The sequence below is a fragment of the Populus trichocarpa genome, chromosome 4 (assembly GCF_000002775.5).
Source record: "Populus trichocarpa isolate Nisqually-1 chromosome 4, P.trichocarpa_v4.1, whole genome shotgun sequence".
NCBI lineage: Eukaryota > Viridiplantae > Streptophyta > Magnoliopsida > Malpighiales > Salicaceae > Populus > Populus trichocarpa.
This window is the reverse complement of record NC_037288.2, coordinates 16,033,891-16,178,069: the sequence shown is the minus strand read 5'-3', so window position 1 is coordinate 16,178,069 and position 144,179 is coordinate 16,033,891. Positions and strand designations below refer to the sequence as shown.

The 144,179-nt window shown below is 34.0% G+C and overlaps 6 protein-coding genes across 16 annotated transcripts; 2 read left to right on the top strand and 4 right to left on the bottom strand.

Moving 5' to 3' along the window:
- Positions 1–4,022: 4,022 nt before the first annotated feature.
- Positions 4,023–6,770, bottom strand: LOC18097776 (flavonol synthase/flavanone 3-hydroxylase). The gene is made up of 3 exons (XM_006384336.3): positions 6,218–6,770; positions 5,395–5,722; positions 4,023–4,432 (listed from the first exon to the last, which is right to left on the bottom strand). Exons 1-3 carry the CDS (start codon positions 6,682–6,684, stop codon positions 4,220–4,222), a joined length of 1,008 nt encoding a protein of 335 aa, XP_006384398.2. The 5' UTR covers positions 6,685–6,770; the 3' UTR covers positions 4,023–4,219.
- Positions 6,771–23,698: 16,928 nt separating this feature from the next.
- LOC18109811 (flavonol synthase/flavanone 3-hydroxylase) lies at positions 23,699–27,147 on the bottom strand. The gene is made up of 3 exons (XM_024599292.2): positions 26,616–27,147; positions 24,785–25,112; positions 23,699–24,099 (listed from the first exon to the last, which is right to left on the bottom strand). The coding sequence occupies exons 1-3, from the start codon at positions 27,080–27,082 to the stop codon at positions 23,887–23,889; spliced, it is 1,008 nt and encodes a 335-aa protein (XP_024455060.1). The 5' UTR covers positions 27,083–27,147; the 3' UTR covers positions 23,699–23,886.
- Positions 27,148–56,545: 29,398 nt separating this feature from the next.
- Positions 56,546–60,743, bottom strand: LOC18097773 (G-type lectin S-receptor-like serine/threonine-protein kinase At5g35370). The gene is made up of 7 exons (XM_006384333.2): positions 60,503–60,743; positions 57,965–58,307; positions 57,695–57,891; positions 57,564–57,631; positions 57,398–57,487; positions 57,289–57,346; positions 56,546–57,186 (listed from the first exon to the last, which is right to left on the bottom strand). Exons 1-7 carry the CDS (start codon positions 60,741–60,743, stop codon positions 56,546–56,548), a joined length of 1,638 nt encoding a protein of 545 aa, XP_006384395.2.
- Positions 60,744–79,691: 18,948 nt separating this feature from the next.
- LOC18097769 (uncharacterized) lies at positions 79,692–86,966 on the top strand. 6 transcript variants are annotated; one of them, XM_052452480.1, is made up of 11 exons: positions 79,692–79,855; positions 80,584–80,791; positions 81,266–81,438; positions 83,587–84,008; positions 84,084–84,153; positions 84,378–84,721; positions 84,903–85,351; positions 85,470–85,629; positions 85,743–85,904; positions 85,995–86,083; positions 86,499–86,966. In XM_052452480.1, exons 2-11 carry the CDS (start codon positions 80,679–80,681, stop codon positions 86,647–86,649), a joined length of 2,133 nt encoding a protein of 710 aa, XP_052308440.1. In that variant the 5' UTR covers positions 79,692–79,855; positions 80,584–80,678; the 3' UTR covers positions 86,650–86,966. The 6 variants fall into 6 exon arrangements, with proteins under 6 accessions (XP_052308440.1, XP_024455690.1, XP_024455688.1 ...); XM_024599922.2 differs by having other exon boundaries at positions 84,375–84,721; positions 85,473–85,629; XM_024599920.2 differs by having other exon boundaries at positions 84,375–84,721.
- A 35,967-nt stretch (positions 86,967–122,933) lies between these two features.
- On the bottom strand, positions 122,934–127,557 carry LOC18097767 (uncharacterized). Its single transcript, XM_006384327.3, has 8 exons — positions 127,143–127,557; positions 126,912–127,047; positions 126,659–126,728; positions 126,408–126,501; positions 125,263–125,476; positions 124,321–124,462; positions 123,685–123,855; positions 122,934–123,315 (listed from the first exon to the last, which is right to left on the bottom strand). Exons 1-8 carry the CDS (start codon positions 127,456–127,458, stop codon positions 123,124–123,126), a joined length of 1,335 nt encoding a protein of 444 aa, XP_006384389.1. The 5' UTR covers positions 127,459–127,557; the 3' UTR covers positions 122,934–123,123.
- A 10,299-nt stretch (positions 127,558–137,856) lies between these two features.
- On the top strand, positions 137,857–143,414 carry LOC18097766 (TOM1-like protein 5). 6 transcript variants are annotated; one of them, XM_024598676.2, is made up of 12 exons: positions 137,857–138,155; positions 138,731–138,819; positions 139,358–139,416; positions 139,634–139,738; positions 139,976–140,054; positions 140,141–140,239; positions 140,329–140,442; positions 141,038–141,216; positions 141,385–141,454; positions 142,136–142,221; positions 142,315–142,512; positions 142,762–143,414. In XM_024598676.2, exons 3-12 carry the CDS (start codon positions 139,412–139,414, stop codon positions 143,090–143,092), a joined length of 1,266 nt encoding a protein of 421 aa, XP_024454444.2. In that variant the 5' UTR covers positions 137,857–138,155; positions 138,731–138,819; positions 139,358–139,411; the 3' UTR covers positions 143,093–143,414. The 6 variants fall into 6 exon arrangements, with proteins under 6 accessions (XP_024454444.2, XP_024454445.2, XP_024454447.2 ...); XM_024598677.2 differs by lacking the exon at positions 139,358–139,416 and having other exon boundaries at positions 137,858–138,155; positions 139,638–139,738; XM_006384326.3 differs by lacking the exon at positions 139,358–139,416 and having other exon boundaries at positions 137,859–138,155.
- Positions 143,415–144,179: the final 765 nt, after the last annotated feature.

Below are 144,179 nucleotides of genomic sequence, written 5' to 3'. Positions count from 1 at the left end.
AATAAAATAATTAATTAATTCCAAAGAAAATATTAGTATTAATATTGAAAACATATTATTATTTATATTATAATTTTTTATAGTATTTTTTATAAAAATAGAAAGTGAACCCGCGGCATAGTATTATTAAAAATATACAACAATTCGAGGTGTTAATATAAAAAATATTATAATTTGTGTTGTAAATATTATTATTTTTCTTGTAATACAAAGTATGCATCTAAAATTTATTATTATTTTTCTTATTATTCAAAGTATTCATATCAAAAAATTATTATTTTTCATATAATTAAACATATTCATATCAAAAATATTATTATTTTTCTTATTATTCAAAGTATTCATATCAAAATATTATTATTTTTCTTATAATTTAACACATTCATATCAAAGATATTATTATTGGTGTTATAATATTATTATTTTTATAAAAATTCAAATTTTGAATATAAAAAAATATTATTATTTTTGTTTTGAATATTATTATTTTTACTATAATCAAAATTTTTAATATTAAAAATATTATCTTTTGTGTTATAAATATTATTATTTTTATAATAATTAATATTATTAATCAAATAATTACTAAATTAGGAAAAAAAATATTTTTAATATTGAAAAAAAACCATAGATTTGATTTGAAAGGTAAAACTAAAAATTATCATCATCATCATCATCATCATCATCATCATTAATAAACTTTAAAAAATTGTTATTACTATTGAAGAAAAATCACGTATGGACATGTGGCGTTTGGGCTTATGTCTGGGGCTGGGTACACCCATCCGCGCGTGTGGCGCTTAGGTCCTGCCTCTGTGCTGGGCACCACCCTGCGCCCACGTGGCGCTTGGGCTGCCTGCCTGAAGCTCACACGTGCTGCTTGGGTCCTGCCTCAGTGTAGGCCACACCACTGCACCCACGTGGCGCTTGGGCTGCCTGCTTGAGGCTGGGCACAACCCAGCGCCCACGTTACGCTTGGGCTATGCTGGACGTGACCCATGTTCGCGCCCACTTGGGGACACCTGGTGCTTGGGTCGTGCCGCTGGACCCAAGTGGAATAGGTCCGGCGTCAAGACCCACGATGAATGGGTCTAGCGACAGGACCCAATTATTTTTGGGTCCTCCATCAAGACCCAAGGTTCCTGGGTCTTAGAATTCTAAATATTATTATTTGTTTGAAAAATATTATTTTTATTATTATTATTACTATTATTAATAAAATAATTAATAAATTTCAAAGAAAATATTATTATTCATATTGAAAACATATTATTATTTATATTATAAATTTTTATGGTATTTTTTCTAAAAATAAAAAGTGAGCCCGCGGCGTAGTAATATTAAAAATATTCAATAATTCTAGGTATTAATATAAAACATATTATAATTTGCGTTGTAAATATTATTATTTTTCTTATAACACAAAATATTCATATAAAACATATTATTATTTTTCTTATTTCATATCAAAGATATTATTATTTTTCTTATAGTTCAACATATTCATATCAAAGATATTATTATTTTTCTTATTATTCAAAGTATTCATATCAAAATATTATTATTTTTCTTATAATTTAACATATTCATATCAAAGATATTATTATTGGTGTTATAATATTATTATTTTTATAAGAAGTCAAATTCTTAATATATAAAAATATTATTATTTGATTTTTCAATATTCTTGGAATTAAAAATAGTAGTATTTGTGTTATGAATATTATTATTTTTATTATAATCAAAAGTATAAATACTTAAAATATTATATTTGGTGTTATAAATATTATTATTTTTATAATAATTAATATTATTAATAAAATAATTACTAAATTAGAAAAAAATTATTCTTAATATTAAAAAATAACCATAGATTTGATTTGAAAGGTAATCTAAAAATTACTATTACTATTATTATTGTTATCATCATTAATAAATTTTAAAAAACTGTTATTATTATCGGAAAAAAACTACGTGGAGACACGTGGTGCTTGGGCTGGTGCCTGGGTGTTGGGCACACCCCCTGTGCCCACGTGGCGATTAGGTTCTGCCTCAGTGCTGGGCACACCACCTGCACCCACGTGGCGTTTGGGTCCTGCCAAGTGCTGGGCAAACCCCTGCACATACGTGGCGTTTGGGCTACGTTAGGAGGGAACCATGCCCGCTTTCCACTTGGGGACACCTGGCGCTTGGGTCATTGCACTGGAACCAAGGGAAATGGGTCCGTTGTCAAGACCCATGATCAATGGGTCATGCGTAAGGACCCAATTTTGTTGGGTCCTCCATCAAGACCCAAGGTTCTTGGATCCTAGGATTTTAAATATTATTATTTTTATTATAATTAATATTATTAATAAAATAATTAATAAATTTCAAAGAAAATATTAGTATTAATATTGAAAACATATTATCATTTATATTATAAATGTTTATGGTATTTTTTTATAAAAATAAAAATTTAGCTTGCGGTGTAATATTAATAAAAATAATCAACAATTCCGGGTATTAATATAAAAAATATTATAATTTGCGTTGTAAATATTATTATTTTTCTTATAATACAAAGTATTCATCTAAAAAATATTATTATTTTTCTTATTATTCAAAGTATTCATATCAAAATATTATTATTTGTGTTCTAAATATTATTATTTTTCTTATAATTTAACATATTCATATCAAAGATATTATTATTTGTGTTATAATATTATTATTTTTATAAGAATTCAAATTTTTAATATAAAAAATATTATTATTTGCGTTCTAAATATTCTTGGAATTAAAAATAGTATTATTTGTGTTATGAATATTATTATTTTTACTATAGTCAAAAGTAATATTAAAAATATTATCTTTTGTGTTATAAATATCATTATTTTTATAATGATTAATATTATTAATCAAATAATTACTAAATTAGAAAAAAATTATTCTTAATATTGAAAAAGAACCTTAGATTTGATTTGAAAGGTGAAACAAAAAATTTCTATTATTATTATTATTATTATTATTATTATTATTATCATCATCATTAATAAATTTTAAAAAATTGTTATTACTATCGAAGAAAAACTACGTGGGGACACGTGGCGCTTCGGGTTGCTCCTCGAGGGCTGGGCACACTCCCTGCACCTACGTGGCGCTCAGGTCCAGCTCGAGTGGTGGCCACACCCCTGCGCACACATGGCGCTTAGGTCCTGCCTCTGTGCTGGGCACACTACTGCGCACACGTGTCGCTTGGGCTGCTTACCTAGGGCTTTGACATTTTCTTACGCAAAACCCAAAATAACCTTGGGTCGTTGGCTGATCCAAATAGCCTTTGATCCTGCCAGCATTAGGATCAACTTTTTAGAAAATAAAAGATGAGGCTATGATGTAGTGCGGCCACCTAACTACTCATATTCTAATATGAGATAGCTGCGAGAAATTAGAACTCTCAACTTAAGTTATAACCCAGAACTTCTCAACTCAGAGACCTAAATATGCCATGTTGAGTTGCTGACTTCAACGTTGTTTCTGCCACATATAAAATCTCTTAAATCTAGATTTTTTCTCTCCATTTCCTTGTAGGAAACTTCTTCTTTCTTCCTGCCGAGTTGCCTCAAGAAAACCGCCTCTGGTTGCCGATTTATAGCTGCTTGAATTTCTACTGCTATCCATTCTTGATTGTTGTTGATTTATATATGGCTTACCTTGGTTCTCATCAATATCTCTTAACATGTGTGGATTTTAGAAAAATATAATGTTATTTATACACCATTGCTTTATAATTAAACTCTATAATTATAGGAGTTGTGTGCTTTTTTTTTGTCATCAAGGTTCAAATATTAAAAAATAATACTAGTTTTTTTTCAATTTTTTTTTTAAAATTTGACATATATATGCAATCTATCTTTCGCAAAACTACAAAAATAAACTTAATTTTTGTGAGCCAAATTGAATCGGTATCACCTAGCTACAATACCTTTCTATTCATAAAAAAATAAAATAGTAAATCGGTACTCGAGAAAACAAGAAGAAAATTAAGATTCCCAACAGGGTTTTGGCCATAAAATTAAATATAGCAGGTCCATAATATTATCATCACAGAGAGCACACCATTATTCTGAGTGCTAAATCCAGTGGCATCTCTAAAGCAAGACCTCATAAAGTAATACCAAGTTACATGCATATGAAATTCATGGAAGGCTTATGGGCAGTGACATCTCCCAAGTCCTCACTACTGGGGAAGCTTATTGAGTTTACAGTACGTGTAATCCTTGAATTTTTTGGTCTTGAACTTTGGAGGATTGTCTTTGTTAATGAATTGAGGAAGAGGACCAACCACAAGCTCGCCTGGTGGCTCCAAGAAAACTGGCCATGACATTCTTGTCCTATTTTTAGCCACCGTGGTTCGATGCAAAACAGCCTTGTACTTACCATTGCTAAGGATCTGCATTCCAATTGCCAAGTGTATATGTAGTTGACAAATTTTAGAAACCATTAACACAATAAGTCAAGAGAAATAATTATACAGGTAGCCTAAAAAGGCCTTTAAATCTTTTATTAAAAAAATAAAACAATCTTCTAATAATTATATAGTAAACTTTGAAAAGAATTAATAACCAACTATAATATATAAAAAAAGATGAGTCTTTGACTAGAAGAAAAAACACATTTGAAAAAAAACAAATGGTTTTGTCCGGTCACCCGGGTCACGGGTCAACCCGATGGTTCAACAAGGCTTTTTCAAGTTTTTGCCCATCCTGATCTTTTATCTTACCCAGATCAGTCCAGCCACCAGGTTAACCGGATTTCGGGTCAACCCGCCAGGCTGGATTTAATAACTATGATGTCATGCATGGTGTGTAAGACAATGCAATCATTATTTTTTTCTAAATGTTTTGTGAAGAGTTTAATTCATCACAAAATTGAAACAGTAATAATGATTATGTTGTATCTAAGATAAATATTTTGTAATCAGAAAAAAAAAATTAAAATGTTCTAAACTTTTTTGTAGTTAATTTCATGAGTAGACCGATAGTCACAAAAAATATCTAAGTATTCGGAGAAAATGATGTATCACAAAATATAGCCATGTTAATTAGGTATGCTACGAGCTTTGTGCCCACACCCTTCTTTTGCCATGAATGAAGGATGGACTCCTCATAAAGGCTTCATTAACTCCTCCTCCACTAAATGCCAACTGGTTGTAAGTAATAACTTGCTATTAATGAAAAACTTACCATTGTCGCATATATTTTCAAGATTGAAATTTATTTGATTTGTTGTTAGAAATGGAAAAGAAAGAAAAACAAAAAAGATGGCTAATAAAGGGGCTAAGAATAGAGAATGCAATAAAAGAACTAAAAGAAAAATTGAGTGAAAAATCAAATAAAGGGCTACGAAAATTACCTCAATTTGATCACCAATGTGAATGATCAAGGCATCAGGAATATACTTAGCTTCAATCCAATGGTCATCCTTGAAGATTTGCAATCCGGGGACCTCATTAGGCACAAGAATGGTGATGGCAGATAGATCAGTATGAGCGACTACCCCAAGTGTTAGGTCTGGACGTGGGCATGGTGGATAGTAATTTATTTTGAGCATGTATTCAATTTGTTCACCTCCGGCAGCTTCTTTCAACACATGCCCTTCAAGCCCTAACCCTAAAGAGAGGGTTGTGAATAGCTTATCTACCACATCTCTCATATACTTAGCATACTCCTTGGTAACTTCTCTGCTCATAGAAAAATATTATCATTTAGTAAAAGGGACGAATCAAGGGTTTGAAAAGTGGGAGGGTCAAAAAGTGTAGTTTAGTGTCAGGGGTGGCATTTCGTATAAATATTCCAAGATTTTGTAAGTTCAATGATATTTTGAAAAAGTTAGAGACATGACCACCACCTAGATTCTCAATCGAATAATCTACAAAACGCTTACTGTATCTTGATGCAAACAGTTTCAAGCAGCTGAGGATTACTTGTGTTGTCAAAAGAAACGGTACCCCCCAAAGTGGAAAGTGAGGCATCTAGGACTGTGGAAACAAAATATGTTAATTTCTAACCACTTAGGGGTTCCTACAAAAGTTTTTGGTTGTTTTCATGTGCGCTGACTACTGAAAATTCTCTGTCCCCCTTCGCAAGAACTTGGATTTAGTCCTTACGTGGGAGTCCTTGTGTCTTATGCAGTACATTTTTATTTTTTTACCCAATTTAAATGGTAGAAAACAGACCTGTAAGAAGGAGGGTTTTCGGGCCAGAACTGGTAATTGATGGAAGGAGGAGGCCATATCCTATGAAAGAGATGATCAACCCAAGATTTTTTTTCTTGGGGATCTTTCTGCAATTTGGAATCATAGCCTTCAATGCTTTTTGAATCAGGAGGCCTAGCACACACCTCTTTCTCTTCCTGAGGGAGTTCGAAGAATTTCTTACCAGCACCCTGTAGTTCGGCAATAACACCACTTGGAATTCCATGGTTTATAACCTGGAATATCCCCCATTCCTTGCTAGCATCGGCGATCAAACCCACTAATTTCTCTTGATCAGGGTCACTGAGATCAATGGCTGGAATCTCAGGGGCTAGACCACGAAATGTGGTTATTGCTGGCTGCTCTTTCTCTGGCCTGATGAACTCTAAAGGAATCGCTTCCTTGTCAAATGACAAAGAAGCGATGGTTTGAACTCTATCAAACTCCATCCTGAGGGTTATCTTCTTCTTTCTTAATTTCTCTTCAAAGCAAAATAAACTGCCCTCAATATATAGAGAGAGACTTGAGTTACGAGCATGTAAAAAAGTGTCTGTAATTTATTATAGGTAGGGCAGTTCAATCCCGTGATTCACCGATTAGGTTGGATTGTTAAATTCTTTACTAATTCAAGATATAAAAAACGAAAATAGTAGAAAGGTTTTTGTTTGTCATCTTGATATATATAAAATACGAAAATATAGTAGAAAGATGTGTCATCCCGTGATGACACATCTTTCAGACTTTAAAATCATCATGAAAACATTTATTTTATATTTTCGTATTTATTTGTTTTACTAAACATGTTTTTATTTCTTCTATAATTTGATTCTGATTAAATGCTGCATTGATCAAGGTTCTAAAAACGACAATTGGATTCCTTGCTAATGTCAAAATCAGTCTTTATTAGTATGATTAACTCAAGAAAACACATGTGGGATGCTGATTGGTTGAGAAATCCAAACCAAATTTATCTTTAGCGAAGATTAAGAGTAACGAAATTGGAAGTCAGCCACTAATCAGAACCACCGCACACAGATGATCAATGAATAAATCTGTCCATTTTTTATTTTATTTTGAGCAGCATCGATTGCATCGATCGTTTCTAGGTTGGTAGATCCAACGTCAATCTAGCCAGGAGATATTTGAGATGACAGAATCCGATGCAGAAGAAAGTGTACAAATCTCCAGAAGAAAGTCATCAAATTCTAGCCTCACATTCTTAAAAACAACAACTCTAAGCTAACGTGGACGTCGAGGGACTATCCAAACCTTTCTTCTTTTTATTCTGAAAATGTCTGAATTGGAAATTAATGCGCTGTCGGCAACCTCATTTCAGACCATGAAAGATAATCATTGAGAGAGCGTTTACGTGGCACTGTATGAACTTTTCCTTTTCGAACTTCTTTACAACTTTTTTTTTTAAAAACAAATATTAAATTAATATATATATTTTTTATTGTTTAGATGATGATATAAAAAATAAAAATAAAATATTATTTTAAAATATTTCAATTAAAAATCATTTTTAAAAATATCTTACACCACATTACTAAATAGATATTAAAAATTATCATATTTTCACATGCATATATATACGCCACACACACTATTTTCTTCTGATCACGTAAGAAGGACCGTGCCCCTACCTAAAATAAGACAGTATTCAAATGGAAATAGATTGTGTTAGACTTGATAGATCTAAGAATGTTTTTAGAATAATTTACATTTAGATTCTAACGTGGAAAAAATAAATAGATCAAAATATACCATCCGTAATTGATGAAAAATACTCAATTTTTTTTTAAGGTTTTGGTATTTCTAATCTCTGGCTCACTCAAATTTAATTGTGTATTTTTAAGGTAAAAGTTTGTGTATTAGTGTGTAAACCTAGAGATCTCACTTAACGAAAAAACCTTAAGTTTATTCTTGGTCCTATACAACCACTTTCTTTTTTTTTAACACGTTCTCTCATGACTAAATATTTGATGTTGATATGTTTACTTCGCCTACCACTTTTGTTGTTTTTAGCTATAAAAACATCTAAATTGTCGCAATATATTATTAATAGCTTAGAAATAGAATCCATAATTCTAAGCCTAGATATGAAACTTTTAAAAAATACACCATATGCAATAGCCTAAAAATAAGAAATGAACTCAGCTTTCATAGTGGAAGTAGCACTCAAATTCTACTTAACACTTCTACAAGATACAACTCCACTAGCCAATATAAAAATAGATCCTGATGTTGATTTGCATGAATCAACTCAAACAACAAAGTCTGAATCTGATTAGCCAATTGCTTTTAGATTGTTTGTATATCTATACATAAGTATGTAGTGTTTGATCCTTTAAAGGTATATCATTACTTTCTATACAACTCTCCAGTAGTCTATACTTGGATCACTCTGATATTGTCCTAACATTCCCACAACAAATGTAATGTCAGGCCTTGTATAGATCTGAGTGTACATTAGGCTTCCTACAACAAAAACACATGGAATGTTCTTCATTTGTTCCCTTACAAGATTATTTTTCGGGCATTGATTCAAATTAAACTTATCACCCTTCACAATCAAAGTAACACTTGGTAAACAATCTTTCATCTAAAATCTCTTTACAACTTTATTGATATAGGTTTTTTGAGACAGACCTAAAATGCCTTTAAATTTGTCTTTGTATATCTTAATGTCAATGACATAAGATGTCTCATCTATATCCTTTATGTCAAAGCCCTTAGAGAGATTGTTTCACCTCATGTAACAACTCATATCATTGGTCGTAAGTAGAATATCATCCATATATAAAACAAGAAAAAAAGTCTTACTCCCATTGATTTTTTTGGTATATGCATTGATCCATGATGTTTTCTTCAAGTCCAAATAAATAAATTACATCATAGAATTTAAAGTACCATTATTGGGATGCTTGTTTTAAACCATATATGGATTTCTTGAACGTGCAAACCAAACGCTCATCATCACTAGAGGAGAATCCTTCAGGTTGTTTCATATAAACCTCCTCCTCTAGATCTTCATTGAGAAATATGGTTTTCACATTGATTCGTTGCATTTCTAAGTCAAAATATGCTTACAATACCAAAATAATACGTAGAGAATCTTTCTTAGATATAAGGGAGAAAGTCTCTATGTAATTAGTTCCTTTATTTTGAATGAATCCCTTAGCAACGAACCTTGCTTTATATTTTTCAATGTTGTCAAATGAGTCTATCTTTGTCTTAAAGACTCATTTACATTCAATGAATCTTGTATTATTAGGCAACTCAATAAGATCTTAGACTTTGTTACTCTTTATAGAATTCATCTCTTCCTTTATGGCATTATACAAGAATTTTGATTCTTTGCAACTTATAGTATGTAAAAAAAATTCAGGATTATTTTTTGCTTCAATGTTATAGTTTGATTCTTATAGATACATAACATAATCATTATGAATTGTAAATCTCTATATTCTAGTAGATCTTCTCAATACTGTACCATTATCTTCTTAAGAAGTATTTGGTTTAACTGTTATTCGAAAATTCTTGGTAATGCTTGAACTACCTATTCTACTGAAATGTTGTTATCAGCTCGTGGAACTTCAACAATTGGTCTTAAAACCCCATTTTGTACTTGAACGATGCTGTTAACAATAACCAATATATAACTTGATGTGGAAGGTTATGATAATAAATGATCTTTCTCAAAAACTATGTTCCTGAATTGATTACTCTCACCGATCAAGTCATTTTCAAAAAACTTTTCATTTCTTGATTCCACAATTCTAGTACTATGAGATGGACAGTAAAATCTATACTCTTATACCTTTCAATAACAAGACACACACTAATGGTCCTTGGGTCTCACTTCTTTTCTTGTGGATTATAAATTCCTACTTCAGATGGGCATCCCTAAACACACATGTCGCAAACTTGATTTCCAACCTTTCAATAACTCAAATGATATTTTTGGAACAACCTTGGTTGGAACTCGATTTAATATATATACTGTTGTCTTTCATGCTTCAATCTACAAGGACTCATGTAGATTAAAGTTGTTAAGCATACTTCGTACCATGTTCAATAATGTTTGGTTTTTTTTCTTCTACACCATTCTGATCTAGTGAACCGAACATAGTGTATTAGGCAACTATCTCATTCTCTTGAAAAAAATTTGAAAGCGAACTAGGTGTTTATCCATCCTTTATGTATTTTTCATAATATTCTCTACCTTTAATTGATCTCACAATCTTAATTTGTTTCCTATATTATTTCTTTACTTCAATCTTAACAATCTTAAAGGCATGTCATGCTTTATTTTTGTTATTAAGCAAGTAAATATATATGTATTGTGAGTAATTATCTATAAAAAAGATGATGTATTTCTTATTATGTGAGTCTTTGTCTATAGACAACATATATCAGTATGAATGATTTCTAATATGTTTGAACTACTCCTTTCTTTGACTTGTTGGTTTGCTTTGTCTTAATGCAATCCATACAAGTTCAAAGTCAGTAAAATCAAGAATACTAAGTATCTTATTATTTACTAATCTCTTAATTTTTTTATGAAAATATATCCTAATTTCTAGTGCCATAACATAGAGGGATCCTTATTAATAACACATCTTGTAATGCTAGTGAACATGCATTGAACTAGACATTCTTAACCTAGTTAGATCAGGCTGTAGTGGCCTTTGCTACTTTCGGATAATGACTGTTTCCAATAGATATGTACAAATACGCTCTCAACTACAATACGTTTTTTCTTGAGAAGCAATCGCGAAAAACCATGTCATACTAAACATGTATAAAATAGGAATAGCAATTGCTTATGATGCTTCTGGCATTGAGAACGATACCTTCTCAAAGAAAAAGCTAATGCTTTATTCCGGATAATCGGTCTCATATGTTTCCCCCAGAAGTGGATCGAATGGCTTGCAATGTCTTCCATCAATACATGCATATCCTGATACTGCAAATGCCGCCACATTGAGTGTTCACACAAGGCTATTGCCCCACAAAAACTTCTCCAAGATAGTAAGCAAATATTTGTTAAAAGAACAGTAAAGTGCGAGAGGGTGATGGGTTTAAGATTCTTCCAATAAAACTAAAAATATGTACACTTGGGCACTGAGAAGAAAGACTTCCATCAACACTGGAAATGGTGCAGAATAGAAATAACAAAACAGAGTTTAGTGACTCCATTAGGCTTTAGGACCACACTTCCACAGTCAAGCACAGAGACCTTGCAGCAACAACATTTTGATTGATATATAGTACTGCAGCTACGTATAACTGCAAAATCTCCTTAGTTTCTTCCAGAATTCGGCACGAGTATTTCAAATCCTCAAAACATTTCTGTAAAGAAGAGATGGGCTCATTGAAATAAACTGGAAGATGAACTCTAGTGAGGTCTTTCCCGATATTATCTTTAATCATCAACCAAAGACTACCCCCTCCTCTTTTTCGACCGTGTCAGGCAGTTTCAAGGATAGTTACATCCAACAGATTTAATGCAGGAATCCATGCCATCTTCAATATCAGGAGGCCCTTTAACATCATCGTAATCAGAATCATATCGTATTTTACAGAATTCAGATTCAGCACTTCTAAGTGAATTTGATGAAAGAAAGTCTTGAGTGTCAAGGAATTCATTGTCATCCTCGTATGTCATGAATCTCTTGATCATCATCAGAGCCACCCACACTTCCCTCTGATATATATTCCATGAAAAGAGAGGAAAAAAAGAGAGGTTAAAATGGATGATCACAGTTTAAAAGAAAAATGGAGAAAGAAGATAGATGATGGGGATGAGGGCAACAGTGAAAATTAATATTTATTTATTTTGTAAATTTTTATGCTTTAAAATTATTCTAAATTATGTTATTTAGGAATATTAGCATTTATTAGTTAAATTAGGATTTGGGTTTCCTTGTTGAATTAAAATTTATTGTGTTTTTTTTTTTGTTCAGTTTAGTGCATATAAATAATTATCTAAATACCCTATATTTTTGTTTAAAACTACATCAATTTATTTCAAAATTATTTTAAAAACATATTTATTGTATATATATTTTTATCTTAGTTTCTTTAATCAGATATATATATATATATATTTTTTTTGTATTTATTTCTCCGTATGTCCATTAGTTTGAATTGAAAAATATACAACGGAGTTGATGCAACATCAACAAGTGGATGAATATGGCTGCTAGCATGGCAATGAACTCAGGTATTTTGAAGCACAAAAACTCCAAACCAGGCTACACTAACATGCCACACAAGAATTTATTAGAAAAACAGATGCAGTATCAAATTTAACCGTGCCATTTACAAACAACACACATAAAAGTGCGATCAAGGTAGGCTGCTAAAAAAGGCCTAAAATAGAGCTAGAAGGCGAAGGAAAAAGCAAGGAAGCAGCAACTATAAGTCAGCAACAAGGTGAAGTTTTCCAGATGGAAGAATATTACAAGGAATAGGAGAACCGAAGTTCAGAAATAAGAGGCATTCTATGCGGCAAAAACACCCCTAAAACCAGCCTTTCCGCCAGCCAAGCTCAGGTTCTTAAGTCGAGTCGTGTTCTGATTTGTGTTAACTATCTTAGGATTAGATTAAGATTATCTTATTTATTTAATTATCAGCACTCAGAATCCTTTGGGATGTTGCCATTAATGGGCAACAACATCTACAGCCCTACTCTAGAAGAGGGTTGCCATTGTCAAGGCTACAATGGTGGGTTGTTAGTTGCAGCTGCTAATGTCAAAAGAAGCTGCACCAACCATTAACAAAAGGTGACCACCATTATTGACAAAAGAGCAAGAGGGGCTGCCATTAAAGCCTATAAATAGAGGCATCACTTGGAGAGCAAAATGAGAGAGAGTGCAGTAGAAGAACAAGAGAGAGGAGGAGAGAAAGTGGAGTGGCTGCCAAGGGCAGCAGCCCTGCTGCCAAGTGCAGTAGTGTGTGAGAGCAATGGGAGTTGAGTTTGAGTGAAGTGATCCTCCTCCTCCATGTGTGTTGTAACCCTTTCTCTATCTATCTCTAATAATATTTATTTCTCCCCTGGATGTAGGCGATTTGCCGAACCACGTTAAATAATGTGTCAGTGTGCTTAGCCTCCAATGGGCAACTAACAGAACATCACCGGTCGGAATTCCCAACAATTGGTATCAGAGCTTATGGTTTAAAGTAGTGTTTGATTTTTGCCAAAAAATGAAAGTTGTCAAAATGGTGTTTTGTCCATACCACTGTGAAAAGAAGGAAGAGACAAGCATACTGGTGAAAACGACGCAAAAATGATACGTGGGACATGGCCGCACGCGTTCACACGCGCTGATGAGGAGGCTACCCACGCGCTTCGACGCGCCCCACGCGTGCCATGCGTCTTCATGGCGTCAGTATGCCAGTTGGCATGCCATGTCAGCTGACACGGTAGCACAGTGAGACCTATCTGCCACGTCATCAGCCGCGAGCCGAGCCGAGCCGAGCCAAGTTGGAGTCGAGCCACGAGCCGAGGGATAGGATCCTGTGTGGCTGATCTTACGTGCAACTGGATCTGAGATTGAATCTGGGCCGTTCATCAGGCCAGAATTGTTTTTATCAAATCTTAGCAGTCTGAAATGCGATTTGGATGATTTCAGGCTCGTTTCCAGCTAATTTGTTTGTTTCAGATGCAATAGTACGATCTGATTGTTGAGATTTGGACTGAAAGTGGTGGTGGTGAATTAACAAAAGAGATTGCCCGATTAGGAGGCATCTGAAGGTCATCATGGTGGTCGATGGAGATGAAAAATAAGAAATTGCACATGTTTGCCCAGTTACATGTGCTGAACTGCTAAGTGGGGAGATTTTTTAGTTGCCTTGAAGGAAGGCAAAATTGGGATACTCTGGACACCCGATCATGTGGATGATTTGAGGTGGAGAATGGAAATTGATGAAGACCAATCTTGACGAATCTAAGCATTGGTAGTCTCGCTAGATGTTGAGAAATCAGGTATAAAACCAGGATATCCCAGATCACTTGTAAAGAAAAGCCGCAACAAAGCTAGCAAATGGTTGTAAAGAAAGACAATACAATGGATAGATACGTTCTAAGAAGTTCTGTCTAGAAGATTGGGTTTTAAACGGGACCAGTGTGACCCCTCCAATCTTTCCTGGGAACTTGCTTAGTTGAAGAATCATCCACACAGTACTATTTTCGTATATGTAACAATTTGTAATGAAACTGTTGAAGACTAGCAAGATGACGACACAAAAGAACAGTTGGGTTCTGTATGTTCAAGGATCTAATGGAGTGGTGATTTCTCCAAAAAGGTTAGATTCGGTGACTGTGATTTCTCGAAGGGAGATTTGATGAAGACCTTGATAATGGAAGAGAAATACATCAAGGGGATAAAGATTGACACCCTATTTTGACTTGGATAGGTATTGTGACAGGATGAGTTGCTGTCAAACATAAAAGTAAAGAATAGAGAGAAATATAGAGAATAGAAATTGCACGAGGGCACACAGAGATTGTGCAGGAGTACCCGTAAGATCCAACGAGGTACTGTAATGAGATGACAGGTGCAAGTAGAAGAAGAGTTTCCAGATGAAGCTCAGAGTAGAGACTGTGTGAAAAGTTGTACAACAGTGTGCTCTTGATGAAAACAACATGCGAGGACCTTTCCAATGCATACAAGGATGGAAAGATAAGTTGTTGTAGAGGCACCTAATTAAGGGGGTGCGACCGCCTATGTTGAAAGGCGAAAACACTAAAGAGAGTTAGTGTAGATAGAGCTGTCAAGTGCGATGATGAAAGGCGCATAAGCTCCAAACATAGAAAATGAGATGGAAGATTGCGATGAGTGTACTGCAACTTTCTATTTCTATGTGATCAGTGGAAGTGATCTCTCCCATAGTCCACATGGTGGTAGAGAATAGGGGTGAGCAAAAAAACCGAAAAACCGAGAAAACTAAAAAAACAAAACCAAGAAAAAAAACTGATTAAACCGATTAAAATTTTGAAAAAAACCAACTGGTCCAGTTCGGTTTCGGTTTTATAAGTCTAAAACCGAACCGAACTCAACTGAACCCAAACTGAAAAAAAACCTAAAAAAAACCGAGCCAAACCAGAAAACAACTGAGCTAAAACCGAGCCAAACCGAAAAAACCCAGTCAAACCAGAAAAAACCGAGCCAAAACCGAGCCAAACTAAGCCAAAACCGAGCCAAACTAAGCCAAACCGAGCCAAACCAGTTTGAATCGGTTTTTGTCCTAAAAACCGAACCGAACCGAAACCGACCGGTTTGAACCGATTTTGGTTTTTTTCTTAAATTTTTTTTGATTTGGTTACTTTTTTTTGATAAAAACCGAACCGTACCGAAAATGATCACCCCTAGTAGAGAATCTTAGAGTCACTGGAGTAATCCCCGATGAAAGAGGATGTGACCGCCCCATAACAACGAGGAGAGACACCTCAGAAAGATGGTGTGAGGGCCATGATATGAGCCCAAGTATAAATTGACCCATGATGACGGGCGGAGACACCTCAGACAGAAGGTGTGAGAGCCATAATATGAGCTCAGGTTTAGACCGCCGCATGACGATGGGCGGATACACGTCAGATGGAAAGTGTTAGGGTCATGATATGAGCCCAAGTATAAATCGCCCCATGATGACGGGCGGAGACACCTCAGACTGAAAGTGTGAGGGCCATGAAATGAGCCCAAGTTCATATCGCACCATGACAACAAGCGGAGACACCTCAGGAGGTGTGAGGGCCATGATAGGAGCCCAATTATATAACGCCCCAGAGCCAATATGATGGCTAGATATGAGTGGACAAGTGTATGGATAGTCAATAGAGTGGTTATGATGAGTATGGAGATAAATACAGGATTGACTTTCATGGATATTACCCCTATGCTAAAGATCAATGAGCTAGAAGACATTTGCCTTGGACAATAAGTGGATGACTTGTGGAGCATTAAGACGCGACTGCTATGTAGGAGCAGAGGGCATGCACAGGTTCCGGGAACAAGTTGACTCAGGTGGTGAGCTCCGTAATGACATTATAATACTTAGAGTATGAAGATAGATATCAACCTTTAATGGGTTGCCCTTATGGTTAAAGGTGGAGAGCTACCTGGACTCTTGGACTAACAGTGAGAGACTCATAGAGAAGTAAGGCGTGATTCCTAGGGTGGAACAGAGGACAGACGCAACTCCGGGATGAGTAGATTTTTGAAAGAGTAGTGAGCTCGTGATCACATTGAAATACTCAATGACTGTCGCACTTGGGAATAGAAATTTCTGTTTGAGAGGGTGTTGTAAGCCTCGGTGTAAGGCTTGATAAATCATTCTGGACCGAGCATGGTTGATACGCTCGAAGGGTAATGTTATGGTGCTCCAGAGACAAACGTTAACACTCTTCAGATGTGGTGTGGTAGATCATATGGTTGAAGTGAGCAAAGGGGTGCTTGGTGACTCTGGTGATTGAAAGGTTTGGCAAGTACCTGTAAACTTGGCCACAGACGCTTTCAAAATGATAAGCTTGGAAGAGCTGCAGAATGCAAGCATGTGCTGAAAAAGCAAGAGGACAATTACCCATATAAATAGCAAAAGGTGTGATTGTTGGGATATTGCCATTAATGGGCAACAGTATCTGCAGGCCTACTTTAGAAGAGGGTTGCCATTGTCAAAGGTTATAATGGTGGGTTATTGGTGGCAGCTGCTAATGTCAAAAGAAGCTGCACCAACCATTAACAAAAGGTGGCCACCATTGTTGACAAAAGAGCAAGAGGGGCTGCCATTGAAGCCTATAAATAGAGGCATCATTTGGAGAGCAAAATGAGAGAGAGTGCAGTAGAAGAACAAGAGAGAAGAGGAGAGAAAGTGGAATGGCTGCCAAGGGCAGCAGCCCTGCTACCATGTGCAGCAGTGTATGAGAGCAATGGGAGTTGAGTTTGAGTGAAGTGATCCTCCTCCTTCATGTGTGTTGTAACCCTTTCTCTATCTATCTCTAATAATATTGACTTCTCCCGTGGATGTAGGCGATTTGCCGAACCACGTTAAATATTGTGTCACTGTGCTTCATCTCCAATGGGTAACTAACAGAACATCACCGGTCAGAATTCCTAACAAATCCTTCTTCTTAGCCTAGGATAGAAGTCTATATAAATAGCAAGGATGTATGAACATTCATTCAAGTAATTATAAGAAATTATCAAGCACCTTTTAGAACTTTCTGAAGCTGTTTTTCTTTCTCTTTTTGACTTACATCATCAATGATATATAACATCAGTTTTCAGAATGAAGGAAATCCTAATCAGACAATGCTAAAAATCACCAAATAAAATATAATTATAATACATTGATAGTCCACCAAAATATTACTACTTCCCATTTCATTAGCTCTGATAAAACAAAGAAATATGCATTACTTCCTCATGACTTGTGTGTCGAATTTAAAATTTATTATTATCTTTCTGTCCAATCGTTATATATTTTAAAAGGGTCCCCATAATTTTCTAGCAAAAAAGCTTTGACAGTTCTATTGCATAATAGAAACAACAGATGCTAGTCATGAATTCAAATTTCAATCCAACATGGAAGGATTAAAGGTAATCACAAATGAGTCATATATTTAGTTGTTTCACAGCAAATAGGTTGTTTCACATTCTAACAGACAAACACTAGGTTCCATCCAAGGTTTAGTGTCTGCTTGGGACTGACCACAATATTGGAAAATAACTAATAAATATATAATCATATTCTAATCTAAGATAGCTGTGACAAATTAGAACTCTCAACTTAAGTTAAAACCCAGAACTTCTCAACTCAGAGACCTAATTATGCCATGTTGAGATGTGGACTTCAATGTTGTTTCTGCCACATATAAAGTCTCTTAAATCTAGACTTTTTTTCTCCATTTCCTTGTAGGAAACTTCTTCTTTCTTCTTGTCGAGTTGCCTCAAGAAAACCGCCTCTGGTTGCCGATTTATAGCTGCTTGAATTTCTACTGCTATCCATCTTGGTTGTTGTTGATTTATATATGGTTTCCCTAGGTTCTCATCAATATCTCTTAACATGTGTGAATTTAAGAAAAATATAATGTTTTTTATATAATTAGTGAGATAATGTTATTTATACACCATTGCTTTATAATTAAACTCTATAATTATAGGAATTGTGTGCTTTTTTTTGTGTCATCAAGGTTCAAATATTAAAAAATAATACTAGTTCTTTTTCAAAAAAAATTTAAAAAAATTTGACATATAATGATACAAAGAATTTATGGGGGAAGAATAACAGAGAAGAATCAGGGGATTAGGATATAATTCATACCTTCTATTAAAATTAACATTGGCATTTATAGCCTTACATTGCATAACTAAATTAATAATAGAATTAATAAAACAATAAGAAAGAATTAAAACATTGCTAACTGCCCATTTCCTGCAGCACGTCCCACGTTCACATTCCTTCAGCACGTCCCACGTTCTCATTCATGCAACCTGATCCTCATGTTCACATTCATGCAGCATGCAGCATGATCCCTTGTCCACAATGTGTAGTGGATGTTGTAGTGTATATATCATTCCCACCCACTTAAGAATCCTTGGCCACAAGGATGGAAGAAGGATAAGTCTTAGTAAAATGCCATTCATTCTCCCACGTTGCATCCTCGACAGGAGCCCCCTTCCACTAACCAGAATTTTAGATTTAGGCTGATACTGTCCCTTATGAATTATACGTTGATCTAAGATAACCTCAGGTTCTGGAAGAATGGTAGATGTATCGGACACCAAGGGAAGATGGGTTGATGGTTGTGTAACTTGCCCATGATGCTTCCTTAACAGACTAACATGAAACACATCATGAATTAATGAACCTGGTGGCAACAATAATCTTTAAGCAACCAGACCAACCTTCCCCACAATTTGATAAGGACCAAAGAAATGTGGAGAAAGTTTCATAGAAGCTCGAAAGGCCACCGAAGACTGTCTATAAGGCTACAACTTCAAATACATATGATCTCCCACCTCAAAGGAAATGTCACGCAGGTGCTGATCCGCTTGACATTTCATATGGTTTTAGGCCAGTGAGAGATTATGTCGTAATTCCCTTAAAATTGCATCACGATCACGCAAACTTTCATCCACGACCTGGATGCGTGAAATTCCTGGAACATATGTTAGCAAAGTTGGAGGAGGGGTTCCATAAACAGCTTCAAAGGGGGTTGTTTTGGTGGAGAAGTGAAGAGAAGTATTGTAACTGAATTCTGCCAATGGAAGCCATTCAACCCATTTTCTGGGTTGGTCACCAGCAAAACAACGCAAATACTGCTCTAAGGTGCGATTCATTACTTCAGTTTGGCCATCAGACTGGGGGTAATAACTAGAACTCATGCATAACTGGGTACTCTGTAGCTGGAATAGTGCCTGCCAAAAAGAACTAAGAAATACCCTGTCTCGGTCAGTAATGACGGACGTTGGAATCCCATGCAGACGAACCACATTGGCAATAAAAACCTTAGCCACAGTTGCAGCAGTAAATGGATGTTTTAATGCAGCAAAATAAGCATATTTTGTCAAACAGTCGACAATGACCATAATGACAGTATAACCATTGGAAGGTGGCAGACCTTCGATAAAATCCATGGAGACATCAGTCCATATTGTTGTAGGAATTGGCAGAGATTGCAGTAAGCCGGCAGGTTTCATGCAGTCACTCTTGAACCGTTGGCAGACATCACACTCCTTCAAGAACTCCTTAACCATCCCACGCATTCTAGACCAAATGAAGTTCTGTTTGATGCGAGCGAGAGTTTTATGATAACCAAAATGGCCACCTACTGGTGAAGAGTGACCATAGTCTAAAATTTTAGGAATGAACTATGTAGAGAGATTTAAGAAAACTTTGTTATTCTTAAACCATACCCCATCCCGCTGAAGCAGTGGAGCAGAACCCTTCGTTAGCAGATCACCATAAAAAGAATCCTGTTGTATTTCTTTTTGAAGCAAAGACCACCAATCTGCTGATGGCAACGAAAGAGACATGAACTAAAATTCAACTACACGGGATAAAGAGTCTGCACCTTGGTTTTCCAATCCTCGTTTATACTCAATCTGGTAGTCATACCCCAGTAACTTGGGCAACCATCGTGTCTGTGCAGGAGTAGTAATGCGTTGCTCCAACAGATACTTAAGGCTTTTCTGGTCTGTGCGAACAATAAATGATCTCCCCAGCAAGTAAGGGCGCCACTTCTGGACAACCTTGATAATGGCTAACATCTCATTTTCATAGATGGACAATGCTAAAGCTGACCCCTTCAGTGCTTCACTGAAATATGCCACTAGATGACTATTTTGGGAAAGAATTGCTCCAAAATCAATACCATTTGCGTCACATTCCACAACAAATTGTTGGGAGAAGTCTGGAAGATATAAAACTGGAGGTGTAGTCAATGCTTCCTTGAGTTTTATGAAGGCTTGCTCTGCAGCCTCTGACCAATGAAAACTATCTTTGGCTAAAAGTTGTGTCAAAGGTGCTGCTATACTGCCAAAATGACGGATAAACTTTCGATAATATCCAGCTAAATCAAGGAAGCCACACATACCTTTTACTGTTGTAGGGTTCGGCCAATCCAACACAGCTTGTATTTTTATGGGATCCACCGATACACCTTGTTTAGAGATTTGATGTCCCAAGTAATCCACCTGTAAAACACCGAAACGACATTTTTCTGCCTTTGCAAATAAAGAATTAGTGGACAAGATTTGTAGTACAATTTGCAAATGTACAAGGTGATCTTCCCATGATTTTGAATACACAAGGATATCATCAAAAAAACACCAAGATAAACTTTCGAAGATGAGGATGAAAGAGTTCATTCATGAGACTTTGAAATGTTGATGGTGCATTCGTGAGGCCAAATGGCATCACTACAAACTCGTAATGACCTTCATGAGTACGAAAAGCTGTTTTAGGAATGTCTTCTTCTCGTACTCTAATTTGGTGGTAACCCGACCGTAAATCCAATTTGGAGTAAATTTTTGTTCCATGGAGCTCATCTAATAATTCATCAATCGCAGGAATATGATACTTATCTTTGATTGTGATATCATTCAGAGCGCGGTAATCGATACACAATCTCCAAGCTCCATCCGGCTTCTTTACAAACAATACTGGTGAAGAGAAAGGACTGCGGCTTGGCCTTATCAGACCCGATTGTAATAACTCCTGCACCATTTTTTCAATCTCATTTTTCTGATAGTAGGGATATCGGTAAGGTCTCACACTTATTGGCCTGGTTTGTGGCTGCAGGGGAATGTGATGGTCATGTTCTTGTTGAAGTGGTAAACCAGTAGAGGCTGCAAAAAGAGAAGAATATTGCTCCAACAGTGAGCTAATTTCAGACGGGTAAGATGAAAAATGGTTACTGCTTCCAACTGATAGGATTTGGAAGAACAACCCCACACCATGCAAGCCATAGAGTTCTTTATCAGATAAAGCCGTGAGGCTTGTTGGCTTAATTCCATGAAAAATATGTGAAGTATTCCCTTCTTTGAATGACATGGTCAGCTGTTTATCATCCATTTCCACAGGACCAAGAGTTTGCAACAATTGCACCCCCAATACTAACTGACATGCTGCAACAGGTGGAATGTAGAAATCGGCGATGACTGGATATCCCTCTATGTGGATGGTGAGTGCCCGACATTGTCCCACACAATCGATCTTCTCCCTATTAGCCACCATAACTTGAAACTTCTTTTCTCGGTTAACTGGTAACGCCAACTTAGAGACAATAGCTTCATCAATAAAATTATGAGTGCTACCACCGTCTATGAGCAATATTACCTTCTTGTTTTTCAGTTGACCTATGACATGCATAGTTTGTGGATGCTCAGTTCCTGTCATGGCGTGGAAAGAAATCTCAGGGATGACATCTTCCTCTACTGGTTCAAGCAAATCAAGCACACTGTCCTCACTGCCCGTGATAGAAGAATCCCAAATCATAAACAACTGTGGCCGCTGGCAACGATGTCCTGGAACAAACCTTTCGTCACAATAGTAGCATAAACCTTTCTCTCTTCGTTCGCGTGCTTCCTGATTAGTGATTCTGTGAAAAGATGTATTAGAACTGACAGGTAACCGAGGACCCTGTGCCGGCCCCAATACTCCAGCCGTGGGGTTGGCTGACGGTTTTGCTAACACTGAAGCTGGTATTGGAGGTGGTACAGATCGTATAGGAAGAGGGGCTCTCTTTTGCAGCTGATTCCTCTCCTCTATTAAACGTGCCACACCTATAACATCTGCCAAGGAATGGGGCTGTTTGATTTTAACATCCAAACGAATCTCACCGCGAAGTCCTGCAATAAAACAACTGATCAAAAACTTTTCTGGTAGACCATCCACCTGGGATAAAAGTCTCTCAAAAGCCTCCTGGTAAGCTGCTACTGTAGTGTTTTGTTTAAGGCGAGTTAAGGCTTCTGACGGATCCTCATAGTCGGTTGGGCTGAATCTTTGCTGTATAGCTTTGGTAAACTCATCCCATGTTAATGGTCCGCGAAACTTAATTAACCACCTATGCCACTGTAATGCAATACCCTCTAAATGGAAAGAGGCCAACTGAACCTGCTGGTTTGGCATAATATTTTGAAACTCAAAATATAGTTCTGCTTTATAGATCCACGCTGTTGGATCATCTCCATTAAATTTTGGAAATGATAACTTGAGACTGTGGTGTTGATGGCTATTTATAGGATGGCGATGAGGGTTTTGTTGGTGTGAAGACTCTTTATTAGAAAATGGGTTGATTTCAGGAGAATTGGTGTTTTGGGGACGGGTGGTGTGAAGAGATTGAAGTTCTGTCAAAACTACTTGTAAGGTAGCATTAACCTGATCAAAGCTTGTTTCGTGTCTAACTAGGATTTCATTGACTTCATTGCGAAATTCTGCATTTGATTTGTCGCGAGTATCCATGGTTGTAACCAAGAATAACTAGGCTCTGATACCACTGATACAAAGAATTTGTGGAGGAAGAATAACAGAGAAGAATCAGGGGATTAGGATATAATTCATACCTTCTATTAAAATTAACGTTGGCATTTATAGCCTTACATTGCATAACTAAATTAACAATAGAATTAATGAAACAATAAGAAAGAATTAAAGCATTGCTAACTGCCCACTTCCTGCAGCACGTCCCACGTTCACATTCCTTCAGCACATCCCACGTTCTCATTCATGCAACCTGATCCTCACGTTCACGTTCATACAGCATGATCCCCTGTCCACAATGTGTAGTGGATGTTGTAGTGGATGTATCATATATATGCAATCTATCTTTCCCAGAACTACAAGAATAAACTTAATTTTTGTGAGCCAAATTGAATCGGTATCACCTAACTATATTACCTTTCTATTCATAAAAAAATAAAATAGTAAATTTGCACTCGAGAAAACAAGAAGAAAATTAAGATTCCCAACAGGGTTTTGGCCATAAAATTAAATATAGCAGGTCCATAATATTATCATCACAGAGAGCACACCATTATTCTGAGTGCTAAATCCAGTGGCATCTCTAAGGCAAGACCTCATAAAGTAATACAAAGTTATTCATGGAAGGCTTATGGGCAGTGACATCTCCCAAGTCCTCACTACTGGGGAAGCTTATTGAGTTTAAAGTACATGTAATCCTTGAATTTTTTGGTCTTGAACTTTGGAGGATTGTCTTTGTTGATGAATTGAGGAAGAGGACCAACCACAAGCTCGCCTGGTGGCTCCAAGAAAACTGGCCATGACATTCTTGCCCTATCTTTAGCCACCGTGGTTCGATGCAAAACAGCCTTGTACTTACCATTGCTAAGGATCTGCATTCCAATTGCCAAGTGTATATGTAGTTGACAAATTTTAGTAACCATTAACACAATAAGTCAAGAGAAATAATTATACAGATAGCCTTTAAATGATAGTGCCCATGCCTGGTGTAAAACAATGCAATCATTATTTTTTCTAAATGCTTTGTGCCCACACCCTTCTTTTGCCATGAATGAAGGATGGACTCCTCATAAAGGCTCATTAACTCCTCCTCCACTAAATGCCAACTGGTTCTAAGTAATAACTTGCTGTTAAAGCATCCGTTTCTTGGAAGGAATGCATAGTCATACCAAGTTGTTTTCAACACTTTCAATCTGTTAATCCCCCCCCCCCAATTAAATTAGGTGTTAGATAGATAATTGATTAATTGGTGAGGTGATGATTTGATATTGCTGATAAATTTATAGCCCAGTTAGCATTTATATATGTCCTTTAAAAAAAAGAATTCAAATCTCTTCTTTGTAATTAACTAATTAAAGAAAAAGAAAAAGAAAAACTTAACATTATCGCATATATTTCCAAGATTGAAATTGATTTGATTTGTTGTTAGAAATGGAAAAGAAAGAAAAACAAAAAAGATAGCTAGTAGTTCCATGAGAACAAACAAGAATAGAGAATGCAATAAAAGAACTAAAAGAAAAATTGAGTGAAAAATCAAATAAAGGGCTAAGAAAATACCTCAATTTGATCACCAATGTGAATGATCAAGGCATCAGGAATATACTTAGCTTCAATCCAATGGTCATCCTTGAAGATTTGCAATCCGGGGACCTCATTAGGCACAAGAATGGTGATGGCAGATAGATCAGTATGAGCCTCTACCCCAAGTGTTAGGTCTGGACGTGGGCATGGTGGATAGTAATTTATTTTGAGCTTGTATTCAATTTGTTCACCTCCAGCAGCTTCTTTCAACACATGCCCTTCAAGCCCTAACCCTAAAGAGAGGGTTGTGAATAGCTTATCTACCACATCTCTCATATACTTAGCATACTCCTTGTTAACTTCTCTGCTCATAGAAAAATATTATCATTTAGTAAGGTAGTGTTTGACATTGCATTTCAGAAACGTTTTTGAAAACATTTAAATTTTATTTTATTTTATTTTTGTTTTAAATTAATATTTTTTCGATGTTTTCAAATTATTTTAATGTGTTGATGTCAAAAATAATTTTTAAAAAAATATTATTTTGATATGTTTTGAAATGAAAAGCATTTTGAAAAAGAACAAATCTTAGGTTTGAAAAGAGACGAATCTAGAATTTGTAAAGTGGAAGGGTCAAAATGTGTAGTTTTCGTGTAGGGGTTTTTGTAAGTTAAATGATATTTTGAAAAAGTTTGAGACATGACAACCACCTAATTCTCGTTTCTAATGGTTAAGAAATTGATAATAATAAAAATAAAAATAAAAATAAAAATAAATTATATATATTTTTAGGAGCGTATTTCTTAAACTTAGCTAAGTTAGTTAACCTAAAAATTTCAAAACTCTAATCTTATTTGAGTTAAGTTTTTAATTAAATTAAATAAAATATTTACCTAATTAAACTTGAATAATCTAACTGAGATTTTAATGATCTAGTTTACCTTACCAAAAACTCAATATAAATATAATCATATCAACACAAGGATTAAAAAAAAAAAAACAATTCTTTATTAAAAAAAATTGACTCATGATCTAGACTCTTTTCAAATCTAGCCTCACAATTATCGGTACAAGTGTGGTGAGAATTACAATGAACTAAATCAGTGGTTATAAACTAAATTAGTGGTGCACATTACGCTGTGGATTAAAATAAAAAAAAAATTAAAGTAAAGTTTTTATTAATCAATTTAATTTATCAAACTCGCAATTTAAATCATTAAACTAAAATAACTTTGTAAAAGATAAATTAAAAAAAATAAAACTCAATCCTCAATCATCAATAAATCTAAACCTAATATTAAAAGATAAAATTAAAATTAAAAAAAAAAGAAAAAAAATAAGTAAATAGTATTATGTGATCTCCTCGTTTATTTATTTTTTTGTTTATTTTTTTTTATGTTAATGTTAATTAACTAGGAAGCATGGTCATGTCTAGAATTACAGTTCGGTCCTTACTACCCTAGTATTCCTAAATCCTTTATGGTGTCAAGTTTAGGGTTTTGAGACTCCATTTAATAATCTACAAAACGCTTACTGTATCTTGATGCAAACAGTTTCAAGCAGCTGAGGATTCCTTGTGTTATCAAAAGAAACGGTACCCCCCAAAGTGGAAAGTGAGGCATCTACGACTGTGGAAACCATGGGTAGCCCCAAATGACCCCTCAAAGTCGAAACAAAATATGTTAATTTCTAACTAATTAGGTTCCTACAAAAGTTTTTGGTTGTTTTCATGTGCGCTGTCTACTGAAATTATCTGTCCCCCTTCGCAAGAACATGGATTTAGTCCTTACGTGGGAGTAATTGTGTCTTATGCAGCACATTTTTTAATATTTTTTTACCCAATTTAATTAAATGGTAGAAAACAGACCTGTAAGAAGGAGGGTTTTCGGGCCAGAACTGGTAATTGATGGAAGGAGGAGGCCATATCCTATGAAAGAGATGATCAACCCAAGTTTTTTTTTCTTGGGGATCATTCAGCAATTTGGAACCATAGCCTTCAATGCTTTCTGAATCACGAGGCCTAGCACACACCTCTTTCTCTTCCTGAGGGAGTTCGAAGAATTTCTTACCAGCACCCTGTAGTTCGGCAATAAGATCACTTGGAATTCCATGGTTGATAACCTGGAATATCCCCCATTCCTTGCTAGCATCCGCAATCAAACCCACTAATTTCTCTTGATCAGGGTCACTGAGATCAATGGCTGGAATCTCAGGGGCTAGACCACGAAATGTGGTTATTGCTGGCTGCTCTTTCTCTGGCATAATGAACTCCTCAGGAATCGCCTCCTTGTCAAATGACAAAGAAGCGATGGTTTGAACTCTATCAAACTCCATCCTGAAGGCTATCTTCTTGTTTCTTAATTTCTCTACGAAGCAAAATAAACTGCCCACAATATATAGAGAGACTTGAGTTACGAGCATGTAAATAAAGTGTCTGTAATTTATTAGGTTGAAGTATTAAATTCTTTACTAATTAATTCAAGATATAAAAAACGAAAATAGGAGAATGGTTTTTGTTTGTCATCTCTTTTCAGACTTCAAAATCATCATGAAAATATTTATTTTATATTTTCATATTTATTTGTTTTACTAAATATGTTTTTCTTTTTTCTATATTTTGATTTTGATTGTGTTTGGTATTGCGGTTGCTGTTGTGGTTGTGGTTTTAAAAAAATTGTTTTATGAAAAGTACTTTTAGTTGAGGTTGGTTTGGAAAAATATATGTTTGGTTAAAACTGTGGTTGAAATTGAGGTTGGACAAAAAGTAGTTTAATGTGTTTGGTTAAAAATATGCTTTTCAAATTGAGGTTATAAAATAATTAAAAATATTTTTAATTTAAATATTGTAGATTTAACTACTATTATTACATCATGAAATAAATAATATTGATATCAAAATTTATTTATTATTTCATTAAACTACTTGCAATGTCATCACATACGAAATCTATCCAACAATGACTATATTTTTCATGGTTTCTTAAGCACGCAACAACAAAAACTGAATTTTTTGTTATTCATCAAGCGATATCCTTCTAATTTAATGAATAAAACACAATTAAAATAAAAATAAAAACTGAATTTTTTTTAACTGGGTCGGACCCGGCAAAAACATAATTGGAATTGCGATCAAATTTCACAAATGCTACGTCATCATGCGATAACCTTCTAATTTATATAGTGTTATTAAATAATATTAAATACTAGTTTTTCAAGTAAAACTCAATTTTTTTTAAAAAAAATTTACAATTTCATTACGTCCAAAATTTATTCGATAAGAACTACAGTTTTCATGATTTTTTGAGCGTGCAATAAAATTAGGTAACATATTATCAGGAATAAAATTGAGATTACAGTACGAGTAAATTTAATTCACCTTAAACTAATTTTTTTAAAAAACAAAAAAAAATTAGAAGTTCACGTTCACGTGAACAGTACAAGTGAAATAAATTAACTGCACTGATTTTTAAAAAAAAAAAACTGTTCACTAAAGTGAACAGTACAACAGTGGAGCTATGCTCCACTGTTAAGAGGAAATCACCACGAGATGCTGCTTCTCCAAACTAGTGGCGCAACAGTGAAAATTAATGGATTCCATCAATGAAAATCACTTTTTTTATTGTTATCAAACAATAAAATATGTGGTTGCCGGTGAACCTCACCCGCAACCACATTAGCAAAAGCATCTAAATGCTGCATGCATCATGGTTCTAAAAACGACAGTTGGATTCCTTGCATATGTCAAAATCAGTAGTCATTATTATTATTATTATGAACTCAAGAAAACACATGTGGGATGCAGAAGAAAGTGTACAAATCTCCAGGTTTTTTATTTTTGAATTGTCATCTATTCATCATCAAATTCTAGTACAAGAAAATCTCTAGCCTCACATTCTTAAAAACAAAAACTCTAAGCTAACGTGGACGTCGAGAGGCTATCCAAATCTTCTTCTTTTTATTCTGAAAATGTCTGAATTGTAAATTAATGCACTCTCGGCAACCTCGTTTCAGACCATGAAAGATAATCATTGAGAAAGAGTTTACGTGGCACTGTATGAACTTTTCCTTTTCAGACTTCTTTACAAGGTTTTTTTTAAAAACAATATTAAATTAATATATATATATATATTAATTTAAAATATTTCAATTAAAAATCACTTTTAAATATTTCTTACACCACATTACTAAACAAATACTAAAAAATATCATATTTTCACATACACATATACATGCACCACACACACTAATTTCTTCTGATAATAATCAAATGGAAATAGATTGTGTTAGACTTGATAGATCTAAACATGTTTTTAAAATAATTTACATTTAGATTAGATCCTGATGTTGATTTTCATGAATCAACACAAACAACAAAGTCTGAATCTGATTAGCCAATTACTTTTAGATTGTTTGTATATCTATACGTAAGTATGTAGTGTTTGATCCTTTGAAGGTATCTCATTACTTTCCATACAACTCTCCAGTGGTTTATACTTGGATCACTCTGATATTGTCCTAACATTCCCACAACAATTGTAATGTTAGGCCTTGTACAGATCTGAGTGTACATTAGGCTTCCTACAACAAAAACACATGGAATGTTTTTCATTTGTTCCCTTTCAAGATTATTTTTCGGGCATTGATTCAAATTAAATTTATCACCCTTCACAATCAAAGCAACACTTGGTAAACAATCTTTCATCTAAAATCTCTTTACAACTTTATTGATATAGGTTTTTCGAGACAAACCTAAAATGCCTTTAAATCTGTCTTTATTTATCTTAATGTCAATGACATAAAATGCCTCACCTAAATCCTTCATGTCAAAGCTCTTATAAAGAAATTGTTTCACCTCATGTAACAACCTTTATCATTGGTCGTAAGTAGAATATCATCCATTTATAAAACAAGAAAAAAAAATTCTTACTCCCACTGATTTTTCTGGTATATGCATTGATCATGATGTTTTCTTTAAGTCCAAATAAATAAATTACATCATGGAATTTAAAATATCATTGTTGGGATGCTTGTTTTAAATCATATATGGATTTCTTGAGCTTGCAAACCAGATACTCATCATCACTAAAGGAGAATCCTTCATGTTGTTTCATGTAAACCTCCTTCTCTAAATCTCTATTGAGAAATATGATTTTCACATTCATTCGATGCATTTCTAAGTCAAAATATGCTTATAATACCAAAATAATACGTAGAGAATCTTTCTTAGATATAAGGGAGAAAGTCTCTTTGTAATTAGTTCCTTCATTTTGAATGAATCCCTTAGCAATGAATCTTGCTTTATATTTTTCAATTTTGCCTAATGAGTCTATCTTTGTCTTAAAGACTCATTTACATTTAATGAATCTTATATTATTAGGTAACTCAACAAGATCTTAGACTTTGTTACTCTTTATAGAATTCATCTCTTCCTTTATGGCGTTATATAAGAATTTTGATTCTTTGCAACTTATGGCCTGTAAAAAAAATTCATGATTATTTTTTGCTCCAATGTTATAGTCAGATATATTCTTATATATACATAACATAATCATTATGAATTGTTGATCTCTTTATTCTAGTAGATCTTCTCAATATTGTACCATCATCTTCTTAAGAAGTATTTGGTTTAACTGGTTATTCAGAAATTCTTAGTAATGCTTGAACTACCTGATCTACTGAAATGTTGTTATCAGCTTGTTGAACTTCAACAATTAGTCTTAAAACCCTATTTTGTACACTTGAACAATGTTGTTAACAATAACCAATAAATAACTTGATGTGGAAGGTTGTGATTCTGAATGATCTTTCTTAAAAACTATGTTCTTGAATTGATTGCTCTTACTCATCAAGTCATTTTCAGAAAACTTTGCATTTCTTGATTTCACAATCCTAGTACTATGAGATGGACAGTAAAATCTATACTTTTATACCTTTTAACATATGTAACGAAACACCCACTAATTGTCCTTGTGTCTGACTTCTTTTCTTATGGATTATAAATTCCTACTTCAGATGGGCATCCCTAAACACACACATGTCGCAAACTTGATTTCCAACCTTTCAATAACTTAAATGGCATTTCTGGAACAACCTTGGTTGGAACTCGATATAATATGTAAATTGTTGTCTTTAATGCTTCAATCTACAAGGACTCAGGTAGATTAAAGTTGTCAAGCGTACTTTGTACCATGTTCAATAATATTTGGTTTCTTCTTTCTTCTACACCATTCTAATCTAGTGAACCAGACATAGTGTATTAGGCAACTGTTTCATTCTCTTGAAAAAAATTTGCAAGCGAACCAGGTGTTTGTCTATCATTTATATATCTTTCATAATATTTTATACCTTTATTTGATCTCACAATCTTAATTTGTTTCGTTTATTATTTCTCTACTTCAGTCTTAACAATCTTAAAGGCATGTCATGCTTTATTTTTTGTTATTAAGCAAGTAAATATATATGTATCATGAGTAATTATATATAAAAAAGATGACGTATTTCTTACCATGTGAGTCTATGTTTATAGACTACATATATTAGTATGAATGATTTCTAATATGTTTTAACTCCTACTGACTCCTTTCTTTTGACTTGTTGGTTTGTTTTCCTTTAATGCAATCCATATAAGTCCAAAATCAGTAAAATCAAGAGTACTAAGTATCTTATCATTTACTAATCTATTAATTCTTTTTATGAAAATATGTTCTAATCTCTAGTGCCATAACTTAGAGGGATGCTCATTAATAACACATTTTGTAATGCAGTGTGAACATGCATTGAACTATAAATGGCATTGTTTTGTAAATTAATGCAATAAAGACTATCAGACGAAATACCATTTCCAACACAATCAAATTTATAAAATAATCTGAAAATTTCTGAAAACTTAACGGAATATCCAAAAAAAATAATCTTGAAACTGAAATCAAGTTTCTAGAAAAACTTGGAAGATAAAAAGTCCTTTCCAACTCTAAAAAAAAACCATTACTTAGAGTTAAATAACACGGTCATATAGCCTTCATTTGTGAACACATCTTGTTTTCTGAATAGATGTTTTACTCAGTTCCCATTGGTTTTCTTAGGTTTTGCATACCTTGTAAGGTATTTGAAAAATGGATTATAAAACACAGTCAATTCACCATGTGTTATAATTAATATCAACCATATTAGATTTATAACAAATAAATGAGATTGAAATACCTTTCGTTTCAAGTCATTTCTGAATTTTGGCACGTTTCTTCTCCAACTGTCCTTTTTTTTTCTAAAAAAAACATGTGGATTCCTTTTTAATATCAACTTGGAGAGGAGTTTTACCTTTCCCCTTCATCAAGATTCTTCAATTGTGCCACAATATACCTCATTTGTATGATGTGCTCATACAAACCTCTTATATTGGTAAGCCTCATGGATGAGAACTTATGATTACGGTGCTGTTGGTGCCTTATTTAAAGTGATAAATTGATCATTAATTGCTTTTAGCAAATCCTGGACTTTTTCATGTTGATCAACTGAACTATATATACAACTTGATATTCTTGTTTTTATAAACATTATACTAATACGATTAGGTTACTCCTATTGTTCATAAAGAACAATATCCTTTGAAGTACTAGTATTAGTAATTGCAAGTAGTTCATCTTTTCTAATTGTATAATCTATGTCCATCCACCCCAAATAAAGAAGAAGTATTTCCTTCTATACTTTATATTTATCACTCTTTAGATCGGGAATATCACAACGAATATAAGAAAAACTAACATGTTGTATAACTACAAAAACAAATTTAAAGTGCATGCTTACGTCTAAATTGAGAACTAAATAAAATTTCATGTTTTTCTAATGTAAATCATGCTAAAATTGAATCTAATGACATAAAAATTGCATATGGACTGAATTTTTAATTCAATCAAATTCAAATATATCATATGATAGAATTATCAAATTATGTACTTAATTTATAATTTTATGGTTATATATTATGAGAATAATTTGATATTTTATCGTAAATCTTATGGTAAAACTATCATATTATGTACTTAATGTATAATTCTTGTGGGTATATTATAAAAATAATTTGATATTTTATTCTAATCAATTATATAAATATAATGAAAAATTATTGTGGGATAATATTTATTATAATTAATTACAATTAATGTCTATAATTCTTTATGTGATCCTAACATAGCATAATATATAATTTTATTTAATTAAAGATGTTGTGGCTAATCCCTAATTATAGAAAATCATATAGATCACTAGACATTAAGTTGAGGTATAATTTTATATGACATAAAATAACATGTTACCTTTTTTTATTAATTCATAAAAGAAGCACCATAAAAAAAACAAAATAAAACTATGAAAATAAACCACGCAAAAAATCAAAGTGACGGCCACACAAATTACATAGCCCGAAGGAAAAAAAATGGATAGCCCAAACATTGAATGATTAAAAATTAGTTTTCCTAATGATTTGTAACCATACAAAGCATCAAAACAACAAATAAAACAAAAGCCCCAAAATATTTATTTTTGGCACAAATGGTTTTCAATTTATTCTTACACTATTGAGCATGTTCATGTAATTATTTCCTTCGCTACTAGGCATCATATTCATGACAATTATCAAAACTCATTCCACCATAAACTAAACTCTCAAGCCATAAATAAAGTCAGATTAATCATTAATTCAATTCAGGAACCAATGTTCCTAAAATTCTCAAGGCAAATAGCGGAATAAAAAAATCAACTGACCACAAAAAAATCCCATGACAAATATAATTAAACATATTAATTAATATACTTGAACACAAAAATTTCTAGATAGATATATCAACATAGATATCAAGGCAGAAGCACTATTACAAACTCTAATATCAATTGTTAAACTTGATAGATTTAAACATGTTTTTAGAACAAATTACATTTAGGTTTAATATGAAAAAAATAAATATATCAAAATATACCTCCTATCTTTGATGAAAAACACTCCCGAAAGCTTTTGAAAAAGTTTTTGGTACTTTTAAACTCTAACACATTAATATGGCGATTCCCTTTAACTAGAACTCAAACTCTGTCTTTAGCTCGGTTAACCTGAGATCCCAATCTGACAATCCTTTAACCAGAACCCAAACTCTTTGTCTTTAGCTCGGTCAACCTAAAATCTCAATCTGGCAATCCCCTTTAACCAAAATATTTGTCTTCAGCTCGATTAACCTAAGATCCCAGTCTGACAATACCCTTTAACTAGAATTACAATCTTTGTCTTCAGCTCAGTTAACCTGAGATTCTAATCTAACGATCCCCTTTAACTAGAACCAAAATCTTTATCTTTAGCTCGGTCAACCTAAGACCCCAATCTAGCTATCCCCTTTAATCAAAACTAAAATCTGTCATTAGCTCAACTAACTTGAGATCCCAATTTGGCGATACCCTTTAACCAGAACCAAAATTTGTCTTTAAGGAGAACCATATTCGCACAATTATGTTTTCAGTTTAGTTGACCTAAAATCTTAATCTTGTGATTCCCTAGAACTGTCCAAAGGCATCTTGATTGAATCCAAAACACTTTGATTACAGGGTTGACTTCTGATACTTTCGATTGCGGGGTTTAAACATTTCAACATTGTTCAATGCCAAAGAATTGAGAAGTTCCTAATGGAAAGATTTTTCTCCTCCTCTTTTTTATTGTAGGGTTAAAACTGATATCCCTTACTATCATTGATTATTTTTCAATTGATTTCATTGTGGATTTTCTTGTAAAATTTCAAAAACATTTATGCAATGGTTATGGTTAAATGACTTGCATATATCCTTACCTAGTTTGAAATACAGCCCCCCTCTTTGATGCTTCATCGTCATAGAGTGCCTTGGCTTGCCATCTAAAGCCTTCTCAATCATTTGATTCACCAGCCCATTTGAGTTTACCATGTGCTAATCCTCTGCTTGAATATAAGTGCACCTCTTGGATTGTCTACCGCGATTACTACTCTCATTGCTTATCAAGCCTAACCAAGCCCCCTAAGTGTGGTGTTGCTTGCTTTGTTAAAAATGAGTTTAAAAAATCATTTAACTTTTTGAATTATTTCAAAAACTACCCCCTAATTAGCTGTGTGCATTCTACTAATAATTCTCAAAATGTTTTTTTGGTGTCAACCCCATCTTAGATTGTAAATCAACCATGACATTGCCCCTAGTTGAACCATATTCTTCAAGCATATGTTATCATCAATCTTCATGTAATTCTCAAATCATCTAGCCATGTATCTCATTACTTGTAGTAAACGCTTATCTTTATATGCTCGGTGTTTTTCACAGTAAATGGCCTTCAACTCGTCTAATCTTATCAAACAACTCCTACATATTTCTAGCAGCCATTACAGGTACTTATGTAGCCATGAAGTTGTCCCTTAATTGGGCCATGCTTCCCTAATATGACAATATTTCCTATATTCTTGAAGAAAACCATTACAGTCATCCTTTGCTAATGATCTTCAACATCTCTTTAGTTGATATAGCTGGGTTCATCCAAATCTATCTTTAGAGATTATCCCTTATTTCAAGGCTTTTTAATCATCTAGACTCGAACATGGAAAGAAATACATTATCATCATAAATGACATATCTTTTATCACCCCACATCTATATGGTGAAATGCATCTTTTCCCCTAAACAGTCTAGGTAATGTGCATCCTTTCAACTTTTATCTAAATGCACCAACGTGATAACATCTTTCAAGAGTCATAACCATATTTCAAATGTTAAACCAAGCTTTTAGATATGAAGATACCCCTCAAGTGCAGTGTTACTCTCAACTGTTATAAACGTTTTAGGCAACATTACCCTCAATTGAAATAGTTGTGTTCGCTCTTCTTCTTATCATCAAAAGGCATTTGACAGACGCTAATCATAGCTTTGATGGGTTTCACTGAAATATCATTTGATTATGTGTTTCTTTGCCCTCAGCTAATCTGAATGTTGTTTGTTTTCCCTCTCAAGGTCCACTGCATTGCTCCTAGGCTGCTCAACTTTTCAAGGACGACTTATAAGAAGTGTTAATGTCATTTCTGTCAAGGATTTTGCAAACTCGGTAGATTTTTTGTTTGAAAATCTTTCTTGTTTGAAAATCTTTCTTGTTCTGAAATCAACTCGCAAATTTCAAGGATCATGTCCATTCAAGTGTAATTATTGCAATGAAATTAAAGAGATGTCAGTTTTAAAAGTATTTTAAAAATTAAGCTTCTTTAGTCAAATATCCAACACATACTATTCAATACATACAGTCCTTTGATTATCTTGTATTTTGAAAACAGAAATTGACCCATTATAAGATTAAAATAGTTTGTTTAGCTCTTTTGTAGTTCTTTGTGTCAATTTTAATCTCTTATTTTGGGTATGTCATTTGATGGTACTTGACAGAGTGACCTTATATTGATTTCATCAGCAAAAGGCTCGAGTCAAGACTCGAGACACTATCAAGAAAGATTGTCTCTTTTGAGCATCCATTTTATCAGTATGTACAATAATTAATAGCTTAATTCGTAAAGCCACGACCCTTATGGAAAAGCTCTTCATATTTTGAGAGCATCATTTATTGGTTCAAATTGCTTACTTGATTAGAAAGTGCTTTTAAAAGCATGTAATGTAGGTTATATGTCATGACTATGAAAGAAAGGGAAATTTATAGGTTTAAAAGGTGTTTGAGGGTTTCAAAGACATAGGATCACCATCAACTATTTACTTCTCTCTTTCTTTTGCTATATTTGTAATGACATATAACCATGCCATATATTTCATCAAAAAGTCATGTTTTCTAAAACTAGATAGGAAACTCTATTTTCATTAATCATAATCAAGCAGTGGCATATAACCGTGCCTCACCTCTTTATAGGACTTTTCATCAATAAAAAACCTTTTGATGTTATCAATCAAAGTCAAACATTGGCATATAACCATGCCACTTTTTTTAATAGGAATTTTCACCTAATTCAATCAATGGTTCAAGAAGTTTCATTCTTATCAATCATTGGCATATAACAATGCCATTCCTTTTATTGTCAATCTCAAACTTAAAGAGAATACTAAAGCTCATTGCCCATCATTTATCTTATGATACTCTTTCATCTTTTTATTATCTCACGTTTCAATTCGAAGGAAAGGTTAAGGTTCACTGTAAATCATTAGCCTCATCATTTCCTTATTTTTCTTTCATTATCTTTGTAAGCAAATGGCATATAATTGTGCCACACATTCCATTTTCACTTAAAAAAATCAATAATCTCTTAGCAGAGGCCATGAAACAACTCTAACTTTTTCTTTGATGGATAACCAATATAATCATTTGAAGACACTGAAGGCTTTATCACATATACCAAAAGACATGTTCATGATTCAATATTTTCTTCTTTTTTACTCTTGCCCCAAACGTTAACTTTTGGCATTTGTTGTGCCTTTTCTCAATTAAAACCTCTCCATCCCCTCCTAGACATGAATGCATTTTCCTACCTTTAACCTTTTTATGGCATTCCACCAATCATCAAAACTTGATTTGCCTTTAAGTGTGGGCAATTCTACTTTTGGCTTTCTCACAGCCTTTCTCAAAGTTTTCTTAGATGCCCCTTAGTCTAGGGATTTTTTTCCATTTTTAGCACCTTTTTAATTGTTAGGCTTTTGTTCTTAGCATTCCACTTACCATTGATTCCACTATTGTCTTCATTTTTTCAACTAAAAGATCCCTCATGTTGCGATGTCGCGGTTGCACAAATTAATTGCCCTAGCTTCAAACACAACACACAAGATAGTATAGAGCAAGGAAGGGGTCGATCCCACGAAGAAGGTTTAAGTAAGATTTTTATGCTAGATGATATGCAATTTAGGGGGGGTTTGGATGTTATCTAGGCTAAAGCAAAAGAAAACAGAAAACTATCAAGCGAAATTAAATAAAATCAGAAAATTATCAAGAGAACAAACATTGGTCACAAGCACACATCCACCTACAGAAATTAGAACTGATCATAGAAACGAAACATCAATTTATATTCTGAATATTTATCTCTTCTTAACATTGATTAGTCAACGGATCCGCCGTATAACTAACCCTAACCATCAAACAACCACAGTGTTCGCACTAGTAATTTAATTCAATGGCAGCCTTAAGAACTAGGTAAGTTGATTAATCAAGAAAACATAATTGTCCGCAGTCTATGTTTGATTTGATTGAATGTTCTCCCTAAGATTAATAACGTAGATCCGCCACAATTACTAAACTCAGTTGCTTCACAAGTTCATATACCACAACTTTGGTTTTGATATCAAACTTACCAATAGATTGTCTATAATAATAACTTAGAGTCCGCTCTAGCAATTAAAATAAACAATCATAGAAAAAATAAGCATAGGAGAACAAACATATTCATCATATAAACTGAAAAGAAAAGGTTATATAAATCTCACTGTTCTTGAAATCCGAAGGTTTTCGTGTCCTTGCAACCAAGAAAACGAATTTAGCCTTGCATGTTTGTTGAACAACTAATCAAAAAGGAGGAATGCATGATTTCCAGTTTCTTAGAGGAAGGGGGAGTTTTTCTCTTCTTGGCTGGCTGCCCCCCTTCTCTTCTCTCATTCTTTTTATATCCTAGGAAACCCTAGTCTCTATTTTACAAAATAGTCCTCCCTTAAGTAGACAATTTACATTTAAGTACTTCAATAACTATTTTCCTAAAAAAAAGAAGAAATAGCCTTGCATGAAATCTTCAAGCTTTGACTTAGAGGAGGTAAATTGCTGAAATAAAAACTTGGATATCGGTTTAGATGCTTTGGAATGTAATTTGGACTCGTTTCTTCACGAAACCTGTTTGATGGCAGAATTCAGTTGTCATCTTTGAAAAATCATATCTCCCTCATATGACATCGTTTTTGGCTAAAATTTAGAGAGTTGATAGGCCTTTGAGTTAGGAATCCAATACAATTGAGTTTTCATCAATTGGACTTCTTTAGATCCAGATATTCAAGTTGGAATGGACAAAGGTCAACATTGGCAGATTGCAATATTTGACTTTGAAGGCTACGATTCAATGATCTTCCTTATTTTATTTTCTTGCCTTAGATTTACAGAAAGGTATGGATGTTTGCTTTTTAATGCCACTAGAATCACTTCATTTCAACCTCTAGTACTCACGCTCTGCACAAAACATCGACTGAAGGTCAAATCTGCCAATTACCTCCAATTTACTCCTTTTTGCATCTTTCATCCAAAAGTGCCTTCAAAACATAAAACAAAGAATGTCAAGGTATTTTATATATGAAATATAGACAAAACACTAGTTAAATGTGGGTGAGACTATCAAATAATATGGTTGCATCACCCCAAACGTTAACTTTTGGCATTTGTTGTGCCTTTTCTCAATTAAAACCTCTCTATCCCCTCTTAGACATGAATGCATTTTCCTACCTTTAACCTTTTTATGGCATTCCACCAATCATCAAAACTTGATTTGCCTTCAAGTGTGGGCAATTCTACTTTTGGCTTTCTCACATCCTTTCTCAAAGTTTTCTTAGATGTCCCTTAGTCTAGGGCTTTTTTCCATTTTTAGCACCTTTTCAATTGTTAGGCTTTCGTTCTTAGCATTCCACTTACCATTGATTCCACTATTGTCTTTATCTTTTCAACTAAAAGATCCCTCATTTGCCCCCAGTATGGGGTGTGATCTAGGTCAGGGTTTCTTTTTAAAAGAAAGATTACAATCAGGCTCAAATTAGGATTGCAAGGGATATATATGTTAGTGTTTCTCTCTTGATTTCGCAAGAATGGGTATAAAACTCCCTATTTTCTCTCCTTATGGTTCCTGCAGATTTTTGGTGAGGAGAGAGTACTTATACTCTATATTTTCCCTTATTTGCATTTAGGCCCCCTTTTCCTTTAAGTGTATTATTCTCTTCAATTAAATCCAACCCTCAACAGTACCGGGTTTATTATAATGTCTCGAATTATTTCACTCGGAAATTTATATTCAAAAATTTCTGAATTCCTGTTTTTATTTAACCATATGCATGAATTTCTTCACTTTTATTTATTTATTTTTTTCTCGGGGTTTACATTCTCTCCTCCTAATAGAAATTTTGTCCTTGAAATTTGAGTTATGTACCTGAGTTTATAAACAAGTCGGGGAATTTTCGTCTCATTTCTAATTCTCTCTCCCATGTTTCTTCCTCGATTTATGAGCTTCGCCATAAGACTCTGATGATGGGAACTTTCTTATTACGAAGTTCTTTCTCGCCCCAATCGAGTATCTTTATCGGTCTTACCTCAAGTGTTAAGTCTTTTTTTACCTCCACTGGCACTTGAGGTAACACTCTCGAAGGATCTAAATCGGCTTTTCGCAGCAAAGAAACATGGAATACATTGTGAACCTTGGCCAACTGTGAGGGCAAGTTTATTTCATATGCTACAGGTCCGATACGTTTTTGGATTTCAAATGGTCCAATGAACCTCGGAGTTAACTTCCCTTTCATACCGAATCTCAGCATGTGCTTCCATAGAGCTACCTCCAGGACAAAATTCAAGTGGTCTTCTTCGAATATCTGCATACTTCTTTTGTCTACCTGAGCCACCTTCATTCGATCCTTAATAATCCTCACTTTTTCAGTAGTGATTTGTACTAATTCTGCCCCATACAGCTTTCTATCCCCAACTTCTTCCCAACACAAGGGTGTCCTACACTTTCTACCATAAAGAGCTTCAAATGGGGCCATTCCAATTATTGTCTGATAACTGTTGTTATACGTGAATTCTACTAGTGACAGGTGCTCCTCCCAGTTTCTACCAAATTCCAAAGCACATGCCCTTAGTAAATCCTCTAAGATCTAAATAACTCTCTCAGATTGGCCATCAGTCTGCGAATGAAAGGTAGTATTGATACTCAAATTTGTTCCCAAGGCACGTTGTATGCTCGGCCAGAGACGTGAAGTAAATCTTGGGTCTCGGTCTGAAACAATTGATGTTGGGACTCCATGAAGCCTTACAACTTCGTTCACATAAATCTTAGCCAACTTGTCAACTGGATCTGTCATCTTTACTGGTAGGAAAAGGGCAGACTTAGTTAGTCGATCAACAATAACCTAGATTGCATCATTTCCCCTCTTTCCTCTGGGTAGTCCCGACACAAAGTCCATTGTGATCATTTCCCACTTCCACTCATGGATTGGTAATGGTTGTAACAGCCTTGCTGGTTTTCGGTGTTCTACTTTTACTTGTTGGCAAATACTACATTTTCCCACGTAACCAGCCACTTCTTTTCTCATATTTGGCAACCAGTAGTGAACTTAGACTCGTGAGCCTCTCGTAGTAACTTTTGTTTAAGGGCTTTATTGTCAGGCACATACATACGTCGCCCCAACATCACTATTCCATCATCACTCATTCGAAAAAGAGTTTCACCCCCCGATTCCAGTTTGATTCTTACTTTTAACACCTCATCATCAAGTTGTTGTGCCTCTAATATTTGCTCTCGATATCCTGACTTCACCCTTAGTTGAGCCATTAAGGATCCTTCCGGATTAACACTTAATATTGCCCCCAATCTCTTTAGTCCAATCATAGTTTCCTCATTCCAAGTCGTTGGTCCATCCCTAATCGCCTTGTCTTTACGGCTGAGAGCATCCGCGACTACATTCGCTTTTCCTGGATGATAATCTATAATACAGTCGTAGTCTTTAATTAATTCTACCCATCTCTGTTGTCGCATATTCAACTCCTTCTGCGACATCAGCTATTTAAGGCTCTTATGATCCATGAAAATTTAAACTCGGGATCCGTATAAATAGTGCCTCCATACTCGTAAAGCAAAAACTACTGCTGCCAATTCTAAGTCATAAACTGGGTAGTTGACTTCATGAGTCTTCAGTTGTCTCGATGCATAGGCAACTACTTTTCCATGTTGCATTAGTCTTTTTCTTGAGGCATCACTGTAGACTACAACGCCTTCTGTTCCGGATGGAAGTATTAGTACGAGGGCAGTAGTAAGCCTTTTCTTCAATTCTTGAAAGCTCTCATCGCACTCCTTTGACCACTCCCATCTTATGTTCTTTCTAGTGAGTTGTGTCAATAGAGTTGTTATTGTTGAAAACCCTTCGATAAATCTTCTATAATACCTTATCAATCCGAGAAAACTACGAATTTCAGTTACCATAGTAGGCCTTTCCCATCTCAAAACTGCTTCCACCTTCTAAGGGTCCACAAAAATGCCCTTTGAAGACACTACATGCCCCAAAAAGGTAACTTCTTTTAACTATAAGTCACATTTATCAAACTTGGCATACAACTAGCGGCTCCTCAGAGTCCGTAGTGTCTGTCTCAGGTGTTGTTCATGCTCCTCATAGGATTTGGAGTAAACCAAGATGTCATCGATGAATACGACAACAAACTTATCAAGGTATGGTTGGAATACTCGGTTCATTAAATCCATAAAAAGTGTTGGAGCATTAGTTAATCCAAAGGGTAGCACCAAGAACTCGAAGTGTCCGTAGCGAGTTCTGAAGGCAGTTTTCGGCACATCTTGCCCTTTGATTCGCATCTGGTAGTATCCTGATCTTAAACCAATCTTTGAGAATACTTTGGCACCCTTCAAATGATCGAACAAATAATCTATCCGTGGAAGCGGATATCTGTTCTTTACCGTCACTTTATTTAGCTGACGGTAATCTATGCAAAGTCTCAATGTTCCATCTTTCTTCTTCACAAATAATACGGGTGCCCCCCAAGGTGAGTTGTTTGGTCGTATGAACCCTTTGTCTAAAAGCTCCTGCAATTGAATTTTCAACTCATCCAATTCTTTTAGGACCATTCTATATTGTGGTTGGGCTATAGGAGACACCCCAGGCAATATATCTATGGTGACTTCAACTTTTCTTTCTAGGGGTAGTCCTGGCAATTCTTCCGGAAATACGTCCTGAAATTCCCTCATAATTGGAATGTCAGACAGTCCTATTTTACCCTTTTTCGAATTTATCACATAAGCAAGGTATGCTGTACAACCTATCCTTAGTAGTTTTCTCGCAACCATACCCGAGATTATATTTGTAAAATTGGAAATTCTCTCCCCCTTAAAGACCATTGTTTCACCCTTAGCCCCTTGGAAGGTTACCGTTTTTGTAAAGCAGTCTAGATGAGCCTTATTTTTGCCCAACTAATTCATACCTAGAATTATATCAAAATCACTTAATTATAGGGGTATTAAATCTACTTCTAGTTCACACCCATTAATGTTCCCACCCCTTCAAATACAACATTTGTTTCCACAGTTTCACCCAAAGGTGTCCCAATAATAAATCCTTTTTCTACCCTTTTTGTTTCCTTACTCAATTTGGTTACATTTTTATTTGCTATAAAGGAGTGAGTGGCATCAGAATCAAACAAAACATGCATTTGATAGTCATTCATTTGCAGCATACTTGCCACCACATCTGATGCTGCTCTGACATCCTCCTAGGTCATATGGAAAACCCTTCCTTGATCCCTTTCATTTTGCGCTCTGGGTCGTCCCCTATTTGAGTTAGTTCCTGACTGAGTCGACCTTCCTGGTCTGTTTACTGTGATGGACTGCTGATGACTCTGACTTTGCTGCCTATGTCTCTGAGGTTGTTCGGTGTTTAACTGGGGGCATTCCCTTTTAAAGTGACCCTTCTCATCACAGTGATGACATTCTCTTCCCAAGTACTGACAGGTTTTCCACTTATGACCTTCTCCTCGACATATATAGCATCGTCCAGGAGAAACCATACAACTCCCGGGGTGTCTTTATTCACACTGAGCACATCGAGGGTAGACAATTTCCTTCTGATCATTATGCCCCCTCGCAGCTATAGCCCTGAAGTGAGTCTGACCACTTCCCGACCTCCCACCGAAACCCTGTCGGAAGCTAGTTGACGTCCCCCCTTTCTTTTTGAATGGAAGGAACTGTTCACCTCTACCTTTCTTTGGAAGCGGTGGCCTGCCTAAAAATTCCATATCCTTTCGTTTTCCTGCACCCCCATGACTTTGTTGGCCTTCTTCCATACAAGCCTCCAAGGTCTGTACTGCTTCAATCAGTTCCCTTGCTGTCTTGAATTGCAAAGTAATCAACCCCTGCTTCAATTCTTGTCGAAAGCCATCCCTTAACTTTTCTATCATGTGTTGTTCTGATGGAACATAATGTGGTGTGAATAGTGAGAGGTTATGAAATCGTCTCTCATACTCGAGTACTGACATTCCCTCCTATCTCAAGGTTAGGAATTCATGTTCCTTCATCTTCCGATGATATTTGGAGTAATATTGATTCTCAAACTCTATCTTGAAGTCATCCTAGGATAGGGTTTCTGTAGTCCTCCTCAACTAAACTGTCTCCCACCAAGTCATAGCACCATCTAATAGTAATTGAGTAGCACAATCTACCCGCAGATCATGTGGTATCTTAATTTGAATAATTGTTTTCTCCACCTTTCTAATCCATCTTCCCACCACTTCAGCATCATGTTCACCTGAGTAGGGTTCACAACCCATTTCTCTCATACTCTTTACCAAACGAACTAGATGTACCACGTCATTAGTAGATGTAGCTGCTTCTGAAACGGTTGGTATGATGGGTGCAGGTGGGGGTGCTAGCATAGGAGTGGCAGCATTAGCCATACCTTCCATTACTACTTTGACTAGCTGGGCTAAGAGCATCGGATCAACATAAGAAACAGATGGCCTTGCAGGTGTAGTCTAAGGGGGTTCCTCTACTCGTTCCCGTAGGGTTGACATGGTCGGCCGAACATCCCCAATTTGCCTTGGTGTCTGTCTAATTTAAGGCCCCGATGATTCTTCATGCCCTGCTTGAGTCGATACTACCGGTGCATGTGAAGCAGTATCTTTCAAAGGGCTCTCTTCTTGCCCCTCAGAAAAGTCTATATCTCTATTCCCCCTCTCTGCAGAGGTTAGATCTGTTCTAATCTCTTGACGGATACGTACCATCCTGCAATAAATTAATGAACATCAACAACCTCTTTTGAATTCTTCCCAGAACCCATACCAGGGCTCTGATACCAACTGTAACAGTCCGACTATACGACTTACTCAATGTTAAAAGATCCCAACATATCCTTTTTATTTGAGGGTAAATTTTTTTTTTCTACCAAAAATTCGGCAGAGTTTCGTTTGTATTTAGGACATCCCAAATTATCGACAAATATCAATTTACTCAATCAACCCATCATCACAAGGTCCCATAATTCCGGACCTTTCATCAAGCATCATAATTCAACACCTCATACAATCCACACAATATATATATCCTACGAGTAAGTTCAATATGAACATAGTCTACATATCCTAACATAAAATTTAAAAGAAAAGGAATACTAACATGTAAAGAAAGCATTTACAACATAATAAGTGTTCTTAAACATTTCAAAAGGGTTAATTACAAGATAACTCAAATACTACATTCTAAGCTGAACTTTTATAAAAAATACATCAAGGTTTACACAAAAGTATACTACATAAACGCGTTAATTCCCTTTTGTTTAAGTAAAATATTTACATAAGCTTGACAAAGTAGAGTCCTAAACTAATGATCTCCCTAGATATTTCATGGACCTGATACATAAATAAACATACCATTATGTTGATAAAGAATATATATATGCTCATATAATGTATACGAATGAAGTATTAATTTTTTATCGGATCCATAAGAATTCTAACAGAGAACTTATATATATTGCTTATAAATCTTTTAAACCCAATTAACACTCATTTGCATATTCTTAATTTGGATACTCTTATTTACTTGCGTGAACTGGGTGGCCTTGCAAAGTCTAATCTTGAAATTCATCTCCTGGCATTCCTATCACGGATGCCATTAGCCGAAGCTAATCTTGTAAATCATCTCCCGGGCAATCCTATCACGGATACCATTAGCCGAAGCTAATCTTGTAAATCATCTCTTGGCATTCCTATCACAGATGCCATTAGCCGAAGCTAATCTTGTAAATACACTAGGCTTTATTTACTTTGAACATGATATTTATTATAATTACATTCACCAGAAGAATTTTAAATTGTATAAGTGCAAGTAGGAGGGAAAATCACGCACCTGCTTCGCCTGTCTCGCGACCTCCCCTAACAGAAGATCCAATTCTGGTTGCTCCTCCTGAATCACAAAGAAGTTTTTGGTTATGATTCCTTCAAGCCGATATTATAAAGAATCCATATTCATCCATTACTCATATGTTACTTTCTATGCATGTTCATTTCCTCATAATAACATACATACATATATCATGTATATTTTCAGAGTTAGTATCTCAATGTGCAAGTGTTTGTATGACTCAATTATTTTATATTCTTATATATAGTATTCACGTGAAAGTCTACTGTTACTGTCTAACTTTGAACTGTTACTGTCTACACATTGAACTGTTACTGTCTACACATTCAACCGTTAATGTCCAACCGTTACTATCTAACTTTGAACTGTTATTGTCTACACATTGAACTGTTACTGTCCAACTGTTACTGTCTAACTTTGAACTGTTACTGTCCAACCGTTACTGTATAACTTTGAACTGTTATTGTCTACACATTGAACTGTTACTGTCCAAGTGTTACTATCTAACTTTGAACTGTTACTGTCTAGACATTTGAACTGTTACTGTCTGAACACTCATCAGATTTTTAACTATATCTAAAGTTCTAAAACTCCATTTTTAAGTGAGATTGATCTCGTTAGAAAGTTAAGACACGAGACTACTAGTTCTCTGAAGGAAGGAGAACCCAGTTCTGCCTCCAAGATAGTCAAAATTGCTCATCAACTAATTAGTCCTACTGCCCTACATAATCAGTCACGACTCAGTCTCGGTTGGTAACCCATAACTGGAGTTCTACATCTCCAAATTAAGCAAAACCAGTTTCATTGGTTATCTAACATTCAAATCTACAATTTCTATGAAGGAATCCGATCCTAATTCCCTCATCCTCCTACCTAAAATCTCATCGAAAGTCAGGAGACAAGTCTATTCCAGATTCGTCTCCCCCTCCCCTTCACACAATACTTTCATAAACTACATACCACACACATGAATTAACTTAATCTTAACAATAAGTACTTTTTCCCCAATTCATGTCTAAGAACCTTAACCTATAATTCAATATCAAGGCATCAATTCATTATCAGATTAAAAATGAATTTTTATGATCATTTTAGAACACCTTACCCAGTACGAATTAAGATTTTGATCTTCAACTAGTTGAAGATTTTTAACTCCCTCCTTTCTTTTCTTCTTGTTCGATTTCTTGGTAATCCCTTGCTCTCAAGTGTTTATCCCATCTATAAACCCTTAATCTTGGATGGGTTATTGAAATTTTAGTGTTTCTCTCTTGATTTCGCAAGAATGGGTATAAAACTCCCTATTTTCTCTCCTTATGGTTCTTGTAGATTTTTGGTGAGGAGAGAGTACTTATACTCTATATTTTCCCTTATTTTCATTTAGGCCCCCTTTTTCTTTAAGTGTATTATTCTCTTCAGTTAAATCCAACCCTCAACAGTACCGAGTTTATTATAATGTCTCGAATTATTTCACTCGGAAATTTATATTCAAAAATTTATGAATTCCTGTTTTTATTTAACCATATGCATGAATTTCTTCACTTTTATTTATTTATTTTTTTCTCAGGGTTTACATTATGCATACTGCTAAAACTTAGCTCCATGAAGTGTGGTTCAATGTTGTATGTGAGCTCAAAATTGTTTGGTTACGAAGCGTCGAGTCATTTCTGAAATCAAAATACTTTTAATCTTTTAGAATTGATTAGCTTTAATTTTGCATGTTGGAGTTTGATCAAAATATTATAGTCAACAATAAAATGTTAAATATCTTTTAATTTCATAACAACAAAAAGAAAGAGAAAATGCATATTTCATTAAAAAGATGATTTAATCCCAAAAAGATACATAATAGCAAAATTCTATAACAAAATTGTTGACAATACAACACCATAATGAGTTCGGCTTCTCCAGCAACATCCATGTCTTGTCATTGTTTATCAACCTTTGTTATACTCATGATGATCCAGTGACTATATGGTAGATGACATTATCATATGCAAACTCAACTTGCCTCTTGTTCACCAACTTCTGAACTTGATAATTGAAATTCTTGCAATTATTCATATCTCTCATCTTGATTATACCACATAAGGAATAATGGCTTAAGGCAATTGTTCTTGAGAGCATGGCAATTACAATGTTATGTCCAATTGTGCTCCTACCTTGGTAATAAAAGTAGGTCGAAATGGGAAGCATCCATGGAGTAAACCATTCTCTAATCACAACATATCAATGCTTATGGTCTTGAAGTTGAAAAATATTTTTCCATCAGCACAATGTCAGCATTGTAAAAGGACAAAGGACTTACATAAGGTTCTTTTTTTATTAAAACTCCTATGTTTATTGAATGACTTTTGTTCTAATGTCTTCCATTGTAACTCTCCATGATCCATACTTCTATGAAATCATTCTCCCTATCAATGCAGATCATGGCAAGTTTTTCTTCATATTTGACAAGCCTAATATCTTTGCTATCATTTCCCTTGAAGACTGGTGAAAGAAGTGGAAACAAGCAATAGCTCTCCCTCTTCACATCAAATGCAAATATGTTTCTCTTTCAAGTAAGCAAACAAAGTGAACCATTCATGAATACTTTTGTCACACAACAAAGGGACTCCTCTTGTGACAACTTTATCTTATCCAACAACTTTTATCTCCAAGTCTTTGAGTCAAACAACTTGACTCTAACGTAATGGTATATATAGAATTATTTATCATGCGGGCAAAACTTGGGTTTCAAAAATCTCATGATCTTGTACTGTAAAAGCTTTGATCTTTCAATCATCATGCTAAATTATATAGTATCATATCATGTCTTTGGATTTGAGATCTTTTGTCGTTGTTTGATAATAGGGTTGCCCACATAATAACATGAGCCATGGTATGCGTGGTAAAGTAACACTCTTTGATTTGTTGATGTCAGAATCTCCACATGGTCAGGAATGAAATCAAATGACATTTCAGGATGGGGCTTTGAAGTGTCAATTGAAACAAAGGAAATATGATATTCATTTTTAATCATGCTTTGAATAAAGAATCTAAAGACAATATTGGTTCTTTGGCTATGTAGCTTCATGAAAGTGAATTTATAAGTGAACTTATTGCACTCCATGGATAGAAGCTTAAATTTCCCAACAATCTCTATTGATGAATGCGTTAAAACTTCATAGATAACATCTGGCATAGGTCACGAGCTAAGTTCATGGTAAAGAAGAGGTTCTTGTTACAGGCTTGAAGAAAACCACAACGATGCTTCTAGATTGGAAGTCGAGCAAATCCTCCCCGACACCGTTAGATGTTAGCAACTCTTTATTTTTTAAGGGAAAACCAGATTTAGGGGACCTATAATTCAACCTGTGAGCATGTATGTTAAATGTATGAGCATGTTTTTATATGATGAACTCGCCTTTTAAGAGGTGATACATGGTCACCATGTTTTTATACAAGGCAAACCCTCTTGTATGATGAGTAAGAATTTTGATTCTTTTCCAAACTCTACAACAAAAATTTCTTGAGTGATAATCATTGTGTCACTCGTAAATTCTTAACTTAAGATGTTACATGAAGGGATTGCCTTTATGCTCAACATGTGGAGAGAGCATACATCCTAAAGGTAGGTTCTAATCCTTTTACATGAGATAGGGGGTAGGTTTACTACTTGGTCTCTAAAAAAGGTCTCATGTTGTCTTAGTGATCATCCTCGTGAAAGCAATATAGGGCTCAATAAGTAATGGGATGACACATATATCAATTATTACCAATCTAAGCACTCAACAAAGAGTTGGATGGTTTCACGAACTTAAACCCTGACTGAAAGTCATAGGATAAGCCTCTACTCCCCTAACTAACCTAAAGTTTCCATATGTGTGAATTTCGAAGCGATATATCACAAATAAACTAGTAATGCATGAAGACATTTATCTATATCCATCCTACATAAATGAACAAAACAAAACATGCTAAAGTGAAATAAGTAAACAAAGAAGTACGCCAAATGTGAAAATTTAAACACATAAAATCACATAACCACATAAAACACATAAAGCCTAGTCCAATCCTGTCAAAGAAGTATGCCAAATGTGAAAATTTAAACACATCAAATCACATAACCACATAAAACACACAAAGCTTAGTCCAATGTTGTCAAAAATAGAAATTCCTCAGTGGAGTTATCATTCTGTCGCACGTAGGCGCGTGGCGTAACAGGACGTCAGGATTAAGGAGTCGCCACCTAATTCTTTGGTTCAGGGTCACTAGAAAACTCAGATGTACTGATCTTATAAAAAAATCCAAGAGTAAAGGACTGGTTGTGGCTAGGGAAGGTATTAACATCCCTAATGCACCTTATCTGAGGTAACCTGTATTATGTGGTCTATATATGGTTTAAAGGTTTTGATGGGTTCCTAACCAATGGTCTGTCTATGGCTCAGAATAAAGATTTACTCCCATTAATAAATCTGGAATTTTGAATTTATTATGGGCTTGTACGCCCAGATATATGTTTATAGGAAGGGTCCATGTAGGTGCTCTAACAGGGTTCACCTATTCTGGAAGGCGAAAGTGTTTCCCACAACTCGTATATTGCGATGAAAAATACTTCCAATTAAAATTGGTAAATATTAAAAAAAAATTAAGAATTTTCTAGTGAACTTCTGATGTCTAAATATCAGCCTACTCGTAATAAGTCTAGTATTTATACCAGAATATTGACCATTAATTTTTAGAGAAAGAAAAAAAATAGATTTATTGAAATATTGGCCAAATCCTTAAAAAAATTTACAAACTTATTGTAAATTCAACAAAAAAGCAAATAAATACAAAACACATTTCTAAATCAAAGCTAAAACATTTTTTTTCTCTTTTTTATAAATAAAAATGCTATTTTTGTAAGGATTGAGCTATATGCAACAAGAAGAAATCATTTTTGTTCATATGAATTAAAACATTTTGTTCAAAAAAAACTTTTATCTTTTTATCATTCATTTAACACAAAATAAAATAAAATGCAAACACACACACATATTGTTTTATTATATTTTTACTCAAACACACCACAATTACATATTTACAAGCCATGAAAATTCAAAATTTAAAAATAAATTCAAACAAACTAAAAATTTTAAATTCACAACATAGTCCTTCCAAAAGTTGGAAACAAGTTGGAGAGATTGTTGGGAACCCAGAAAGCGTACTGGAAGATTCTAGGACTGCCAGAATAGTGGCGGAACATGGGTTTCATGTGTTGTCGCCATCAGCAGCGCGTAGGTTCATACGCTGTCATCGGGGAGGACCAAAAGTGGATGGATTGGGTAGATCTCTTCTTTTTCTTCATGTTTGTACCAGCGGTGAAGGATACCACCACCTACAAAACCAAGAAAAATCCACAAACAATTGATTTTATTTTTTTCTCAGATCTACCTCTCCTTCTCTACTATAACGTTTGTTCTTCTATTTTTCATATTTGCTCATCTCTATTTGCTGTAGACGAGGGTTATTATTGGTGGAGGGAGGCTGATAACGCTGCCATATAGAAGAAAGAAAAGAGGGTTATCATGGCTAACGATGGTGCTGCTACTTCTCTTCCATTGCTGGTGGCTTGTGGTTTGCGTGTGTAAGATGAAGAATGACTGCTACAAGTAAAAGCTGCCAGTGTGGGTTGTTGCCGAGGGAGCTTTGACTGATCAAGAGTTGTTGGTGCACGGTCACGGCTGGTGTTGTTTAGGGCTCACAGGTTTGTAGAGGAATAAGGTTGTTAGTTTCTATTGAAAGGGAGGAGAAAATAGCTAGTGAAAGTGCTGGTTTTTGACAACAACGGGAACAGAGCTATTATGGTTGTGGGCAAGGGCGTAGCCAGGAATTTCTTCTATCCTGGGCTAGAATACAAATACGTATAAATTATTTTTTAAGATTAATCATTAACTTATATATGTAAATTTATCAAGTTAACAATAAAGTTTCAATCCAAATACATAACACAAAATATAAATAAAATGAAATTTAAAGTACATAAAATTGAAAATAAAATACACTATCAAAGTTGCACCCTTCGATGTTTTGTAGAATAGAATTCATCTATGATCGAATCCGAATCAATATCTTCAACAAGCTCTCGTTCAATGTAAATCATTATAGAATACATTAAGAACCACTCTTCTATTTTTTTGCGAAACACAGTTTTAACATGTTTCATAGCTGAAGATGCTCGCTCTGTAGTGGCAGTGCAGGCAAAGTCAAAACAAGACGAATAAACTTGTCAATCAAATGATAGTGCTGTGACTTATTTGTTTCAGCTAATCCTCGACATAATTCAAAAATGATAGACATTAGGGGTGAGCAAAAAAACCGAAAAACTGAGAAAACCGGAAAAAAAAATAACTGAAAAAACTGAATCATGAAAAAAAACCGATTAAACCGATTAAAATTTTAAAAAAACCGACCGGTTTGGTTTCGGTTTTATAAGCCTAAAACTGAAAAAACTGAACCGAACCCAAACGGGAAAAAAACCGAGCCAAACCAGTTTTTGTCCTAAAAAACCGAACCGAACTGAAACTGGTCGGTTTGAACCGGTTTCGGTTCGGTTTAGGTTTTTTTTAAAAAAAAATTCGGTTTGGTTACTTTTTTTTTATAAAAACCGAACTGAACCGAAAATGATCACCCCTAGTAGACATATTCTGAAAGCTCTTATGATGAATCACATCAATCTAATAATGCTCTAGCTGAGATCTCAAATAATACATATCTTGTTCATTGAAATCTTTATGATAAAATTTCTTAGCAAACTTGGAAATAGCATCAGCTTTAAATGATTTAAAACTGTCATTGGGTTCTAAAGCAGAGCTAGGTACAATTTATATTTTTTTATTTGAATTATTTTATAGAATTGAAATTTGTTTTTAATTTCATACCCTTTCAATTTTTTAATTTATTAGATTTGATTTTCATTCTTTTGATTACTATTTATTTTATTTGAAATTATTTTTTACGATTTTATCCTCCATTTTTTATTGTTATGTTTTTAAACCTTGGCAAGTTTTTAATATATATATATATATATATATATATATATATATATATATATATATATATATATATATTATTTCTTACTTTAACATTGATCTGGGCTTCTTGGTTGAGTCTGAATATAGAATTTAACGAGTTGAGAATTTGGGACATTAACCTAGATTTAGGAGATTCGTCTGAGTTTATTTTTTTAAGTTCATGTTTTTTTTTTCAGTTACATCCTTCAACATTTAATTGAAGTTATTTTTTTAAAAGTATGGGAAAAAACTCAAAAATTAAGCTGTTTTTTTTTTAAAGTTTACTATGCAAGATAATTGAAATTTTTGTTAAAAATAATTTAGTGGTCGACAAAAAATATGATAGAACTCCATTTGCTTTTTGGTCTGTTAAAACCATTAAGTTTAATGGATATTTTATTTCCTAGCTTCTATTCTTGAAAGTATACTTCTTTAGTAACTGTGGATTTTTATGATTTTTTTTCTACCTGGGCTACAGCCCTCCTCAGCCCTGTAAATACCTCCGCCCTTGGTTGTGGGGTGCTTGGTGTCATTAGTGGTGAGGATGAAAAAAACTAGGGATGTAAGGTGTTTGGCAGTGAGAGCGCGCAAAGGGAAAAAAGAGGTGGTCTTATGTTGATGGTATCGTGGAGGTTTGGACCGTGTGAAAAGGGAAAGAGAGATGAGGCTTTTTGGTTTGTGCGTGTGTTTTTAGGGGAAGAAGGTTGTGGGTAGCCGGCGATGGGGAAGAAAAAATGAGAGTGAGGAGCAGTCAGTTTTTTGGTCTTCCCAGCGGCTAGGTTTAGGTTTATTTGGGCTTGAAGATGATGGGTCTCTTTTTTTTCTGTGGATGGGGGCTAGGGTTTTCTTGTGTGTGATCTGGTTTTTTTAAAAAGTTTTTTTTTTCCTTTTATTTTTTCCTCTTTTTTTTTCCTGTGGATGTGATCTTGTAAAAAATTTTGTCTTCTTCCCCTCAATTCCTTGGTCCCCGAACAATTTAAATTTTCTTTGGTCCTTCATTTTCACTTTTGATCCCTTTGCTTTTTTATTATATTTTGATTTTTTTTATTATTATTTTTTTAAAAAAGAGCAACACCATTGTTGACTCAAAAGCACATTAACAATTGAACGCGTTTGAAAGTAAACTTTTTATTTATTTTAAATTCTTCGGAAAAAACACTAAAAATAATTTAAATATGTAAAAAACATATATTTTTTGGAATTTTATTATTTTTTCTATTATTTGGTTTTAAAAATAAGTCAAAAATTAAATAGCAACTAGAATTAATTTTGTCACATCGTTTGTACTTGCATTTTACAGTTTGTCTCATTCAATTTCTTCTTCCTGGGTCGATGCCCGAGCATGGGGACAGACTGTAATTTTGTTGGCAATATGCCTACGCTGGTTCAAATCCAGCTCGGATTCACTAATCCACCATGAGAAAACCCAGAAAATGACATTCCATTTATTGTAGGGTTTTCCAGCAACAATAGTATAGCCTTTTTTTTTACCTCCTCCCAAAGAGAGGATCCGTGTCTGTAAATAGCCCCGTCTGCATTACTCCTTATTAGCCTGGTCCCTTCTCATTGGGCTTCTTAGCCTTCAGCATCCCCTTTCTCTTCTTCTTCTTAGCCTTCGGCTATCGGGGATTTGTGGTGGTGAAACGATAAGTTGTTGAATCAAAGATGAATCAATTTACATAAGCTTTTAGACATGTTTCTAAGACACGTTTTTTTAAAAAAAAGAAAGATTTTTGTATCCGTCTCCACCATTTGAATCCTTTTTAAATTATGATATGCAAAGAAGTTCTAGTGATAAGCTATGCTTTTAGGTTAGACTTATGTTTTAAAAGCGTTTTTTAAAAATTTTAAAATTTTTTTATTTTTTATTTGCTTCAAATTAATAATTTTTGGTGTTTTTAGTTCATTTTGATGCGCTGATGTTAAAAATAATTTTTAAAAATATATATATATATATATATTTGATGTACTTTCGAATGAAAAGCACTTTGAAAAGCAACTGCAACCACACTCCCAAACACAAGTGTCCAAGAGCATGTTAGGAGATCTATTTATACTGAAATTTTAATAAAAATTTAATTTTTTTATTTAAAATTAATTTTTTTTATATTTTTATATCGTTGTAAAGTGCTGATATTAAAAATAAAAAATATATTATTTTGATATATTTTCGAGTTAAAAGTGTTTTAAAAAACAATCACTACCACACTCTTAAACATCTCCTAAAAAAATTCTTTTTTTAACGTTGTAAGTAAAACATAACATAAATAAAACAATGTATTTATAAAAAATATTTTTTTATGTTTTTTTATATAATTTATAATTTAAAATAATAACGTGAGGAACAAATTTATGTACCAAACCAAATCTAAAACAAATTGTTTTTTTAATTAAATAGCAAATATATAATTTGTTTTGCTAATGATTCAATTCATTTTAAATTTTGACATTAAATATGTTGTAGATATGTTTATGAACCAGATAAATAAAATAATATCCTTGAAGAAGCTCGTACATGTCAAACACATAGTTTGTCAAAAAAAATCATATTTTTAAATCTAATTTTTAGATTTGGTACGAGCTTGGAAGATTCTACAAATTCAATGTATATAAACAATACAACTCTGAAAAATCTTCAAATTAGGTCTAAAAATATTGTTTTAATTAATTTTTTTTTTCTAGGCAATTGATGTGTATTTTTTCTCTCACTAAATTATTAAATTAAAATCTTTTAAAAAAATATTAATAATTTTCTCTATCTATTCCTCCCCAGGTAAAAACTACAATTTTTAAGATTGAAAACTTGAATTTCTATCCGTCCAAAACTTCAACTTATAATTTATACCGTGGCCAACAGAATTTTTAAGCCCACAAATAAATAGCAATATGTAGCCCAATTATGGTTGGGCCAGTTACACAAGTAAAATAATTTATCGTTTCTTGATATAAATGTGTGTGTACGTGTCAAGGATACATAGGCCGTTCATTTATATATATAACTGTATAAAAGCAGCTAAGTCATACTAAAGGCAACATAATCAAGATGATTCTCAAGGATCGACCGTTGTTCCACAAAATCAAGCCAATAATACAAGAGAAAATAAATAAAGATGGGCATGGAATTGCATTTTGGAGCCTTCATCCCCTTCTTCTTGATTTCTTGATTTGGAAGTCTTTGACTTGTAGAAATACTCTCATTTATTTTTTATTAATTAGTTTTTTTTTATTTAGAACGATAATTTAATGTATTTATGATATACCGCGTCGGCTTTAATATACTTTTTTAATTATGTTTTGCTTGAAAAGATATCAAAATTGATTTTTTTTATATGATTTAAATGTGTTATTGTTAAAAAAATATAAAAAATATATTTTTAATTGAAAGCATTATAAATCATATTATTAAATATATATTTGTTTCTTAACCGAGTATAATTACCAATATACTTATACATTGCTTTGGCAGCTGCTCTCGCTTCGTGGCTTGCAGCGCCTGAATCGAATGCTCGCAAGGTAGCCTCGTGTCCCTCTCATTGTTGTGAAGAGACTGGACTGTTCGGGGTTTAGCAGCTTTGAAAGTCCGAAATCTGAGATTTTATAGTGTAAATTTTCGTGCAAGAGAATGTTCTCTGGCTTCACATCACAATGTATAATCTTGTGCTCACAAGAACTACGCAAGTAAGCAAGTCCCCTTTCTGTTCCGAGAGCGATTTCAAACCTTTCTTGCCTTCGTTCATGTACTCGTATATCAGAAACCTCCGTCTCCCTTGTGTACAAAAGCCTTTCAATTTAACAAGATTGACATGAGTACTTCCAATAATCGGAATTTCGGTGGAGAATTCCTTCTTTCCTTGCACACCTACATTGGTAATCTTCTTGACTGCCACAATGGTTTTGTCAGGCAGAGTTCCTTTGTATACAGTTCCGAAGCCTCCACTTCCGATTTGAGCTCTAAAATTTTCTGTTGCAGCCACAAGGTCTTCATAATTAAACCTCACTGGCAAACCGGGGATAGAAATTATCTCAAGGTCGGACAAAGAAGAATCACCATGGCTAGCAGTTCCAGATAGTCTATTCCTTCTCCAATAAATGAATCCTAAAGCAATAACGATAATCAAAACGATCCCAAATGAAGGCAATAGAACCAAACCTGCAATTGGAAACTTTTTAGCTTCATCCTGGTTGTTTGCATCCGGGTTTGCCATCGAAGATACAACCAGAGTCTTTTTGTTGCCTAAACGATCGCGGTTGGAGTTAAAGACTGCCATGATAGACCCTAAAGGGTTTCCAAGAACATAACAAGAACCAGAAGAATTTCCATAAAGGATGCCTAAACAAGATCAATTCCTCGAGCAAAGATCTTGGCAAGCTAACAAACTTGTATCGCGTTTTGCAGGAGCCATCAAAGCATTCGCCAAAATAGTCCATTCCATTGCCTAACTTGACATAAAAAACAGAAGAATCAAATTCTGTTCTATTATTGCAACCTGAGGACAAAGCAAGTGAAGCATCCCTTGGCGTGCTGCCACCTTCCGAGAAAGGATCACCATGGAAATTTGGTGGACAAGGGCATCTTCCTGAAGTGCATAACCCCATTTTGTTACAAATGAAAGGAATCTGACAATCATCAGAAGGACTTTTAAATTCTTAAACCCGATTTTGATCAACATATCTGCTAACACTAAACTTCCCATCAGACCCTATCTTAGCAAGTCTAAAATCTACAGGACCCTAACCAAGGTTAATCACAATAGTTGATTTATCACTTCCCAGCAAAAACAAACCGGTACCGTTCAAGGCCAAAAATGAGACAGGCAATTTAGAATCCTGGAAAGCTTTTGGCTCCATTGATAACTTCCAATAACTCATTCCATTCCATTTCAAAACAGCATCATCACCAGTAACTACAAGCCTGTAGTCACCCTCAGACCTGTCATTCTTCACTCTTATCACTGTCCAATGATGTCCCAGCAGCCAAAATCTGTCCCATGACCATAGTATCAGTTGGATGGTCAAAACTCTCCCATAAAGAAACAATATTCCTGTAAAGTAACACAAGATTTCCTGAATCCTGAAGCTCCATAACAGAAACCTGAGAACTTGACCATACAACAGTTGTTGTACCAGAATTGTCAGTAGTATTGATGGCAAGACCATTTGTAGACAAGTACAACTTATAATAATCGGAAATGGGGTGGTTCCTGTTTGCTGTCCAAATGATAGCACGGGACCCATCATGAGTGATGAAGAAATAATACTTTGAAGTTTCTTCTTTGAAATTGGATATGGAGGCTGTGAATTTGCCATTAGAAGAGCTCAAGAAAACACCAGAGTTGTCGATGAATTGGGAATGTGAAGCAGTGAACGGTGGTTCAATGGTTTGATTACTGATGGGGCCTGAGATGCAAAGATAAGGAAAGAGTTGAGAAGAAAAGAAGAGAAACAAGGAGGAGGGGGAGCCCATAAAGAAAGAGAGAAAAGAGGAACAAAAGAAAAGATTATATTATGGAGTTTAAGGTTTGATTTTCATTTGTTTTCTTTTTGAAGTGTTAGCAAATTTTAAGATTTGTGAGTTCACATTTGACAAAAGAAAAGATTACTACTTACAGTCTTACACGACGTTTTTAATTACATCTCTTGCAGGAGGCAAGCCTCTTGGGATGAGCAAGTTTGAATCTGGCTAGATTATACTTGCTAAGAAAAATGATATTTTTTTTTATGACTATAACACAAAAAACTATAAATTAATTTTGAGGCATCAAGAAAATTCTTTTTTAAAAAAAAAAATTTGACAGCAGATTATACCTGCCAAGAAAAATCCTTTTATTTTTTTTACTATAACACAAAACATTATAAATTATTTCGGGTCCTAAGAAAAATCCTTTTTTTATTGGTGTAGTTGTTAAGAAAAATGTTATTTTTTTGAGTTGACTATACCACAAAACAAGGGTGGAGGCATGTTAAAAGCTTGGGTGGGCTATGACCCAGGTCAAGATTTTATCAATATTTTTTGACTAGTTTTATGTAAAAAAAAATCATAATTCTCGATTGATTTATCAAAAAAATTCTGAAAAATTACGTGGAGTCTTCCAATATGATGTTTTAGTTTGGGTTAAAATTTCAGAATTTTTGGAGAAATTCAAAATTTTGATAAAAAATCACAATTTGACCAGTTTTACGTTATTGGGTGTAATTTTCAATTTGACCATCAGATTGAGCTGAAATTTTACGAGGAATCTTAAAATATATTGAATAAAATCTGGTTAAAATTTAAGAATGAACAAAGCTTAGTAATGCTAACAAAAAAAAAGGACCATCAAATAAAAACAAAATAACTCATTAAAGGTAAAATAGTTATTTGCCATTAAAAAATAAAATAAATCAGCTCTTTCTTCCTTTTATATGTTGCCGACTGGGCAGAAGCAGAATAGGAAAAGAAAGAAAAGAAAAGGCGAGAGAGAAAGAGAAAAAAGTAAGGGAAAAACAAAAAAAAATCCAAGGACAAAAAATAAGAAAAGTGAGAGAATAACCTTGTAAACTTACAAAGTCCAACTTATAAAACACTAATCTAAAAAAGAATCAAGTGAAGGAAGAAGGAATTGAGAGAGGGGAAAAATTTTAATTACTTTGTTTTTTAGTTGACATGAGATTGTTATTTTATCCCGGTTGAGGGGTTGTTACAATATCGATTTAGATTCGATTATAGATGAATTATATTCCACAAAACATCGAAGGATATAACTTCAATAGTGAGTTTATTTTTACTTTCACTTCAATTTTATGTACTTTCAAATTTATTTTTTTATATTTTGGGTAATGTATTTAAATTAAAACTTTACTGTTAACTTTAAAAATTCATGTACATGAGTTAATAATTGATCTTAAAAAAATTATATATTTATTTAATAGCCCAGGGCAAGAAAAATTCACGGCTCCGCCCTTGCCACAAAATATTAGAAAAAAATATTTTTGAGGCATTGATTCAAATTGTAAATAAACTTGATCCCAATATTTTCATTTTTGGTTTAAATCTAAATGAAAAGTGTTGGAAAAAGAATTATAAATATACGAGTTATATATGATAGTTTACTTAATCTCTGGTTGAAAAGTTTAATTATTTTAACGTAGAAATCGATCAAAGGATACATCCACCTCCACAGAAAGAAAGTCAGAAATGAGTGTTTGAAAAGAAACATGAAGATTGGAATTGAATAACACAACACTTGAAGGGGTTAGAATTTACAGGCCAGGAGCCGTGCAGGTTGTTATTATCATAGTTTTGAAACTCGGACCGGCCCGGCGGGTCGAACCGGGACCCGGTGGGTCGACTCGGAACCCGGGCAAACCTGGCTGAGACCCAGTCTTTTTTTTATATACATAGCCATGAAACGACGTCATTTTGGCCTTTTAAAAGGCCAAAACGATGAAGACCAACGCTGCAGAATTGTAGACGCCATACAGAGATAACCTAACTAAAGAAAAGCAATTTCAATCCATAGCTCCTGTGCCCGTAATACGTCTCCACCTCAAACACAGCGTCCCCTCTGTCAATGGGCTCTACCCTTATCGGCAGCCTCTTGTAGTGATCCCACTTGTTCCCTCCAATTCATCGAGCTTAGACAACCCCTGCCTCGACACAACGTATAACTCGCTGGTGACCAGGTGAGACTTGGTAGCGTTTGGAAGGTTGAGAAGGAATGGGACCCTATAGTGCCCACAGACAAGCAGGTAGTTGTCAATGGTTCTGTAGATTCCATTGAAGACAGCATCCTCGATTAAGATCAGATCCTGCATCAAGACACGATTGCTATTGTTTTCTGTTTCGATGCCCATGTGTTTTCTCTTTCTCTTTATGATTTTCTTTTCCTCTTTACATTGTTGTTGTTTTCTTGTTATATGCAGAAGCACTTATTTGTGGTTGAAAAGCGAATTGACGAGAGGGATAAAAGAGGGGAATTGTATTATAGAAGACTTCTATCAGAAGTCTTTATTTGATTTGTCAAAAACACGAGTCTCTGACCGTGATTTTTTTTTTGGTTGACCCGGGTCAACCCATCTGACCCGTGACCTGATCATTAGACCGGGTCGACCATCGAGTTGGGTTTCAAAACTATGGTTATTATCATTCAAAAAGCATAAGAAAATATTAATTTCGACTAGAGTAGGGTAGAGCATGGAGCACATGGGTGGTGCTGAAGGCCAACATTATTTTATGCAAACAAGGAAAGTTTGACTATTGTTTCTGGTTCACATCGTTGAGATTTCTGTGTCTCCACTACAAATTGCATAAAACATTATATATAGAATAAACTAGTGTTTTCAATGCATATCAATACAAAATATTATTTATTTTAATAATTTATTTATTTATTTATTTTATACTTTAATATTTAGTTTATTGGAGATTAGATTTCATAATTTGTTATGGTTTGCTTTATACTTGATTAGCTCGATTTCATAACTAGTATCACGAGTTTAACATGTCAACTTGGTTGACTCAAGTTTTTTTTATATTTTGTTTAATTGATATTTGTTTTTTCAATTTCATCCTTCAACAATGAGTTGATTTGGAATTAAGCGTCATGATTTATTTTGGTTTGCTTTCTATGAGTTTCTCTTGGTCTTATGACTCGAGTCACTAGTTTGACAAGTTAACCTAGTTGACTCGAGTTTTTTTTATCTTTTTTTAATTGATATTTTTTCAATTTCATCCTTCAATATGAAGTTGATTATGGATTAGGCTTCATGATTTATTTTAGTTTGTTTTCCATGAGGCTATCCCGGTCTTGTGACTCGATTAACCCGAATAGACTTAGGTCGTTTTATTGTGTTCTATTTTTAGATTGAATTTTTTTAAAAAAAATTCCAACCTTCAACGATAGATTTATTGAAAATTAGGCTTCATAGTTTTTTTATTTGCTTCTATATGGTTATCATAGTCTCATAACCTTAATTGCAGGTTTGACAGGTTAACTCGAGTTGAATCAAGTCAGTCTTTTGCTTACTTTTTATGAAGTTATCCTGATCTCATTATCCGGGTCACGGTTTGGCAGCTTAACTCAGGTCAAAAAAAATTTCAATTCCATTCTCCAACATTAGGTTTATTGGGAATTGAGCTTTATAATTTATTTTGATTTGTTTTATATGAAATTGTCATGATCTTATGATCCAGGTCGAGAATTTAATAGGTTAATTCAGGTTTGCCCTAATTGATTCAATATGTTTCTGTTACTACTACTGCTAGTACTCAATATGTTTCATACTACTACTATTGTTATAAGTACTACTACTACTACTATTTTTATTTTTATCATTATTATTATTATTACTACTACTACTATTATAACCACTATTACTATTATTATAAGAAACTATTATTACTATTATTATTACTATTAAATAGTATTATTATTAGTATTGTTATCATTGTTACAATTAATAGCATTATTATTAGCACCATCACCCCGCTATTATTATTATTATTATTATTATTATTATTATTATTATCCCTACTAGCCTTATTGTTATCCATTATCATCAATACTATACCTATTATTATAATTATAATTATTACTAGTGCTTTATCATTATCACTATCACTATCACTGTCATAATTACTATTATTAACATTATTATTATTGTTTTGTTATTGTTCTTATTATTACTTTTACCGCTACGACCACTACTACTAACTACCATCACCACTACCACCACCACTACTACTAACTACTGCTACTACTACTAACTACTACTATTATTAACTACTACCACTACCACCATCACGACCACCACCACCACTAACTACTCCTATTACCACGACCACCACCACCACTACAATTACCACCACTACTACCACGACGACGACGACAACAACCACCACCACCACTGTTACTACTAACTACTATTACTACTACTATTACAATCTACTACAATTATTATCATTATTATTGGTTTTATCATTACTATTACTATTATTACGTAATACTATTATTATTTTAATTATAATTATTATAACCATTATCACCATTATTATTATTATTATTATTATCATCATCATCATCACCACTTTTACTATCATAATAAACTATTATTATTACCACCATTATTAACATTATCATCACTATTAGTAGAATTATTAATAATATACTACTACTACTATTACTACTGCTACTGCTGCTGCTACTATCTTATTATTATTATTATTATCATCATCATCACCACTTTTACTATCATAATAAACTATTATTATTACCACCATTATTAACATTATCATCACTATTAGTAGAATTATTAATAATATACTACTACTGCTACCGCTACTACTGCTACTGCTACCACTGCTACCACCGCCACTACTACTACTACTATTGAGATAACAAAAATCATAACTACTACTACTACTACTACTACTGCTACTGCTACTACTATTGAGATAACAAAAATCATAAACTTGATTTGAAGGATACAAATAAAAACTATAAAAATTTTGTCAAAAGAGCAAAGGAAACAAATAAGAAATCAAACGAAAAAGGACCAAATTGAAATAAATATTATTACTATTAAAAAAATCATAAATTTTATTTGAAGGATAAAATTAAAAACCATAAAAGCTTTGACAAAAAAGCCAAGGAAAAAAAATAAGAAATCAAAAGTAAAAAGATCGAATTGAAAAACATCATATACACAAATAGAATTGAAGGACTAAATTGAAAAAAAAAACTTTAACAAAAGAGAAAAGGACTAAAATAAAAAATCAAAACTAAGAGGATGGATTTTGAAACACCAATAAAAATTTGGGATCGATTTAGTTTTTTGGGGGTATGAGAGAGAAATGAAGGGAAAAATAGATAAAGGACCACCAGCAATAAAACCAGATATTTTTAAATGACATGTGCCACCTATAAAGGAAGAAGACACGACAAAGAACAAAATAACATGACAGAAGCATATTTTTTACCGATGGGAGACGCCGCACGCGCTGCCCAAAATGTGCGGCGCCAACAACTTTTTCAACTAAAAAAATAATAATGAAATGGTAAATTATGTTATCACCACTGAAAAACCCAGCAGTTACAAAAAAAAAATGAAAATACAAATTTACCTCTGTAACAATGGCTTAAATTTTTTTAACTCCAATGTTAAATTTATAATTTTATTGTATATCAAAATGTAAAATGCCCGAAAAGACCCTTGATGAGAGTTAAATAATTTTTTGCTTTTAAGAGTATCAAATTCATTTTATTGTGCATAAACATGATAAAAAGAAAATAAAACCCCTAAACAATTATCAAATGACAAATTGACAAAAGAAAAATACCTTTTTAACCCTAAAAAGGCAACATTCTGAAAATTTTATAAGGGAAAAATTGTCATTTTACTATTACAATCCATAGTAAACAAAAACATATCTACAGTGAAAATGCTACACGTTTTAGCTTTTCTTTTAATGTAAACCTTTTTTAAATCACATTGGATCTAATATGTAATAAAAGAAAATTTGTTATATAAATTCAAACAAAACCAACTAAAAACTAAAATCTCGGTATGCCACAACATTAAAAAGAAATATGAATATTTTATTTGGTATACAAATGAGATTATTTTTTTATTCAACGCTAAAGGTTATTTTAGAACTCGTGTGTGTTAATTAAAATTATATTTTTTTATCTAATAATTTTAAAATTGCACTATCAACATGATTAATTCCTTTTGATATTGTATTTGAGATGAACAAATAATATTAAATCTAAGTAGGAAATGAGTTAGATATAAGATTTTTGGACACATGAAATGCGTTATAAATAGTTATTAATATTTTCTAATTAAATCCTTAAGATTAATTAGAAAGAGATGATTCTTCACTATTTTTAAACATATATTATATTAAGAATACCACTTAATATAAAAAAATATAAATAAACAAACTACAAAGAAAAAATAAATAAATCTTTTAAAACATAGATTTGAAACCTATCTAGTCCATGACCTCAGTTATAAGTTCGAATGGTCAATCCACATGTGAATCTATTTCTGTCCAAAACAATTTTGTTTTGAATAATTTTTTTTTTAAAAAAAAATGATATCATTTACAAAAAAAAAAAATTCACTAGGTTTCACTCAAGTAATAAGGTGACACCCAAAAAGAAATTTAACTTGATTCAAATCCCAGATGGGCAAGTTAATGGATCATCCTATAAGCCCGATAGGTTTATAACCAAGTTCTGAAGGGATTTTTTTTGTAAAATTAGCACACTAACTGAAAAATTGGTGAAATAGCACTGTTTGAAAAAGATTTGGTGAAATAGCCTATTTTGACATTGTCGTACTTCTGACTTAAAATATCGCGCTTCTGAAGTGCAACATCAATTAAAATTTAAACTTAGATCGAAGAACACATAATAGACGTATAACTAAACACCTTCTCTCCCAACCAATCGGCGCCCTCACTTTCTCTCTACAAAAACCATCAAACACCTTCATCTAACCCTTAAAACAATCACAATTCAAACACTCTTTAGAGGTCTGTAAGCATCATTAAATGTTTTTATGAGCAAAATCAACTGATCTATTTGTTGCTGCTACCACCACCACCATTGCTGCTACCACTCAAACCTTTTTCTAATCCTACAAGCAAGGTAAACATGTTATATTGCTATAAATTTATGTTTTGTTAGTTGAAATGAAATAATTCTTAATGTTGAATTTAGGGTTTATGATGAATTTAGTTAAATTAGTGTGAAATTAGTGTGAAATTAGTTAAGAATATAATCAATTAGTGTTGACTTGATATAGTTAAACATTAAAATAAGTTAAATTAATTATTAGAAAAATATTTTCATTAATTATGTGTTGCGTTTAATTGATGTTAAGTTGTCAAATTAGGGATTTTGTGTGTATTGTTGGAATCAACTAATAATATAATTAACTACACTTGATGATTTCATAGACGTGAGCTTAATCACGGTAAAATTATGACAAAATAAATGTTTCGTTAAATTATTGATAAGTTAATGAATTTGATATTTTTTTAATTATATTAATTTGTTATTAATTTAATGCAATTTAGAATTAAAATATCATGAATTATGTTTATTTTATGGTGAATTTGTTTTAACGTTAAATTTTGAAAATCTGATTGTATTTGATATGAATTTTGTCAATTAGTGTTAGAAATGCAATTTAGTTACAATTGCGTTCAAATGACCAAAATTCATTTTTTTTAATAGAATGTGTAACAGCCCGGCTATACGACTTAATCAATGTTAAAAGATCCCAACATATTCTCTTAATTTGAGGGTAATTTTTTTTTTAAATCTACCTAAAAATTCGGCAGAGTTTCATTTGTATTTAGGACATCTCAAGTTATCGACTACTATCACTTTATTCAATCAATCCATCATCATAAGGTACCATAATTTCGGATCTTATATCAATCATCATAATTCAACACCTCATACAATCCACACAATATATATCCTACGAGTAAGTTCAATATGAACATAACCCACATATCATATCATAAAATTTAAAAGAAAAAGGAATACTAACATGCAAAAAAAGCATTATAACATAATAAGTGTTCTTAAACATTTCAAAAGGGTTAATTATAAGATAACTAAAGTACTACATGCTAAGCTGAACTTTTATAAAAACATCAAGGTTTACACAAAAGCATATTACATAAACGCGTTAATTCCTTTTTGTTTAAGTTAAATATTTACATAAGCTTGACAAGATAGAGTCCTAAATTAATGACCTCCCTAGATATTTGATAGACCTGTTACATAAATAAACATACCATTATATTGATAAAAGAAATATATATATATACATATATATATATATATATATATACATACATATATGCGCTCATGTAATGTATATTAAAGAAGTATTAATTTTCTATCGGATCCATAAGAATTCTAACGGACAACTTATATTTTGCTTATAAATCTTTTAAACCCAATTAACACATTTTTATATTCTTAATTTGAATACTCTTATTTACTTGCATGAATTGGGTGACCTTGCAAAGTCTAATCTTGTAATCCATTTCCCAGCAATCCTATCACGGATGTCATTAGCCGAAGCTAATCTTGTAATTCATCTCCCAGCAATCCTATTACGGATGTCATTAGCCGAAGCTAATCTTGTACATACGCTAGAATTTATTTACATTGAACACGATACTTTTTGTAATTACATTCACCAAAAGAATTTTAAATTGTATAAGTGCAAAAAGGAGGGAAAATCACGCACCTGCTCCGCTTGTCTCGTGACCTCCCCTAATAGAAGGAAGTTTTTGGTTATGTTCCTTCAAGTCGATATTATAGAGAATCCATATTCATTCATTACTCATATGTTACTTTCTATGCATGTTCAATACTGCCTTTCATCCGCAGACTGATGGCCAATCTGAGAGAGTTATTCAAATCTTAGAGGATTTACTAAGGGCATGTGCTTTGGAATTTGGTGGAAACTGGGAGGAGCACCTGTCACTAGTAGAATTCACATATAACAACAGTTATCAGTCAACAATTGGAATGGCCCCATTTGAAGCTCTTTATGGCAGAAAGTGTAGAACACCCTTATGCTGGGAAGAAGTTGGGGACATAAAGTTGTATAGGGCAGAACTAATACAAATCACTACTGAAAAAGTGAGGATTATCAAGGATCGAATGAAGGTGGCTCAGGATAGACAGAATAAGTATGCAGATATTAGAAGAAGACCACTTGAATTTTGTCCTAGAGATAAAGTATTCTTAAAGGTAGCTTCATGGAAGCACATGTTGAGATTCGGCATGAAGGGGAAGTTAGCTCTGAGGTTCATCGGACCATTTGAAATCCAAAAACATATCGGACCTGTAGCATATGAAATAAACTTGCCCTCACAATTGGCCAAAGTTCACAATGTATTCCATGTTTCTTTGCTGCGAAAAGCCGATGTAGACCCTTCGAGAGTGTTACCTCAAGTGCCAATGGAAGTAAAAGAAGACTTAACACTTGAGGTGAGATCGATAAAGATTCTCGATTGGGGCGAGAAAGAACTTCATAATAAGAAAGTTCCCATCATCAAAGTCTTATGGTGAAGCTCACAAATCGAGGAAGAGACATGGGAGAGAGAATCAGAAATGAGATGAAAATTCCTGACTTGTTTATAAACTCAGGTACAATACTCAAATTTCGAGGACAAAATTTCTATTAGGAGGGGAGAATGTAAACCCCGGAAAAAATAAAAAAATAAATAAATAAAGGTTGCTTAAATTGAAAACTAACTACATGATAAATAAAAGTGAAGAAATTCATGCGTATGGTTAAATAAAAGACAGGAATTCAGAAATTTTTTAATATAATTTCCGGGCAAAATAATTCGAGACATTATAATAAGCCTGGTAATGTTGAGGGTTGGATTTAATTGAATAGAATAATACACTTAAAGGAAATTAGGCCTAATTGCAAATAAGGGAAATTATAAAGTATAATACTCTCTCCTCACCAAAAATCTGCAGGAACCATAAGGAGAGAAAATAGGAAGTTTTATACCCATTCTTGCAAAATCAAGAGAGAAACACTAAAATTTCAAGAACCAATCCAATATTAAGAGTTTATAGATGGGATAAACACTTATGAGCAAGGGATTAACAAGAAATTGAACAAGAAGAAAAGAAAGGAGGGAGTTGAACATCTTCAACTGGTTGAAGATCAAAATCTTAATTCGACCGGGTAAGGTATTCTAAACATGATCTTAAAAATTCATTTCAAATTCGATAATGAATTGATGCCTTGATATTGAATTATATAATAGGGTTCCTAGACATGAATTGGGAAAAAAGTACTTATTGTTAAAATTAAGTTAATTCATGTGTGGTATGTAGTTTATGAAAGTATTGTGTGAAGGGAAGGGGGTGACAAATCTGGATAGACTTGTCTCCTGACTTTTGATGAGATTTCGGATAGGAGGATGAGGGAATTAGGGTCGGGTTCCTTCATAGAAATTGTAGATTTGGATGTTAGCTAACCAACGAAACTGGTTTTGCTCAATTTGGAGATGTAGAACTTCAGTTATGGGTTACCAACCAAGACTGGGTCGTGATTGATTCTGTAGGGCACTAGGACTGATTAGTTGATGAGCAATTTTGACTATCTTGGAGGCAGAACTGGGTTCTCCTTCCTTCATAGAACTTGTAGCCTCGTGTCTTAGCTTTCCAACGAGATCAATCTCACTTAAAATGGAGTTCTAGAACTCTAGATATAGTTAAAAATCTTATGAGTGTTCAGACAGCAACAGTTGGACAGTAACGGTTCAATGTCTAGACAGCAACGGTTGGACAGTAACAGTTCAATGTCTAGACAATAACAGTGGACTTTCACGTGAATATTATATGTAAGAATATAAAAGAATTGAGTCATACGAACACTTGCACATTGAGATACTAACTTTAAAAATATACATGATATATGTATGTTTGTTATTATGAGGAGCATGAACAGCACCTGAGACAGACACTACAGACTCTAAGGAACCGCCAGTTGTATGCCAAGTTGGATAAATGTGACTTTTGGTTAAAAGAACTTACCTTTTTAGGGCATGTAGTGTCTTTATAAGGCATTTTTGTGAACCCTTAAAAGGTGGAAGCAGTTCTGAGATGGGAAAGGCCTACTACGATAACGGAAGTTCGTAGTTTTCTTGGATTGGCAGGATATTATAGAAGGTTTATCGAAGGGTTATTTATGTTATGTCATTATAGTGGCACCATTATTCATGATGTGAAAACAGTAGTATAACATACAATGATGGAAGTAGTTTGTTGTTAAATGGTAATTTAGGCATGTAATATGAAGAAATGAAAGAAACCATTAGTCATAGACTTTGATGGAATTATAATGATATTTATGTTGAAATAACTTGGAGGTGTCAGATTGGTAAACATTAGTATTATCATGTACCAATTATATGTAATGAAAGTTTTAAGACAATGATTGACTCTTTCATTCAAAGTGATTTGAACATGGTATTGTATGTGAGTAGTCGACCAAAAGTTATGTATGTCCTAACTTCTGTTGGTCCTTCATATTCAATTAGTAGAGGTAAAAACAATTTATTGTCAATGATTTGCTGCAAAGGATTAATGATACTATGTTTAACAAGTCATTTGTTAATCAATATAGATTTGACTATTTTGAGCCTAACAACAATGAGGATAATGTATGTTAGACCTTAATGTGATGGTGAATGATGATGATGATGTTAATAACAATGTTGATGATGATGTTAATGATGAAATCCTACCATTTGTTCCTGAATTTAGGGATGCTTCTGGGTCTAGTTTTGTTGTTTCTAATGATTGGGCACTAAGTCATAGACATATGCTAGGAGGGTCCGAGTTAGAGGTTGGATAAACATTTAGTAGTAAAAATAAATTGATTAATATTGTTAAACGATGACACATTACACATTTACTTGAATACCGAGTCCAACAGTTTAACTCTATATTTGTTCAATTACAATGTGTGCAAGCACCTGAATGTAAGTGGTATTTGCGTGGTGGGTATTATAAAAGGTCAGATTCATTTGAGATAGCAAAGTTAAAAGGATCGCACATATGTGTTTTGATATTTGTCAAAACAAACCATTATCAGTTTGATGCAAATTTTATTACTAATGCTATATCAACTCTTGTAATGAATAAACTTTTAATCATAATTGCAAGCTTATAAGATGAAATAAAATTGCATTACAAGTTAAAATTTTATAAGATAAAGCATGAATTGCAAAACAGCAGGTCATTGAGCATTTTTTTAGTTCACACGAGGAATCTTTTGAAAAATTACCTAGGTTGTTGTTGACAATAAAATAATCAAATCCTGGAACAATCATTGATTGGACATATAAAGGAAATCTTGATGATAGTACAATGATTTTTACACATGTGTTTTTGTAACATTCCTAATTATTACCAAGAATATTTACAAGCAATTTTTTTTAAAAAAAACAAATGTATACTTAAAATTTCACCAAAATTTATGACAAAATTTTGACAGAGTTTCTCCTATAACAGGAAATCTCAAGTTATCAACTAAACCTGTTTCACATTCCAACACAATTTTATTTACCTGATCCAATAATCGTGGATCATTTTCCACATCAATTAATGTTTCTCAAAACAACTTTATCCATACAAATATATATTCAGCAATTATACACACACACACACACACACACACACACACACAAGAATTACTTTTGCATGTAATCTAGTTGTTTTGAATCATTTAATTGATTATTCTTAATTAACATATCATATGTTGCATTCTTTTCAGGATCATCACATTTATGTCAAGAGTAGATTACTTCTACATCTTTTGATTATATAAGCTAGATCCAGAATATGTATTTGAACTATAATATTATTTTGCTTAGCATATAAACATAAATACTCATATTTTGTGATTGTAATTATCTAGCCTAAATGCACTCTAACACTTATATATGTTGTATTTAATGTCAATTTCTTAAGGATATGGAATTATTGTACTATATATATATATATGGTTTATCTAAAATATATCCATATCAATGACTGTTATGGTTATCATTAGTCTCTCAATCCGGGAGCAACAAGTCAAATCTCGAATAATACCGATATCAATAAATTCTATTGATATTATTAGTCTCTCAATTTCAAAAACGACTAATCAAATTTCAATTAATATTGATATCAATAAACTCTATTAATATCATTAGTCTCCTAATTTTGAGAATGACTAATCAAGTTTGGAAAGTATTGATATCAATAAAATATATTGATACCATTAGTCTCCCAATTCCAAGAATAACTAACCAAGTTTAGAAAATTTTAATATCAATAAATTATATTGATATCATTAGTCTTCCAATTCCGGGAACAACTAATTAAATCTCAATTAATATCGATATCAATAAACTCTATTGATATCATTAGTCTCCCAATTCTGGGAACGACTAATCAAATCTCAATTAATGCCAATATCAATAAATTATATTAATATCATTAGTCTCTCAATTTTGGGAATGACTAATAAAGTTTGGAAAGTGTCGATATCAATAAATTATATTGATATCATCAGTCCCCTAATTCCAGGAACGACTAATCAAATCTCAATTAATGCTAATATCAATAAACTCTTTAGGAATGACTAATCAAGTTTGGAAAGTGTCGATATCAATAACCTCTACTAATATAATTAGTCTCCCAATTTCAGAACGACTAATAAAATATCAATTAATGTTGATATCAATAAATTATATTGATATAACTAGTCTTCTAATTTCAGGAACGACTAATCAAATCTCAATTAATGTCGATATCAATAAACTTTATTGATATAATTAGTCTCCTAATTTCAGGAACGACTAATCAAATATCAATTAATGTTGATATCAATAAATTATATTGATATAACTAGTCTCCCAATTTCAGGAATGACTAATCAAATATCAATTAATGCCGATATCAATAAATTATATTGATATCATTAGTCTTCCAATTCTAGAAACGACTAATCAAGTTCAGAAAGTGCCGATATCAATAAATTATATTGATATCATTAGTTTTCCAATCTCAAGAATGACTCATCAAGTTTGGATCTCCTTCGATTATTATTTTTTTATTATTTTCTTTCATCATCTCCAAACCAATTACTCTTGATATCAAATATAATTGTAATAATTTTTCATTTCATAATTAAAAAATGTCTTAAATAATTATGCTATAGGTTACAGACCTACCTATAATACGTGATGTCCAACTCTTGCTCCGGACTCCGGACTCCGGACTATAGCCTGCTTACAATAGTATTCACTGCCATCACAGGATAATTCCATCATTATTAACCATTTTTCTTCTCCACTAAAATCATCGAATCATTACACAATTTTTCTTGAATTAACACTCCAATTTTTATTTCTTGAAATCATACATACACCTATATTTTTGTTTCAATATTAAAAATTCTATATCAATTAAACCCAAATTAATTCAAACATATTTTCTATGATAATTTCACACATCATCTATATACCTTTCCTCTTTTCCCCTTTTTTGGCCTATTAGTCGGCATGTTCAATAAATGGAAATGTGAGTCCCTTTTTGTTCTCTTTTGATTCTTCTTCATTAATTATCATCATTTAGGTATTAATACAATCTATAACACAATTAAAAATACAAATTTTGAAAACTATTTTCCCTATCTATGCATCATATAATACAAAACATCTAATAACATAATAAAATCATGCTAAAAACTGAAATTGAGCTTTGATTATTGTTCATTACTTTTTAATCATGAAATTTTAGAAGATGAATAGCAAGGAAACTAGTCCTTCCTTCACCCCTCTTTCTCTTCCTTCCTCCCCCCCCCCAAACCATCCCTCCTAGTTCTTTTTTCTTTGATTTTTCATTCAATTCCCTAGCTAAAACTCCTTCTAGCCCCCCTTTGATCTTTATTTTCAAGTGTATTCTTGCAACTTTTAAGGAAAATTTGAAGAATTTTGGACAAAATCTCCCCTTCTTTCTTTTCCTATAGTGGTCAGCCACTGTTGGCTTCTTTTAGAAGCCAAAAGTGCATTTATACTCCCCATCTACCCATATTTACTATTTTGCCCTTCATTTTTAATTTTAGGTGTTTTTCTTTTAACCGATTATTTGTCTTGTCAACGTTCTTAAAAATAAATCATGTTCAAGGGTTTTAGTCCAAAAAACATCATTTCTAAAATAATTATCACTATTATATATATATATATATATATATATATATTATCATTTATAAAATTTTAATTTTATCTGGGGTTTACATTCTCCCTTATTACAAGAATTCTTTATTTTTTATTCTCTCTCCCAAGTTTGCTCTTCAACTTGAGAGCTTCTCCATAATATCTTAACTACGGGTATCCTTTTGTTTCTTAGTTCCTTCTTGCTATGATCCATAATTTGTATTGGCTTCATTTCCAGTGTTAAATCCTTTTGAATTTCTACAAGAACTTGTGGTAACACCCGAGAGGGGTAATACATGAAAAACATCATGTATCTTGGACAAGTGCATGGTAACACCAATCTATAACAACTAGTCCAATCCTTTCTATAATTTCAAAAGGCCCTATATATCTTGTCACTATCTTTCCTTTCATTCTAATCTGGATGATATTCCTCCATGTTGCCACCTTTAAGAAGACTTTATTTCCTACCTGGAATTCCAAGAACCTTCTTCGATTATCCGCATAACTCTTTTGCCCATTCTGGTCTTCCTTCATTCTATCTTTAATAATCTTTATTTTATCAGTAGTAATCTATACCAGCCCATGACAAATACGCTTTTGATCTCTTATTTCCTCCCAATAAACTAGATTCTGACATCTCCTACCATATAACGCTTTATACGGTGTCATTCTTATGGTATCCTGATAGTTGTTGTTATACGTTAATTTCACCAAGGATAATAGATCCTCCCAATGACCATCAAATTCCAACACACATGCTCTTAAAAGATCCTCGAGAGTCTGTATGGTCCTTTTAGATTGGTCATTTGTTTGAGGATGAAATGCAATGCTTAGATTTAAATTAATTCCCAAGGTCCGCTGTAAACTTGGCCATAACCTTGATGTGAACCTCAGGTAGAACCTCAATTGATACTTCAACTTCTTTAACTGGGGATAACCCAAATAGTTCCTCCAGAAATACATTAGGAAATTCCCTCATTATTGGGATACTAGCCAGCTCCAATCTCCATTCCCTTTTTAATTTTCAAATATGAGCCAAATAGGCAGGACACCCATTTCGAATAAGCTTCTCAGTTGTCATGATCGAAATCATGCAAGTGAGAATCACTTTTCTTTCTCCTCTAAACATCACTTGCTCTCCCCCTCTAGTTGGATAGCCACCATTTTGGTGAAACAATCCATTTGCGCTCGATGTATGCTCAACCAATCCATACCCAAGATCAAATCAAAACCATGTAAGTTTAGAGGCATTAAATCTACCATTAACTCACCTCCCCCAATATAAAGTCTAACCCCTTTATATGTATTTTCTATATCTACATTCTATCCTAAATGTACTAATAGTCACTCTCATTTCTATTTTACTAGGCAAAACATGCAAGTTGTTTACAATTCGCCAAGATATAAAAGAATGACTCGCTTTAGGATCAAATAAAGCATAAACATGCATTGATTATAACTGTAATATACCTGTCATAACATCATGTACAACTCTCACATCCATCTGAGTCATATGGTATACTTTGTCTTGGGTCATTTCCTCCTAAAACCTAGGTTGGTCCCGATTAGCATTCGCCCCTAACAGAGCAGGTCTCACTGGTCTATCAACTATTACAGAGTGTTGTTGACTAGGTAGTTCTCCTTTGGCCCTGAGTACCCTTAGTAGTACGATGAGGACAATCCTTCATCCTATGACCTGACTCTCCACAATAATAACATCTTATGCCTAGGAACTAGCAGTCCCTCCATCTATGTCCCTCTTCCCAACATATATAACACCTCTTAAGCAAAGTTGTGCAGTATTTAGGGTGCCTCTGATTGCATCTATTACATAACAGATACATAGATCTTCTTTGCTCGGTAGACCCCCTCATCGTACTCACCCCTTAACGGGCCTGACCACCAGAGAATCCTTCACCACTACTCTGCATGGACCCCCTTAACTTCCTTTGGAATAAAGTTTCCTCTTTTCCTCAAAAACTATCAAAATGATTGCCCACATTTTCCTTTTTTCAAAAAATAAGGTCTACTAGTAGAAAACACAAATTCCTTTCTCTTAGACCTTGTTATTTGTCCAGGTTTAACTCCCTAACTCTTTTTATCCCTTATCACCCTCTTCATAGCTTGGCCAACCTGTACCGATTCTCATACTATATGAAACGACATAGCTATCGACATCATCTTCAGTTCTGGTATGAGCCCATCATGAAATCTCTCCATCCGATGATGTTATGAAGAAAGATATTCTAAAGTAAAGACGAATAAATCTTGTAATCTCTTCTCTTATTCCAACACGATCATATCCTGTTGTCTCAAATCCAAAAACTCACACTCCTTATCCTTTTGATGTTGCTAAGAATAATAACAATCCTCAAACTCTTATTTGAAATCCTTCCACATTAATACTTCTTCCAATCTCCTTTCCCTGATCGTCTCCCACTAAGAAACTAAGAATGGGCACTCTTTGCTAATAATTGGGTAGCACAATCAACCCGAAGCTCTTATAGTACTGACATCTGATTCAACACTTTTCCCCATTTTTCTCACCCGATGTCCAACAACTTTGAAATCGTTTTCCCCTGAATATGTCATACAACTCATTTCCCTTATTCCTTTTACCTAGTGTACCAAGGTGACCATTTTCTCTACTTTAGGTGCAGCACTAAATGCTCCAGCTACCCTTGCTGCTATCGCTTTAATTAAATGCTCCAAGAAGACAAGGTTAGAATAAGGTGCTAGTGCGACAACCGACGCCATTGGTAGGGGTCCATCTGGCTTCCCCTATTCATGACTCATCCCATGCATTGCTACCTTTGCTTGACAGGAATTAGCATCCTTCTAATATCCTATCGCTTCATCCCTTTCGAAGTGTACTAATACTGTGACATGTAGGAAACGATATCTGCCAATGGATTTTCCTCCCCACCATCATCTTCATGGAGTATAGTATGCTCCCTTCCTTGAGACAAGGACAATTTAGTCCTGGTTCCTTGTTTGGTATGAACCATCCTGAAACACGTTTTCAATTTCATATTAGTGTCTCATTCCACGAAACATTTTACCAATGCTTTGATACCAAATGTAACGTTCCCAATAATTATCAGGAATATTTACAAGCAATTGTTTTTTTTTTAAAAAAAACAAATGTATACTTAAAATTTCACCAAAATTTCAAACGAAATTTTGACAAATTTTCCCTTTACGACTAGTTAAGCTGACATGGAGTTTATGTATCATAATGAGATGCACAGAAAAATGAGATATTTACAGATATCATAGTTTTGAAACATGGACCGGCCCGGCGGGTCGACCCGGGACCCGGGCATGGGATCAGTCCGAGTCTAAGCAAAAACCCGCCTGGGAGTTGGCCCGGTGAAACCCGGCCGACCCGAGTAAACCCGCTGAGACCCGACCTCTTTTTTTTTATATATATGCATAGAGGTCAAACGACAAAGATGAACGATGCACTGATGCAGAATTGCTGCAATTGCAAATAGAGAAAACCTAATTAAAAAAAAGCAATTTCAATCGCGAAGAGCAGCGGAGCAGAAGACTCTTGATCCCTTCAATAAGGTTAGACTCTTGTTTCTCTTCACGAATCTCCTTCTTTCACTCTCTCTTTTCTTTATTCTTTGCCTTTTTTTGAACTCGCAGTTCTTGATTGGGCATCGATTCACAATTCTTGATTAGGCATCGATTCCCAGTTCTTGATCTCTGCAACGTTTCATTCGTAGTTCACACCCACAGGTATGTTTCTATGTTATTTTCTTGATCTCTACCTTATTTTTCTTGATTCAACAAGCACGTTCTCTTTTCTTCATAACCTACATATTAGTTAAGCTGCATAGTTTATTGAAGCAATGAAGACGTGTATAAAATGGATTAGGAACTAGTGAAGAAATTGATAAACAACTAAGAGAACGTGCTTGTTGTGAGAAATTAGAAACTCCTCAGTACTGCTTCATCAATTTTTCTTAGTTGATTTTAAATTTATTTTATGATATTTCTCTGTTTTTGCATTTCTTTAAATATGTTTATAGTTCTTCCTTGTTGTGTCCTTAATTGTGTAGTTGCCTAAGATTGGCTTCCAAATTCAATGCTTGTGGAAATATATCTATCACAGAATGTCTTTTTGTTATATGATTAGAATAAATTGCTTTATAGCAGTAATGAGATTTAATTGCAACAATTTATAACCTTTATATTGATACGATTACTTAACTAAGGATATCGACCTGGTACCAGAAAAGATGTACTTAATCCTCTTGCAAAATATTGTTTTAAACCATGGGGTGATCATTTACCTTTTACATTTAAATTTGTTGAGCGAAATCTTAGAATTGCAGACATCACGATTGGCTTCCTTAAAAATGGTCAAGGAGGTATGGATGAATGTAAAGAAGCTTTTTGCATCTCCACCAACAGATGGGAGAGTGTTTTTCAATGCCGATCTAAATTGGTCATTTGGTGCAACCTCAGGAGCCTCTGACTTTCTGACGGTTGGATTGCATGAATTGGGGCATGCTTTGGGGCTTGCTCATTCCTCGGTTAAGGGTGCTGTTATGTGGCCATATACTGGCATGAATGAAACTAGGGTTCTGTAAGACGATGATGTTCATGGAATTGAAGCTTTGTATGGTGTCAAGTGATCGTTGAGGAGCACTGAGCGCTGAGCATGTCTTATAATTATAAATGCATCGGTATTAGTTAGGTGTTTTATATAGGTGTTTTTTTTTGGGTTGACCCGGATTAACCCGGGTCAATCCATCTGACCCGTGACCCGATCACTAGACCGGGTCGGGTTTCAAAACTATGACAGAGATGCATCCCGTGTTTACAAATGGATACCTGAATATCACAAGTCGGGTCATTAATCCGGATCTCGAGCAGGTTCCACCACATGGATACATGTAGTACGAGCAACATGCCTATCGAATTCAAAATCTCATAAGTAATCAAATATTTTCATAATTATGAAATGTTAAATGTTGGGTTCTATGTATTGATATTTTAATTTAACTTTAATGTTTTATTAATATTAGGTTGGTTTCATGCTATGGAAGGGTCGAGAGGTCGCATCTTATCTTTTTAATACTAATAAAGAAAGCAAAGTTCACATTGTCGCGTCCTGATGGTTAAATGTTTACCGCACTAAACTCGATATCTTTGGAGAGTGGTTGACTGTTGATGATGTCGTGGTAAAAGACGAGACCATTTAGGCAGGTGTAGGAGCTGGATCCAATCGTGCTACTAATGAACCTAAATCATCTAGTAGATGATATAAACGTAGATAGATAAATGATTTATGTTTTTATATTTTGGGATTACTTGAATATTAGATATGATGAATTATTTTTGATTCATTTAAAATGTATATATGTGTTTTTTATTTTTTGCATTCCTGTGGTTACTTGTTGTTATGAAATGTGAGAATTTGTTGAGTTTAGTTAGAATTTATTGATTAAGGTTATTGTGGATTTTTGCGGGCCTTTTTAAGTGAGATGAAATTTTGGATATAATTCATATATAGAGGAAACTCTGTTCAAATTTTGTTAAAATTATAATTTTTTTAACTCTCTAAAATCATAAAGTAAATTAAATTTCAGGTTAACAAAGACTATGATTTTATAAACCTTTTCAGGCTAAAAACACAAAAATTTTCCAAAACTGGACAATAGCCAAAATGATTGTATATTTTCTCAAACACAATCAGACTGTTTTGACAATTATCCAACTGTTTTTCTAAAATATCTAACTATTTCTAAAATAATCTGTTAATAAATATCGCAGTTCTAAACCTACACATTAATTATAATTTTGTCATGGGTCACAATAATGATATCTAGGCGGATTTAAAATGTGACTCTATTGAAATATCATGCTTATAAATATAATATCCTTAAACTTTATTATTTCGCTGAAGTTTTTTTATCCTGTATTATTTCGTTTTTTTTCTTGCTAATTAGACAATTTATCCTATAATTTTGGGTTCCCCGAAGAAGGGACTAGGGACAGCATGTGCAACATTCGAAAAACGAACGTGCCAAGTTTCATCTTTCTTTCGGTACCTTCGAAACCACAGGAAGAAACAATAAATAATCAATAAAAAGAGAATAACAGAGAGTCAAGAACCACCCCTCTCTCTCTCTCTCTCTCTCTTGATTTACATTCCTCTAATCCAGTTCTCCTTGTAAGCTCCCTCTCTCTACACTCTCTCTTTTTTTTCCTTCCTGTTTCTCTTCTTCTTCTTGACTGATTTTGCTCAAAATTTAGTGGCGGGAACCTGATTTTGGTGCATTGTTAGTTTTTTTTATTTTATTTTTTTGGTTATGCAAATGGTTTTTTCCTGTTTTGTTCCGGGGCAGTGAAATAAGAGAAAATAAATCATTTTATAGTTTTTAAATAAATATTGGCAAATGAGTTCTGTTTTTTTTTCGTTAAAAAAAATCTGAGTAATAAAGTGAAAGTGAAGGTGCATAAATTCTAGGGTTTCTTCTGTCTTAGTATGGTGGGTTTCTATTTATTGCAAAACAAGCGTGATTGTAATGTTTTGGATCAATGCGACAATTTTTTTTTCCTGTTATGCATTTGTTAGAATTGAGTGACTTAATGTGCCCTCTCGTTTCTAGGGTTTCTATGTGAAAAAACTTATTGTTTTGGACAGTTTAGTTAGAATTGGACATGAAAGGAGCTTACTTTAAGGGGAATGTGTTAAAAAATGTCAACTTTTGCTGTATCTTGAATTTATTTGATCTGGGTTTTCATTTTTTTGTATTATGAAATAAGGAAATGAAAAATTTGATTCAAAGAATGTATTGTGATTCAAAGAATGTATTTCAGTTGATTATCTTTAGCTCTTGATTGGTTAACAATCTTTCATGTTGCAATAATTTGACATTATTTTGTGTTATTGCGTAGGTGGTTGCTTATGGTGTATTTTTGTGCAGTTACTGAAGTTTTGACATTGGGACATAGCGAGATTTTGTGGTTTCTGATCTGGGTGGGTTCCAACAATGCCATTATTAAAGAAAAAGCCGTTTACTTTGCTGGAACCTCCTAAGGATTTGGAGCCCAATGAGCTTGTATACCAAGTTCGGTTCACAAAAGAGATATTCCGAGATTATGAGTATCCTTCTTTCAAAATTCTGCAAAGTTATTGTATGAAATTTTTAATTGGATTTGCATTATGAGTTATTTCATTTTTACAGTTTCTAATAGGCCCAAGAAAACTCTGTTTAGTGGAGGTCTTCTTCGGGATATTGAATAATAGAATCCACATCTTTGTTATTTTAGTTTTCTTGTTTCTTTTCTGCAGCCAAATGGATACTACTAGTAGTTTGTTTTCCATAGTTTGGATTAGGGTATCCTCGAACAAGATAAAGGGTCAAAAGAGATTTCTTTAGTTCGAATTCTTATGGCTGAATGAATTATTTCGATTTGGTAGGCTAACCCATTTTCTCTAATCTAGTATCTAGAAGAACTACTGCTTCTAATGGAAGCAAGCAAAACTCTGTTGGTTGGAGGCCTTTTAGGTATTGGCATCTTGTATGATTTAAGATGCGCTGCCAGTTGGTTTTTTTTTTTCCTTAGCTTGAATCAGAGTATATTTGAACCGGATAAACTTGTATCGCCAAAGATTTTGGACATGTAAAGTTAGTGGAAAAGGTAACTTGACTTATGAAGAGGCATTAGTTTCTGAAAAACATGCAGCTGAGAAGGTTCCAGAGATACCCAAAGAGCTCATGACCCCTGCACTGCGCACCATTCATTTTAGTAAGAACTAACTATCTGATGTATTAATATGGATCTTTTTTTCTTTTTTTTACTTCTATTGATCTGTTCTTTTACCTCTCTGTCCTTTGTATCTGCTGCACATAATTGATTACTTTGCTGATGCTCATACAATAAGGATTTCTTTTGGACCCCCAAATGCTCCATGTTGAATATTTGGCACATGATTTACTGTACAATTATGCCTTTTCTTGATCTGTGTGGAAACGGATATATAGGTTGGCATGTTTGACATAATGGAGACATAGGTACGTGTTGATATGCATCAGCTGATATTCATATTTTTTCTTTATTTGTACAATTTTATGTTCAACAATGTTTTAGAATCCTATTTGCAGATTATATGTTTGAATCTTTTATGATTGTTGAAAGTCTCGCCTGCGTGACTTTCATATGTTGAAAGGCTAGTGTTACAGACCCAAGGGAAAACGGTTGCAATTGCAATCCATGATGTACCGTAATCCATTATTTCAAAGCTCTAGTTTGGCAGTTTACCTGCCAAAAGAACGTGGACACATTGGACAGCATGTCAGTAACATGATGTATAATTTTGTCGTATTTTAATTAATTTTCTGCAATGCCAACATTTCATATACCATTTAAGGTTCAATGCATAAACTTTTCTCTTCTCAAATGGTTCAACTTTTAAGGGAAAACTTGGGCATCTTGACTTGGAAAGAGCCCTTATTTTCATGTCATGACATCTCAGAGGTCAAGAAGGGATAGATGGTGATTCTTCTCATTACAATGCGAGGGTGGATGCTGGTGCTGGAGACTTTTAAGTATTCATACTAGTTTTGAAAATACCTTAAATTTGACATATCTGATAGCACAATGCAGCATTGGTGGCACATCTTATTTTTGCATCTTGCAAAGCAGGCCTCCAAGTTGCATATAGTAGCCTGCATAGCAGGTATCTTTACTAGATTTTATGGAGATGAGGTTTAGGCATATTTTAACTAATCTCCTCGTATATACCAGTGGATTGGGTCAATATGTAGGTTGCCTTTAGTAGCATGTAATTGAATAAGCCAATAGCTACATTGATCAGAGTACTCGAGGAAGTTGACAATTTTTTGGTCTTCATTTGCTATATTTGTCAATCTGAACCCAAATGGTGTGACCTGGAATTTGATGTTTTCAAATTGTTGTTGCAGTATCCTGGGATATTTAAAGTTGTAGCCTTCATATTCTTGAATGATTATGACCGATCCAGTCCTACTAATTTATTCCATATTCCTGAACTGGGAATTGCTGATGCCTGAACTTGCGCTTCTCTTTCTGAATGCTCTCTACTCCACTTTTCACGAGTAGAGTAAGAGCTAGTCAATGTGGAACATATTATTCTAACTGATGGTATACTGTCGGCATGGATTAAGTTTTCTACTAAACAAGCTATTCCACATTGAATTGCAAGACTAGTCATAGAGTGTCTTAAAAGATCATCCATCATCATAGTTGATACTATGCAAGTATTTTCATAATGTTACTTAATATAATGTGACAGTAACCTTTGATTCCATTACATCATTCCCTTGGTGCATATAACATGTGTTTGCAGATGATGATACTTATTTGATATTCTTTACCGTTTCCAATGAACTAACCTCTTTGCTCAAGTCATCAAATTGCTAGAAGTAAAAAAATACACATTATAGAAAGCATGCTGCTCACGCCATGGCCCACCCAACCCCGTTTAAATGAAATAAGGAAATAGTTGTCTGCATAAAGTTCATTCTATGAATGCTTGGCTAAGGATAAGCTTTTTGGTGAGATATGTAATTACAAATCTGTTTTCATATGCACTTTTATCATTGTACTGTACACATCAACAAACTTAGAATTTTTATACGAGTTATTGTTACTCTCAATTATAATCTTGTTCCTTCCTTTCAAAGTAGGTGGTTTGTCACTTTTCAATGTATTAGCGCAATAAAACAAATTTGAAATGGAAGTTTTTCATTGAATATGATCTGAATTACATGTAAGAGAAAATCAAAAAGTGGTATGCATGCTTATTGTTTATTGTAAATCCAACTATTGGCTTTGGGTCTCTCTGAATGCCTGTTCAGCTTTTACTTTTATCCACACAATCTATGTTTCTGTATTCACAGGCCAATTGTTTCTCAGGTATGCTTTCGTTAAAAGATCTTGCAGACACGATAGCAGCAAAGTTGCAGGAACATTTGTTTGTAGGGGCAGAATTGCATGGAAAGAGAAAGAAAGGTGATCTCTGCCCTTGCAAGATATTAAAGGTTTTGGAGGACAGTACTGTTAAAACAAAATATGAGGTAGCATGGCTTGATAGGAATAAAAAAGTTACAGAAACTGCAGTAGTGAACCGAGATGATCTGATATGGAAGAAATCCCCTTTCAGTAGGAACAGTTTGAAGCCTTTTATTCGGAAATCTACACGCCAAAGTTTTCCTTGGGTGCTTCATGATAAACTGGCAGAAAAATATCGAATATCAATGGATCCACCGCAAGATCTAAAAGGCATAGTTTTCATTCAGGATGGAGCAGTTTATAATAAAAGAAAGAAAGATGCAATGGTAAATATACTGTAACATTTGTTTGGTCTTTCGAGTTCATCACATATCATGTTGGCTTATATGCATCATGTCCAGGAGGTAAAAGACTCTGGAAAACTTAAGAAGAAAAAAGTAGAAGCCGAGGAAGCTGAGGCCACCAAGAAAGGTAGGTTAAAAATATAGAAGCAACCTAATTCTTTTTTAAATTTAGTCTGACTTTTATTTATTCTACAATATGCTATTTATATTTTTTATATATTTTTTGTCTCTTTTATTGAGGGTAGGAAACTTGAGCAGAAATCTTGCTGTTAAAATTCCCTTAAGGTCATGCATATCAAATAAATCATCACTTGACCATTTCTTTTATTGCTGTATTTTAACTTTCAGAAGATAATCATCAAAAGGAAGAGCCTATCAAGTATCCAATTGATGATCTTTTGGTGCAGCCTGAAACAGATGATCCAGTCTTTACAGTCCGCCCTTTGCCTTCTAGAGACTTTAATGTTCCGATGGATGGTGTTGGGGATCTTCTAATGGTTTGGGATTTTTTATCCTCCTTTAGTAAGCTGTTGCACTTGTGGCCGTTCTCTCTTGAAGATTTTGAAAATGCCATTTGCCGTAAGGGTAGCAATGTGAATCTCATTGTCGAAACACATTCTTCTCTTATTCGGTTACTAAAAAGTGAGAAAGATGAATGTTTTTCAGCTGTTCAGAAAAGAACCCGAGCATTGAAGGTAAAGTGCAGCAATTCCCTTGCTATTCTGGAAATTAATTCTGTTTAAAACTGGATTTCCTCATTAGCTACAAAATTTTGTTTCTCCTTGCTCTTCTGTGGAGCTTCTCTGTACCACGCCTTCATTGTGCTAGCTGTTGATGACCTCTGTTTTTTGTTTTTTTTTTTTTGTTTTCTAACAGATAACATTAACTAATTGGACAGACTATCTGTGTGATTTCTTAGAGATCATCAACATCGGTGATTTATCCACTCACATAACAACAATTAAGCGGGGGCACTATGGCCTTCTCGATGCTCAAGTCAAATTAGGAATCTTAAGAGAATTGGTTAATCAAGTCCTTGAAACAGATATCGCAAGGGAGAAGTTGGCTGGGTATGTTGAAGAGCGGCAGGTACTCTTATCAATGAAGAGGGGGGAAGCACTGGAGGAGGGCAGGAAAAAAAGAGAAGAAAAAGAATGGTTGAAGGCCAAGTCTGTTGATAATGGAGCAACGAATGGGCATGGTGTGGATAGCACAGGAAACAATCAACCTGTGTTGTCAAATGGGAATCACATTGGTCAGAACGGGCAGATTGCAAAAAACAAGGGAGAAGCCTTTTCAACCAGACCAAACCATGCATCAAACAGGTTGCAATTTTTTTCATTTTTGCATGTCAGTGCACAAGCTCACACACTTACACATGGAAATGGACACAAGAATAATTGTAAACATGGCTAATGCTTATTACAATTTGGACCGTGACAGTAGGCATTTGGAGATTGAATCAAAGAAAACAGGCAAGAAGAAGAATATGGGTGTGGAAAGCCAAGCAGAAAAGGGGATAGATTTAACCAAAAAAGAAGCATCACTACTGCTGAGGGATGAAAAAATTGCTGCATCAACATGGAGCATCAAAGAGCGAAGGGTTATTTATCTTTTACTGTCCTTGTCCCTTGTGTATGTCTGCATGTGTTTATGCTTGCTCATATTGCCGTGCTCATTTTTCTTTTTTTGGTTTGACATTGTATGATACCACAGAGAGCATATTTTGAACGTGAGCTAGAGAAACGAATCCTGCACACCAACCCTCTGGGTAAAGACCGAGATTATAACAGGTATTGGTGGTTCAAGCGTGATGGGAGGGTTTTTGTTGAGAGTTCTGACTCCAAGCTTTGGGGCTGTTATTGTTGCAAGGAAGAGGTAGCGGCTCTGAATAACTTTTATCCATCCACTCTTGTTTTCGTTTCTTTTCTCCCATTTGAATGAATCAGACTGGGCACTTTTGAACAGATTGATGCATTGATGGGCTCACTAAACCCCAAGGGTGAGAGAGAGAGGGCTCTTCAAAAGCAGGTGGAGAAATTCTACAGTAGAATTTGGTGAGTGATTGTTGAATGCGTTTAGAAACAATATTTGTTTTTATCTGGAAAATGGTCCCTAGTTGAAACCTATGATCACTCGTTATTGAATGGTCCAACAGTCCCTGTTGCGGCTCTTCAACTGATTGTCATAGAATATTAGCTGATATTTAGCCACTTGCATAAGAATGGTGCTATATCCAATTTGCAACAGAACAAAAATAGCCGGCGACTTTTCTTTTTGAATTCAAACTCCTGAATTACATGCCATGGAATGAAATAGCTTTTTAGACCCTTTCTGCCAATGTTGTGTAAGGCTTAGGACTTTTTGTTCTTTAATGTTGAAGAAATTAGCTTGCTAACAGCACTGCCATGCAATTTTTTTCTTTCTTCATTTGTGCCTAACCTATAAACTTTTCTTCAATCTTGTTACCAGCTTGGAACTCCAGAAGAGGTCAAAAGATTTGGCTACCAAAATTGCATTGGAGGAAGCTGTGCATAGGAGATCTACACGTGTCCGTGCTCTACCAAGAGAGAATCCTGCTAATGCTTTTCTCAATTATGTTAACAGGTGGAAAGAAGACTGACACAGTTTTACGATTATATTCAAAGGCTCAATCTCTGGTCGAGTTTAGCTTAGGTCCTATACAAATATTTTAAGGTCGGAATGTGGGATATGTGAGAGTAAGAGATTTTTACTATGTTATCGGCAATTCATTATTTTGTTGGTCGGAATCTTGGGGCGATGAGTGAGGTAGGAGTAATGACAGGGACAGGGGCAGTGGCCATAAAGAGAACATGGACGGGAGAGTATTTTTTTGTCCATTCCCTCTTAACATTTGACAATCTTGTATCGACACTAGCCTCAATTTTTGTAAATGGCATGGTTTACCTTGTTAAGACAGTTCTTTCTCTATTCATTGTTTTATGCTTTGTATTTAAATATTTCTGTTATTTTCTCTAGGAGTAGTAGTGTACCCTTATTAATTTGTATTTTTCTTTTTTTGGTAATTTACATCGTAATGTCAAAAGCAGGTGGCCATTGACAACTTCTGAGAGTCTCAGACAACTAGCGAACCAGAGAGCAACTAGTCTCAACAGCCTCATGCCATCCATTTCATGATTCTCAGACTTGCGCATATGAAGTTTAGCTTCCATTTGTTCTTAAGATAAAGTTCTAAAATTTCTTTGGGTTTTTAGCCCCTTTTAAGGTGCATCCTAATATCTTCTTGAACCTGTTCAGTTAATTCAAAATCTGAAAATTTCATTAATATTTCACCCGAAAATCAAGTGTCATTTATTGGACTTATCTCAAATGATCTGTTAAGCGAAACAAATTAAATGAACTATTTAATATTGTTCTACAAAAATTAATTCAAAATACAATTGAATATTTGTATTTTCTTCAGGCTGCCTCCAATAGATTATAGAAATAACGATGGCATGGGAGGAAGTTTCCATAGGAACAGAGAGCTTGTTCAGGGCTCCTCTCTTTGGTCTTTAGTCTCTATTTAACAGGCGAATTAAGGAGTTCAAATTCAATATCCCAATATTGGTTGCTCTTCAACACAGGTAATCTCTTTAAGTAATTGAAACTAAAAACAGATCTTCCAGGAGATGAGATTGTGGACTTGTTAAAAGAAGACCAAGTTTTCCTTCTATATACTGACGTTTTGCCTATACAGCAACGTTCCCAACTTTCCAAGTTAACTGACCCGTGTGGCAAGCAGTCATGGTCGTACACGTTGCTCCCTTTTGTCATAAGGCAATTTCTAAAACAATGACCATCAACCTGCAAAAGAAAAGATTGAACGAGAGAGAATGAAAACTAGAAAAGTTTGATCTTCTCCTTTAGAGGCAGATCCACTATGGATCTATTATAATTTCCCCCTTCTTTAAAACACCTTGCCCTCAAGGTGAGGGTAAGCCTTCTTAAGCCTCGATTCCTCCACCCACATTGCATCCTCTTGTCCTTGACCTTATGTAGAATTCAGAGATTTCTATTCTGTTATGTATATTATTCATGCTTTACAACTGGTATATAATACAAGGAAATGAGACACGATCCAAGAATAAAGTCTAAACATAAGTTTCTAATAATTGGACAATGAGTTATATATAGAATGTGCAGATATGATGTGCAGATATGACGTTGATACTCCCCCTCAAGTTGGAGCATGGAGATCTGTAATGCCCAACTTGCGTGATAATGCTTGGAAGTGTTCTCGTCCTAAAGCTTTGGTGAAGATATCTGCAAGCTGATTGGAGGTTGTTATGTGTCTGGTGGTGATAAGGCCAGATTGTAACTTCTCACGAACAACATGATAGTCAATTTCTATATGTTTTTTACGCTAGTGGAAAACAGGGTTCTGAGCAATGTGAAGAGTCGTCTGGTTGTCATAGTATAAGAGCATGAGTTTGGAATGGTGAACGTTGAGATCATGAAGGAGTGTTTTAAGCCATGTGAGTTCACAAGTAGTGGAAGTAAGAGCCCGATACTCAACTTCAGCAAAAGAGCGAGAGACAGTCTGTTGCTTCTTAGTGAGCCAGTAAATAGGACTGGTGCCAAGTTGAATGAAAAAACCTGTGGTGGATTTGCGAGTGAGTGGACAACTAGCCCAGTCTGAATCAGAGTAAGCTGAGACTTGAAGATTGTTGGAAGTAGGAAAGAATAAGCCCTGGCCTGGAGTGAATTTAATATAACGAAGAACGCAGACAACAACATCATAATGTGGCTATCGCAGCTAATGCATAAATTGGCTCAGAATGTTGACTGGAAACACGATGTTAGGACGGGTGATGGTGAGGTAGATGAGACGCCTAACGAGTCGTCGAAAATAGCTTGGATCAGGAAGGAGATCACCATCAACATTATTAAGCTTCAGATTTTGTTCCATGGGAAAAGTAGTGGGACGAGTACCAAGATGGCCACTGTCAGCAAGGATGTCAAGAGCATATTTGCATTGATTCAGGAATATACCAGTGGGAGAATGAGCAACCTCGAGTCCGAGAAAGTATTTTAATTTGCCAAGATCCTTGATGTGAAAGTGATGAGCGAGCATGGTCTTAAAGTTGTTAATGGCATAGAGATCATTACCTGGTATAAGAATGTCATCAACACAAATCAATATGAAAGTGGAAGACTGACCCTGATAGAGTTTGAAGAGTGAATGATCAGCCTGAGATTGGGTGAAACCCGCAACAAGTAGAATAAAGCATAATTTAAAGAACCAATTGTGAGATGTTTGCTTGAGGCCATATATGGATTTCTGAAGACGACAAACAGGAGTCGCTGTTGGTGTGGAATAACCTGGTGGAGGAGACATAAACTTCCTCATCAAGATTGTCGTGTAAGAAGGCATTGTTAACGTCCAACTGGAAAAGATGCCTTTGACGAGCTGCAGCAACTGTAAGAATGCATCTAACAGTAATGAGTTTAGCAACAGAAGCAAAAGTGTCATGATAATCCAAACCTTCTATCTGAGTATATCCCTTAGCCACTAAGAGAGCTTTGTGGCGCTCTATGGATCCATCAGCCCGAAATTTGGTTTTGAACACCCATTTACAGCCAATGAGTTTGCCAGGTGGAAGAGGTTGAAGAATCCAAGTATGGTTTGCTTCTAAGGCTTGAATTTCAGCTGCCATGGCATTGTGCCAATGAGGATGGTGCACAACTTGAGAATATGAGGTGGGGTCAGGATGTTGAGATAATGTAGAAAGGAAAGCTAGATGATGATAAGATAAAAAAGAAGAGAGAAAATGAGCGGTACCTAAGGAAGATCGTGGAACTGGAGAAGCCGTGAGGGACTTGGGAAGAGGAGAGCAGATGTAATCATTGAGGTAAGGTGGACGTGTAGGAGCTCGTTTTGGTCGTGAAATGGGATCTTGAGGTGGTAAGGAAGGAGGAGATGGTGATGTGAGTGGTAAGGGAGGAAGGATGGAAGAGGAAGGTGATGATGTCGGTAAACTGGATGAGGAGGGAATATCAGGAATTGGAAACGAAAGGACTGGAGCAGTTGCAGGAGTTGGAGGTATGAGGTGGTAAGGAAAATTATGTTCTTCAAAAGTAACGTGACGGGAGATTAAGATCTTGTGATTTTCTAGATCATATACACGATAAGCTTTATGGTTGGCAGGATAACATAAGAAAACATAACGTGAAGCACGAGGAGAGAATTTATCTTGATGTTGACGAGGAGTTTGGGCATAACATAAGCAACCAAACACTCATAAATGTGTATACGATGGTGGTTTTTTGAAGAGGAGCTCGTAAGGGGACTTATGTTTCAGGCTAGAGGAAGGAGTTTGGTTAATTAAATAAGTAGTTGTGAGAATACATTCTCCCCAAAATGAGATGGGAAGATTAGCTTGAAAACATAAACGTCGGGCCACATTAAGTAGATGGCAATGTTTCCGTTCGACAACACCATTTTATTGAGGTGTATCCACACATGTGTGTTCGTGAAGAATACCATGATCATGAAAAAAAGTTTGGAGTTTATTGGACAGAAATTCTTTACCATTATCAGTGCGCATATGGCGAATAATGCAATTAAATTGAGTTTTAACCATGTCAAAAAAATTTGTAAGGCAAGTAAAAGTATCAGATTTCATGTGCATGAGATAGACCCATGTTGTACGTGAGAAATCATCCATGATTGTTAAAAAATAATGTGCTCCTAAATGTGATGCAGTAGGATAACCACCCCATATATCACAATAAATTCGATTGAAACAAAATGTGCTTTATTTGTATTCAAAGAAAAAGGTAAACGAGTGTGTTTTGCTCTAGCACATGTATCACAAGCCAAATGTTGATTAGAAACATGTAAAGTTTTTGGAATATATGAAGTAGAAGGATGACCAAGTCGCAGATGCCAAATAATGGAGTCAAGGATGTTTTGAGAGTGGAAGGCAGAGGCAGAGAAAGGCTTGTAGTGATAAAGTCCATCTTATACTTCACCCGTTCCAATCAGCTTCCTCGTTGATAGGTCCTGAAAAACACAAAAGATAGAAAAAAAATATGGCAACATAATTAAGAGTTGTGGTGAGTTTGCTAATGGACAGTAAATTAAATTTAAAAGAAGGTACATATAGAACATTAGAAAGGGAGATATCAGGTGAAATATGTAATTTACCAGTATGAGTTATATAAACAACATCACCATTTGGAAGTTTAATGGGACATGGTTGATGAAGAGATTGAACATTATTAAGGGATGACAAATTCGAAGTTATATGATCTGAGGCACCTTGATCAATAATCCATTCATGATTAGAAAAAGAAGAAGAATTGCAAAAAGCAAGATTACCAGCAAAGTTGGCAAAGTTGGTGTTCAAAACCAAATTATTCACTGGTGATAGAAGATCCAAGAGGCGAGAGCATTGGTCACTGGTCAGGTCAGGGATATTAATCTCAGAAGAGGTTGAAGAACTGATGGCATTATTCACTGCCATTGATGAGCCAACATGTCCATTAGATGTTTCACGGTATTAAGGCTTGTTTTTGGGGTAACCATGCAGTTTGTAACAGTTGGATTTCTAGTGACCATCACGATCACAGTAGTCGCATTTTGGACGACCACGTCCTCTTCCCTTATTATCAGAACGATGTGCGAGAAGACGAGGACCTACCATGGCAGCAAATTCTGTTGGAATACTAGAGATTTGCAGGGGACGTTATTTCTCTTCTTAATGCAGAATTGAATATACTTCGGTGACAGGAGGTCAAGAATCCATAGCCAAAATCTGGTTACGAATTGGAGCATAAGAATCATGTAATCCCATCAAGAACTGAAAAACCCACTCAATATCTTGCATATGAGTTAATTCTTTTAAGACGCCACAAGTGCATTTTGGTGCAGGAGTGAGCATTGCAAGCTCATCCCAGTAACCTTTGAGTGTAGTGAAATATGCAGGAATGGTCATATAGCCTTGGATGAGGGTAGCAACGTCACACTTCAATTTGAAAATCCTGGGATTGTTGCTTTGAGAGAAACGATCTTCAAGATCAAGCCATACATCACGAGGACAGTCATGATAAATTAGACTATTAATAATGGATTTATCAATGAAGTTGAGAATCCATGATAAAACCATGTCGCTACAGCGTTCCCACAATTGAATTTCTGCTATGGAAGATGTTGGTTTGGAGAGAGTACCATTATCAAAACTCAGTTTGTTTTTAGCATTCAATACCATTTTCATGGCTCACTTCCAGGTAGGGTAATTGTCACCATTAATAAGAATGGAGACTAGGGTGGAACCTAGGTAATCAGCAGAATGAAGAAAATATGGAGATGATACATCAGGAATTGACGAAGATGTTAAAGAGGAAACTTTCTAAGGTGTGATATTAGACATGGCTACAAGAAGAAGATTTGAGGATGATGAAGAACGTATATAGAGAATGAAGAATGTATATAGAGATATGCAGCAAAATGAAGAACATATGAAGAGAATTGCTCTGATACCATGTAGAACTCAGAGATTTCTATTCTGTTCTGTATATTATTCATGCTTTACAACTGGTATATAATACAAGGAAATGAGACACGATCCAAGAATAAAGCCTAAACAATTGCTAACCGAGAATAAAGCCTAAACATAAGTTTCTAATAAATGGACAATGAGTTATATATAAAATGTGCAGATATGGTGTGCAAATATGGCGTTGATATTGACCTTCCCACCTAACCAAAATTTATTTCTTAGTCTTTCGTTTAGATCTCCATTCCCTGCTTCCTAAGACTTCAATAGGTTTTGGGTTGAGTTTTCCTTCCAAGCCAAAAAGAGGCAACTTGGGTTCTAGATGTTCCTCCGAACCAATCATCTATTTCAACAATGATATGTGGAAAGTGGGATGGATTCATGTCTCTTCAAACAACTCCTACTTGACCCAACTTTGATTGAATATAAAATGGACCATAATAACTGAATGCTAACTTTTGATTCCTTCTATGATGCAAACCCAATTGTTGGTATGATTGGAGCTTGAAATAGACCCAAACTCTCTCTTGTAAGTTTTCCTCCTTTCTTTTTCTAGTAGCCTGAAGTTTCTATCTTGATTGTGCCTTTTGTAGATTTTCCTTGAATTATTTCTAATCTCTCTTTCAAATGTGTATCCACTGCTTCATTATTTTTAATTCCTGGAATGTAGTTTATTAGTCCTGGTGGAGTATAACCATAAACGTCTTAGATGGAGTAGATTTTAGTGATGTGTGGTAATTAATTGATGTAATACCATCACTTGGCCGCCATTGTGAGCCATTTAGACCACTCTTTAGGTTTTCACCTGTTAAACATCAAAGATAACTTCTTAGGGTTTTGTTAATTACAGTTTAAGGGTGGTAAGTTGAAGATAAGTGCAGTTGGATTCATTAAACCCTAAATAACTTATCCTCAAATTTACTAGTAAATGTGGGGCCCCTCTCAGTGATAATATTTTTAGCAGTCCATATGGCTTCATGACAAATTATGAGAATAAGTGGGCTATTTTAATGGCACTGTATAGGTATGTTATAGGAATAAAACAGGCATACTTAGACAACTTATAAATAACCACTAAAATTACAAAATAATGATTAGATTTAGGTAAGCCTTCTATAAAATTCATAGGTAAAGGTTGTAGTAGGCTAGTGTTATCTAGTTTAGCTCTTTGATGAATGTCACAATGCTTGGTGTACTTATTTATATCAACATTCATCCCTGTAAAAAAAAAATTAATCTCCCTTTGCTTGTTGTAAGGTTCTTTTATTGCATGACAGAGGACTTGAGGGGAAATTCCTTACTTAAAAACATTCTTTCTTTGTATAATAAAAGTCCACCTTTAAAATGGTACCTATGGGAACCAACTATATCCTCTTCAATCTATTGAAACACTCGTTGAATTTTCTTGTCCTTGGAATAACTATTTTTTAGCTCCTCAATCCAACTAACTAAAGGAGTTGTAATGGTCCATAATTCTCCTTTTTTTCTTTAAACCTTCTGGATACTGCATCTAGTGACATTAAAAACTAACATTCATACTTTTCTATCCATAAATGGCAAGAAAAATAAAACAAGAAAGAGCATGGAAATCGCAACCTTCAAAGAAAAGTCTCATATTTTGTCAGTTTTGACCTTCGACCATTTCAACTTGAATATATTGAGCTAACGAAGTCTGTTTGTTGCAAACTCATTTTTGCTGGATTTCTGACTCAAATTCCTATCAACTTATCAAATTGCAGCAGAACAAGAGCTCATATGAGAGAGATATGATTTTTCTAAGACAACCCATAAATTCTACCAGCAAACATGTTTTGTAAAGAAACAAGTCCACCTTTCCTCTCAAGCATCCAAACTGACATGAACATTTTTCCTTTATATGGAAAAGGTCTTTACACGGGCAAATTAACTTCACTAATTCAAAGTCAAAGCTTGAAGATTTCATGCAAGACTATTTTTTCTTCTTTATAGGAAAATAGTTATTGTACCAATTAAATATAGATTTGGAAATGACTCCTTTTTTTCTTTCCTAATAAAAATGAACTAGTAGAAAGGTGAATATTAGGTTTTTTTATCTGATAAAAAGGAAAGAGAGAGAGGTGAAGAAGGTGGCGGCCAGAAAGATGAAAAAACTATCTTCTTTTTTTCTACACCCAAAATTATGTTTTCATCTTTTTTCTTCCTTATTTGTTTGATAGTCATGCAAGACTAAGTTATTTTTCTTAGTTGAAAGGATACAGAAGCCTTTGGATTTAAAAAACCTGTGAGATTTATTTTATCTTTTCTTTTCAATTTATATGATGAGTATGAATTTTTTCCTATACTTATTTGCTATGATTATTTAGTTTCATTGTTAGAGCGGACTCTAAGTTATATTCTAACCAATCTATTGCTAAGTTTGCTATCAAAACCGGATATGTGATATTTAACTTGCGAAGAGACTAAGTTTAATAATTATGAAAGATCTATGTTGTTAATCTTAGGGAAAACATTCAATTAAATCGATCACAGATTACAAAAAGTTATGTTGTCTAGATTTATCAACCTATCTAGTTTTTAAGGCTGCCATTAAATTAAATTACTAGCGCGGACGTCGTGGTTGTTAAATGGTTAGGGTTAGTTATACTGTGGAACAGTTAACTGACTAATATTAAGTAAAGATAAATATTCAAAATATAAATTGACATATCGTTTAAATAATCAGTTTTGATTTCTGTTGGTGGATGTTTACTCATTTAGTATAACTTAGATAATCTCAAACCCCCCTTATTTTTTTTAATCATTTAGCATAAAGAACCTAACTAGATCTTCCTCGTGGGATCGACCCCTTACTTGCTCTATACTATTTTATTTATTTAAGTTAGGGTAATTAATTTGTGTGACCGCGACATCACAACACTTATAATGTCCTTCATGGGTCTTGAAGGTAGTCTTGTGGATGTTTTCAGTCTTCATTATAATCTGGTGGAATCTAGATCTTAGGTCTAGTTTTTAGAAAAATTCAAACCTACATAGCTTATCTAGGAGTTCTTCAACCACATGAATTGTAAACTTATCTTTAATTGTTTCTTTGTTTAAAGCTCTATAATCAACACACATCTTCTATAATCCATCAACTTTTCTTACTAATAACACTAGTGAAGAGAAAAGACTTTGACCAGATCTAATGGTACCTAGTTATAGTAATTATTTGAAAATCTTCTCCTTTTCATCTATTTAGTAATAAGGATACCTGTATAGCCTTACACTAATTGGTGAAGTGCCCTTTATAATTGCAATTGGATGGTTATGAAACCTTTTATGAGGTAGCCCTTTAGGTTCCTGGAATACAACTCTAAACTCTCCAAGTAACCTTTGAACAAATTCAAAAATCCCTTAATTGACTAAATTTTTTGAATCTATGCTTCATATCTATAAAATCAATCTCTCAACTGTTCTTTTACGCTTTTTTAGAAATCTTAGTCCATAGTTTACCTCAGAATCCTGAACCCCAATATCTTTAACCAATAACTTATTTCCTCTAACGTGGAATTTCATTGTTAGAGTTGCAAAATCCTATGGAATAGGGCTTAAACCTTTCAACTAATGTATTTCCAAAAACCTTGTCACACCCCCATCTTTAAGACATGGGTTTTGATCTGGAACTGGTTCTCTTAAATTAAGAACTTAAAATCTAGGTAGCACCCTTTATTGGTGATCCTTGTACCATCTGTAATCTTGACCCCAACTTGCTAGTGGGTTGAGATGTCCAATTCTAACCTCTTTGCAACTTTTGAATGTATAAAGTCATGGGAACTTGTAGTATCCATAAAGGCCAATAATAATTGGTTGTTAATTCTTATTTGAATCCTTATTGTTCTAGGATTAAGACTTCTAATCACAACGTGTAGAGAAATTCCCACCTCCCTATTAGACTCATATGAATCTCCCAAATCAATAAGATCCCCTATTGATAAAAAAATGTCCATCTCCTTTAGTCTCATCATCTTCCTCTATCAAGAACAATTTAGGCCCTCCATACTTATGACCCGAACTCCATATATTATTGCATTTTTAAAAAAGTCCATTATCGTTTTTATCCTTGATTTGGGCTGGATTCAACTTAAGCACTAACTAAACTATATTGGGCCCAACCTTAGTACTATTTTTGTATTAGGCTTGTTACTAGTCCTATAGGAATGGTTCACCATTATTGCCTCATTACTGTGAGATTTTGTTTGTGCATTCATGCCAAACCATAAGCTGCCACCAAATTAGATGGGTTAAGCATCCTGACCATTTTAATTTCATCGTTAAGCCAATTGAGAAAGCAACTTAATCAATAAGAATCTGAAAGCACATGAACCCTATTTGAGAGGACCTAAAATTAACCAAAGCCTTCATCAAATCATCATAAAATGAGGTCTCAAACCTGATTTGTAGTGTCTTACTAAACGATTCCCAACTAGTCATTATCCTAGACTCCTCCATCTCTTAGAAATAGATAATTGCCTTGCCCTCCATATGAAAACTAGTCATAAATGACTAGTGTCTTGGATCGGTGTTGTGATAATTAAAATAATAGGTTGCCTTATAAATCTATTCTTTAAGATCTTCTCCACTAAATTGAGGGAAATTGAATTCTATTGGCCTTTGCTGCAACTATTGATCTCCTTATGGCTATGGTTCAAACTCCTAATGATTGGGAACATTCACTAATGTAATTAGGGTGTTTGAAGGGGACTCCATTGGTCTTTTTCCTTTAACTTTGGCAAAATTATCAATTTTGTTCGAAATTTATTGCAACTGATGAACTAAATCTTTTAACACTTTTTGTTGGGACTGTTATTGTTACTGCTGCTCTTCTTGCTGGAGCTTCATACTAGCTACAACTTCAAGTAATTGAGACATTCATATACCTTTCACTATGGATCACTAGGCTCTGATACCACTTGTAATAAATAATAGGCAATTGAATGCTTGTATTTATTTGTAAGAATAACGGAAGTTTGTAATGGTACAATTAAAGGCATTGAAGATTTTAATTGGAAAGAGATTTTGATTATAAAGATTAAATTGAAATGGAAATAAATAGTTTGGTGACCAATTTGAGGTGGCCAGGCTTCCCAAAGACTAAGTCCAATATCTAAGAAATTCCATTATTTCCTAGGCTATCTTCTATATAATTTATAAACTAAATTCAAAATTCAAATTGAAACTAAAAACAAATTTTCCAGAAGAAGAGATTGTGGACTTATTAAAAGAAGACCATGCCTTATTTGTATACACTGTTGTTTTTGGATTTTAGTTGAAGATTCTTGTTTTTCCTTATACAACAATGTTTCCAACTTTCTAATTAGCTGATCCCCATGACAATTGTCATGGTATATGAAATTGCCACCGTTGATAGAGATTTACGAGACCAAGGTTACCTCCTGGTCGTACACGTTTCTCCCCCTTTTCTTTTAGTAATTTCTAAAACAATGAATATTTCCCTTAAAGGAAACGATTGAATGAGAGAAAGAGAAAATGAAAACTAGAGAAGTTTGATCTTCTCCTTTAGAGGCAGATCCTTCATAGATCTATTACATCTTCTCTTCACTAATGTCTTCACATGCCTTATTATTAATTGCAATAGAATAAATAACCACTAACTTTAACCCTCCCTTTACTGTTCAACCAATCTTTCAAAAGGAGTTTTGCAGAAGCTCTTTGAAAGCATAAAGAATTCTTTAATGAGGAAATGAAGAAGGTCAACAGGTGGAGAAAAGCTCTAAGAAAGGCTTCATCTCTCTTTAGGTAGGATCTCAATACTATAGCAAATTGATATGTCTTTTCTTTCAATAACAAGTTTGTTTTACCAATCCAAGCCTGATATAATCTATCCCTAGACAATACTTAATTACTTGTTAGCTTTGATTCCCAATATTTAATAAGAGCGATAAACTTTTTTTTTATTTTTTTTCTCTTTTATATGATAGACACGAATCAAAATTTATCCAAAATGTTATGGAAGACGTGTGGGCTAAACTAGGTCCTAAATGTCTAGATGTTTCTACACACCTTATGGTTATTGATTCTCGTGTTGATAATATTATTGCCAAAGTAAGAATTGTTATAGATTATAGTCGCATTGTGGGCATATAGGGAATGAGTGAATAAGTAAGACAAGTTTAGGAAAAGTTGTATTTAATTGGCTCTCTCGTGAATTTGAGGGAAGTAACTTTTTTTCTCATATCAAAGAGCATTCAAAAAACCCCGATGGTTTGGTTCAGTTACAAAAATGATTGCTTTGTGACACTTTGAAAAAAATAGGGTCATCATTAGTGTAGTTAAGGAAATGATTTTCATCAAAAAATGGATTTGTTACAAAAAAAAGTTCTTGTTGTTCTTGATGATATGGATCACAAGGATCAAGTTCACGCATTGGTGGGAGACAATAGGTTAGGTCCTGAAAGTGTAATAATGGTTACATTTAGAAATGAGCATTTGCTTACTCGATTTGCAGTGCATGTAAAATATGAGGTTAAACTGTTGACACAAGATAAGTCCCTTCAGCTTTTTAATTATTGTGCCTTTGGGATGACCCATCCACCGGAAGATTATGCAAAGCTTTTTAATGATGTATTAAAGTATGTTGAAGGGTGTTACAGTTCAACATTTCTGAGATGAAAGAAGAATTAGGAATTAAGGTTGATGGTATTTGAATAAGATGACCGCTGGAAATTTTAAATGGGGTAATATGAAACACATAGTTTAAGTTAATATTAGTATTAGTTAACCTTGGCTAAGAGTTTGTTTGTCAGTTTTGGCTATATTTGTAACAAACTATTATGGAATAAAGGCATGGACAAATAACTAACATTTACAGGAATCTCTCTCTCTCTCTCTCTCTCTCTCTCCCCCCCTCTCTCTTCTTCCTTTTTTTCTTTTTCTTTTTCTTCCACAGTGGTGATTGTTTCACTAAAATATATTTACTAGCACTATTTTCTAACTTACCAAATCCTCCAATTAGGAACAATCTTAATTAAGTTCGTTCCAAGTGGTATCGGAGCCTTCACTTTTCATACTCGATTAATGACGCCTAACACTAGATTCCAAGACATCAAGAGAATGAAGGATTCTTTTTATTGTAAGATTATAGTAGCTGCATCAATATCTCATGTTTTTGCGAGTAATGATGCCTAACACTAGATCCCAAGACATCAAGAGAATGAAGGATTCTTTTGAATCTATTAAAAAAAAGCAAGTACAGAAAACATGAGCTATTAATGTAGCTCCTATAATCTTACAATAAAAAACAAGAAGACATCAAATCATCACACGAAGCTGGATTCACAGAGTTAAGGAACCTTATTAGTGGGTTATCTTACTAGCAAACCTCTATTTTACAAACTTTACAATAACATATAGATTCATCCAACACTATCAAAGACAAATAAGTTCCTTATGATGGCCACTTTAGTGCCAAAACTTGTTTGACATGTGATGATAGATATAGTCACCACAAGTTACACAAGCCTAGACGAGATTTCCCAAGTTTTGAAGGAGAAGATATACATATATGGCTTTATAAATGTAGTAAATATTTTGAGGTGGAAGAGATAGAAGAGTTTGAGAAACTGAAATTGGCTTCATATAACCTGGATGTATGGCTTTGTACCGGCACCAAAATCTAATGAGAAGTAATAGTAACCAGGAAATAACTTAGAATGACTATGTGGAGGCACTGTGTGTTAGGTTTAGAGGTCAGAAGGAACCGTTGGAGAAGCTAATAGATATGAGACAAGTGGGAAGTCTGAAGTCTTACATACAAGATTCTGATATACTCTGGATCAGGGTTGAAATTTATGAGAAAGAAGCACTAGTACTCTTTATAAGAGGGCTGAAAGTTGAGATAAAAAACCTAGTAAATATTTGAACCAAAAACCCTAAAACAAGCTTCTAAATTATCCAACTACAAGAAAATACCCTTTTATATAGACGTGGCAACCAAAACTCTTCAAAAGTCTCTACCCATTCCCAAAATCAACTCAGCCACACTAAAATGAACCCCTCTCAATCCAATTATAGAAACCCTTCAACATTGATATACAACACTCCAAAACATCCATAAAATGGCATACTACCTACTCTTAACCAAAACTACACCACCAAACCATTTGTGAAACCTATTAGGCCAATAAAAAATAAAGAATTGAAAGATAGGAGGGAAAAAAGCCTATGTTTCTAGTGTGATGAAAGGTTTGTCATTGGCTATAAATACATAAACAAAAGACTATATTCCATTTGCTTTATTGATGATGAATAAGATATTGATAAAGGTGAAAATAAAAAAATGGAGTTGAATGCTGAAGTTGTTACTCCTCATATATCCATCAATGCTTTAAAAAAAACTATTGGTTTTCATACTCTAAGGGTCACATATAAGGAAAACAAACATCCTATATTTATCACGATTGATTTTAGGAGTACACACAACTTTATTAACTAAAAAATTGCTAATAAATTACAATGTAATCTTGTAACTATTAAAACTTTATTAGTTAAAGCAACCATTTGAGGGACCATAACTTGCATAATAATATGCAAGAATTTTAAATGGAGGATGCATGGTGTGCGTTTTGAAGCTGATGTATTTATGGTAGAACTAAGCAATTGTGATATGGTGTTAGGGGTACAATGGTTATCCACATTGGGTGATATAATATCTAACTAATTATAGATGTATTTTTACTTGACAAGGTCAAAAAGTGTAACTAAAAGGGAATAATCCTAGCCAAGTACAATCTGTGGAATTTGGATAGTTCAATTCTTTGCTGAAAAGTCACTTATAATTATCTGATATTAGTCTATGTAGCTTGAGACTTATTGATGGTGTTAAGATTGACTTGCAAGTGATGACCACCACCTTAACACCTTAGACAATAGGAGACCCTGCCTTGGATAACCTACTTAAATGTTACAAGGATATGTTCAGGGAACCATAAGGGTTACCACCTCTAAGGATACATAACCATGCTATACCTCTTAAAAAAAGAGCCCAACCTATCAATTCAAGACCCTATAGGTATTATGGATTACAAAAGGACATTGTGGAAAAAATGATTACTAAGATGATGGAGTCTAGGATAATCCAGCCTAGTATTAGCCCTTTTGCATCTTCTTTGTCCTAATTAAGAATAAAGACAATTCATAAAGACTATATGTGCATTACAGAGCTCTCAACAAACTAATAATCAATGATAAACTCTTAATACCCTTGATTGATGAACTAGTGGAGGAATCGGCAGGAGCTTAGTTGTTCTCCATGATTGATCTCAGTCTGGCTACCACTATAAAGACTATATGTGCATTATAGAGCTCTCAACAAACTGATAATTAAGGATAAACTCATAATACCCTTGATTGATGAACTAGTGGAGGAATCGACAGGAGCTTAATTGTTCTCCATGATTGATCTCAGGTCTGGCTACCACCATATAAAAATGGCTTCAGATGATGTATTGAAGACAACCTTCATAACTTATAATGGTCATTATGAGTTCTTTGTCATGCTTTTTAGGTTGACCAATACCCTAGCTACATTATAAATTTTGATGAATGACTTCTCTAGATCTCATCTTAAAAAGTTTGTGTTTTTTTCTTTAATGACATATTGATTTACAATCACTCAAGGGTTGAACACTTGGAACACCTAAGAACAATGTTTAAATTTCTAAGAACATAAGAATTGGTGGCCAAAAAAAGTAGATGAATATTTAGCAGTGATAAATAGTGACCCGAGGCATATTATTACTAGAGAATGGGTTTTTATAGATCCATAAAAGATCAAAGTAGTGTTAGATTGGCCAAAACCAAAGATTGCCAAGCAATTGCATGGTTTCTTGAGTCTTACTGGTTACCACAAAAAGTTTGTTTAAGGGTATGTGTCTATTTGCAAACCTTTGACTTAATTTCTAAGGAAAGATAGTTATGAATGGAATTTAGAAGCAGAAGATGGTTTTAATTTGTTGAAAAACCATGACCAGACCTTTTGTTCTTGCTTTACTAGACTTCAACAAGCAATTTATAATTGAGACAAACACTTCTAAAGTAGGAATTAGTGTTGTATTAATACATCCCTTGTCCTATATTAGCAAGTCATTAGGGGTAAAGACAACATGATTTATCCATTTATAAAAGGGAAATGCTGGCTATTCTAAATGCAGTAGTCAAGTGGAGACACTATTTGTGAGGCAGGAAGTTCAAAATTCATACTAACCATATTAGTCTCAAATATCTGTTATAATAGAAGACATCATACCCTTCTCAAAACCTATGGTTGGCTAAATTGTTGTGTTTTGATTATGAAATTGAATATTGAAAGGGAATGGAGAATGTAGCAGCAAATGATTAATCAAGGACTGCTAGTTATGAAATATCTGTTATGGTGGTGTCTAATGTTTCTACAAGCATCATGGAGGAAACACAAAAATCCTGGGAATAAGATGAAGTTGTACATAGCATCATAAGAGATATACAAAAGAATCCTACTTCTCACCCTTATTATAAATGGGTGAACATTCGTCTGAACAAGAAATGAAAAAATATTTTGGGTAATGATCCTGATTTGTTAAAAAAAGCTCATTTCAATGTATCATGATATTGCAAAGGAGGATATTTTGGTATTACTATAAATACTAAAAAGGTGAGAGATTTATTATACTGAAAATGATTGCAAAGATAAGTAAGATAATATATGAGAGAATGCTCGGTTTTCTAGAAGAACAAATCAGAAAATGTATTACCACCTGGTTTAATACAACCATTGCCCATCCTTTAAGCTCCTTTCTCAAATATCATTATAGATTTCATAGAAGATTTATCAAGATCTAATGGTAAAGAGGTTATTTTTATAACTGTGGACAAATTCAGCAAGTACTCTCATTTTATGGCTCTTTCCCACCCATATTATATCACTACAATGTCTATTGCATTTATGGATCATGTTTACAAACTACATGGTCTCCCTACAACAATAGTAATTAAGTTATAGAGACACTGTGTTCCTAAGTTAGTTTTGAAAGAACATCTTTGTCTATCAAGGAGTTTAATTGCACTATTCTATGACCTACCACCCACAAATTGATGGACGAACCGAAGCTATTAACAATTGTTTAGAAAACTATTTGAGATGCATGGCTGGAAGCAATCCAAGTCAGCTGTTAAGGTGATCACGCCTAGCAAAATGGTAGTATAATACTAGCTACCACACTTCTATACAGTCAGGCACCACCCCCTACATATTCCTTATCTCCATGAGGATTGCAATGTTGAAGCAGTGGATAAATTACTAAGAAGGAAGACATGTTTGATCTACTAAAAAAGAGTTTTCGGAAAGCTCAACAAATTAAGTTACAACCGTACAGACAGAAATCAATGCCTTATAGGAGGGTTTCACACAAGCCATCTGCTTAGTTATATGGACCATATAAGGTTATTGAACGAATTGGGGCAGTGGCTTACAAGTTGAGTTTTCCCTCCTCTGCCTCAATTCATCATGTTTCTCAACCAAAGCTACATCATGGAAATAAAAAGGTGTCTGAGGAGTTGTTATGACGAAAGAGGCAATCCTTTAACCACAAGCAGTGATAGACAAAAGAATGGTCAAACTCTATAATTGAGTTGCTACTCATATATTAGTCATCTGGAAGGGTCTGTCGCCATCTGAAACTACATGAGAGTTTATAAACGACTTTGTCTTCAGGTCCCCTGAATTTCCCCTTGAGGACAAGGGCACTGTTATGGAGGGGACATTGTTGCAGTTCAACATTAACGAGATGAAAGAAGAATTGGGAATTAGGGCTCATTGTATTTGAATAAGATGACCGTTGACAATTTTAAGTGGGGTGATGTGAAATGCAGAGTTTAAGTTAGTATTAGAGTCAAGGAAACACATTGTTTTATTTGTTTAGTTACAAGAGACAGTATCATGCCACGTGGTAGTTCGTTAGAATATGTTAGTTAACTCTGCCATGAGAGTTTGTTAGGTTATATTTGTAACAAGCTGTTCTGGAATTAAGGCAAGGATGGATAATTAACATTTACAGGAATATCTCTCTCTCTCCCTTCTTCTTCTTCTTCCACAGTGGTGAACGTTTCATTAAAATCTCTTTACTGGCGCTATTTTCCAACTTACCAAATCCTCCAAGTTACTTGAAAGAATTCCAAGTAGTAACGATCTTAATTAAGTTCGCTCCAGAGGGCCTCCCTTAGCTCTTGAAGTTTTGGGTTCTTCTTTCTACCAAAGAAGCAAATATGCATGGAGAAGTGCTAATGAAAAACTGCGAAAAACATCAAGATCACCAAATCCAGGAAACGCTTAAGATAAGTTTTCACGCACTGGATGATGATAGACTAAAAAATATATTCCTTGATATTGCATGTTTCTTCGTAGGCAGAAACAAAGAATATGTGTCTATCAATGATTCTTATAAGTTACATTACGTACAGAATGAACTAAGGATGCATGATCTAGTACGAGACATGAGAAGAGAGATAGTTTGTCAAGCGTATTTCCTACTTCCTGGAGGACGCAGCAGAATTTGGCTTCATGAGGAAGCATGGAAAGTACTGCTCGAAATGAATACGGTAAGAACTAAATGCATAGCTGCAGTCTTGTGCGATAGAATCACAAAGTGATCTTGCATGTATTTCCTGTTGAACTTGTTTCTAAATAACCTTTAAGAACAAAATCTTTTGAAAGGATGAAATATTTGAATTTACTCCAAATCTATGGAGTTCGTCTCACTGGATGCTACAGGCATCTCCCCAAAGAGATAATATGGTTTTCTTGGCATGAATGCTCTTTGAAATCCTTACCACCCAATTTTCACCGGGACAATCTAGTCGTTACTGACATACAGTGCAGTAACATGAAAAATCTGAAGGTACTGAATATGTAGCATGCCCCCACATAATTATTCCTAATGCAACTTAAATTTCTTAAACAATTGTTTCCTTTTCATTGTTATTTTTTTCCCTTATTTTCCTCACTGTTGGCAGTCTATCGAGAAGCTGAAAATCCTCAATCTTAGCTATTCTAAATTTTCTATAACACCGAACTTCCAAGGGCTCTTTAGCCCTGAGAGACTAATACTTGAAAACTGCAGAAGTTTAGTTGAGGTGGATCAGTCTTTTAGACATTTGGAGAAATTAACTTGTTCACCTGAGTGGGTTTTCTAAAATATATATGCATAGTGGAAATAGTAAATTTAAAGTTTTTCAAGAGATCCAAAGATCTTGTTAGACAAATCTAGAGTTATTTAGGGTTTATACGATGATTATCTGAAGATCAGATGTTTTTTTCGGTTTTGAATATTTACTTCAAGGCTAAATTGTTGCAAACCAAAATCTTTTAGGAGAAAGTGATTGCTATACTCTCTTTTGTTTTGTGTTTTAGGTTTTTACGTACTGTATTTTTCTCAACATTCTCTTCTTTATAAGAAATAAAAGGCATAACATTCTATTTATAGGAAAACCTAAAAAAACTCCATAAGTGAAAAAATATCAACTTGACCCTTAAATAATATCATATATATTATTTTAGGAATAAAATTTTATTCAATTAAATCCGTACTTGATTTTTCTATATTTAGAATTGTAATTCCCTATATTAATTACATTCTAGTTCTCAATTTCTAAAATTTATTCACGGTCAAGTCACACTTGATTAATCATCCCATTTTAATTTTTGACCAATGGTTTTTATGTGTGTGACCCATTAGTTTAATAATAAGTTAGCCCAAATATAAATCATAATCCTAAATAAAAAATAATGGGATGATTATGTGTGTGACCCATTAGTTTACTAATAAATTGGTCCAAATATAAACCATAATCCTAAATAAAATAAGATTAAATAAATTACACAATTCAATCTATTATCAATTCAAAATTGAATGATTTATATTTGAAGATCAAGTATAATGTCTAGCAACCTGTCATAATCCCTTAAATATTAGAAAATTCATAATTGATTTGACTTAACCTTTTAATGATTAGCTTCTCAATGTAATTATTATCCCTTCATAAAAAATATTTTGATTTAAATATTATAGCATGAAGTATGTCTGCTTTGTTAAATCATTTTAGTTAACATTATAGTCATTAATTATTTGAATAAGATTTTGAAACTCTTCTCAAAACTCATTCCACATTAGCCAAGAATTTCATAATCAATACTAATTGAGAATAGATGAAATATTTTTTTAATTCACCTAAGATGACAAATCCTCTCTTGATTACTCAGATACTTTCATATAGTTTATGTCGTACCCAATATCTGCTCATTTATTACCCTTGATTAAGACAACGTGTGGTCAGGATCAAAACATAACACTCCCTATATAAGATAACTTTGTGATATCAAGTTTAAGGATTATTTACACAACTATCACGAGAGTTTTTCGATAGATATAAGTGATTTTTTCATATGAGATTCTCTTGTGGGTCAATTCAGTGTACATGTCATCTAACAAACACCTACATATTAGTTCCAGGTATCACTCGTACCTTAATTTATGAGAGCAACTATTTTCTTTCATAAAAAAAGAAACATAATATGTATCGGTCTCAACAACTCTAATTAATATCTAGTCTTAATAGAACATTGACCATATATATTTAAAAACAATACTTTGATGTAATATGAATCTCATAATTATAAAAACTTTATAATTTTCTTTGTAAAATGTTTTTATCCCATGGATTTTATCTTTACTTCAGACTCATTAATTAAACATTAGATTTATTAATCAAGTATAAATGAAAATTAAAGATAAAGAAAGTTTTTATTAATAATAAATATGTTCTACATGAATAAAATCAATGCTACATGTAACCAATTGATTGGCTACAGGGCATATTCACTAATAATTTCTCATTTGCACTAAAGTCAATCATTCATGTATCTAATATCATATCTCTTCATATGTTGATCATGTTTATGTTGGGACAATGCCTTAATTAGAGGATCTGCAATATTCTTTTTAGTAGGTACTCGCTCTATCTTTACATCTTTCTTCTAAATGATTTCTCTAATCAAATGAAATCTTCTATGTACATGTTTGGATCTTTGATGAGACCTTGGTTTCTTTGCTTGTGCAATGGCTCCATTATTATCATAATACAAGGCTACTGGATCAACAATGCTAAGAACCATACCTAGTTTAATGATGAATTTCTTGATCTAAACAACTTTTTTTATAGCCGTGGTATTTGAACTTCAAAGATGTATTCAACTTCAGTTGTAGAATTAGTCGTGGTATTTTATTTGGAACTCTTCCAACTCACAACACCACCATTTAGAGTAAAAACATATCTTGATTGAAATTTATTGTTATCAATATTTGATTGAAAACTAACATATAAAAAACCATGAACTTTTAATTCATGTCTTTTATAGACCAGAAAGACATTCTTAGTTCTTCTTAAGTACTTAAGAATCTTTTTTAACTATCTTCTAATGACTCTCACCTGGATTAGATTGATATCTACTCATTATGCTCAAAGCATAAGATACAACTAGTCTTGTACATAACATCGCATACATAATGGATCATATAGTCAAAGTATAGGGAATCATTTCCATCCTATCTCTCTCAATCGGTGTCTCAAGACACATATATTTGAAAAGATGTATTCCTTGCAAAATAGGTAAGTATCCTCTATTGGATTCTTCAATTATAAATGTTTTTAGCATCTTATCTATATACGTGGATTGGAACAATCCAAACAACCTTCTAAATATAACTTTATAGATCTTTATTCCCAATATATAGGCTGTTTGTCCCATATCCTTCATGGAGAAATTATTGAACAACCATATTTTTACTAATTAGAGTAAAGAAATGTCATTTCCTATCAATAATATGTCATTTACATATAATATTAAGAAAATGATTCCACTCCCACTAACTGTTTTTATAAACACAAGGCTCATCCATATTTTTTATGAAATCAAAATGTATGATTATCTCATCAAAATGAATATTTTAACTCCTTAAAGCTTGCTTAAGTCCATAAATAGATTTTTGTAGCTTGTATACTCTGTTGGTAAATTTCTTAGATTCAAAACCTTCAGGTTGTGTCGTATACACATCTTTATAAAGATTCTAATTCAGGAATGCAGTTTTGACATCCATTTGTCAAATCTCATAATCATGGTATGCAACTATAACAAACAAAATTCTTATGGATTTTAACATAGCTACCGATGAGAAGGTTTCATTAAAGTTAACCCCTTGTTTTTATCTATAAACCTTTGGCAAGTAGTCTAGCTTTGTATGTTTATACATTGTTATTCATGCCAATCTTTCTCTTAAAGACCCATTTACATCCAATAGGTTTTACCCCTTTAAGTGGATCAACCAAAGTCCATACCTAGTTAATGTACATGGAATCCATTTCAAATATCATGACTTCAAGCCATTTATTAGAATCAATATTAGATATTGCTTCTATATCGTTTGTTGGCTCATCAAGTATGAGTAACTCGTTATCATCAGCTTCCATAAGAAGTTGATAAGTCAATGATGTATGATGTGTCCTACCAGATCTACAGAGTTCTTGTGTTTCTTGAGTTACAGGGTGAACATCAAATGTTATAGCTTTAGGATTTAATTCCATTTGGATGTTAGTTTGTGGTTTTTAACTTTATTAAGTTTTATTTTTCTCCCACTACTCATTTCAAGAATAAATTCTTTCTCTAAAAAGGAAGCATATTTTGAGACAAACATCTTTTGCCCAACAAAATGGTAGAAATAATATCCAACATATTCTTTTGGATATCCTACAAACTTACAATTATAGCTCATAGCTTTTTAGAAACTATACGTTTCACATAAACGTTACATCTCCAAATCTTTAAGTATGATATGTTTGCTTTTTTACCATTGCATATCTCATATGGAGTCTTATTAATAGATTTTAATGGAATCTTATTTAAAAGATAAGCAACAGTTTGTAGGGCATAGCCCCATAAATAAGGTGAAAGGTCTATATAACTCATCATGGATTGTACCATATCCAATAAAGTATGATTTCTCTTTTTAGAAACTCCATTAAGTTATGGTATTCCAAGAGGTGTCTATTGTGAGAGAATCTCATTATCTTTTAGATAATCTTGAAATAATTGGCTCAAGTATTCACCACTTCGATCTGATCGAAGTATTTTGATGCTCTTTCTAGTTTGCTTTTCAACTTCAATTCTAAATTCTTTGAACCTTTCAAATGATTTAGACTTGTGTTTCATTAAATATACATAACCATTGTTACACCCTCGCGGCGGAGCGGCAATCCTCGATTGATTTCGGGGTCTTTATGTTTTATTGTGAATAAGGGAGTCACCACCTAGTATTATGGTCACTAGGAACCCTGACTGGTCTTTCAGAGATTCTAAAGCAAGGGACTGGTTGCGTAAAGGGAAGGTTTTAGCACCCCTAGTACGACCTACCTAAGGTAAGCTGCTTGATGTTTGGCTTGTCTTATAATTGTTATGGTGTTGGTGTTTTCTAATTCCATCAGTTTTTCTATATTTGATTCTAACTAAATTTATTAAGCTAGAAATCCAAGGAGATTTCATGTGCTTTAAAAGCTTATTTTTCCCTTAGTATTTCAAGAGTTTGCGACTCGTAAATCGCAAGGAGAAGGGACAAAAATCTAAGGAAATTCATGACGCTTTAAAAGCATATTTTTGCCTTAGTGTTTCATACTCTCACGGCTTGTAAACCGTGGAGTAAAAAATTAAAATATCCTCGATTATAATCAGGGCTTCTTTCAAGGATGTGTGATGACTTATTATTCCTAGAAAAATATTTTGGATATTAACCACTTGGGGTTTCTTTATCCAAACATTAACAGCGAATAATAACAATTTATTCCCAATAATATTTTGGATATTCATCTCTTTGGGATTTCTTTATCCAAACATTAACGGTGAATAATAATAAGTTATTCCCAATAATATTTTGGATATTCATCCCTTTGGGATTTCTTTATCCAAACATTAACGGTGAATAATAGATAACTTCCCCCTAAAAAATAAGATTTTTGTATTTTTTTTGAAATATTGGCCAATATCCTTTGGAGTTTTACAAACATGTTGTAAAATCCAGAAGTGCAAGAAAATAATTTTTGTTGTATTTAAGAAATCCATGCAAAAACACATTTTTTAAAACCTCAAATATTTGTTTTTTAAGAGGAAATTCAAAACGATGTTAGGGTATTGGCCGTATGCATGAAAACATTATATATATGTGTGTGTGTGTGTGTGTGTGTGTGTGTGTGTGTGTATTTGCCATATTTGCGTTGAAAACCGGGTATTCTAAATGCGAGATTCATATATTTTTTTATAAATAAAAAAAATACAGACCTTAAAATAAATATGCTAGAAAATCATCAATCTCTCTCTCTTTCTTTTTTTGGAAAAAAAAAATGAAACCAGTACATCCGGCTGGGTCACCCGGCTGGACACAAAAAACTCAGCTACTATAATTCACTTGAACAGTACAAATAAAAGGCATGCACAGTAGCTATGTAATTAAAATGCAAAGTGAAGAGAATGCATGGAAACTTACCTGGCGCTGAAACGGGCGAAGGAGATGGTGCTGCAATTTCTTGCGCACAACCGGTCATCACTGATTCTGAAGACAACGACGAACGCTGGTAACTGGTGTTGGTCTCTGTCTTTCTCTGGAGACGACGAAGACGATGATGAAGGTGTGATGTGCTTGCGGAATGGATGTTCTTCCCTCTGTGTTTTCTTGCTCTTTCTCTGTTTTCCTGTGGGCTGCTGCTTTGGCTAATACCTATGGAAGAAAACGTTGCACCGCTGAAGGAGAACAAACTGGAGATGAAAATGAAGGGACGAGGGCGATAGCGAGGGCGTGCTGGTTGGTCCCTCTGTGTTTTCTTCTGTTTGTCTTCTTTCCTTCTGCTCGTCCCTGTTGTGTTCTTCTTCGCCCGTTTGTTCTCTGGTTTGCTTTCACGTGCTTCCCGCCTTGTCTCTACTGAGAAGAAATGGTTGCTGCTGCTGTGGGGCTCGGTGGAGGCCGATCTGGGGCTACGTTGACAGAGAGGGCTGCTTCGGGTGCAGGGGAAGAAATGGCCGAGAGAGGGGAATGGCCAGTAGGGGGACTGGTTTTGGGTGCTCTCTCTCTCTCTCTCTCGTTCTTGTCAGAAGGAAATGGAAATGAGTGGGCTGTCGGGAAGAGTGAGATGAGGAAATCGGGGAGGTGGTTGGCTATGGGTAAAAGGAGAAAGAGGTTGTGGCTTAAATGGGGTTCTCTGGTTTTGCAAGGGAAGAATGGAGATGGGGGACTAACAGAGAGGGGAGCTGCTGCGTTTTGGAGGAGAGATGGCGATGGTGGAACGGCTAAGAGGGGAATGGGGATTCTGGTGAAAGGGAGAGGGGACAGTGTCTGGCCAGAGAGAGATTTGTTTTCTCCAAGGGCTGGGGCTGATTCATTGTTTTTATTTTTAAAAGATGAGCAGGGGCTACGGCTAAGGTTAGGGTTTTTTTTCTGTGTTTCCCCTGATTTTTGTTTGTCTCTCTGCCGCTTGTAAATTTTTTCCCTCTTTTTGCATATGACTGGAAGTTCGTTTATATAAAAAATCTCTACACGTGTTATTTAAAACAATATTTCAATAATTATTGCAGAGATTATTTTCTATAACTAGCACCAACAAATCTTAAATATATAGCATTTTATATTGCAGTGATTATTTTCCATAACCAGCACGAATCAAATCATATATCTATGGTATTTTATATTGCAGTGATTATTTTCCATAACCAGCATGAATTAAATCATATATATATATATGGTATTTTATATTGCATTAATTATATATGATTCAATAATTATTTCCTTGACACATTGCTTCCTTAATCTTAGCCCTGATGCTCTATGTTATCGCCACATGTAAACCCTTATTTTTTTATTATTATTATTTTTTTTTTGAAAAATTATTAAAACATGGGTCAAAAATTGAGTAGCAACAACCATATCTAGAATGGTCATCAATAAATATAATGAAATAAGTATATCCATTTATGGCATAAATTGTCATTGGTTCATATACATCTGTATGTATTAGACTTAACAATTCTTTAGACCTTTCACTCTTTCCAGTAAAGTATGTTTTGGTCATCTTACCTAATAAACAAGCTTTATAAGTTTCATATGAATCATAACCAAAATTATTAAAATATTTTTCTTTATGTAACTCGGTGATTCTCATTTCATTAATATGACCTAGTCTACAATGCCATAAACTTAAAGGATATTGATTATCTAATCTATTCTTCTTATTGGTTATAATGAACTTGAGAATTTCAAAATCAAATATATACAAACAATTTGTATAATCATCATATCTATAAAAAAACATCATTATTATAAAAAAATAATATTTTTCCTCAATAATAAATTTAAATCCATTCAAAGTTAAGTTAGATATGAATATAATATTTCTAGAAAGTATCGGAACAAAATAACAAATATCATGTTCTAGTATAAGCCACTTGGCAAAGTAAAATAATAAGTTCCTACAGGTAATGCAATAACCTTTGCTTTATTTCCAACTCGTAGGTCCATTTTTCCTTTATATAGTCTTTTATTTTTCTTTAGTTCATGTATATTATTGCAAATGTAAAAATCACATCTGGTATCCAATACCCAAGAACTACTATGTGAAGTAGAAGTTTTCAATTATAAACATACCTGAAGTAGAAACTTTAATAAGTTTCATAGCCTTCATGATTGCAAGATACTCCTTACAATTCCTCATCTAATATCCATATTTCCCACAATGATAATAAGTAGTCTTATCTTTCTTGATGCCCTTAGTAGGCTTCTTTACTTTAGAGACAAAACCCTTCTTATTCTTATTCTTTTTCTTAGACATTCTAGAAGACTGAATTAGGAGAATAAAGCTTTTTTCTTTCTTATGGGCTCATTTAATATTTTTAAGTATATTAAGCAATTCCAGCAATGTACTATCCAACTTATTCATATGATAGTTCATAATAAATTGTGAAAATATTTGGAGTGATTATTGCAAGACCAAGTCAACACTAAATTCATGGTATATGACAAAGCTCAATTAGCCTAATTTCTTAATATACCTAATCATTTTCAAAACATGTGTGTTCACTAACTTTAAAGATCTCATAACTCGCGGTCCTACAAGTTGCATCAAACAACTTTTTATGATACATAATCATAGTATAAGCATTTATATTCTCATATTATCTTTGAAGTTTAAGTGTCATGCTCTCTAGCATTACACATAAAGCATGCTCATCATCATCATTATCATCAATATAACATTGATATTCATTTCTAAATTCTTCATCAGCATCCTCATTAAGAGCAAGAGGAATCAGATTTTCAAGAATATACACCTTCTTTATTATTTGAGAGCAATTCTCATATTACGGTATTAGTCTAAAAAATTTGGTTCTGTCAATTTATTAGCACCATGTATGTTATTTAGGGGTATATTTCTTTTTACTCATGGTAATGTATCAATCTATTCATGTAAAGGTAGCGACTATTGGTTTAATGCATAAATATTTATAACCAAATTCAGATAAGGTCTTTAATCATAATTTGGTCTCCCACTATTTTCCTATAAATTAATAGCCTTCCCTATTAATTCAGAAAATCTCGCTTAGATATCCTAGTAGGCTAGGATCCCATTCAATTTATATGACCTTAAGTAACTCAACAAATCAAAATAAATTAAATTAGGTAGATAACATACCTTGTTAATCAAATCTTTATGTAACTTCTAGATCAGTTATGTAATAACTCTTTATCTAAACATATCATATATGTTTCACCTAACTACTTTCTTTAATCTTATACGACCATAAACAACTCATCCAAATCAATAAGTTAGTAAAGTACGATCTGATTTTATAGCATTCAACATATTCGATTAACACTAACCTTAAATAGCTCAAAAAGTTATTTATGAATAGAACTTTGATTTTATATATATAAATCAAAAGGCAACAAACCATGTTCTCGATATGTACTTAATATATTAATGAGAGATTTATTATTAATTTTAATTAGGCCTCATTACATGGCATAATTGATATATCATAATACATAACAATTATATATTAACATACGCCCCTAGCATGACATTATAATTGGATGATTATAGACATATCTAAACTAATTCACTTGAGCCATCAAAGGGAATTTGGTGGTCAGAACCTAGATAACTGCAGCAAATCTTCATAAGTTCTTTGCGAGCACCATGATTATATCCTTCATGACCATTCTTTCTTTGTTTTGGATTACAAAATAATATTTCTATATAAATTCCTACATTTTAAAATTACATTACATTTATATAATTGAATAAGAAACCTTGAGTTATATTCGAAGGGAATTAGATGAGAAAAGAATTTTACAACCCTATAAGAAAAATAGAGAAAAGACAGGACATGCAGGTCTTATTTATATATTACAATCATTCAACAATAAAAACACAATCACGTTGGTCTTTAATATCCATTGTCATAACCCAATTTTTTACCCCTATTTTTTTCTTCAAAAAAAGAAAATTTTCAAAAATATCAACAAATAACAAAAACATAAAAAAATATTTTTGACAGATTTGCGTCGTTTTCAGTTTCAGCATCTTTTCAAAAAGAATTTAAAATTTAAAAATTTGTTTTCAATGCGTTCAATTTTTTAACATGCTCATTTAAAAACATTGATATTTTTTTAAAAGTCAACATTGACATTGCATTTTTTTTTTACATAAGAAAAATCAAGAAATCAAAAAATGATATTTATAAAGGGATCAAATTGTTTTTGGGTTACTTGGTCACCAAGTTTGCTTGGAGACCAAGCAATTCAAAATAGCAAACTCCTTTTACCTATAAATAGGTAATACACACATAAAAGGGGGAATTAGTTAGAGAGGCTAACAAAAAAAAAAAAACAAAAGAAAGAAAAGCCAAAACCATCTCCCTCATTTCTCTTCCACACCAAAACACGTGACCCTCTCTTTTTAAAGGTTAAAAATGTGAATGATAGGAAGAGGGGAAGGCAAATGAATTAAAAAAATTATTAAATCCCTATCTACTTTATAATTCAATTATAAAAGTTTGTGGAACTAAAAAAAATTAAAACAAACAAGCAAATAATGAAATGGAGTTTAAATCAAGTTTAACAGCTCTTAGGATTTTTTACTTCGCCATAACTAATCATATGCGAATTTCTCAATTGAACTAATCTCTCTCGAGCATCAATGAATTATTTTAACAAGCAAACTTCCTACATCTTGGTGAAAATTCTAAACTTGTCAAAATTCATTAGGAATGGTAAAACCCTTAATGATTACATAAGTTTCAAACATATCTTTATCATATAGATTTCTTATGGTATTTCAAACAATGGCTTAAACAATTATCACTTCTTAGTCTCAAATTGAATCCCAACTCAAGTAAACGGTGATCAAACGTACATAAGCATTAAGTTCAGAATAAAATACTCAACAACTACTAAATTAATCCAATCAAAGAAATATTCACATAATCATAGTTAGGCTAAATCAAAAAATCACAGAATAAAGAAATACTCCATAGCTAAATTAAAAAGAGACAAAATTGATACAATGAATATCACTCAAGAGTATAGGCAAATTGTAGAGTTATATGTCAATAAAAGGGTTGTTGTCCTTAGCTTTTTTTTTTTTCAGTTCTGATTGCTTCTGCTCTTAGATGTCGCCTCCTCTCTTGTGGTGTGTTTAGGGTATCAAAAACATATGTTAGTTGCTGCCTAAAAGGGTTCTTACAGTATGACTTTATCATTTAAAGGAAAGGAATTCACTTCACTTCTCTGTAATGGATTCTAACTTTATTTTCTTTCCTGATATCATGGGCCAATTTTGGGGCAGAAATCATGTGCATTGAGACTTCTCTATTTGTGGAATGATTATAGAGAATCAAGTTTTTTTCCAATGAAACTAGTCTTGTAATTTTTGGACATCTGAAACTCGAGATATTTGCCAAAAACCAAGACAGTTTCTGGGCCATAGGGACTCCTCACCTGATTAAACTCTATATTTTGACTCACTTTTTAAGCTTTAAAATAGCAAAACTAGGCTATTTTCTCTGCATAATAATTATAGGCCTATGTCTCAGCTTTTCAGAAAGGTAGAGAATGCATGAAACGAAGTTGTATAACTCTCGTTATAACGCAAAAACCAATTAGTGTCCAGACTTGTCTAGGACAAACCAACTAGTGTTTGAACTCTAAGCTCAGCCTATTGTTTGCCTCCTTATATGATCCTAAATTCAGCATACTCCAGTAGTTGAATACCTAAAAATACATTGAATTCCTAAGAAGTAAATAATTGTCAAAGATACCTAAGACTCTTGAAAACTCGCTAATAATCACATAAAATACTCTAAAATAAAGTCAGAATGACTAAAAGTATGTGTGCAGTATATTCTCTTACTAATTGGCATTTAGGGGTGGGTCTATATTTCTTCTGCAATGTTGCAAAGCTAATAAATTTGATATGCATGCAAAAAATGAAAAACAAGATAAATTGAATACGGGTTCACCCTTCAAGGGGTTGCAAGGTACTTTAATGTTATCATTACAACGACGAGAGAATTGATATTCATCTTAGTCAATTTTTAATATTCTAGACTCTCGTAGAATCTATGTGATAATTATTCACCTCCCTAAAGTCCTAGAATTCAGGATGTTACTTAAGTGAACATACAACCTAAGGATATGTTCTAATCTTAAGTGACCATGGGTAGATTTTCTATTTGGTCTCAAAAGGGTCTCAGATTTGCTTAGTAAAGTTCTTCGTAAAGACAGTATGAGGGAGTTGCGATGAATGGTTAAGGCATGTATGCCTACCATTACCAACCAGACACTCATATATGAGTTAGGTGTTTCACGCATTTGAACCTTGAACAATAGTCATAGGGCATACCACTAATCCCCCACCTAACCTAGAAGCTTGTGTGTGCTTTCGAGAATTAAAGCAGGTGATGCACGAGACATTAATTCATATCCAATATACAAATGTATATGCAATATTTAAAAAATTAAAGCAGAAAAAAAATGCATGTTGATAATAAAAATGATAGATAAAAAGCAGTAAAATTTAAAGCATAAAAAGAATAAAAAATGTATAGACCAAAAAAAAACGAAACACAAAATTTAGACAAACGAACAAAGCTTAGTCTGTGGGATGTCCCTAGTGGAATCGTGAAGATCATCCTCCCAAGCCAAGATCATCGGAATGTGGGTGGAAAGGACAAAGAATTATTGTCCTTTATCATTAAAAAAGGGATGGAGTCACTAATTAGTATTTTGATCACTAGGAACCCTAACTTGTCTCAGAGTCTGGATAAAAAAAAAATGGTTATGTATAGAAAGGACATATCATCCCTAGTATATCTTACCTAATGTAAGCTGCATTGTTTATTTGTTTGATATACGGTAAGGTACTGTTATGTTTTCTAACTGTTGACCTGTCTAATGCTTAAAAGCAGTCGACCCTAGTAGAGTGGACCATAACTTTAATAGATCAAACCTAGCCATTTTAGAGTCAAAACATATTTTTTTGCATTGTTTTTAATATTAGGGATACGTCTTACGTCTAAATTCGTAATCATTGATGTTGGGACAAACAAAATAATTTTTTTATATATTTTTGAAATTTAGACCAAATTCTCATGGATTTCATAAACTAGTTATTAAATCTAAAACTGAATGCTTTTTTTTAGGAAAAGGGAGGGTAGGCTTTTACTAAAAGTGTGTGTGTGTGTGTGTGTGTGTGAGAGAGAGAGAGAGAGAGAGAGTTCTTTCTTTTGTATTTTTGTTTTTTTAATTGATGTGTGTTAGAGCGTGTGAGTTGGTGAGTGAGAGAGAGAATTGAAAAGGGTCATGTATTTTTATTTTTTTCTCACTAACTCCATATTTTTCTTATGAGATTCCCTCATTAATTTGTTTTTTTTCCTCCCAATTGCTCGGTCCTTAAGCAAGCTTGACGACTAAGTAAACCAAAAGCATTTTGGTCCCTTATTTTATTTTATTTTATTTTTTATTTGCATTTTTGGTCCCCTTGTCAAATATTTTTTGTATTTGATTTAAAAAAAAAAAAAAACAATGTCAACGTCGACTCGATGAGAAAAATAAATTATTTTGAAATGAGCATATTAAAAACTGAATGCATCAAAAGTAAATTTTTTTAGTTTTTAATTCTTTTGGAAAGATGCTAAAAATGCCAAAAACATTGCAAATACATCAAAAATATATTTATTTGATTTTTTGTTTGCTATTTTTTGGATTTAAAAAAAAAGTAAGAAAAAAAGGGTCAAAGATTGGGTTATTACAATACTGAGTTGTTTTATACATGACCATACTTTTGTTAGTGGTGGGGGGCAGTGAGCCTATTGTCGGTTGCAACAATCAAAGAAGAAGAAGAGGAAGAATTCACGGTTCTGTTCTTGGAGTCTTATTTAGGTTTTTCAGGTTTAATTTATGAATTGAACCAACAACTTATATCTAATTACATCTAATTATATTTAGAGTTGAAATTATAATTATAATTATTCTTTTAATTGTATTTTTTTATTTGAAAAAAATATTTCAAACTGCAAATTATTTTCAATTACATCCTCCTTTAATTTTTTTCATGTCTTGGATTTGATCTTATTCTTTTTATTGCTATTTTTTATTTGAGATAATTTATTAAAAAATAATTTCATCCTCCATCATTTTTATTCTATGAGGTTTGATCCTTATTCATTTTATTTCTATTTTTCTAATTTGACAAGTTTTTTAGATTGATTTTTTTTCCTTTAATATTAAATTAAATGGGAATTGGGCTTCTTAAGTGAGTCAAGGCCTGAGATTTCATAGGTTGTGATTTTAGAAGATTAACTCAAGTTTAGAAGATTTATCCGGGTTTGCTTGGTTTTTTATGTTTTTAGATTAGGGTTGCCTTTTATATTATTAAATCAACAAAACTTTTTAAACCCAATGAAATTAATGACATAAGTCTCAAATTGCTTTTACTTCATTAGAAATCCTAGTGTTTCCTTAACTTCTTTTCTTCTTATGTCTAGAAAATATCGTCTGGCTTGCAGCGTTGCGCTGGTCATCTATATAAGTTTACTCAAGTCACTGTTTTTTTTTTATATTTTTTTTTAAATTGAAATTTTCAACCTTCAATATTTAGTTCATTGTAATTGGGCTTTATAATTTTTTTTTATATGGGTTCCATAGTTTTATTATGATCTCATACCTTGGATTGCGAGTTGTATAGGGTAACAATGGTAAGCCTAGTTCGATCCAATGTTATGGCATCTCAATATTTTTTTAAAAAAGATATATCATCTAATGTGTCAGCATTTAAGTACTTAAAAGTGTTTTGACCAAAATAAATCAGCATTTAAGTACTTAAAAGTGTTTCGACCAAAATAAATCAAATCTTTGAATTCCTAATGTCTTTTTTTTTTTTAAGTTGAAAAAATAATGATTTGACCTGTGGCATAACATAGGTCAAAAAACTAGTTGAAAACTATTCATTAAATGAAAAACCTAAAACATGTGTGAAAAGTATTGTATATAATTTTATGATTTATAGTGGATTGGAATAGTAAAATCATGGTTTTGCCCTTTTGAAGAAAATCCAATGGCCTTGCACTAGGAGTTATTATTGTCTTTTCATATGGTCCATTAGGCATTATGAAATTAATTGAGGGTAGTTAGGCCTTTTTAATTTTTTGAGACAATGTAATTAATTAATTTCCCTTAAAAGCAAAAAAAAAAAAAAAAAAAAAAAAAAAAAAAACTAATTTAGGTCTAGGAGCTTTTTTGAAATTCCACTTTTAACAGCACACTAAAATGACTTTATTATCTTTAAAATCAAAATTTCTTTTCCTTACCTCTAGCAGCTTATTCGTACTTTCATTTATTTATTTTTTGTAATTATCATTTAGCCCTAGCAGCAAATTGGTATTTTAATAAATAAAAATAAGTGGTTTGTGCATGCGTTAAACACGTCAATGAATAAGCTACCTCACCATGTTTGAGTAGCATGTGTAGAGGTTTACAGTGGCCAAAACCAGCCTTGGTGTTTTCTAATTTGTCACGGTGGGGAACTACCTCCCTAGACAACGAGTGCAATGGAATTCCCTTTGATTTGGTATTACTTGGTTTTTTTCTTTTCTCTCTCCTTCTCAATTTCCACACCTCACCTTCTAGAATTTCATAGCAACCCTTCAATTTTGTTTTTCCTTCATATTTGATCATTGTTCTTTCAATTGATTTTTTTTATTTGAATTATTTTATAGAATTGATATTTATTTTCAATTTCATCCTTTTTTGATTTTTAATCTATCAGATTTGGTTCATATTCTTTTGGTTGTTATTTATATTGTTTGAGATCATTTTTAAAATTGATGTTTTTTTTTACAATTTCATCCTCAATTTTTAATTGCTACTTTTTTACTTCGACAAAGTTTTTGAATTGATATTTTTTTTTCTGATTTCATCATTTAATATCAAATTGGGCTTATTGATTGGGTCCAGGTTTGGGATTTAATGGGTTATGAATTTGGAAGATTAACCCATGTTTAGGAGATTCACTCGGGTTTATTTTTTTACTTTTTTAAGCTAATTTTTTTTCCAATTTTATCCTTTAATATTTGATTTAATTAGACATTGGGCTCCGATATTTGTTTTTCATTCTTTAGGATTTTTAACTATTTTTAAAAATATCTTGGGTTTTTTTTACATGTCGTTCTTTGTTAAATTTATCTTTTCTTAAAAGAGATTTTGATTTTTAGTTAAATTAAATTAATTGCTTAAATATAAGCATAATATTCTTACCTCATGATATTTTATTTAATTTGCTTTCAAATTTAACGGGTTGTAATAGGAGATTAACTCGGGTTTAAATGACTTGCCCGAGTTCATTTTTTTTCCTTTTTTTTAATTTTTTTAGTTTCATCCTTCAAAATTTAACTTAATTGAATATTGAACTCTATTATTATTTTTTATTTGCTTCTTATAGGATTATTCACTAATTTTAAAAATAAACGAGTTATCTCGAGTCTTTTTATTTGTTGTTCTTTGTTGAATTTAGCTTTTATTTAAAGGAATTTTTTTAATTAAATTAAATTAATTACTTAAATATAAGCATGATATGCTTATTTCATGATATTTTGTTTGGTTCGCTTTCCTAGTTGTTGCTCAGGCGGTGCATGCAAACTCTTTTGTTGCCTCTATATAGCGTTTCACATAGGCTTGTGTCCACGGCATAGCAACAATGAATATCTAACATATTATTCTTTATTTCTTTTTTTTAGTATGATATTAATGACTTAATATTTTAAAAGTGTTTCTCTAATATGTATTAAATTTATTACTTCTTAGTATCTTGACATTTTTTAAAGGTTAAAAAAAAAAAATTAACCTGGGCATATTGCGGTTAACAATCTAGGTGTTTGAGAATGTGGTAGCGGTTGTTTTTTAAAGTGTTTTTCACTCGGAAATGCATCAAAATAATATTTTTTTTATTTTTTAAAAATTATTTTTAACATCAGCACATCAAAATGATTTAAAAACACTAAAAAAAATATTAATTTGAAGCAAATAAAAAAATAAAAAAATTTTTAATTTTTTTCAAAAACACTTTTAACACGCAAAAACAAACAGGCATGTATAATTACTCTCTCTTAAGAATTAGATAACTAACGTAATTTATATTCTATTAAAAAACAAATATATTATATGTCTTCTTTTTTACTAGGGACAAATAATATATATACAAGTAAGACCATGAAATAAAGCTCTCATTCACATCGTATATGATAGTGGTTGATATAAAGCCATTTTAGGATCTTCCCTATTCAAGATTTGTTCTCTGCTATAGCGGTGGTGAAACTTCATTATCATTTCATGCACCAGCAGTTTCAGATGGTATATCCCAAGCGCCGGTGCCTGGTTGTTTGAATTGTCTTTTCAACCATTGAGGAGGAGTTCGCAGGGTATTACGAAAATTAAGAAGGAAGATCCGACCATCTTGGCAAATGCAATAGAATCTGATTTCATGACTGTACTCAAGAAGCATTTGGTAAGAACTAAATGCACAATACAGTCTTGTAAGTTAAGAATACAGTCTTTTTTACATTTTTCTGTCTAACTTTTGGTAAATTTTAGGCAAGACTTTCATGTACTTAAAGTTTCATGGTACCCAAGAATGACCATCAATCCTTGCTCTCAGATGAGCTTCAAAAGAGAGAACATTACAGAGGGAATCACAGTTTTTGCCAGCCGTGATGAATGCCCACTAAAACTGAACAGAACATGGATTATATTGAAGATGTGACTGAATGAGGCTTGTGGCATGACAACAAGCAAAAGAGCTACAGCATTCCAGTGACTGAAGCTGTCAAGATTTATGATTTACAATTGCTAGATGGATTCTCAATATATAGAAGCCTCTTATTCTAGGTGTGCAGTTGGCACATAAGTGAAAGAAAACAACTACATTATCTCAACCACAGCTCGACTCAGAATTTTTCCCTGGTTAAGGTCCTGGAATGCTTTGCTTGCCTCCTCAAAACCATATTTCCTTGTAACAGCATCAGTAAGGTTGAATATACCTGATTCTGCAAGCTTGACCAATTTGGGAAGATCCTGTCTTGCCCTTCCTCCATAAGAGCCAATAATTTGAATCTGTTCCATGGGTTAAAAGGGAGTCAAAAGTTTTTCCATATGGGACCTTGCAGCAAACCAGCTGAAAACTATACTCAAAGATCGCTAAATATTTAAAAACAGAAATTCCAGATAAAATGAGTGAAGGACACCTTTCAGAAATTCAGAATCATACATGGTGCTAAGTACCACAGATTAACTAAATTAACATTCTATTCTACTTGCAGAACATTTTCCTTCGTCCATCTTAATAGGGAAAAACCAAATTAAAAGCATATGTACATTGACAGAAATGAAATGGTTTTATTGAAAAAGTTTTCCTGCGAAAGACATTGTAGCAAAACCAAAAATTCATGGGTGGAAATATGATACTTTTCTGTAAATACACACCTTTCGACGGACCATATGATTGATATCTATCTCCCCTACAGCACCAGCCTGTGAAAGTCCAATCATCACAGCTTTTCCTCCATCTCTAACACTCTGTGTGCACTGCGAAAATGTCAGTGGTTTGCCCAAGGCTTCCACAGCAATGTCCACACCTCTTCCTCCAGTTATTTCCTGGAAAAAATAAGCAAATATCATAATTTAATTTCAATCTATTTACAATGCATGACCAGAAGCGCAACACAATCAGAAGACTGAGTTCTTGAAAAATACTTGAACACCACAATTTGGCAAAGGTAAAAATGCAAACAAAAATTATGGCTGGTTCAAAGCAAATCAAACTAAACAGTCCATTGGCTTACGAAGAAAACATAAAAAGTTCTAAACTTTCCATTCGTTAGCCCAAGGCTATTTCATGTCACATTCATGGCACAAAAATTGGGAAGAAAAATAAACTGGGGAAGACACTGAACTGCAGATCAAGTTCCCTCCATGGATACATGAGCTCCCTCACTCACTTTATATCTTTTTACTCACCACTAAAACTGCAAAAAAGCTTTGGCAAATGGCACTTTCATCATGAGCTGGGAACTTTGGCAACTCATTCAGCAACTAAAAACTAAAGGATATGATACACACCTTAATCCTTTTGATAGGATCTTCTTTTGTTGAATTTATAGTGGCAGTGGCACCAAATGTCTTAGCTTTCTGAAGTTTTTCATCCTGAACATCCACGGCAATAATATCAGAGGCACCAAATGCCCTTGCTATCTGCAAACAACTGAAGCATTTTGTCTTAGTCATTTGTTATGCAGGAGTTCACTAAAATAGAGTAACATAGCACCATGAGTGACCATGGCTTCAATTTTGACAAAAGAAATCTTTCAGATTTACATCAACGGTTTGAATCTCTGCTGATGTTTTATTCTTATGACAATTGACATGGTGATGCTATGTTATTCATTTTCATGGGTTCACTTGTTCGATGAGCAAAGTCACATATTGAGCCCCCCCTACTGCCATTAACTTTGGGGATCTTGCATTGTTTGTCTCTTCATGAAAGTTACAATCTAGAAGTGTAGAATTGTGTGTGTAACTACAAGCACTGTTCAGGAAAGGCCAATGCAACCCTTTTTTGGGACCCAAAATATAAAACAAATAAACAAAACAAAACAACTTTATGTTGTATGAGAAGTTTTAAAGTGTGCATGTAAAGATTTATAGGCCATCACTATGAACTGATTTTGCACATTGTTCCTTCCTTGAACAACTGGAATAAAATTAGCTGACATATCGCTTTATGATAGGTCACAAGCTGCTTGTCACTAACATCAAATGACTCTGCAAGTTGGTTGGAAGCATCTTTTTCATTGTTAGTTATGTCTTCTGCCACACTTTATCACATTTATAAATGCATAAATCCACACATGTGACACACATGAGTGAAAATATGGGACCTATATATATGTATGCATGTCTCTCTATGTAATGAATGAATGTGCATACACAAACATGTAAAATGTGGACGCAATGTATGTGGTACTGAAAGCTATCTAATCAATATAAAACATTTTCTGTTACCTTGACCCTACACCCCCAACTCCAATCACAGCAACAGAATCCCCAGGACGCACTTCAGCTGCATGAGCCATAGCACCATAAGCAGTGAATACCGCACACCCTAAAATTGCAGACTCAGCATATGGCAACGAGTCTGGTAATATCGTCAATGCATGTGCTGGAACAACACAGTATTCAGCAAGGCCTCCCATGCTATACATGAAAACCGGCTTTCCTACATGATATAACATTTATTTAGTGATCCAATAATAATGATTATATTCCAAAAGCAATAGAGAGATTCTTCCCCAAAGGCCTTAAAAGAGAATCTCAACAAGACAAATTTATATGGCAATAGAGAAATAAGAAAATTATTAATACCAGAAATGCAAGAGTGTGCTACCACAGAGGTGCATAAGTGCTGATCCAGTTAATCCAAACTCACACACAAAAATACATGTATCAATGTGTGCGTGTGTGTGTGTGTGTCTGTCTTTGAGAGGGATATAGAGAGAGTGTCAATCTCATGCGAATAAATAATCATCCTAAGAAATTATGACCAAGTTTGTATAACAGAGTATAGACCAGCAATGTGCCAAATGCAAGTGATGCATGGAATCACAGAATCTAAATTAAAAATACTAACATTTAATTAGATTGAAAATGAATAAGCACTGCATGAACATTAAAATTATACTGTCTACCACTCAATTGCAGCTAACTACACGGTGATAAAAAATGGGTCACCCGCTATCACAATATCTAGGTTCATTGAACCAGTGGTACAGCAGACTAGTAAAAATGGATGTGCAGATACTAACATGTTTTAATTGAGTTTACGGTTTTCTCCCTTTTATTCAGTTTCTATCTCCTATAGAGAATTCAACAATCTTCTATCTCTGTTCCTGCCCCTGTCCTAAATCACTTTGATGCCCAATAATCTTGAGCTTGAATGGATGGAACGTATATTTTACTTATCAAAAAGGCAAAAAATGTTTCCTCGGCATAAACTAAATGATGAGTTAATTTTGGAGTTTGCATATCGTAGGGGATGTGACAGTTGTATTGGGAGCATTACAACAAGTTGCAAGCTTTTCCTTTCAAGAAAAATGACAATTTGGGAACTTTAATGAAAAGAACGTAAAATTAAAACAAAAGTTCATTACCACTGTTACGGAGGAATAGTCGAGTTTCACCATCGTAAAGAGTTCCTTTTGCTCGATTATAAGCGAAAAAATCCTCACATAAATCATCATGGCCCTGATTCCCAACTCAGAAATTTATCACATCAGTATCTTCTTAGCCAAATTTTATACGTTTTTGCTACTTTCCAATAGCCCTTGTTATGACATCAAATAACGATAACAAAATGAAGCTATACACGCAACTATAACATTACATCTCAAAGTAATCTCACCTTAGAACAGTAGAAACAGTTACCACAAGGCATGATAAAAGCTCCAACAACATGAGAACCAACTGGAAATCTGAGAAAACAAAAATGGAAAAAAATTCATAATTCACATTACTACATCTCCCTGCATGATAAAGAACCCATTTCCACGTAAAATATACAATCCTTTTCAAATAATTCCAAAAGAATCACACAAAATCATTAAGAAAGCAGACTTCATTTCACTTGATACTATTTACATATCTAATCCATGTACCTTTCAACAATTTTTCTATCTGTCAGCTCCGCATGTTCCACAACTTCCCCGGTGATCTCGTGACCAATAGCACAAGGACTAGCAAATGGAATTTCACCCTTTATTACATGAAGATCAGAATGACAAACCCCACAAGCTACAACCGTAAAAGATTAACATTAGCACCGAAAACCAAATGTATACGCATAAAAAAAATACCATAAATAAGAAATCAACTGATCAAATAATCACCTTTGGTCTTAATAAGAACTTCTCCAGCTTTAGGACGAGGAATATGAAACTCTTCCATGGTAAGTGGCTTATTGGGCTCCCAAAAAACAGTTCCACGCATAAACCCACCTGAGCTTACATGATATGAGCTCTTTGAAATCTTTGTAGTGTCATTACCATCAAGAGAATTGATCTTGGCACCATTAAAACCACCACTATGATGCAAAGACTTAGCAGTAGTATCAGCCAGAAACCAAGAAGAAGGTAGAATATTTAATGGTTTCGAAAAGAGGAGTTTCTTGGTGATTGATCTTTGGATCAGATGAGAGATACCCATGTCTTGAATTGACAAAAAAACAAAAAACAACAAAAAACAAAATTTTGCAGTTTTAGAAGAGTGAAATGAGGAGAGTGAGTTTGGCTCTTTGGACTTTGTACTAGGTTGTAAGGATTGGATTAAAGACTGCTGATTAGGCAGCTTGATGTGTTGGTTTCTCTGCCAGGTCATTAGTTTAATTTTATCCAAAATTCCAAATTATGGTTCAACCATCACGAAGGAAAGTTATTGTGCTACAAGATACTATTTATTATAAGAGTGTAATTAGTATATTGTCATTAAAACTTTGAATTTAGCATCGGAGGAGAAGGTAGTTTTTTTACCATAATACAATTATTTTTTATGTATAAAGTTAGTTTGGTAATTTTATTTTTAAATATACAATAAAATTATTCATTTAATCTTGGAATTAAATAATTTGATGTCTACTACTCCAGAACATTTTTGTATTTTTAATTTTTTAAAAATAGTATAATTAGTTTAATGCATATAAAGACAAAATCAATTGAACACTCACTTAAAGGTTTTTTTTTCATTTTATATTGTTTTTATTGTGATTTTCAAAGGTACTGAGAATCATTATTGTAAATTACATTTATTTAATATATTGCGCACGTGTTAGGTTGAGGACAACCCTCGTGGCATTCAGGCGGTGCGTGTGGGGCTATTCAACCACATATTAATACCCTCTACAAGGTGGTACAACATGTTTTTCAAGATTCACAATGGTTTGCCACCAATAGCCATTTCTTTTTCTCCTTCTTCTTCTCTCTCTTCTCTTCAAGTTTTGCATCAGCCCCTGCGAAATCTCAAAACATTTGATCCCTATACTTTTGATTACTATTTTTTATTTTAGAATAAGCTATAAAATTATAAATGCTTTTCAATTTCACCCCATACTATTTTTTAATCTATAAATAATATATCAAAGTATAAATGTTTTTTAATTTCACCCCCTATGATTTTTTTATCTATCAATTTTTTTTGTTTTTTTATTCTTAAAATTTGATCCTCATTTTTTTAATCGATGAATATCTTATTTGGGATCTTTTTAAATTTTTTTAAATTGCATCCTCATTAGGTTTTGTCTATTAAATTTTATCATTATTATTTTTGTTTCTTTTGCAGGGTTTTTTTTTTAAAAAAAAAATTACCGATCTCATTCTTTGAAGTTAAATTGGTTGAAAATTAGGCTTATTGATTGAATCCGAGTCAAAGATTTTATGGGTTGTGACTTTTAGAGATTAAACCAGATTTAAAAGATTCACTTGTTTGCTTTGTTTTTTTTCCTTTTTCTAAATTGATGTATTCTTATTTTTTATCCTTTTTTTTTTTGTTATTTTTTATGTTTGATTATGTTGGGTTAGCCCTCAATTTGCACATTTTCAAAAAAAAAAAAAAAAGAGGGTTTCGCTAGAGAGAGGTGTGAAAGGGAGACTAGAGAGAGACAGAGCTGACGGAGCTGCTAGAGCCATAACTCCTTCGGCCACCATTAGATTTCACTCATTTTCAAATATGTTGAGTGCCACGCCCTACACTAAAAACTGACCAAACGAGTTTTGTTTATTTGGTACCATTTGAAAGATATTGTCATCGTAATATTTCTTGAAAAACTAAATTTGGGGCAGCCATAGTCGCTGGCTTGTTTTGTCCCTGTTCATTGTTGGATTTGCTCCGGTTTTTTTAAGGGATGTCCTCTTGGTTTCGAATGGTCGAGATCAAATTCTTACAACTTTGCAAAATGTTTTTCTTCTCAGACTGGTCGCTACTAGTTTTCAAGTCAGGTTATTGCTTTATAGATCACAACTGATCTAACCGTTGGGTTACTCTGATTTTTTTATATGTTATGTTATACTTGCTTACCTCGAACTGGACCGTTGGAGTTTGTCTAGTTTTTATTGTATTGAAAGTATTATATCTTTGAAATCACTGCCCAGACATGACTACTAGTAACTCAGGAACTAGACTAGTTTTACAAACCCAGAAAACGGTCGACCGGTTGCCACTTTGGCTCACAAGAATACCGCCACCTACAACCCTGCCCCTAACACCACATGGGCTGATAGAATGAAGGTCTCCAACTCTACAACCCGTGCCAAGATTGGTACCATCTTGGACATTTCAAATAATGTCATTGATGAAAGTGTGTCGAAATTGAACTGATGTCTGGTGGGTTTCTTCCCAGGTTATAAGATGCCCTACCATGCTGTCAATTCTATTGCTTTTCAAGTATGGAAGAATTATGGCCTTGAGAGTGTAATGACAACACAACAAGGTTTCTTGATGTTTTATTTCAAGAGTGAGGATGATGCTAACTCGGTTATAGAGAAGGGACCATGAATGTTCGGCGGGAAATTCCTTATCCTTCAACCATGACACCTATATTTTGTTCTTAACAAAAACAAAATCTTGAAGGTGCCTGTATGGGTTTGCCTCTAGGTTCTACCTTTTCCACTTTAAAATGAAACAGGTCTAGGCATGGTTCCTAGTATGGTGGGGAGACCATTGGCTTGTGATAAATAAACACTTAGTAGCACTCAGCTTGACTATATTAAAGTATGAGTTGAATTGGATGCTTCACTACCCACCCACACTCCATGTTTTTCAACTACAATGCAGGTTATTTACAGAGCCCATCATAGTTACAGTTGATTACGAATGGAAGCTAGGAGCTTATAAGATTTGCAAAGTTTTTGGTCACTCATGCAAGACATCAGTTAAAGCCCCAACCTTATCGGTGAAAGACATGCTCAAGATAAAAAAAAAAAAATAAGGGGATGCTCTACAAGTTTGTAGCTCACCAATTATGATTGTTGAAGGGGTTACATCCCTTTCAATTTCTGTTGTTGCAGCAAAATCAGTAACCTAAAAAGACAGATCAGGTGGAACCAGTCAACCAGTTCAGACTTGTTAGTAACTAGACGACCAATTGAACACAACAAAGGCCCTAAGAGCTACTATCCTTAGAAACGATCAACCGATTAAGACATCAAAAGAACCGGTTGACTGGTTAAAGCCGCATATCATTACTGAAGTAGCCAAACCTACTGATGTTGAGATGGATAGGTTAAATGATGATGGGGGTCGGAAGCTAACTTGAATCATAATATATTGCCTTTTATGAAGGACCAACACCTACTCACTAGAATTAAAATATGTTTGGAGAACAAACATGTTACCTTCACTAGCAATAATGAAGCTAACACTTGACCACCGATCAAGGGTTCTTCAGATTCTACCTCGGCACCTTCTCAACCAAATGAAACAAGTAAGCATAATCCTTATAACACTCATAAAACTAGAAAAAGTATGAAAAAAGGCACACAAAAAAGGGCTTAAAACCCTCTGATTATTTTCCTCTATGTTTTGATATCTTGTTTCCTATATCTATATATAATATAGGAAGTTGGAATATTCAGGGTTTTAATGGCTCATTAAAACATAAAGTAGTAAATGATTGGGTTAATAATCATAATCTTAGCTTAGTAGGCATACTTGAGACTAAGATTAAAATTAATCATATGGGGTTAAGGTAGCTATAAGTTCTTCGTAGCTTTTTTCTAATGTCTCGGTTAATATTAATTGTCATATTCTAGTTGGATGGGATTCAATGGTATATAATGTTGTTTGCTTGCATTCTTCTCCACATTGGATAAACTGTAAGGCATTTAGCTTGATTGATGGGTGCTCTTGTGTTGTCACTTTTGTGTATGGCCTTAACACACCTCTAGGTTATCAAGACCTTTGTGATTACCTGAGATACCGAGCTACCGCATCTCAATCTATATCATGGCTTACTTTATAAGACTTTAATGCTATGTTGAGTTCTACTGATAAGTGTGGGGATGATGTTACTTGGCATAGTCATATGGATGATTTTGGCAATTATGTCCAGGCATAGCAGAACTGGTTAGAATTCCTTATTCATACTTGAGATACACTTGCATAATGGTCACCATAATAGGGGTATTATTCTTGAGAAGCTAGATTAGATCTTTGGTAACTCATGTTGGTTCTTTACTTGGCCGACTACTTGTTCTAAATTCTTGCCTAAATACTCTTAATATCATAATGTTATGGTTGTTCACTCTGCTGGTCCTCTTCCCAAGCTAAAAGCATCCTTTAATTTCTTGAATCTATGGGCTATCAAGGGTGATTTCTTGGGTTTAGTAGTGGATACTTAGCAGACTCTTGTAGATGGTAACCTTATGTATAAAGCTTACCAAGATACTTAGATTGCTAAAGCCTAAGTTAAAGGTTTTGCATTGCCTAAACATTAGTCACATATCTAGTCATGTAGTTGAGGAAAAGACTAAATAGGCCTTAGAATAGACTCTTCTTGATGATTTTTCTTAGTTTGACGAGTATTAGTAGGCAAATAGAGAGCTTGTTGTGGAGTTCTTTTAGTTAAGTAAGGATGATGAAGTTTTTTACAAACAGAAATCTCGGATTTAGTGGTTAGACTTTGGAGATGAAAACATTTTTTCTTCCACAAATCACTCCTTTATAGACAAGTTAGGAATAGAATCCTTTAATTGATAGATGAGATAGGATCTCGAGTTCAGGATTAGCATGGTCTGGGTCAGTTGGCAGTCTGTTACTTCTAAGGCTACTTTCCATACACTTGACTATCACTTTAAAGGATGCTTCCTATTTCTTCTCTAATAGGATTCCTCTTGACATTACCCCTCCCTTTTAGAATCATGCATCACAGCTGATAAGATCAAGAAAGCTTTATTTTCTCATGAAAACCTAATTTTTCATCCCGGATGATAAGGCCCCTAGTCCACATAGCTATACCTCTTTATTTTTAAAAGAAGTTAGGGCATTATTGGTAAAGACTTCATTACTACTATGAGGTACTTCTTTGATACGAGTTCTCTACCTAAGTGTGTTAATGTTACTAGGATTGATTTGGTTCCTAAGATTGAGGCACTCACCACTATGAAATGACTTTAGACCTATCTTATGTTGTAACGTGATGCACAAATACATATCTAAAGTCATTGTAAGTAGGTTAAAGGAATTTTTTTCAAATGTTATTGGTCCTACTTAAATTGCCTTTTTTTTAGTAGGTAAATATCGGATGCTATCTTGTTGAATCGGGAGCTTATACATAACTATCACCTAGTTAATCTTATGCCTAGATGTTCTTTGAAAATAGACATAAGAAAAGCTTTTGATATGGTTATTTGAGAATTTATCCTTAAGGTTTAAGGGTTATTGAAGTCCTTGATGCCATGGTTAGATGGATTAAGGTATGCATATCTACAACTTTTTTCTTCATGGTTATGAATGGGAAGAGTTATGGTTTCTTCCCATCTTTTAGGGGCCTTTGGAAAGGTGTTCCTTTATCTCCTTACTTTTTTGTTTTGTCTATAGAGGGCTTAGGATGCATACTCAAAAACACTTTTGAAAACCCAAGGTTTAGATATTATTGATGGTGTTAGAGGACTGCAATTACTCACTTGTGCTTTGTAGATGACGTTATGATTTTCTATTAGGCAGATATCGATTCGATCAGGATTATGAGGAGGGTTTTGGATGATTTTGCAGGGTTGTCAGGACTTGTTACAAATCCAGAGAAGAGTCATATCTTCTTATCAGAAGTTGATGATGAGCTTGAGACCTCTTTGCATACTCTTTTGGGTTTCAGGTGAGGTTCCCTACCATTCAGGTATATAGGCGTCTAATTGATATCTACTAGGCTAACACACTGATTGCATGCCTTTAGTGGAATAGATTTTCTTCAGGATCAAGTTGTGGACCTTGGCTTCTCTTATTTATATTGGGCGTCTTCAACTAATCAAATTCGTTCTCTTCTATATCCAGGTATATTGGTCCTCCATGTTTATTTTTCATTACTCTATTATTAAGAGAATTGAGGGTATCATCGTTGCCTTTCTTTGCAAAGGCTGCTCTCTCTCACACTCAGAGGCTAAGGACGTCTAGGCTTATAATGTTTCTTATCCCCTTAAAGAGTGGTTGAAACATATATCATGTTTAATCATGAATTATATTGTTTCTTCTATACTTCCTTATTATGGTTGAATATAAGCCTTAATTCAACAATCATTCTTTTTGTGTTTTTCAATTCAATGTCATCAAATTCCTATCATATTAACATGGTATAATTTAAGCAACACAACTAAGCATATTCAAAGGCAATAAAAAAACTTGAGATTGTGGTGAGAAAATCATCAAAAGGATGGGAAAGAGATTAAATGATCATTTATATACATAAACACACATTGAATAACCTTTCTCTTCATTCTCTTCCTCTTGGCCATATGAGTGAAGCTTAATTTCACTCTTAAATTTTAATTATTTTTGGATAATAATGTTATATATCTAGGTTATTCCCTTTCTAATTCATCTAATCATGCCATTTTTTCATTTCCTTTAAATTGGATTAATAACCCTAATTAAGAAAATCTAAATTTTTTGAAGTTTTCATACAAAATTTGCTTTGAAGATGTCTAATGTCCTTTTAACTTGAGTTTTTTTATTTCCTTTGGACACCCCCTCATTGTTTTGCTTCTTCCTTTCCCTTTTAATTCTCTTATTTTTCTTCTAACTTACTCTAACAAGTCTTCTCTCTTTTGTTTTTGCAGCTCATGTATTTCTCTCAAGGTTTATAATTCACCTCCCTTAATGTTTTTCTTTTTATGGGTTGAAAGGTGACATGCATGGCTAATTTGTGGAAGTAGTTTTAGGAGAAGTTGAAAAGGATGAAGGTTTTTCTCTTCTCTATTATGTCAGCTTCCTTTTAAGAGACGGTTAGTTTCTTTTCTTTTTTTTAATCCCTCAGATTATTATGCTTAAGAGATTTAGCCTCCCTTTTTCCTTTTTAGTCAATTTGGTCTTGGCTAACTTATTAGTCTTTTAATTCACAACCATTTATAACTTTGTTTTCTACCCTTGTTTTATTTAAAATTTCTTTTTATTTTGTCTTTTTATAGGGTTAAAGTTTTTAGCAGGTTTACCAGAGTGACCCAAGTTGTCCCGGTTTATGAGTTTGGTAAGGTGTTTTTTTCTTTTTAATTAAACTTGAATTTGTTATCGTCTATTTTTTCTCATATAGTTAAAAAAATAGTTTTTTTAAAAAAAAAAGCCATGTTAGTAAACTTTATAAAGTCCATGGACCAGTTCACAGGTTTGGCTAGTTGACATGGTTTGCGGGTCTAACGAGTTTAACTTTTTTTCTTTTCGATTTCATCTATAGATATTGGGTTAATTGAGAATTCAGTTTTATAATTGGTTTTGTTTTGTTTTTTTATAAGGTTATTGCAATCTAAAAAAAAATGTTTTAGTATTGGGTTTGTGTTCGATTTTGCGATCATCTATTTTCTTTACCATATAATTAAATAACAAATAGTTAAAAAAACAAATTATAATCCTAGTGGAATCCATAACCTGGTTCATGGGTTTGACGTGCTAGCCCACGTTACTAGATTCATAACCCATTTTTTGGTTATTCCCCAAATTCACTTTTTCTCTTAAAAAAAAATTCAAACTAAAAAAAAAAAGAAATCCAAAAATAATAACAGTGAGAAAAGGATGTCAGAGCGCCCAAAAAATAGCTAGAAATTGGTTGAGGAGACTCAAAAATTCAAAGATTAAAATTTGACAGTATATTTTATAGATGAAGAGCCCTGTTGATAAAGAAAAATTCAATTTGAGGAAAAAAGTCCAAAATCAGATGTTTATGGACTTAATTAAATTTTATTGGAGGTTTAATTGAATTTATATATGATTTGATTACAAGAAAGATTGATTTTTAAGTTAATTTAGGCTTTAATTAGAAGAAATTAAAGTTCTGGGTCAAAATACAATTTTTGAGAGTTGATTTGGTCAAATCAAGGGCTCAATTGCATAGATATTGAAGTTTGATGGCCAATGAGGGACCTGATTGAAGAAATCCAAAACCAAGGACCAAATTGGAAAAGGCGCGTAAATAAAGGGATTGAAATTGACCAAATCAGGGGTCAAATTGAAGAAATTGAAAGTTTATTGATCAATTAAGGGTCAAATTGCATAAATCCAAAACCAAGGACCAAAGGGAAAAATATGCTGAAATCTGGGGTTTAAATTGAAGTTCTTCAAAATTAAAAGTTTGAAGCCAATCAGTGGTGCAGATAGAAATAAATCACAAATTGAAGGACTAAATCGTAAGATACTATTCATGTTTTTCTCCAGCAAGGCTGGTTGGGTGGCCACCTTCCCAAGTCATTTGGCGCCTCATTTCTTCACCAAATTGGATGAAACGTACACGCAAACGATCCTGTGATACCTGACTACACGCTAGTGTAAGCTGTTCGGGTTGATCGAGGCTGTAGAGGCGGTGGCATCGCCCCAAAGTGGCCAACCCGGCCAACTATTTTTCCTGCAAAACCGACAGTTCATCATTGCTACTTTGAGCCAATGGTTGGGATGCTTTCGGGTCAAACCAAGGGCTGAGATTTTGCACCAGAAGAGACAAAATGTCCCTCTTCCACTACCTATAAATATATTTGATCTTCATGCTCCAGGGGTGGAGAAAATTTGGCCCAAAGTCAGCCAAAAAACCAAACATTTCCGGTTCCAGCCAACATTTTCCTCTCTGTTTCTCTCTCCACCGTGGCCTCCTGCCACAACCACCAGAGCCACCGCCAGCTGCCACCGTCCTCCCAGTCGTCGATAATAGCACCTGCACCGTGAGAAACGAAAGAAGAAGCAAAAACAGAGACAGACAGAGGGAGGAACACAGAACAGAGAAGAAGAACAGCTGCAGAACCACCATCACAGCAGCTGCCACCTGTTTCCCGCCCACCCTCAGCTCTCCCCGGTTTGCCACCGCCACCAGCACCGTGAGCTGCCACTAGCACCGCCGCAGCCAGAACAAAACAAAATAAAAACAGAGAGCCAAAGAACGGAAGGATAGAAGAAAAGAGAGCCGAAAAACAAAAGATAGACAAGGAAGAAGATAAATACTGTAACATCTCTCTGGTCCTTTCTCTCCGTCGTTGGAAACACTTCCTGCCACCACAACACAGTTGTTGTCCACCGCGACAACAGCGCCACCTCCAGGTAATTCTCTCCTCCTCATCTCTGCATGAGCACAGTAACCGGGTAATTATAATTAACTATTTACTGTGCATGGCACAGTAACCAGTCCGGGTTGGATCATCAACCCAGTCCACACGACTGGGCTGAGTCCAACCCAATATAAGATAGTTGGTATTTTATTTGGGGTCGGTCCCAGCCCAATTTTATTTCGGGTCCGGCCAAGTAAAAGAAAAAAAATCAAAAATCAAAAAATATTTTTTTGAAAATTTTGTGTTTTTCTCTTGTGTTTTTCTATCCATTTTGCTTAATATTGGTTTGTATTTTTATACCATAAAAAAACATGTCTTTGTTTTCATGCATACGGCCAAGTCCCTAAAAAGCAAAAAAATCATATTGTATTTTCATACAACAAAGAAAACTTCAATATATATATATATGTTTTAGCATGCATCTGGGCTTTAATAACTAGTTTATTAAAGTCACGAGACACCCAAAAAAATATTTTGTTTTCTTTTAATATCTGGGATTACGAATTTATACGTAAAATGTATTCCCGATATTAAAAAGGTAGTTTTTTTATTTGACGTTAGCATAGTTAGGTTTTACCCTATAAGATAAGAACCTCCTTACTGAGGAGGGCTTTTCTTGAACCATAGACGGACCAACAATTAAAAAACATGATAAGACCTTAGATTTTTATCAGATAATAAAACAATGCAGCTTACCTTAGGTAGGGCGTATTTGGGGTGCTAATACCTTTCCTTTACGCAATCAGTCTCCGTACCTGATCTCTGAGACCAGTTAGGGTTCCTAGTGACCAGAATACTAGGTGGCGACTCTCATTCCATTTTTTTCCACTGATAAAAGACAAGAATTCCTTGTCTTCACATATTTGCCAAGATAGACACTCCACACCTGATGATGAGGGTGGTGGGTGATCGCCGCGACGCTGCACACGTGCGACAGAGTCCAGGACCCGGGTAACGGGAAGACCAGAGTTGATCTAATCTCTCGTTGTTTCGGTATTTTTACAAAAGTTGTCATCTTGAGGTTTTTTTAAAAGCTAAACCATGTTTTTACTACTCATCCAGGTTACCTTTAGATTTATAAAATCAATTGATTTAAATTGAACTACCTCTTATGTGGTTTAATTGAAAACTTGAGTTAAGCAAAAAGCTTAGGACATGCGATTTTAAAATTTACCCACTTGGCCATGTTTAATGACATTGTCGGAAAACTTTTCATGCTATTGATATTATCTTTACATTTTTAAAAAATTGATCTGGTTAGACCATGGGCGAATAAACTAGTGTCGTATAAACCGGGAAATATACTCATGTTTCCCTCATACTTTTTTTAATAGTGTCGTATAAACTAGTGTTTCTTGTTCAGCTAACTGTATTATAGTTGTTAGCAAAAGATAAGAGAAACAAAAGAAAACGCTAAAAAAGAGAGAACAACCAAGATAAAGAAAAAGCCAGTTACAAGCTCAAACTCCCCTGTATACAATAAGAAAGCCTTCATTTTGATCTTTCTTTCTTCATTAACTTGTTATTGGGTTTTTGAAATGTTGAAGATTTTCAGGGCTTATCAACTCTTCGTTGATTTCCTCCTCATTTTCTCTGTATTCCTTGCTGTTTTTCTCACAGGTATGATGTTTTTTGTTGTGGTTGTGTTTTAAGATCTGGAATCGTTATTCGGGTGTTGGGGTTTACTGGGTTTGGTAGTAAATGTCCTTTCATTTTCAGGGTTGTTTGTATATATTGTTTTATTAATTGGGTCGTGTTTGTCTTTTCCTTTTATGGAAGTTTGATTGAGATCTAGAGGTGATTTAGCATTAAAGTTTCTGTTTGGTTGCTGCGAGAATGTAGGAATGCAAATAGTAACTGAAAGCTTGAATTTTGGAGCTCAGTGGTCTAGTTTTAATTTGTTCTGTCGCCTCTAGTGTGATAAAGTCTGTGCTTTGGCCGTATATACAATATTTCTTATAATCTGATATTTTACTTGGTGTCCATTTTGAACAGAATTCCGATTAGAAGAATTTCTGTGGTTATGAGTTTATTAAATTGAAAGTGATAATGTATTATGTTTTTATGATTAGTTTGAAACCAAGATAACTATGAAGCAAACTTCATTACTAGTTTTAATGCATAGTGACTGTGTCGAGCCTTTTGTCTTCGAGTAGGTTTGTAATTAATTTATGCTTTATTTTTGTTGTCTGCAGAATAGTGAATGATGATAAATCAATTTCAAGGTGTTTGCTGGATATTAAAGACACGCATTTGATTTGTTTCTTGCTTTTTGTGAGGGAAAGTAAGTCTAAGTTCTTTTTGGCATTTCTGCAAAATTCGAATCTCAACATGCGTTATTTTTTGGACTACCTCTCACCATGTTGTTCTTGTCTAAAGGTTTTAGTTTCATATGATCAGACCATCTTAAAGGGCTTTCCATCAAAATTTTCATAATCGTTGCCTCCCCTGCCTTTATCAGTCCATTAATTCTTGTTCCATCAGTTGTTTTCCACCACCAAAGTTTCCACGTTAGCATTCTTATTTTGACCACACTCATTTTATGAACATGTTATTTCTTTATCACCTAATGTTATAGCTGGCCTGGCACCATTTAATTTTTTTCCCCTTAGTTGGACTTGCATTTTACAATCTCAAAAAGGACTGGATGTTTCCCTCCTTTTCTGTCCAAATTATTTTAGATTTATGGTTGATGTCTTCCCTGATCTTCCCTCTGTATTGATCTTATCTTTTGTTTGGCCATTTAACATTGTTGGACTTCTGTCGCCATCCTGAAACTCCGTTATTGTCTTTTGGTTTTGTAAATTGTTTATTGTGTGCAGGGGTGTTGTGAGTGTAATCAATAATCTGGCTTGTATGCATATATAGTCACAGACATGAAGTGAGTTACTGATGAACTACTAGTAAAATTGTAATGAGTAGGGATTATATGTGAAATTGAGCTGTGATTGGCAATATGAGGTTATTTGTAATTTTTATTGCAAATTCTTAATCCACTTTTCATTTGTTTTATTTAGCTTTCTCCTGTCTTATAGACCACAAGCCATAAGAGTGTTTCCAATCTTTGATTTTTCTTTACATTATGAATTCCTGAATAGGCAGATGGCAGCTGAGCTCGTCAATTCTGCAACCAATGATAAGCTGGCTGAAGTAGATTGGACCAAAAATATTGAAATCTGTGAATTAGTTGCACATGATGAAAGGTATAACATATTGTCTGCAGTGTTTTAGTTATTGCAAATGTGTTGTTCATGGTAAATCATTTTTTGGGAATGACCACTAGTATTAAATATGCTCTTGTTCAAAGACTGGATTTTGCGATGATGCTGCTAGATACTGTGTAGGTAAAGCAAGCTGATAGTTTGAACACTGGTTCTTCATTTGTTTGCTTGTCATCATTGATGAATTCATGGAACAGTTCTGTTGATTCTAATCCACAGGCAAGCTAGAGATGTTGTTAAAGCTATTAAAAAGCGTTTGGGGAGCAAGAATGCCAATACTCAATTATATGCAGTAATGGTGGGTTGATGTTCATGCTTTGTATGGCAGATATGCTTGGTACAATACAAATAGGTTAAAACACGTATTACCTCTTCTTTTTGCAGTTGTTAGAGATGCTGATGAACAATATTGGGGAGCAAGTTCATAGACAGGTGATTGATACAGGGATTCTGCCCATTCTTGTCAAGATAGTGAAGAAAAAGGTAGACCATTCACTCGTACAAAATTCGTTGATTCTTGGCTCATTTTCCAGAGTTGTAACTAAAATGTACCTGTTCTCCTTGTATTACAGACAGAGTTGCCTATACGAGAAAGGGTATTTCTTCTTCTAGATGCCACACAGACATCTCTCGGTGGTGCTTCTGGAAAGTTCCCACAGTTCTATACTGCATATTATGATTTGGTGGTAGGTAAAATGTATGGAACATGTGGCTTGTCAGAATTACTACTTATGCCGATTAACCACTGCTAGGTTACAACTTCTGCAGATTCATTGACATTTGATAGTTTGAGGGGTTCTGTTTCTTTTTCTTTGTCCACATGATTTCAACTGTTGACAGGCCTTACAGAAAAACAACAAGCTTGTTGTGCCATCATGTCTACATATTTAGAAGAAAATTTGTCACTTGAACAACTTACTAGCTCAACAGGCTTCTACTTAAAAGCTCATTGGAAGTCCAAAAAATAAGAACAAAATTCTACGTGCAAAGTTGTCATTTAGGAGTTTTCTTTTCCCATAGTGAGGTTCTGAAATTTGCGTACCCCAAATATCTATGAATTGGAGCTTTAGAAATTGTTTGCCAATGGTCCCAGCCCTTGTTCCCCTTCTTACTGTTTGCCATCGCGAAACTTTCTATTGTAATGTGGGTTTATCAGCTTGGGTGTTTTACCAGCAGCAGTGACAATTGCACAGTATAATAGCCAAAAAGTTTGAATTGTTCTTTTGCTGTGCAGGATTTTTTTAACTCTTGAAAGTAAGCTTGTTTTAAATTGTTTTCCAGAGTGCCGGAGTGCAATTTCCTCAGAGGCCTCATGAAAGACCATCAAGCGAAAGACCGTCAAATAATCAGACTGCCCAAGAAAATAAGAAAATTACACTCAATGGGGAACTTGCTGCCTCTAGACATGAAATGGTTGCTCAGCCAGCACCAGTGGAGCCTCAAGCTGTTCCGGAATCCAGGTATATTTTGCTAATTCAATCCTTTGTTTGTATTGAGGTATGTTGCATCATGCATGGATCTTAAGGTAGGCTAGGTGCTAGTTTCTATCATTCACGCACTGAAGAGGAGGTTTAATTGTTTGCCCGCAAAAGAATAACCATTTCTAATCTTGCATTTATTGTACGCAGTATTATTCAGAAGGCTAGTAATGCTCTGGAGGTTTTGAAAGAAGTCCTTGATGCTGTTGATTCTCAAAATGTACCTTTCTTTCCTTCAATTTTGAGTTTGGTCTTGGAATGCTTTTCTGCTTATTTGTATCAATCACATTTCCATGTCTCTCATGATCCTACTTCAATTCATATTGGATCAACTTCCATATTTGATTTCCTTTTTGGGCTTGAACCTTTTAAACACAAAACCATTAATTTTCTGCAGTATGTGATTATTAAACTGTGGTATTTCCAAGCATTCTGCTTGATTGTTTCGATTCTCAACAACATCCTCTATTACATGATGTAAAAGATCCTTTCTTTTTTCTAGGGCTTTACATTAAAATGCGATGTGTTTTTCTTGTTTGTGCATAAAAATACACTTCATGTGAACTTATAATTTGATGCGAGCAGGCAATTTAATATGGTGACCCCAACTAGTTTGGGATTAAGGTGTGGTTGTTAATGGTAAAAACGCTGGCATGTTAACATCATCTGTTTTGCTTCAATGCCAAATTTTGCTGTGTCATAATGTTTCCTGTTGATTACAAGGCTGTAGCTTATAATACAGAAGTAAATGGCACATGTACACTTTTGGATGGTTAACATTTATAAATTGCTTATTGCTTGATTCCTTTTCTTCTTTTTCTTTTTCTTTTTTGTCGTGAACTGCATTAGTAAATTATGAGTTAGCATTTCTTATTCTACTCTTATGAATTTTTTCTTTCAGGGGGCAAAGAATGAGTTTACTCTTGATCTCGTGGAACAATGTTCATTCCAAAAGCAGAGAGTAATGCATCTTGTGATGACTTCTAGGTAGGGCTACTTTCTGGTCAATATGGCAGATTTTATTATTAGCCAGACTTGTAATTGCTCTTGAATTGATTCTCTTTCTCTCTCTGGGGTCAGGGATGAAAAGTTGGTCTCTCGAGCTATTGAATTGAATGAGCAGCTACAGAAAGTTCTAGCAAGACATGATGCCATTCTTTCTGGGAGATCTACAGTTTCAGATAGGAATACCTTTTCCGATAGAACTACCACAGCTCCAAATCATTTTAATCATGAAGAATCAGAGGAAGAAGAGGAGCCTGAACAGCTTTTCCGAAGGTATGTTCATGTCATCTTCATTAGGGCTAGGCTTGTATTTGGTGAAAATAATTGGCATGTATCATTTGAGCATGCAAATTTTCTCTTCCGAGAAGAAACTTATAGTTGCAAATCAAGCCAATATCCAATCCACTTTTGCAAGGAGTTAATGCTGCATGCATCTTTAAGCATGTTACATTATATTTAACTTCCAGAACTACATGCATTTATTCCTGGTTCATATTGCCATATCCTTGCAAAACTTGGCAGGTTAAGAAAAGGAAAGGCCTGTGCAAGACCTGAAGATGAAGGCAACTCAGAAGAGCGTCCCCCTTTGGGCATAATTGGATCAACCATTCCAGGAGAAAGGCTGAACCGTCCACTTATACGGCCACTTCCTTCAGAGCAGCCACAAGAACCCAGTGCACATCCTGCACCTGTTGTAATTCCACCGCCACCTGCAAAACACATTGAAAGGGAGAAATTCTTTCAGGAAACGAAGGCTGATGGTTCTGATGTGGATAGCCACATGAGGGGTCTTTCATTACACTGTCACAATGCCAGCAGTTCCCGTGCTGGAAGCATAGATTTTAGTGAATGACTTTGCACTAGAGCGATGTTCACTTCAACTCATGGTTTTTCATCAGTCTGTATTTAGTGATTTATGTTACGGTGGTTTCTCATGCACTGTTTATGAGGGTGGTTTTTATTGTTAGTCAGGTATTAGTGGGTATAGGAAGGTTACAGATGCAGAACTTGTCATATTCTTGTCTCATTTGACTACTAATTTAAGTTTTACTTCTGCTCCTGAAGAGTTCTACCTAAGTTTGCACTTTTAAGCAAGCTGGAACTCTGTTTCTGTCTTGGGAGGGGTTTGTGTACAGGAGGTTTTTCTATATGTTATTCCTTATTGGTTATTATCATTTTATGAGATATAGCTCATAGGCAATAACTAGTTCCCATGGTGCATGTTTGAATAACCATCCCTGTTAAGTGTCTGGAGACTCTTCTGTCTTTTGAAAAGTCATTTTTGCAGGTAGACCGAATCAGAAACCCTTTGGAAGTCATTCCGTCAATTTTCAGGAGTTCATCTGCTGATTCTTTCCCCCCTTTTCAACCTGTGAGGGCTAAACAATGAAAGAAGCCACTGTCTTTTGTAGCCAGCCGCTAGCTCCCACCATACGATCCCTATGGTGGAGTTAGCTAAGCTAATTCTGCAACACCATCCCAACATCTCCATAACGATCTTAGTAGCGATCATGCTTTTCGACACTTTCTCGTATATCAGTTCCATCCCCCAAACTAATCTTCTTATCTCATTCCTCTCCCTCCCTCCACCCAGTGAAGCTCCTCCTGAAGCAGCGGCAGCAGCCACCTTGGGTAAAGCTGCATTTGACTATATCCGGCTAGACATCCTGAAAGTACTCGATGGCCTGAAAACCATGTCTCACCCTCTCTGTTCTTGCTTTCACAACTTCCACCATCAGCATCACTTATGAGTCATCTATCCCAACTTACTAATACTTCACTGCTGGTGCTTCTGGTTTTGCCGCCACCCATAACTAAACTACCGAGAGCTTCCAAGACCTTCCAACCGATTCTCGTTTGCACTTTCCTGGACTGCCACCCAACAAAGACCTCTCACTTGCCCGAACCCCTACTTGATCGCGACCATCCTGCTTACTAGG

Bases quoted from the DNA above. Each gene is read 5' to 3' on its own strand.
- LOC18097776 (XM_006384336.3), bottom strand. From the start codon at position 6,684: ATGGAGTTTGATAGAGTTCAAACCATCGCTTCTTTGTCATTTGACAAG. The intron at 5,723-6,217 runs GTCTGTTTTCTA...TTCTATGAGCAG, and splicing joins GAAAACCCTCCTTCTTACAG to AGAAGTTACCAAGGAGTATG. The intron at 4,433-5,394 runs GTAATTTTCGTA...ATTGGAATGCAG, and splicing joins ACATTGGTGATCAAATTGAG to ATCCTTAGCAATGGTAAGTA.
- LOC18109811 (XM_024599292.2), bottom strand. From the start codon at position 27,082: ATGGAGTTTGATAGAGTTCAAACCATCGCTTCTTTGTCATTTGACAAG. The intron at 25,113-26,615 runs GTCTGTTTTCTA...TTCTATGAGCAG, and splicing joins GAAAACCCTCCTTCTTACAG to AGAAGTTAACAAGGAGTATG. The intron at 24,100-24,784 runs GTATTTTCTTAG...ATTGGAATGCAG, and splicing joins ACATTGGTGATCAAATTGAG to ATCCTTAGCAATGGTAAGTA.
- LOC18097773 (XM_006384333.2), bottom strand. From the start codon at position 60,743: ATGGGCATCGAAACAGAAAACAATAGCAATCGTGTCTTGATGCAGGAT. The intron at 58,308-60,502 runs GTGGGATCACTA...TTTGCATCTCAG, and splicing joins CGATGAATTGGAGGGAACAA to GCCCCATCAGTAATCAAACC. The intron at 57,892-57,964 runs GTTACTTTACAG...GTCATGGGACAG, and splicing joins CAGGATTCAGGAAATCTTGT to ATTTTGGCTGCTGGGACATC.
- LOC18097769 (XM_024599920.2), top strand. From the start codon at position 80,679: ATGCCATTATTAAAGAAAAAGCCGTTTACTTTGCTGGAACCTCCTAAG. The intron at 80,792-81,265 runs GTATCCTTCTTT...AGCTTGAATCAG, and splicing joins GAGATATTCCGAGATTATGA to AGTATATTTGAACCGGATAA. The intron at 84,722-84,902 runs GTAAAGTGCAGC...GTTTTCTAACAG, and splicing joins AAAGAACCCGAGCATTGAAG to ATAACATTAACTAATTGGAC.
- LOC18097767 (XM_006384327.3), bottom strand. From the start codon at position 127,458: ATGGGTATCTCTCATCTGATCCAAAGATCAATCACCAAGAAACTCCTC. The intron at 125,477-126,407 runs GTAATGAACTTT...TATATCATGTAG, and splicing joins ACTATTCCTCCGTAACAGTG to GAAAGCCGGTTTTCATGTAT. The intron at 123,856-124,320 runs GTGTGTATCATA...TATTTTTTCCAG, and splicing joins ATCCTATCAAAAGGATTAAG to GAAATAACTGGAGGAAGAGG.
- LOC18097766 (XM_024598676.2), top strand. The intron at 139,739-139,975 runs GTATAACATATT...TCTAATCCACAG, and splicing joins TTAGTTGCACATGATGAAAG to GCAAGCTAGAGATGTTGTTA. The intron at 141,455-142,135 runs GTACCTTTCTTT...TTTTTCTTTCAG, and splicing joins ATGCTGTTGATTCTCAAAAT to GGGGCAAAGAATGAGTTTAC.